At 39.8% G+C, this 109,976-nt stretch overlaps 1 protein-coding gene and 1 long non-coding RNA gene across 6 annotated transcripts; both read right to left on the bottom strand.

Moving 5' to 3' along the window:
* Positions 1 to 5,545: 5,545 nt before the first annotated feature.
* On the bottom strand, positions 5,546 to 9,580 carry LOC130921198 (uncharacterized). Of its 2 annotated transcripts, XR_009064306.1 has the most exons (5): positions 8,228 to 9,579; positions 8,097 to 8,158; positions 7,613 to 7,716; positions 6,252 to 6,436; positions 5,547 to 6,189 (listed from the first exon to the last, which is right to left on the bottom strand). It is a non-coding gene; the product is annotated as an uncharacterized LOC130921198 (long non-coding RNA). The 2 variants fall into 2 exon arrangements; XR_009064305.1 differs by having other exon boundaries at positions 5,546 to 6,436; positions 8,228 to 9,580.
* Positions 9,581 to 26,020: 16,440 nt separating this feature from the next.
* Positions 26,021 to 109,489, bottom strand: iffo2b (intermediate filament family orphan 2b). Of its 4 annotated transcripts, none has more exons than XM_057845092.1 (8): positions 108,694 to 109,489; positions 49,816 to 49,876; positions 44,298 to 44,393; positions 39,142 to 39,303; positions 38,855 to 38,997; positions 34,115 to 34,325; positions 33,939 to 34,037; positions 26,021 to 28,644 (listed from the first exon to the last, which is right to left on the bottom strand). In XM_057845092.1, the coding sequence occupies exons 1-8, from the start codon at positions 109,161 to 109,163 to the stop codon at positions 28,411 to 28,413; spliced, it is 1,476 nt and encodes a 491-aa protein (XP_057701075.1). In that variant the 5' UTR covers positions 109,164 to 109,489; the 3' UTR covers positions 26,021 to 28,410. The 4 variants fall into 4 exon arrangements, with proteins under 4 accessions (XP_057701075.1, XP_057701077.1, XP_057701076.1 ...); XM_057845094.1 differs by having other exon boundaries at positions 34,115 to 34,295; XM_057845093.1 differs by having other exon boundaries at positions 38,855 to 38,994.
* Positions 109,490 to 109,976: the final 487 nt, after the last annotated feature.

The raw sequence follows: 109,976 nt of genomic DNA, 5'->3' as shown, positions 1-109,976 counted from the left end.
TGGTGTTTCACAAGTGCAATCAGTTGATTGCAGTCAAGTGCTACTTGTTTTAGCTGAAAGCTTATTGGTTAAACTGTCTATGCTGGATCGGTTGTTACAAAATCAGGACCTGTAGTGGTTTGGAAGACCCCTGATTAGAGGTGGGAATCTTTGGGCACCTAACGATTCGATTACGATTACGATTCAGAGGCTACGATTCGATTATAAATAGATTACTGATGACAACCCCCCCCCCCCCCCCCCCCCGCTATTAGCTGCTTTTAATGTTTTGTACATTAGTTACAAAAACTATATTAAAAAAAAAAAAAAAAAAATACCTCGCAGGCTTAAACATTCAATTAATTTAATGTTGTGAATCAACCGTTAAAGTTGTAAAAATTGCTCCCGTTATTCCATAATTTCCCTTTTGTCTACTTTCGACATGTGAAAGTTTTAAAACTATTTTAAAGATAAATTCTATTATCTAAATATTTTACCGATTTAGGAATATTTTAGATAAAAAGTTAATTAGGTTCCCTTGGAAGGTTCGCTACAACAGCCTTGCAGGGAAGTCTACTGCTTTAAGATGGCGGCCGTTTACTAACGCCCGCCTCTAGCTTTTTGTACATATGCTGCTAACATCACCGAGTCTAATATGCATCTAGTCCTATATAAGTATGATATCTACCGTACCATACTACCATTATGTGGACGTACTTTGTAGCAGCTGTCTGCAGCAGTCAGGTATGTTGTTGTTTTTTTATCTCGCGGCATGAGTTGAGCTAGAGCCGTGAGTTGAGGATTGGCATTACCCGAGGGGCCAGGTAATGACAAGCATGATGTTTAGCTACTCTCACTCCGTTCCTCATTGCGTCTCAAAGACCGCGCAGCGCGCTGAGTGTGTTTTACTTCTGCTTTACTTGACATATTTCAATAATCGGAATTTGGATGTTTGTGAATCATTCTCGAATCTTCCACGGCCGAATCGTGAATAATCTAAGAATCGGAAATTTCGCACACCTCTACCCCTGATCTAAATGATACATCGAGTGACCCTTCCATTGCAGGCTTCCTCGCCCTTCTGTGGCCCAACATAGAACCTCGATGGGGTTTTGCGAATTGGAGCCTTTTAACTTACCCTTCTTGCGGTAGTTTTCCTGGACCTTCTCTACATATGTAGGGCACACTTTTTCACTGCAGGGTCTCTTGAGCTCCATCAAATACACCACAATATTAATTTTGTTATGTTTTGAGTTTAAAAATTTGGATTCGCTGATTCTTTTTTACACCCACTCAAATGCCAATTAGATCCACCAGCGATTTACTTGAGATCTGATCAAATGATTGGAAACTATGTAAAAAAAAAAATTTTTTTTTTTTTTTTTTTTTTTTTGTGTTAAAGTTCTGGTGATACTTCACACTGTCACAGTTCCCTCACAATACTCTGTTATGATCATTAGTTTCTAAAGAGCAATGGTCTCTCGGCAGCTGACTTATTTGCCTAGTGGTATGATTTACAGCAGAAGAAAAGCACGGTGGTACTGAAAACACACGACTACTAGATCAAACCCGATCTTGTCACCAAGTCTGATACTCCAAAAATAGCAATATCGAGGCAGATACAAATACAGAGTATCAGATTGGGACATCCCTAGTGATAATGATCGCTAATGCTGTGTGCAATATTTGGGTATAAAAGGAGCGTCCCTGAACTGCTCAGCCATTCACAAACAAAGATTGGGCACGGTTCACCTCTTTGTGAACAAGTGCGTGAGAGAAGTCGAACAGTTTAAGGACAATTGTTGGTTTGAATGGGGGTGTTTGTGCTCTCATATGTAGACTGTTGGGGCGGGTTGCACTGGGGTGACGTCACTGGGCTTGATTATTTAGGGATTGCACGTGTGTAAATAAAGTGTGGATTCTCTCAAAACGCATGTGTCGTGTCGTGTCGTGTCGTTCTTGTCCCACTTCAACTGCATCGGAAATGGCAACGACAACAGGTTATGGGCCCAGACGAGATGCTGGAAGCCGGTGGTTAAGACTGTGTTTTGATGGAGAAGAAACGAATTACGAACTGTGGGAGGAAAAATTTATGGGACACATGCAGCTGCAGGGGCTGAAAGACGCAATCCTGCATGAGCCAGACACATCCGCTGAGGACTTCGACGCAGAAATGTACGAAGAAAAGGTTCAGTGCGCATACGCCGAATTGGTCCAGTTCCTTGACGACAAGAGTCTCTCCCTAGTAATGAGGGACGCCGAAGGAGACGGGCGAAAAGCCTTGGCGATACTGCGGAGTCATTACGCAGGTAAAGGCAAGCCGCGAGTGATCAGCTTGTATACAGAACTAACTTCCCTCCATAAGGGGATCAATGAGACGGTCACAGACTATGTCCTCAGGGCGGAAAAGGCCATTACAGCACTGCGAAAGGCGGAAGAGACGCTCAGTGACGGACTTCTAATTGCGATGATTCTAAAAGGATTGCCGGAGTCATTCAAACCGTTTAGCGTCTACGTAACCCAGAGTGATGACGTCATGACGTTTGCCGATTTTAAAACCAAGTTGAGAGGTTTTGAAAGTACGGAGAAGTTGGGCTCTAATGCAACCGATGATGGCGTGATGAAAGTGACTGGCTCAAGTCCTGGATAGTGACGAGATTTGTCGTTCACTTGAGCAAACGAATCCATTCCGGTTCGTTCAGTAAAAAGATTCGTTCAAACAAATCGTTCAACGAATCGTTCGCCCCCCTCATCTCCCTCCCCGCCCAAACGAATCGTTCGGTTACTGAACGGGAAGTGACGTTGCCGAACGAATCACCAAAGACCGCTTCGCAGTATAACTGAACGGGAAGTGACATTGCTTGGTCCCTCCCTCTCTTCCACATTGACCACTCGTCGTAGTTTCAGAAATGAGTGACAGGCGGTATCATTCTGCTTTCACAGACAGCCTCGTCTCCCTCCTGCTGCTGCAAAAGCGAGGGAGAACTTCCGCGTCGTCTGTCCTAGTTCTATGGGCTCAAAGTCATGGCTCGTGCTTGCATTTCGATTTAGGACACGGTTAAACATTTTCCTTTTGTGAGGGGAGTAGGGGGCGGGGGTGCACGGACTTTCTTTAGCAGGTTCTTGATCACACATACAATCACATATACAGCATGTTTGCTGTCACGAAAATAAAAATACATCGAAAGTTTAATTTCTGAATATGGAACGACCAACACATCATATTTACATCTCGCTCTGTTGTATTTTTGTTTTTTTAGTATTAAGATGATCGTGTTGAATTTTTGCACTGGTATTAATAAATAAAATAATCCGGTCAGCTCCCCTGTCTCCCCGCATCTCAGATCGTCAAATGCTGACGAGAAATAATTGTTTGCTCTTTACGATGTCGCCTTTCTACTCTCATTAGTCTGTTAAGAAAAATGTAGACATATTGCGACATCTCCCGTGTCCGCGTGCTTTGTTTTTTGGGCGCTTGAGTAGCACATGATGGACGGATTGACATAATTTGTCAAACCAACCAACACCTGACACGAAGAAAAAAAAAAAAAAACACTCGGAAAAAAATTACATGTATATACAGTTTCATTGCAAATCAGTATTATGGTGATCATACTGTTTTTTTGCACTGGTATTAATAAATAAAATAATCCGGTCAGCTCCCCTGTCGTCCCCGCATCTCAGATCGTCAAATGCTGACGAGAAATAATTGTCAGCTCTTTACGATGTCGCCTTTCTACTCTCATTAGTCTGTTAAGAAAAATGTAGACATATTGCGACATCTCCCGTGTCTGCGTGCGTTGTTTTGGGCGCTTGAGTAGCACATGATGGACGGATTGACATAATTTGTCAAACCAACCAACACACGACACGCTGACACGAAAAAAAAAAAAAAAAAAACACTCGGGAAAAAATTGACATGTATATACAGTTTCATTGCAAATCAGTATTATGGTGATCATACTAAATATTTTTTCTGTGCACATATGAGGTAAATATCGCTGCCATGAAGCCTCCATATAGTGACAGTTCTCTGCCCGCTTCATATGGGGGGCCGTTAGGGACATAATTCAGGATTACCTTTCACACACACTTATCAAACGTTCTCACACACTCTATTGAAACATTTTCTGCGCACGTATAGATGTGAGATTCTCGCACGCATACATGTGATATTCACGCACACATACATACGAGACGCGTGCACGAATACATGTGAAATATTTTTTGCGCACGCATATATATGAAATCCTTGCACGCTTACATGTGAGACCCGCGCGCGCATATATATGAAATCCTTTCACGCTTACATGTGAGACCTGCGCGCGCATGTATATGAAATCCTTTCACGCTTACATGTGAGACCAGCGCGCGCGCATATATATGAAATCCTTTCACGCTTACATGTGAGACCAGCGCGCGCGCATATATATGAAATCCTTTCACGCTTACATGTGAGACCAGCGCGCGCATATATATGAAATCCTTTCACGCTTACATGTGAGACCAGCGCGCGCGCATATATATGAAATCCTTTCACGCTTACATGTGAGACCAGCGCGCGCGCATATATATGAAATCCTTTCACGCTTACATGTGAGACCAGCGCGCGCGCATATATATGAAATCCTTTCACGCTTACATGTGAGACCAGCGCGCGCGCATATATATGAAATCCTTTCACGCTTACATGTGAGACACTCACGCGCATGAATGTGAAATCTTTGCGCTTATACATGTGAGACACTTACGCGCATACATGTGGAATACTTTTTGCGCACGCACACATGTGAAACAATATTTTGGGTGCCATGTTTGTACTACATGTCGAATCCATTTTGACTGGGAGTGGATGGAAAGGAAGATCGGATGTCTAACACTGTCATTACCAGCCGTGAAGTTAAAGCTGGCAGTATTTTTATGCTCCTAAATGTTTCCCATTCAGGAACAGCTCTAACTGTCAACACGTTGCAAAAATGAAACCTGGGTGGCTCAGGGTGCGTCATTGAGATTCGGCGTCTGTTGTTGTACGGCTGGCGCTGCATTAACTTACCATCACTTCCAGCGAATGTCGACGGAACGCGGGTCCAGAGCATAGCTGCAATCAGCACGAAGTACCGCAAAATATTTGCATAAATATATAGAAATAATGTATATATATACACATACATATATACACACATACACTATACAGGGTGATGAAAAAAAGAATGGGCCAAAACCATTGCGGTAAATTGGGGGGGCAATAACTACATTGACACAAGTATTGTATATTTTTGTTTTTATTTCATGCTTTACAAGTGCTCAATGTGACCACCAGCAGCATCACGGACAATCAAGCTGATATGACTAAATTTGTTAACTTACTTGATAAAGAGACTTTCTTATCAAATTAACAATTTAATTAATCATTTCAGTCTATGTCAATGATTTTGAAAGGAATAAATGTGTGATTTTGGCACATTGTTTTTGAATCACCCTGCACATACACACATACATCATATGTACAAACATAAATTATATATACAAACATTCCTCATATATAATTATATTATGTACATATAATATGTGGTCAATAAACCTTACTGCGACATTTTATTCTTATACTTTAACACTGTCTTGCATCTGTGAATAAACACAATTTGCACTTCAGTCTACAAGGCATATATATTTGGCAATTGGAAACAAGGTGGGATGGTTTTTTTTATTTCAAAACAGTTCCAATGGACTTCTTCAAATCTGAAATTTTACCTTTTTCATCAGTCATATGCAAACTGATATTGACAATCAAACCACACTCGGTATAGTAGCTTAAGATCCATTTTTATATACATATTCAGTAACTTAAGTACTGTGGAGGGGGGGGACAAGTTAGTCCCTCACATGCCGTTTTACTGAATTCTCATCCCACATGCAAAACAAACATTATTTCTTTTACACATTTTAAACAACGAACCAACCACAACAATATTGCACTCAAACCAGTGTGGATAAAATAATGATTTGTTGTAGTGTGGGACATTTCCAACACCGTATATCCTGGTCTGCTCGCGTTGTCGTAGCGGAACTGTTGCCCCGATGCGAGGCTAGCTGCAAAGGCTACCCCAAGATGCATCGGCGTGCCCGGGCATCAGTCTCGGGGTTCCCGCGCAGCGTGCGAAAACTCTACCACCGAGCCACCAATACTTGCAATGGAAGACGGGCAGCACGCTGAAATGATTAATCACAGGGTACACAAAGAGACAGACGACCATTGGCACCCACATTCATACCGTCACTGAGTGGCAATTTATCCTGTGCTTCTCTTTGTCGATATCAGCAGGTAACCTGGACTCGTCCGGATACTGGCCTCCATTTAAATGTGCCAAAAGCCGGAGGAACAGTTGACGCCCACTTCAATTGTGTCATAAGCTACAATGTAGCTTATTGGTCAAACTAACGTCTTTTCCTCCACGACCTTAGAAAATAAAAGCAGGCAAATTAGGTTAAAGAGGAAAAAAGGTGATTATACAAAAATAAACAGGTCCATGACCCATATTTATATTATATATGTATTTATACTTTTAAGAATATTGCCAAACTTGACTGATCCTTCATACAAGTAAATACACTGCCAATGGGAAAACCCATTGGCAGTGTATCAAATACTTGTTCTCCCCACTGTATATATCCCTTCTGTCGCACTAACGTATTATTTGGAAAAGGCCCAATAATGAATCGTAATATGCAGCCCTTTTACACTGTCTACTAAAATACCGTGTACACTCATAACTGAGAACCTCACACAACTACACAAGTCTTTTTTTTTTTCCCGAAAGTAATGCTAAAAATAATAGAATTTTCCAAAAATTACATTTCGGTATAAAAAATGATAGAGAAATACACACTATTATTTCTAGATTCATTTAACAGTTTTATCCAGGAAAAAAATGATTGGAAAGATTTGGTGTTATACATTGCTGCACACTTTTTAAAAGATAATACATTTCCTATGAATATTCAGAAACATTTTCAAAAAGGTAAGGCCACTTAGAACCCCAGAGGTATTGATATGTTGGTGAAAAAAACAAAAACTTGTAAAGACATAACATGATTTTTTTTTTTTTTTTTTTTTTTTAAGGGTTGGAAAGGATATTTTTAACGTTTAATTTTTTAAAACCAAAGACAGAGACTTGTCACAGATAGCTTTGTTACAATGTAATAAAAAAAAAAAAAAGCAAGTCTGGTAGTTTTCAGATAAATTGCTATCGTTATTAATGCATGTGATAGAATATTTTATCCAAGCAATAATTTGCTCATCCCACTAGTAATTTCTTTTGCTTATGTGAACAAGAATTTTGTTTTGATGTTACTAAGTATGGAATAGTAATATACACAGGTTCAACTCAAGGAGCAAGGGCAGCTAGTAAGAAAATACAACAACAACATTTATTCAAAGTACTACAGAACTCACAAAATCATATAATCCCCAAAATATACACAAACTATCTAAATAAAAAATATTGAATTTGAACAGTCCCTTCAAAGTCTTTTGCTGCTGTGCCTCAATGTCTGTTGTACTATTCAGTGTATGTGTGTACTATCGGGATAGTGTGACTGTATATTGTGTGAAGAATTTTGTAGTGAAGGTGACCTTATCTGCTTTGGGTGATGCTCCAACAGTTGGCTGAAGTTGAAAAAAATTGGTCCTCAATCCCTCATTGAATCAGGCCGAATCCTCCTTGACATCAATTCTGTCTGTCAGATGTAGATCCAGCAATTAAAAACAAACAATCTGCATATCAAGAACTTAATTTTCAACCAACCATAGAATGTACAGCATGGCAAGTATAACCTACGATACTGGTCAAAATTGGTCGTTTCCCACATTTAACTATTTGTTCATGAATTGTACAGTGACTGATACTAGCCCACCTATCGATAATACTTTCCAAAAATGCATCAACATACAACATTAACTTATTTGTATTTGAAAAAATAACATCTTACTATATTTCCAATTTCCTCCAATTGTTTTTTAGACAAAGAAAAGACACAATATCTTGTAACTCAACTCTACAGGAAAACGTGTCTATGACATATCCTCTTGCATAGTAGCATAAAGCATAGCAACTCACCAGACACTTGTATCACACAGAACTCAGATGTAATTCGCTGATTAGAGCAGTCTGGAACTCGTCTGCAACAAAATCAACCTTTTATGGTTTCGCGTACATGAAATTGAAATATGTTTTTTCGAAACCATTACCAGTTTTTCTTTGGTTTGAAAGAGGTCGCGCTAGCGTTAGCGTTTTCTCCATTAGCGTTCATAGCATCTTCATTTCCCAAAATGCAACGCTCATATACCTGGTTTTAGTGCAATGCAAGATCATATAATGCCATCTAGTGGACGTTTTAACTAACAGCAGTCATCAAAAATACAGTTTTAAATAAAAACCATAAACTATACCTTTATCAGTGTTCCACTTCATTATAGAATGTAGGCTAGTACTGAATGTGTGTGAATATGTAGTTCGATTTCATCCCTGCTGACCCTTATATCGATTATAATTTGATGTTGATGAGGCCGCACAATACTTTGGACTTCCTTACAATCTCAGCCAAGTAACATCTTGAAACATATTTATTCAGACAGGCTTTCTTCCTCATAATTCCATTATTCTTTTTAATTTAACATTGTTGTGGGTTTTATCTGTATGTGTGTATTTTAACTTATTTTTTACCTTTTACCTTGTACGGCAATCTTGAGTGTCCTGAAAGACACCTAAAAATAAAATGTAATATTATTGTTGTTGTTTTTTAATGCCACGTTTAAAACACACAATATAATTTATTCAATAATGCTAAAAAAATCTTAAACTTTATTTAGATCTATCTTTATCAAGCTTAAAATATATGTGCTAATGAAAATATCTTGCTTTCTTGATTATTCAACCATTCAATTTATTATAATTCAATGGCATGCATCAATGTGGATACTTATAATTACCCCCATACTTATAATTACCGAGACTTATGTCTGATAGCTTTTTAAGTCATACGTATCTGTACAGATGTTTTCACATGCATTTATACGAACGTTTGACCAAGGAATGTGAGATATTTTTCAGTCTTATGTGTGAGAGGTTATTCACTTGTGTGTATAAGAGGCTCTCAGTAATGAGACTGCACAGAATCTCACTTGTGTGTAGAAGAGCATCTCACAAATGACAGTGCACGGCATTTCAGTAGATAGTATACGAGGCATTTTATAGTAGGAAGCTGTACTGGTCCTTTTCAAAATAAAAGTATTTACGGCGGAAGCGATATATTTTTACTTGTATAAAGCATCATTCAAGCTTGGCAACATTCTTAATAGAATAAATACATATATATCATCTAAATATGTGTCGTGGACCTTTTTTTGGTGTGTAAAATCACCCTTTTCCTATTTAACATAATGTGCCTGCTTTTATTTTGTAAAATCGTGAGGGGGTGACGTTAGTTTGACCAATAAGCTACATTGTAGCTTCTGACGCAATTGACGTGGGCGTCGACTGTTCCTCCGGTGTTTGGCCCATTGAAATGGAGGCCTCGGGACGCTATTGTGGACGAATCCAGGTTTCTTACCGATTTCGACCAAGGAAGCGCGGGATGAATTGTCACTCAATGACGGTATGAATACGATGTGGGTGCCAATGCTCGTCTGTTTCTTTGTGTTCCCTTTGATTATTCATTTCAGCGTGCCGCCCGTCTTCCATTGCAAGTATTGGTGGCTCGGTGGTATAGTTCTCGCACGCCGCGCGGGCACTCCGAGACAGATGCCCGGGCACGCCGATGTATCGTGGGGTAGCCTTTGCAGCTAGCCTAGCATCGTGGAACCAGTTCTTCAACGACAACGCGAGCAGACCTGGATATACGGTGTTGGAAATGTCCCACACAACAACAAATAATTTTTATTATATTTATTTATACCACACTGGTTTGAGCGCAGTATTGTTTTGGTTGGTTTGTTGTTTAAAATGTGTAAAAGAAATAATGTTTGTTTCGCTTCTGAGATGAGAATTCAGTAAACAACATGTGAGCTACTAACTTGCCCCATCCCCAGTACTTAAGTTAATGAGTATGTATATAAAAATGTATCTTTAACTTTAACTACTACACCGAGTATGGTTTGATAGTCAATATCAGTTTGCATATGATTGATGAAAAAGGTAAAATTTCAAATTTGAAGAAGTCCATTGGAACTGTATTTTGAAATATTAAAAAAAATAAAAGTGTTGCACCCCCCACCTCGTTTCCAATTGCCAAATAAATATGCCTTGGAGGCTGAAGTGCAAATTGTGTGTTTATTCACAGATGCAAGACAGTATTACAGTTTATGAATAAAATGTCGCAGTATAGTTTATTGACCGCATATTATGTGTACATAATTTTATATAGTGAATATGTATATAATATGTTTATATATATATATATGATGTATGTGCAGGGTGATTAAAAATCAATGTGCCAAAATCATCACGCATTTATTCATTTCAAAATTATTGAAATAGACTGAAATTATTACATTTTTAATTAAATAAAGTACTTACTTTTTTTTTTTTTTTTTTTTTTACTTTAACAAGTAAGTAATCTTAACGAATTAAGTCATATCGGCTTGATTGTGATGCTGCTGGTGGTCACATTGAGCACTTGTAAAGCATGAAATAAAAACAAAAATATACAATACTTGTGTCAATGTAGTTATTGCCCCCCCAATTTACCACAATGGTTTTGGCCCATTCTTTTTTTCATCACCCTGTATAGTGTATGTGTGTATATATGTATGTGTATATATATACATTATTTCTATATATTTATGCAAATATTTTGCGGTACTTCGTGCTGATTGCAGCTATGCTCTGGACCCACGTTCCGTCGACATTCGCTGGAAGTGATGGTAAGTTAATGCAGCGCCAGCCGTACAACAACAGACGCCGAATCTCAATGACGCACCCTGAGCCACCTAGGTTTCATTTTTGCAACGTGTTGACAGTTAGAGCTGTTTCTGAATGGGAAACATTTAGGAGCATAAAAATACTGCCAGCTTTAACTTCACGGCTGGTAATGACAGTGTTAGACATCCGATCTTCCTTTCCATCCACTCCCAGTCAAAATGGATTCGACATGTAGTACAAACATGGCACCCAAAATATTGTTTCACATGTGTGCGTGCGCAAAAAGTATTCCACATGTATGCGCGTAAGTGTCTCACATGTATAAGCGCAAAGATTTCACATTCATGCGCGTGAGTGTCTCACATGTAAGCGTGAAAGGATTTCATATATATGCGCGCGCGCTGGTCTCACATGTAAGCGTGAAAGGATTTCATATATATGCGCGCGCGCTGGTCTCACATGTAAGCGTGAAAGGATTTCATATATATGCGCGCGCGCTGGTCTCACATGTAAGCGTGCAAGGATTTCATATATATGCGCGCGCGCTGGTCTCACATGTAAGCGTGAAAGGATTTCATATACATGCGCGCGCGCTGGTCTCACATGTAAGCGTGAAAGGATTTCATATACATGCGCGCGCAGGTCTCACATGTAAGCGTGAAAGGATTTCATATATATGCGCGCGCGCTGGTCTCACATGTAAGCGTGCAAGGATTTCATATATATGCGCGCGCGCTGGTCTCACATGTAAGCGTGAAAGGATTTCATATACATGCGCGCGCGCTGGTCTCACATGTAAGCGTGAAAGGATTTCATATACATGCGCGCGCAGGTCTCACATGTAAGCGTGAAAGGATTTCATATATATGCGCGCGCGCTGGTCTCACATGTAAGCGTGAAAGGATTTCATATACATGCGCGCGCAGGTCTCACATGTAAGCGTGAAAGGATTTCATATATATGCGCGCGCGGGTCTCACATGTAAGCGTGCAAGGATTTCATACATATGCGTGCGCAAAAAATATTTCACATGTATTCGTGCACGCGTCTCGTATGTATGTGTGCGTGAATATCACATGTATGCGTGCGAGAATCTCACATCTATACGTGCGCAGAAAATGTTTCAATAGAGTGTGTGAGAACGTTTGATAAGTGTGTGTGAAAGGTAATCCTGAATTATGTCCCTAACGGCCCCCCATAGCTTCACTGCCGTCACGCGACCGCAGCTCAGCTTTTGCTTGCCTCATAGCTACCCGTGTTTTAAATTACTGTAAATTTGATAGTATGTCGTCATAGGCAGTCACGAGTTTGTTGAGAAAAGTACTACTCTAAACAATGCTCGCTAGATTTGTGTGGTGTTTTTGTCTGTTTGAGCAGCATTTGATAGGCTCCACGTTAACAAATATGTGACAAAGTCATTTCCTTTCATTTTCTGATTCATTCACCGCATAGTCATTACTGGAAAATCAAGTTAGCAGCAAGCTAGGTCAGGAACCGGAGGACCGAATCACTGAACGGGAAGTGACAAAACTCAGTCTTGCCCCCCTGCCTGCACGCTGGCTGCTTATTGGCCACACGTGGACGTGAGTGACAAACGCCCTGATTCTGTTTCCGGTCCCTCCCCTGCCCGCGATTAGGCTGGCGTCTGATTGGTCGTGTGCGATGTCAGAAGACGCTGCCGCTTGCTCAACGCCCTCCCACGCAGCGAACAAGCACCACCTTCATAGAACGAATCAGTGCAGATGATGATTAGTTCGGTCTCGTTCACCAAAACAATTCGTTCAAAAAGAACGAATCGTTCGCGACCGATACAACACTAGTCCTGGAGGGGGAAGAGAGAACAGGCAGAACATTGTTTGCTTCACCTGCAACCAAAAAGGGCATATTGCCCGTTTTTGCTCTAGTGACCAGAGACCGAGGCAGTGGTGCAATATTTGCAAAAATGCGAGTCACAGTGATACTACGTGCAGACGAAGGAGGCGTGATGGTGCCAAACGAGCAACTGAGGAGGAAGCGCACGCCTTTTGCTTTAATATTGTTGATGGAGAGCTCAACCAGTCAAGACAACAAGACCTGATGGTGGACACAGGGGCTACTTCTCACATAATCACGGACATCAAAAGATTTAAAAACTTTGATGACACCTTCCAGCCGGAGAAACACGTCCTGGAGCTGGCAGACGGGACCAGAACGAGCGGCGTTGCGTCCAAGAGAGGAGATGCGGAGGTGTACCTGACGAACAGCGAAGGCCAAAGGGTGAAGGCATTGCTGAAGGGAGCACTGTACATACCATCCTATCCGCAGAACATATTCTCCGTTAAGACTGCTACGGCCAACGGAGCATCCGTGACGTTCCAACAGGGATGCGACCAGCTGATCCACAAGGACGGGACCAGATTCAACATTAAAGAGTACAACAGGCTGTATTATCTGGACACCTACAGCACTGGTGAGAATGATCAATGTCACGCTTGTTTTGATGTACAAACATGGCACAAAATTCTAGGACATTGTAACTACGATGATGTGTGTAAACTGCAACATGTTGTGAAGGGTATGGAAATCAAAGGGCCGCAAAATTGGTCAAATCAAAACTGTGAGGTTTGCATAAAAGGGAAGTTTGCTCAGAGTCGGAACCGGTTGCCAGATAAGAGAGCAAAAGCAGCACTTGAGTTGGTACACACTGATCTTTCCGGCCCTATTGAACCTGAGGCAAAGGATGGGTTCAGATATGCTTTATCCTTTACTGATGACTATTCTAGTGTTGTATTTGTGTATTTTCTGAGAGCGAAAAGTGATACTGCTAAAGCTACAGAGAAGTTTATTGCCGACGCTGCCCCGTATGGGACAATCAAGTGTATTAGGTCAGATAATGGCACAGAATACACCGGGAAAGAGTTTCAAGCGCTACTGCAAAGAAATAAAATACGACACGAAACTACTGCCCCTTACTCACCCCATCAAAATGGGACAGCCGAAAGAAATTGGCGAACGCTATTTGAGATGGCTAGGTGTGTTTTAATTGAGAGCAACTTGCCAAAGGAACTATGGGCTTATGCCGTTATGGCTGCCGCAGTAATTCGTAACAGATGTTATAATAACCGCTTTAAACAGACACCTTACTACATGCTTACAGGAAAACAGCCAGACGTGTCAAAAATGAGGCCATTCGGAACAGTGTGTTATGCATACAAGCAAGAAAAAAAGAAGTTAGACCCCAGGTGCGAAAGGGGACTTTTTGTAGGGTTCGATAAGAACAGCCCAGCCCACCTTGTTTACTACCCGAGTACGGGAAAGGTCATAAAGCACAGACTCGTGAAGTTCATTATGAACGATGGTGTTGTGGAACATGAAACTCAGACTGATTTAGATGAGTATGGTAAGAGCGACGTACCACCCATGTCGGGTCAAACCCCAAAACAAAGCCCAGAGTCTGGTCCAAAGGCAGAGGTAGTGCTTATTCCAGACTCTGATAGAAGAGGCGAGGAAGATCATCAGAGTATGCGCTATCCTAGAAGAGAAAGGAAACCTCCAAAATACTTGGAGGACTATGTGTGTGATTTTGATGATGACCAGGTATTAACTAACATTGATTATTGCTACAGGATGGTGTGCGGTGTACCCAAAACTTTTGAGGATGCTATGAGTTCCCCAATGTCCCATAGATGGGCTAAAGCTATGGAGGAAGAGGTAAACTCTCTTCTGGAGAATGACACATTTACGTTAACAACCCTACCACAGGGCAAGACAGCAGTGGGGGGGAAATGGGTCTACACGATGAAAAGTAATGTTGACGGGTCAGATGTATATAAGGCCAGATATGTTGCAAAAGGGTACAATCAAGTGGCAGGAATAGATTATAGGGAGACTTTTTCTCCAACTGCAAACATGGTATCCATACGTACGTTGATACAATTGGCAGCTCAATATGACTACATTCTTCACCAAATGGATGTCAAGACTGCCTATCTGAACGCACCTATTGATTGTGATGTCTATATAGAGCAGCCAAAGGGTTTTCAAATCAAATCAGAAACTGGGGAGGAACTGGTGGGTAAGTTAAACAAATCACTGTATGGGTTAAAACAGTCAGGAAGAAACTGGAATCATGTACTACATGACTACCTTAGTGAAATTGGATTTGAACGAAACTCTGCTGACCGCTGTGTCTACAGGAGGGGAGCGGGAGGTCAAAAGGTCATATTGATTGTTTGGGTGGATGACTTACTCATCGCGGCTAAAGATTATGAACAAATTGAGAGTGTGAAGAGGATATTCATGGCAAGATTTAAAATGAAAGATCTGGGGCAACTCACGCATTTCCTGGGCATTGATTTTGAGCAGACAAAAGGGATTGTGAAAATGAGTCAACACCGATATATATTAAAGGTATTAGAAAAATTTGGTATGACTGAGTGTAAGCCCAGACCTAGCCCGTCTGAACAAAAGCTAACACTAGAGGGTGATGGTGAGCTTACAGACCCTAAGAGATATAGGGAAATCATAGGCAGCTTGCTCTATGTGATGACATGTACAAGACCAGACATATGTTTGGTAGTGAGTAGGTTATCTCAATACCTATCACAACCAAAACAACATCACATGGTAGCGGCCAAGCATGTACTTAGATATTTAAAGGGTACAGTCAACTACGAATTAACTTATAAGAAAACTGACGAAGCACTTAAACTTGTAGCCTATAGTGACGCTGACTGGGCAGCGGATCTAAAGGATAGGCGCAGTACCACGGGATATTGTGTGAGTCTAACGGAACAAGGCCCAGCAGTATCGTGGAAATCAAAGAAACAGCCCACTGTTGCGTTATCCACATGTGAGGCAGAATATATGGCTCTAGCGGCGACAACTCAAGAGTGTCTGTATTTCTTACATTTGTTACAGGACATGGACAAGGAATGTAAATATACACCAGCAACAGTCTTAGAAGACAACCAAGGAGCCATTGCTTTGGCTAAAAACCCTGTAAATCACCAGAGGTGTAAACATATTGATATACGTTTTCATTTTGTCCGTTCGTCTGTTAACGATGGTAATGTGACCATCAAATACTGTCCAACAGCAGATATGGTTGCTGATATTATGACCAAGCCTGCAACCAAGGTGAAATTACAGAAGTTTGGAAAGTTTATGTTTGGTTTGTAGTGTAGCAGCCAAATCCCAAATGGCTAATATGTTTAGTCTATTTGACCTGTACATTATGAGAGCAAGTGGGGGTGTTGGTTTGAATGGGGGTGTTTGTGCTCTCATATGTAGACTGTTGGGGCGGGTTGCACTGGGGTGACGTCACTGGGCTTGATTATTTAGGGATTGCACGTGTGTAAATAAAGTGTGGATTCTCTCAAAACGCATGTGTCGTGTCGTGTCGTTCTTGTCCCACTTCAACTGCATCGGAAATGGCAACGACAACAACAATGCTCCTCAACGAATGGAATTTAGGGATTTCATCATCTATGATCCCTAATATCTTCAAAAGGCTCAGAGAACCTGAAGAAACAACAATTTTCTGCCAACTCAACCTGGAAGTTGTGTCCACTTCAACGGCCGTGACTCTAAATCATTTACCATCTCCAGTGGTGTCCGCCGAGGCTGTGTAGCTGCTCCAGACCTGTTTAACCAATCTGTTTGTATTCGTGAATGACACTCCATACCTTCAAAGGGTAAGTAGTGGGGAGTCTATTTTAACTATACAACAGAGATTTCTCTGTACAGTGGTACCTCTACATACGAATTTAATTTATTCCAGGGCCTGAGTTGTAAGTCGAAATGGTCCTATGTTGAGTGGTATTTTCCATAAGAATACATTATAATTCGATTCTTTCTACAGCCCAATAACCTAGGCTAAATCCTTTATACCTGCAGGTACAATTACAAATAGCAATTAGACAAAGCAAAACAAATACTGTACATTATAAATACTAATCATAACTAGGCCTTCAAGCAGGACTGAACGGGCCCTCGCTGTTTGGCGCAACTCTGACGTCACGCAAACTCTGACGTCACGCAGGTCAGGGTGGTGGCAGATTGTCCCCCTCTAATCATCTCATGAGAACCTAACATGCTCGAAACTCACCTCTTTTTTTGGGATGAGAAATAAATACACCTAGGAGAAAAAAACTTGTTGTATAGTACTTCAAAAAAGGAGGCGCTAGTGAGCTGTGCATTCACGCCCTTAACAAAACCAAAATGAATATTCTAATTGGGCCAATTCAACCAAGTGTGCCAAATTCCGTGGCTCTGTAAGCTACCCAAGTCCCTGAAAAATATACTTCCTTTTAATGGCGAACAAAGGGTCGTCATGGCAACAGACAGACATGTGGACATGGGGCTTAAAATGTAGTGTTACAAAAGGTTTTGAAACTACAATGACCAACCTGAAAAAACTGGACATGTATAAGTAAAATGAGTGACTTCTGTTGCCACTAGTTGGCGCTGTAGGGTTGATCCAAATGACCCCTACAGTACCTTTCAGGGTACGACTCTCACCAAGCAAAGGAAGTTTGGTGCAGATATATTGTTTGTCTGCCAAGTTATGACTGTTCAGAATTTGTGGCGAGACGAAATGGCGACGGTCATTTTCACTTTCCTGTTGGACACCTCTGCTTCAACGAAACCTTAATATTTTTCATCAGGCACCTGTACATATGTCTTAAGGCTCCCTTGATGCAGGTTTGAGGTCAATAGATTTGTTTCCCTTGGAGAAGGAGCCCGTCTCGCAAACAGGGCATTTCCTATTCCCAGCAGGGGGCGCCAGGCCTAATGGGGAATATTTCAATGCAGTCATGTTCAGGATGAGATACGTCACATACATGCCAAATTTGAAAACTATTAACCTTGTGCCAAGGAGTTATTAGTCATTTACTAAATTTATCGTTTTGCCAAAAAAATGGCTGGATTTGGCACCCTGCCCAGGTCAGACCCATGAATGAAAATGCACCATTTTGAAAACCTATGGTCTCATATGTCTCCTAAACAGTCTCACCAATTTTGAAGACAATCCAACCAACTCCCTCGGTGACAAGGTCTCAAATGTGCACCCTGTAAGTCGATAAAAATTTCACATTCGATCCAAAATACCCGATTTACTGTGGGGGTTTGGAATATGGGAGCAGAGACTTTTTGGACCAGTTTTGCACAAGGTATCGACTCCCCAAATGTCATCGCTCTACGTTGAAAAAACCGAAATGGAGAGGTCTTTTTTAAAAATTCAAGGGGGCGCCACCAAGCCATTGTTAATTTTTCATCGTTGCGAAAATAATGTATTGAAATTTTCGCACAGCCACATGTATGTGCAAATTTTGGTGAGTTTTCGACCATGTTCAGACCTCCAAATTGGCTGTTTTCATTTGCCAAGAAAAAAAAATTCTTTGAATTACAATAGGGCTTTCGCACGCTTAGTGCTCGGGCCCTAATAATAAAAAGAATAAAGGATCGGGTTCTAATGTGGCGGTTGTTTTGCATGCAGTTCCTGAATGCGCCGTGACTAATGAGAAAGTGAGAGATGTGTGGAAGTTTTTTTCCGGGGAGAGTTGGGACGTGGCCATACAGTCCCGGCCCATCTCCCCCCTGTTTTTAATGCATCACACACCAAGGTTGTGCACTACCCTCTCCTCACAATCCCATCACGGTGCTGGGTAATGGCTGCCAGCCGAGAACCTGGCAGCCACAGTAATAAGGTGGTAGGTGGGTCCCACACTTTTTCTCTATGGCGTGGCTCCCGGGGCGTGGCCTCCCCTCTGCCTGGGCTGCCGGCCGCGGGAGTGGGGGGAGGTCGGGGCTCCGATCTCGCGTCGCTCCTCGGCGTTCTCCTGCCTCCGCATTCCCCTCTTCTCTGACTGGGTATCTGCCCTGCGCTCCGTTGCGGGTCGCTGGCTGGGCGCCGGTGTATCGGCTGGATGTTGCCTGCTCCGGCTGGGTACCGCGCCCTGCCCTGAGCTTGGTGGACCGCTGGGGGTCCCGTGGCGTGCCGTGCTGGTTGGGGGGGCTGCGCCTGTAGCTCGTGGGTCGGGTGGGAGGACGGGTGTGGGGTTGGTGGTGCGTCCTCCTAGCCAACCCTGAAGGCCGGTTGATGGGTACACGGGTAGCCTGGAGGACCACCCTGGATCCTGGGCTGCGGGAGGAGGGATGGGCTTCGCTGCCAGCCCCCCCCCCCCCCCCCCAAATCCCCCCACCTTCCCTCCCCGGGCTGGCTGGGTGGGGGCCGTAGCCCTGGGTTGGCGCCCGCATGGCGTCTCCGCTCGTCTGCGTGGCTGTCGCGCGCTTGGTGGGGCTCGCGTGCAGCTGGATGTGATTGGGCGCGCTCGGGTGGGGGGGGGTCCCGGTGCTGGGAGTGGCGATGGGGCGGTGTAGGGTCGGTCGCCAACGGGCTTACACTCACAAGTGATTCACACGATTACTGGGTTCTAGATCACAGAGCTAATTTGTGTACACTCTACCCCTTTCAATCACTTAGCTTATAGAATCCCCCACCCCCGTCCCCTTCTTTCCCTGGTCAACAGGCACCCGACATGGTGTCAACCGGAAATACATTTAGCTGACAATAGCACCAAGATATTAATAGTTAGTGTAGGTGTTGAATATATTTCTTGTTGTTGTGTTTCTTTTCTTCTGTTCCCCCATAACCCCTTCCTGTTCGCTGCTTTGTCATAATAAACAAGGTATGTTGTATGATCACAAGGACACTTCCGGACTTCCATTCTCAGTGTCAAACAGCTGTACAGGAAAGGGTTATTTAAAAAAAATAAAATAAAAAAAATAAAGTGCCTGCAAAATAATATAATAAATATATATTTTAAATTAGATTCAGAAGTGTTTTTTCTTTTTTTAACAATTATTTTTGTTCTCATGTTTAGCAACTTCAGCTGTGGTCGAGGCGAAGTTCTACAGTATTTCAATTTTATTTAAAATATTTCACTTATTTTTTTATTTTATTTATTTTAACATTATATTCATTTGATGTTCCAATTTGCAAATATTATGTGAAAAATAAATTCCTGTTCAGTGGATTTTTTTTAACCCATACATTTCAAAATAACACATTTTAGAGCTATTATTGCAATACTGTGAAATCGCGGTATTTTTGCTTAAGGTTATCATACCGTCAAAATCTTATGTCGCACATGCCTAGTCGAGACAAATGAGTCAAATTTTACGTCGGATGTCGAAAAGATATTTTGAGGTGGTCGTATGTCAAGGTACCACTTTACTTGTACATTGCTTCCTCCAAGTAAGCCATTATGATGCATCTTTCGGTATTTACACAAGACATGAGACAAAAATGTTTCCCTCACCGTTTATTTCAGCTTACCCCCGACATTGACTACATTCGTTGTTTATGCCCCAGACCCTCATGAATACATGAATACTTAGTTTAATAAAGAAGAAAGTAGAATATTAACAAATGGATGGAAACTAAATTAAAGGAACACTGACGTTCCCTTATAAGGCCATGAAAAATTTTACTGCCTCCTACATCAAAGAGGTAATTAAACTGATATACTCAGTCAAAACACGTTGATGACCACATAACCATTTTTAAAAAAGTCTAGTATAAAAAACATTTTTAGTATGAAATATTCACATCCTTGCACATTAAGTAAGTATACATCCCTGCTTTTGAATGTTTAAACAGCGACACATTTGCACAGCTTTAATGCAAAACTCAATCAACAGCCTTGTTACAAAGCTGGCTGGTTTTTAATTGAACATGAAAAAAAAAACAAAACACGATCCAGATGTATAATGTACTCATACATGCATTCATCGACATATACAATACGTATATGATGTACAATGTACTGCGAGTGATAATCACTCTTGTCTCAACATACTCCAAGGTAGTCATTTCCATAAGCGATTTACATTATTGCACCATTCAAATTATGGCAAAGTGAATGAATGCAGTTAATAAAAATAAAGTCACAAATCAACATGTAGCATCAGGCCATGTTAATTAAAACCAGAAGCTTTGAAAATATGCTACAAAAAATACTATTTCTTCGAATACAAACATGCTATGAAAAAAAAAAAAAAACTTTGACATTCTGCTTGATCGGTAGTTATTTCAACACATACAAACAGAATACAGACCATGGAGAAATCACTTCTGCCCCCATGTGTTGCATTGTCTTTGATGCTAAATTAGCATTAGCACTGACAAAAAACATTTTGTAATATACAGTGGACGCACCAAAATAGCATACTACACATAGAATTAAACTAAAAAGTTTTGAGTTAGTTTGTATTTATTAAACAGTAGTGAACTTCTCTATACTTGAATAAAGACTTGAGTTTTTAGATGAGAACAATTAGAAGTCAACCAGCATCAAGGAGCCCTTTGGAGGGTCCACTGTATTAGCTAAAAGGCCTCTGGGGGTGTGCAATGACCTAGTGATGTATTAAAGGCAAGCAAACAAAAGTAACTTTATATGAAGGAAGATGAAGGCAATTTTGGACGGGACCTCAAATTATGTCCTTTGGTTTTTGCTTTTGAGGTTCGAGGGCTTTGTTTGGTTTTGATCATGGTCTGGATATGTTATTGTTTCCATTCTTTTTAAATCATTTATCAGTGGCTTCGTTTACATGGACACTTTAATCCTCATTAAAATCCCCATTGAAATAAAAATGCTTCATGTACACCTCATTTGGAATATTCTAACCCGATTCAGCTCATTCTGAATGTAAGGGGTGGTTTATGTCGATTGATTATCAGATCAAATGCATGAAAACATTTAATTGAATAATTTCAAGCTCATGTCTGTGACGTCAGTATATGGCTTTCTGTTATTCCCAGAAGCTTGTAGAAGCAGCGTGAGCAGACTACACTGTTCTGTATACGAGACGAATGCTTTGCTGGAGATATTACAAAATCTTACAATTGCTGAAAGACTTGATAGTAGAAAAACAGCAAAAATAAACAAAATAACGCTAACGTTTAATGTAGAAATGGACGGAGCGATGTTTTGTTGACACGGAAGTCTGTATGGCTTTTTACGAGTACTGCCTCGGGAGCAGGCATTTCCCATGTGCCCGGAAGTGCGGAGTGCGCATGCACGGACAAAGTTGAAAATGTGCGCACAGGGGTTAATGTGAATGTGTGCTGACATTAAAGGCAGCTGGGTCATGTTTGTGTTTGCTGCAATAAAGCCACTCGTTCAGTGTGATCCAAGGCATTATATGATGACTACATCTCGCATTTTGTGAACGATCCCTTTAGTGTTGACACCATCGATCTTGCCAAAACACTAGCAAATACCATCACAGAAGGAAGACTGAAGTAGTGGCAGGAGCTAATTGAATAACCGATATGAACCATAGTAGTAGGAAAGCCTGGAAGACTATCCGTATCCTGGGAAACGACTAAACCAAGCCACAACCAAAGCCACAAGTCCACGCTGACCAGGTTGCCCACAAACTCCTGTTGAATAGTCGGCGTAATCCCAAGGGCTAAATTACCTCAAGTGTCTGATGAGCCTTCAGAAAACCACGTTTCACAAGGCCTTTCACCAGGGTGAACTAGAATCTGCAATGAAGTGCATGAAGAACAACAAAGCTGCGGGTCTTGATGATATCCTTGTGGAACAGATCAAGCACGTGGGCGCACGCAGATGGTTTCGGAGTCTGATAAATGAATGTGTCACCTCCAACAAGATCCCAATGATGTGGAGGAAATCACGAGTCATTGCCCTACTGAAACCTGGCAAAAATCCTGCCATCCCAAAGAGCTACAGACCAATATCGTTACTCTGCAACATGTACAAGTTGTCCGAACGCCTCCTCGTGAATCGCATAGCTCCCCTTGTAGATGACTTACTTATTTCAGAGCAAGCAGGCTTCAGACCTGGAAAGTCATGCACAGGCCAACATCTTACCCAAGCCCCACACACAGTGTCTTCTATCAGGCCATGCGAAACTATTCCATCCGGTGCTAATGAAGCATGGTCTTGCCGTAACTGATTCAGAACTGCTGTCGGCCGATGCAAAACAAACTTGACAAAGTGGGGGTTTAATGAGAATGGCGACATCTCGTCTGTATGGAGAGGATCAGAACATGCAACATCTCCTTGTTTGCCCACTCCTCCCGACATCTTGCACCCAAGAGGACCTAGCTGACCTAACCCAGAGTGCCAGACAATGCGTCCAACAATGGACTGGAATCATCTAATAATACGTAGGGACTCGAGAAAAAGTGATTTTTGTCCGCGTCTTCTGCTAATCACGCCGATATCTACTACATCCAATGTATTTGGTCAATCTGCACGTCTGAACTTTTTGTTCCGACCAGCAGTGGCGGTTCTGGGATTTTTCTCAAACGGGCCAAGAAGGGGCCCATTAGCCTGCATATGGCGGTAAAAACCTCTTTGCTTGACACTGTCAAGCAAAGATTAACCAGTCAATTTTGGAATAATCATATTTAAATGTGCACAATGTAAGGTTTGCACGTTATTCATGATACGGCCATAAAATTTCAATAGACATTAAAGAAAACCATTTATTTTGGAAATGTCTAAAACGGATCTCAATTGTTAAGCGGAGATTTTCTCATTTTAAAAGACTTTTGTTTGTGTTGTTTACGTGTTCATCATCAGCCAATCACGAGACCAGATTAAAGTCTTTGTCCAGATTGCCACGGCACTGTAAACGAAGCCAACTTTGACAGTGATTTATGTCTACCACTTAAGCAAAAAAAAAAAAACGTTACGCATCTCAAAGGATTCAAAACAAGAGAAGCAAAACAAGGATATGCATTCATTTGGCGTATTTGGGCTACATTATTTGGCAAGTGGATCCATTGACTGGGGCAAAGATAAAGACATGTTCATGTATTTAGTCAGAAATTGAAATTAAAATGGATCGAGCAATTACACTGTCTTTGTGGATGCCGTCAATGTATTACCAAATGACATATTTCTTTGCCGTTGCGCTTATACGTTGAAAAAAGTAGCCCTCCCTCACCTCGGTCATGGTGACATGAACTAACTTGGACATCGTAACACGGCTCTTATAATCGTCATTACTGAATGGTGGCATTATTACATTGATAACATCTTTCATGAAAAGTAAAAACAAGGTACACCTTCTAGAGAGCACTCGTCGCTTGCCACTTAATTTTCCTGCAGGTTCTCAAATGTGAAGCGGCATTCTGGCAACCCAAAGGGAGAGGACATTTTGTGCTAGTGATCTAGTTGCAGTACCATTTTGGCCGTAATCATACTGTGTGCAAGTAGGGATATTATACTCGGAACAAGAATTTTAATCACTTTTTTTAAAAGCCATTTTAAACACGAAAAGCTGTATTAATATTTAACATACTCTAGAAACAGCATCTCATTCTGTCTTACTTCAGATAAGAAGGATTGACCGATTACCATGCTTTGTGTTAAAATGGAAAAGGGCACTTACGGGGCCATTCAATTTAGAGGTGGAGCCAGTGCCCCTGTGGCTCCACCCCTGAAACCTCAACTGCCGACCAGTCCTAATCAGATCAATATTTTTACCGTCCAAAAAAATATGCATCCGATCATAATTTTTGGAGAAAAACTGATCGGATTCTGGAAATTTTGTCCATGTAAACGTAGCCTGTGTGAGGGTAACGAAGGGCTTTTTACATAAGAATGCAAACTATTTGCTTGCTGTTTGAATATGGATATAAGGCAGATACTCTTGGGGAAAAAAAGGAAAAAAATGCTACTGAAAGACACACAGAAAGACCTGAAGAAAAGCATATGCGCTGTAGAAAACACCTGCTTTGGTTAGAAGGCTAATCGTATTGGTTTTCGGAGAGAAAGAAGGAAGCTCGTCTAAATGCAAGGCCGGCTCTATTGCATAGAACAGTAGTGCACTGGTGCTTTTAAAAAACATAAAAAGGTTGTGCTCTTTTCCCTTTTTCAATCAGTAAAACCTCCTGACAACAACCTCTTTTAGCATAACACTAAACCTCCTTTGAAATCACCAACCAGGATCGGAAAATCCTAAACTTGTATGTCAGCAAGGGCTGTTGCTGAATCTGTTTAATCGCTATTAAATGGACTTCAACGTCGAAAAGTGATGAGCCGATTATAGTGACTGCGAGCAATAGCCTACGACCTCAAATTAATAATGATGTGCTTCATTCACATATGCATGTGTCTTAACACTCAAGTCTTTTGCGAGTCTGAGGTTAAGTACAGTTGTATGAAAAGGTTTGGCTACCCCTGACTATTTACATTATTTTCATTTATAAATCATTGGGTGTTTGGATCAACAACTTCATTTGTGTATGTGTATAAACATAAAAAATGATTGACAGTATTATTTTAGGAGGAAAATAGAGTTTATTGGACTAACGGAAGGTGTGCAAAATGCATCAAAAAAGCTGTAAAAGTGCAAAAATTTGGACAGGGAAAAAAAAAAATTGATATTCAGATGATCTTTTGTTTGGCTAAATAACAGCTTCCAAACATTTCTTATGATTAGAAGTCGACCGCTATATGGACTTCAGCCATTGGGCGATTAACAACTAGCCGATAAAACAGTATTTTGATCAGGCATCTGTGTGGGACACTTACTGACTTCAGGAACCCAGAAGGACCCCGCAGCAGGTTGAAGGCAGGCTGCTACAGATAAGCTTCAAGCTTGCTTGTTTTGTAAATATTATAAGATATGTTTTTAATCTTGCATGAGAGAATATGCAATGTTGCTTTAGCCTTTAAAGGTGTTTACTGAGTGATCCTTACATTCTAAATGTAGCTCATACCATTTGAATTAGCATTAGCTTTAGCATGGCGAGCATGCGCTTAAACCCTCACTTTAGTTATTTGAAAATAATGTATTGTGTTGAGTTTGTTGGTTTGGTAGCACTGGACCAAAGTAATCATTTAAGTCTCAGGTCATCATTGTAAATTTTAAGATGTTAAAGCGTTTTTTAGAAAATTGCCTTTCATAATCTATGTGCTTTGAAATGCGTATCGGCCTCAAATATTGGCGTCCATAATGTTTTGGATATCAGCAATCAGTTGATTTTTTTTTTTTTTTTTTTTTTTTTTTTTTTTTTAAGATATCGGCATTTAAAAATCCAATTTCGGTCGATCTCTACTTATGACTTCCAATGAATTTCTTGATTTTGTAAAAAAAAAACTATTTTGGCCCATTTCTTCTCACAAAACATCTCCAGATCTGTTAAGTTTCTTGGTTTTCGAGCATGGGAAGTCCACTCCGGATTTTCAATGACATCCTGGCATTGGTACTGGGATAGCCCTCCCAGAACATTGTACTTGCTCCTTTGCATGAATACCAGAATAGATTTTGAGCAATATTGTTTCGTATTGATGAAACACAGTATCTAGCCCTGCTTGAGCTTTTCTATACCTCAAGCGGGTCTGTTTTTGGCATGTGTGCAGAAAAGGCTTCTTATGCATCCCTCTCCCGTAACGCTTCACCTTTGTATAGTCTGCTGATTTGGTGAACACTGCACAGTGACACCATCTGCAACAAAATAATGTTGCAATTCTTTGGTTGTGATACGTGGGTGTCCTTGACCATTCATACCATGCTTTGCTCTGCATCTGATATTTTTCTTGACCAGCTACTTTTGGCCTTAATAGGATTTCTTATTGTTTCTCACAGTGGAAACTGACAGCTGAAATGTATGCAACTGTGTTTTGTAGCCTTCCCTAAACCATAATGTTAATCTTTACTCTGTTAATTTGAGAGTTGTTTTGAGCCCATTTTGCTATTCTTCGCTTGAGATTTTAAGAGAAACAAAATATGTAATCCGCTTTAAATACATTTTCTCATGATTGCACGCATCTTTGTGGAGGTCAAGGCTTGGTGAGCTCTCGTGCCAATATATTACAGGCATGACAATGGTTCATCTGATAAACGTAGTTTTAATTCTGAAAGGTCCATCTGCTATTTGATATTTCAAAAAATAGCTGCTTGTCCAAACACTCAATTGTTTATAAATAAAACTAATGCAAAATGTTAGCGGTACACAAGCATGTACTTAACACCATAAGTCTTATCTGCGTCTGGTACCTCCGAAAAACGAATCAAGCCTGAATCAATCATGACTTGAGAAAAATCAAGTCCAAGTCACAATTACTTAAGTCTCCACCTCTACATATTTATAACATACTTTTAAGAAATTTAAAGTCCGTGCCATATGTTTAATTGTTACCAACAGTGCCAAATTAGTTTAGCCGACTATTAAGTATAGTCAAAACAAACCTTACTTTGCCTGGCACGGCCAGACTGTTCTCCCTGTGTTTTTCAAACACTGAGAGTATAGTCTGGGAGGAAGCCCAGTAACGGCCTCTCGAGCAAGTACAAAATCAATCGACAAATCAGATTTATTTGCGTGACGTGTTCTTAACGAGCAACCTCACTCTTCCGCGTCGGAAGTCGTCTCCACAACAACACAGATGGCGAACAGGAGAGCCGAGAATATGTTCCAATCCACGGTAAAATCAGTTTTAAATTACCAAAAACACATCGACACAAGTCATTGACAACAGTCTGTCTTGCACTAGCCATGTTGAATAAACTCCACTCTCCTCGTATGTTTACTTCCACGCGCAAGTCCCTCATCCCGCCCGTCGCTGATTGGTCCACTCCGCTGTCTGTTTGCTGTGGCTTGCTCCGCCCTGGAAATTTTATCCACTTAATGGTGGCCAGACTCAATAGCTGGAACAGCGGTGAGTTCGGAGTACCTGGCTAAACCTTACTCGTCACGCTTAAGCCCTTAAGCCTTAAGTCACGCTGGTTTTGGTGCAAAACTCACATTACCATTACACTTTTCCTTTTTTTCATCCATCAGTCGGCCTTTTCCAAGTATCTTGAATTTAATAGATTGTCCATTTGCTATCATTTTGTCCATTTCCTCCTCGCACTTTTACTCACCAGGAATGCAAGTGAGCTCGAGCCTATCCTAGCTAACTTTGCGCAAAAGGCTGCTTATAGGAGGAGTCACACGCAAATACAACTATTGTACACGCCTTTCCAGGAGGATCTGAGCTGAGATTGGGACCAAGGATCTCTTGACTAATGAGAAGTGCTGCCCCATCTAAAGCAGTAACTCCATAGAAAAAAAAATCATATATGTTCCTGTTTCCACTCCCTTAGTTTTTTTGTTTTTTTTTTTCCCCCCAAAGGTTGAGTGGTTTTACTTCATTTATATCTGCTTTCGTTGCATGGTGCAAAATTATGCCAATATGGACGGTATGACATGGTACAACCTTGTTAGATTTTCAAAAAATTAGACATCAGTTTTTGTTCTGGCGTAATCTAAAACGGCATTTTAACAGCAACCTCTCAATGGATGTTACTCGAAAAGCGTTCCATAGACCACAGAACACAAAACCATCTCTTACGGGAAAAGAGCACCCCTTTGTCTTTGTTACAACCCTCACCACCGACCAGACAAAATTGTTACAAAAGCACCAAAATTCTGAGCCGACCACTGTGAGCACCTCTTCCCCCAATTTTTGGGATATTTGCACAAGCCAGCGCCAGGCGGTCATCAACTAACAGGGACTTCGGCATCCAAATCCTTGTCCGAAATCTCATCCTGGATCTCGTCGGTGTTCCCTGAGTCGCTGCTGGCCGCGGAGCTTAACGACGGCGAACTCCTGCCACCTTTGATCATGCGCCGGCACGTTTCCATCTGTACGTCCAAGCCACGCTTCATGCTGCACATCTCCATGTACTCGTGCAGGTGTCTGTTCATGTCACTCTTGGCTGTGGCCAACTCCATCTGAGCCCATGCAAAAAAGAATTACCTTGTCAATGAATAAGGCCGTGGGACATTTCTAGACATTTTTTTTTCTATTATCGTCTTCCCTCTTGGTTGAAATAATACCACTACATTGTAGCCTAGAAATAATAAAACATATGGAGATGTAGCATCAAGTACTTGCTGTGTTTTTGCTTATCACGGCAATGATTGGTACAATAACAGGGAAGTGTACTATTTTGCACAAAAAAGATAAAATGTTGCCGCATTTTTTTTCGGCATTAGCTTGGAAATCACCTACTCTGTAAATAGTAATCAAAATACATAGTCTGGCAAAACTTACAGTAAAGTAAAATTTTATTTGGCAAGGCAAAAATAATGACCATAATTTTCAGATTGTAAACTATTACTTTTTCTCTCAATTTAAACCCTTTATGACAAAGAAGCTGATTTATGTATTTTTAGTTTATTGGGAAAATGCCATGTACTTGAGTCAAACACTCCTAATTTCCTCTAACAACCTAGGCAAAGTTGGAGGATTCAAATATTAGGTCATCAGGAAGGATCGTTCTTCTGAGATCCCACCAATGGTGTTTTATCACACCGCAGGGGTGTCCAAACTGCTGCCCACTGCCTAGTTTTTATTGGGCTGCAGCAAATTATGAAAATATTATTGAATATGGCCCAGACCAGAAGCTTAAATTCAACCTACATTCTGTTGCAATTCTCAGCTTTAAGACTAGATAGAGCTAGTCACTTAAACAGTACCTCTCCAATATTTTGAACCAATGTGGGTAACGGTAGAATTTCAGTATTTTGTAAATCTAATACGATAAATTGAACTATATTGGTTGGGATTTTCTTGACTTTTTTTTGCAGTCGCTGGACATTTTCTCTCTTTCTCTCTCCAAAGATGGCTTAAGCGGGTGCCCATTCCAGGCTCCTTTTGTGAAATGTGTCAGGTGCTGCTTGGCAAGTTTTGTTTTCTTATCTTGGTTATTCCAAGTTGCTTTAGCCTTTAAAGATCTGTGCTGAGTGATCATCAGACACTAACCTAACTTGTAGCATTAGCGTAGCGTTCATGTTAGCATTAGCATTTAGCGCAATGACTCTGTCTTCTTAAATTCTTGGAAAACATTTTACATACAGTTCGTGGCGTCCAGGTGAGTTTAATTAATTGCAAATAGACATAATTATGAGATTGTAGGTCCAATAATAAGAATCATGATGTCATTATAATAAAGTAAATAAAGTAATAAATCCGCCAACATTATTAATAGGCCCGATAATATATATTTTTGGCACGGTGCTGGTGGATTGGGATGTGTGCGTTTGTGTCCATTCCTGTTTTGCCAGTAAGCAAAGTTTTGTTACTGAGTGACAAACCTTACTATGGCAATTAGCAAATGTTTGCATTTTACAGTGTTATGTTTACAAGTTCTTGAGAGGCCTTTTGGTTATTGATAGGCTTGCTGTCCTATAATTGCCAGGTTAAGAAAGTTGTTTCATTGACCAAAACCTCAAAACTGTCCTCTCCTGTTGCACCAAATGTTTTATCTGCTGACAAAGCACAATACCTGTTTGGTTTATGTTAGTTTTAGTTCAGTGCTCATTGTATAGAGGAACACACCGTCAATGACATTGACTGATTGTTTGTGATAGACTCAAATTATATTTGAAAAAATAAATATGGGCACTTTATTTGAAGTCAAAACTTTTCTTGTCTTTGTTTTGTTCATTATAATCAGGGGTGCACATAATTTTTTTGCCCAGGTTCTCAGAGGAGGACCTGGAGATGTGACTTGGTCCTCATTGAGCTTGAGAGCCAACCCGCCTGATGAGATAAATTTATGAGAAGCTTTACTTAGAGCCAATTAACTTTAATTAATTATATTAACAATTAATGCTTGATTAACATCAAATGGCACAACAAAATTGCCATTATTTTGAAGTGAAATGTAAAGAAATAAAAAGCACCAATTCAAAATAAAGGGCATTATGCGGCTCCCACATTAACTCCAAGCCTTTTTAAAAGTGGGATGTCCTCCTCATAACACCTCATTGAACGTGCATGTTTAGCTTTGTAAAATGCGAGCAAAAACACGTTTGTCAGTGCATGTCGTTGTTCATTACCCTTATTCCGCCACTTGTCCATAGGGCGAGTGGGGTCCTGTTTGACATCGATAGTTTGCTTAACTGCCACATGCTCTCTGTTTTTTCCGTGGGTTTTCAAAGTTTGGATGGCTGAAATTCTTTGACCCTACATAAAATGCGCTGCTCTTATCGGCGACATTGGGATTCTCACGGCACATTTTGTACCGCATTTCCGTGCGAGCATCATTTGCTTCTTGCCAGCAAAAGTCCTTTTTTTTTCGGTAGCTCCGGTGACGTCTCTGTCGTCTGTCTGTCTTTTGACGGGGGTGGGGGAACACGGAAGTAATTACTCAGTGTGGCCTGCCTCTTCGACATTTTGAGAAGTTATTTTCTCGTGTCCTCCACAAATACAGTGGTCAGCCATCAGTACGCAAAAGCGTATGGAAGCCTTTGAGGGCCAGCGCGTTTGTCTACGTCCAGTACGCATGCGCGCATGCGGACCACTTATGTGCACCCCTGGTTATAATGTTCATATAATGAAAATTCTGGTTAGGTCAATGGCAAATCTATGCTGAATCCACAACTAGTATTTTTGACCTACACGTGTTCAAAAACTCGGGTAAATATACATTTAAAAGTTAAGTATTATCGGTTATCGGTTTCAAAAAATGGATATCGTGCACCCCTAATTGCAAATAATGTCCTGTTTCCCGCTGAATGTGTTATATCGTCATGAAAATGGTGGTGTCCTTGTAGACTATAGTTATGTGCTCGTGTGTCATGTTCATTCGAAATTGTTGTAAACCTTTTATTTATTTATGGACTAAAATATTTTGAGAATTGTCGACTAAAACTAGACGAAGATGAACACATTTTGAAATTACTAAAATATGACCAAGACTAATAAGTATTTTCGACCAAAAGACTAACACGAAAATTAAAATGGCTGCCAAAAACAACACTGATTAGCACTGGCAGGTAACTAGGCACATTCTTGTATCAGGGTCCCCCCAGAATTGATAAATCTAAATTCAAAACTTTTAAGTCCTTTTTTAATGCCATTTCAACTGAAAATTAATACTTTTCTTGCACCCATTATTTAGATTATATTGAATCATATTAAATAAATAAAGCACTGAACATCAAATTTAACCTCAATTACTAAATGTGTTTGACAAAAGACTGCACATATATTGAAGATACAATTAAAACACATTTAAAGTAACATTATAAAGTCTGTCAGAATTTTTTTAAACACACACGCACACAATAATTATGGACAAAAAGAGGAGGAGGACAGGACTCAGACCAGCCATCTTCTGTAACAGGCTAGCCGCTATTGCACCTGCCAAGACCCCAGTGAACATGGCTAACTCTTGAGTTAAAACGGCGAAATTCACATTCATTCGAAAGGCAAACCGAAATGTTCAAGCAGGTCCACTGCCTCCGCATGACCCATAAACTGCAACCTAAAGTATCTAGATGTAATTTGAGCCCCTATCACATACTCCAAAACAACGGGAATATCGCGGGACTTAACCGTGTAACAGTTGTGTGTGAAAAAAAAATATATAATCGCGGCGGCCGATGTAGCTTCCTCCCTCTTCGCAGTAAGAGGAAAAGCTGTAAACAAACATCGCAATTATAAACATAGCAAGCTGGAAACAGCTAAATTAAACTGAAAACATGACCAAAATTAAAATGTCAATTATTACGTCGGGCCGGGCCAGGGTTCTTTCTCGCTAACTTTTTGAAATAACTATATATTAACGATGTATGAATGATAAACTAAGGAATACTTGTTATAAAATAAATAATTTGGATAAAAAAAAGAAGGCGCTGTATGGTCATTGCCAAGCCAGAGCGTGCCTATACACCCTTTTTAATCTTCCCCTCTGCAAGTCCGCAAAACCGCATGTTTATTTATATTTAACAAACTTTTCCAGCGTTATTTTATTGTGTAAATAAATTTATAATGATCATAAAATTATGTGCGTTTTTTTTTTCTGCCAACTGAGAATTCGTTACAAGAGACAGGCTTTTATGCAGACATCGTCACAAATGTTATTACACAAAACGCGGGTCGGGCTTTAATACCCGCGGACCAGTTCGGGTCGGGCTGGATTTTTTAGGCCCGATTTTACCTCTATCTTAAAGTCTTGATGAGCTTAAATTGGCTGCAGTTACGAAGTCGGGAATTCTCCCTCCGGAAGAAAACACGATTTGACCAACATTATTTTTAACAAACTTTTCCAGCGTTATTTCATTGTGTAAATGTGTATATAACGATCATAAAAATATGTAAACTATTTAAACATTAAGAAAATGTGCGGGTTTTTTTCTGCCAACTGAAAATTCGTTAAAAAGACAGTTACGACATCGGGAACGCTCCCTCTGGAACAAAACGCAATATGACCAACATTGTGACTGCCGATGCCGACAGTAGGACCATCAGCCATATTTGTACGGCTTTTAAATTCTAAACAAAATACCCAACCAGAAAAGAAAACGCACACAAATGTAATTCCCGTACATCACCAAACAGGCAAAAAATTTAGGAAGGTATCAAAACATGAATAAATTTAAAATACTTTAAAATAGGTAGCTACTTTTTATTCAGCTTGTACATTGCAGTATCCTCATTCCTCTGGATTATTTTGTTGCTTGTAGCCCATAACTCATTCACTGCCACAGACAGCAATAGAGTAATCAGTTTAACTGAAGTTATAGCGATCGTTCAATCGCTGCCAGCCCGAGACAAATCTGATTGAACATCTTTCGCTGTCAATGGCAGCTAATGAGTCAATACTTAAAAAATAAATACATTTTAAAAACCTGATCTTTTTTACACAATTCCAGTCCTCTGTTTAACAAATGAAAGTGGAAGGATTTCAAGTTGGCCCTTGCATCCTTAATTGTTTTGAAAGCGGCCCTCAGAGAAAAATGTATGGACACCCCTGTCACATCATTGTTTTTGTTGTCATGTTTTTGGCCTTTTCCTTCCTCTTTTGGGGTTCTGATAATAGGATGTTGTAAATATCTGTCAGATGTGGCCATTTGTTGTGAATAAGGGCCATTTCAATAAATATTATTTGATGTATCACTTCAAAGTACTCCCCAGACACCGAAAATCTTAGTGTTGTAGAAATTAGTCAAAACGCCATGAATACTGCAGGAGAATTTGTGAATAATTACACGGGAAAAGTTGTGTTTCAATCTACCTCAATCTGACCGATAGTCTTCTGGTATTCCTTCTCTCTGTTCTTAAACAGTGACTCCGTCTCATCAATAAGGCTTCCGAGACTTCTGTCTTGGGAGTCCTTAGAGAGAACAGCAGAGAAATTACAATGATCAATCATCCACGCCGTCTATATTCCCAGACAATGAGTGGACCCACTGGTTCTGTGCCATCGCTGCCCCCGTCGCCCGGGACTGTGTTGGCGCAGGGCGGCGCCGTCGTCGTCATAATGCCGCATGGCACGTTATAGTTGGCGAAGTCCTCCCACAGCAGCAGCGTCTCCTCGTTCTCCTCCCACGTTAGACTATCGCAGTCGTCGTCCAGGTCGAATGTCTCACGCCTGGCAACAGAGGGGTTATCTGAACAGTGTCTACATAGGGTGAAGAAAGAGAGGAAAAGGAGGGGAGAGAAAACTAGTGATGCAAGGTTAAGCAAAGATGACATGCAAAGAAACATACATTATGTTAGTGATAAAGTCAGTGTTAGAAAAGACAAGTCAGCACAGACAGCCATTTTTAGTATCGATTTAGCCCACAACAGTCTTCAATCAAACAAAGCGCATCACATGACTGGTCAATATTGCTCAAAATAATCTTCAACAGGGATACCGTTGCACTTTGTGCAGCTTTGATTCATGAAGTCCATCTAATTCTAGTGTCATGTTTAAATCCTTGGTGCCCTGTACCGCTCAAAAGTGTGGGCAACACCTGAGTACTTCTCCACTATTAATTCACGCATCATGTTGTATACCGACATATCCATCAATACATTTTATATAATGTCGAGATGGGTAGTTAAGCATTACATTTACTTTAGTAACTTTTTGAGAAAAATATACTTCTAAGTAGTTTTACAAAGACATACTTTTTACCTGAGTAGATTTGTGAAGAAGAAACAGTACTGCTACTTTGGGCTACACTAGTACATTTTTCCTCTTTATTCTACATATTAGATTAGCCTTCTTTTTTGTTGCCAGAGACGCAGACAGTGGTTCAACCAATTTCACCGATGAGACGTTGCGAAAATAATCACATGACTCCACCATAGACAAGGTTCCGAGGTACTTCCACTTTACTTCCTTATGTCTGCAAGCAACTTCCGTCTTAGAATTTTTCCACCAAAAACAACAGTGGAGCTGGAGTAACATTACTCATCAAAATCCCTTAAAAAAGACAATTTGCAAATGCTGCATCCATCTGTCATTATGACGACAGGAGGACAACATGCTCATGAAGGCAGTTGTGGAACCAAGCTCGTGCTACCACAAAGACCGGGTGTTTTCGTAGTCATGTTGCGGTATGTTCTTCCCATCCCTGCATTTTCGTGTGTCCGGTGCTCAAAAAATACTAAAGCTAAAATCTTGCGCATGAAACGACTTGTTGCCTTTGACATTGTTATTACGATGATGATTGTAATTATGATGATCTTTAAAGGGATCCAGGGATAGAAAGACTTGTAGTTCTTAAAAGATAAATGTTAGTACAAGTTATTATAATTTGATATTGAAACCCCTCTTGATGTTTTCGTTTTTATACAATTTGTAAAATTATTTTAACTAGTAGGTCGGCATTGTTGTTGACATCGCCGGGCGGTGACGTCACAGGGCCACGCTGCCAGAATTCCACTAGTCACTCTTAAAAAAAAAAAAAAAAAAAAAAACGTGTTACTCATTAATTATGTAAGGTAGTGATTTAAATACGCCACAAGGTGTCAATGGAGAGTTTTACATTAATTAGGGATCCAGCCAATGAGTGCGTTTTTCCCTTGACTGATGCTGTAGTTTCTTTAATCCACAGTGGGAGAAAGGAAAGTGGACACAGGCATTCAGATTCGTAGCTCGCACTGCGCCGTTTATCGGCATAAGCTTCAGCAACTCTTTCACAATACACATAAGTATCATATAGTGAAAATACTACAAAACTATTACCATATTGGCCCGATTACAAGACGGTGTTTTTTGTATTGAAATAAGACAGAAAAAGTGGGGGTCGTCTTATATTCGCAGTTTAGGCATTATACCCATTCACGACGCTAGATGGCGCCAGATATCATTGAAGCGATGTTCTGTCATGACAGATCTCAGCTACTCTCAAGTTTAACCAGTTTGCATTATTTTATTGTAGTGTTTTTCCTTATTCAGATTTGTTTCAAGACTACAGTTACAGTTAGACTTCACTTTGATGGTTAATGCAGTTATGGCAATTTTGTAGTTTTATCACAATATATTGGTTTATTTCCATTTCAAAAACCAGAAGCCATTCATTTAGGAATGTGATTGCACTTTAGTTTACATATTTAAATGTTCAGATATTAAGATTTGAATGAGGCAGAATAACATGCTTTTTCTCTCAAATATGTTGTTATAATCATTTGTTTCAGATGTACTGTAATTTCTGTATAAAAATTAATTTGGTGTTCAAAAAGTCTTTTTTCAAACTTGAGTCTTGAAAAAGAGGGGGTCGTCCTATAATCAGAGCCGTCTTATATTCGGGCCAATACGGTATTCATATCTCTCAAAAAAATGTCACCAAGAAGAAAAGTGCTTCTATCTGTATTACTGAGGCCCAATTCTCACACAATTAACAACAATGCAAAGAGAACTGGCATCCACAATCAAAATAGATGCGCAAAATACACATAAAACTTACTCAGAATTTGGTCAAACTATATTTAAACATTTTAGCAACTCCTTCAGCTCAAGAAATACACTGGATGGCGAATTTAGTCTCAATACACAAACTATGACGCTGGGAGCCATTTTCAGGAGTCTTGTGAAGACAACACTCAAATGAACGTGAATCACAATAGACTCAGCCTAAAAAAAAAAAAACAGGGAGCTACAGCGTCAGTCAAGGGACAAAACGCACTCATTGGCTTTATGTCTTATTAATGTAAAACTCGCCATTGACACCTTGTTTATTTAAATCACTACCTTACATAGTTAGAGTGACTGTAGTGTGAAAGTATGGCAGCGTGGCTCTGTGACGTCACCGCCCTGCGACATCAACAACAATGGCGAGCTTCTAGTTTATTTTTTTATTTTAAATTTTACAAAATGTATTAAAACAACATTAAGAGGAGTTTTAATATCAAATTATTATTACTCGTACTAACATTTATCTTTTACGAACTACATGTCTTTTTATCCGTGGTTCCCTTTAAAAAAGACAATTTGGAAATACCGCATCCATCTGCCATCATAACGACAGGAGAGGACAACATGTTCATGAAGGCATATATGGAACCAAGCTCGTTCCACCACAAAGACCGGGTGTTTTTGTAGCCATGTTGCCACTGTGCTATGGAAGGTATGTTCTTCCCATCCCTGCATTTTCATGTGTCCGGTGCTTAAAATTCTAAAGCTAAAATCTTGTGCATGAAACGATTTGTTGCCTTTGATATTGTTATTACGATGATGATTGTAATTATGATGATCTTTAATATTATTTACTACAAATACTGTATTTGCTGCTAGCCTGTTGCTAATCAGTACGTGTAGCATGGCACAATTTTTTTAACGCGTAAATGCAAGTGTTTGTGTTTTTGGCTAGCACTGTATATACACGTACACACAGTCCCTGACAAAAGTCTTGTTGCTTATTCATTTTGTAGAAACAATTGCTCATAACCTGACTTTTAATTATTCAATTGGTTTCAGAAATGGCTCATATGAAAGCTAAGACCTTCCCAAATAATGTTTAATGTACAAAAATATATTTGTTTCACTGAAAAAAGATTTATCATTTAATGAAGACATAAAGGTCAAATTTTGGCAAGACAAAAGTTTTGTCGCCTACAGAAAGTAGTGTAAAAATTGAACAAAAAATGTACTTCAAATACATAAAAATGTTACATAACATAAGTGAATTAAGTAGTGGTGCTGTGAGATCCAAATTTATTATTTTGTATGACTTCCATGGGCTTTGGCAAGGATTCATACAATTTATTGGTGAAGTCATCAGAAACATCAAAGAAAGCAGTCTTGCATGCCTCCCAGAGTTCATCAACATTCTTGGGTTTCGTCCTTTCATCCTAACCCAGCCATGCTCAATGATGTTCATGTCTGGTGACTGGGCTGGCCAGTCCTGGAGGATCTTGATCTTCTTTGCCTTGAGGAAGTTTGAGGTAGAGATTGAAGTATGCGATGGAGCACCATCCTGCTGCAGAGTTTGTCCCTTTTTATGGTTAGGAATGTAAGCGGCAACTAAGATTTGTTGATATTTTTTCCTTTTATCATTTAATGAAGACATAAAGGTCAAATTATTAATCTTTTTTTCAGTGAAACAAATATATTTTTGTACATTCAACATCATTTGGGAGGGTCTTAGCTTTCATATGAGCCATTTCTGAAACCATTTGAATAATTAAAAGTCAGGTTATTAGCAATTGTTTCTACAAAATGGATAAGCGACAAGACTTTTGTCAGGGACTGTACACTGTATGGCTCTCATGGCATCAAATTTTAAAATATGATAAGCGACAAGACTTTTGTCAGGGACTGTACACTGTATGGCTCTCATGGCATCAAATTTTAAAATATGTTGGTTGTTTTGGCTCTTGTGGTCAAAAAGGTTCCCGACCCCTATTGTAAAGTAATAGAAAATGTTGTAATCCTGTCCCTGTTTATCTTTCCTTATGTGCAGGGCAATATATGTGAGTAAAAAGTGGCTCATCTTACCCTACTGCCCCCTATAACAGTCATTTGGATTTAATTCAATTTAATTCAATTAAATCCTGCACAGGTTAGCAGTTTTACTAACTTAACAAATTTAGAAAGTGCAATACTCTATGGAAACACTAGAGAGAGTTAAGTGACTATAGTCCAGAGCTGCTGCGTGTATCACAAAATCTTCTGGTGCAGAGGGTAATCAGGGGTGTGGTGGTGTGAAAGTAACTTACAGCTGGTTTAGCATGCGCTTCATCTCGTCTGTAATGTTGAGCGTGTCTTCTTCCAGAGGGCTGGGGTTCGCATCCATCTCGGATACGTCCTCGTCGGACACTGCCTTACGCTCTTTCCGTTTGCAGGCCGCTGAGGCACCCTGCTAAATAGACATACGATAAGGGATAAACATCTCTATACACTGTGTTAACCTGAATAGAGAACATAAGTGATCAATATTTCACATCCTGCCTTTTTGCCTGGTTTTGTTTTCAACCATGCTTTTTGTTTTTTTCGGGATACCCACCTTCTCTGGCAACGACCTGGTGCTGAACATCTTGGACATGTCCTCTGAGTTGCGCTGCTGCGCCACGTCGCACAGTTTGGCTGTGATGTCAATTCGTCTGCAGATGTCCATGTCTACGCGCCGGGCTTTCTCTTGAATTTTCGAGTCCAGGTCAGACATTTGCTACATGAAGATGGAAACATTCTGTGAACTCCAGTCAATGCAGGATGATTCAAATGAGGGAAAAGACATAGGCAGCTAATTGTGCTAATTTTCTCAGGTGCGCCTGTTAATGAGAGGTGTGGTGAATTACTGTAAATTCCCTTTGGAAAACGATGCGTTTTCATTGCTTTGTAAGAGGGGAATTCTAGGAATTTTGCGAGTATGTTGTGAAGGAAATCCCATACTTTAACTTTGTCCTGTTTTCTTTCCTATGAATCTATCGAAAGGTCTTACCTAAATATTGTGTTTTTAAATTATTTTATTTAAATTGCATCCTTGAACACGGACATGTTATTTCAATTTGTGAGGCACCCTGTTAAAAATGTTAAAAACATCATTGCATAATTTGGGTCCATCCCAATAATGTACAATGTACAGTAGACGCAACATGAACTAAATTTTATAAATTAAATAAATCAGTAAAACATTGAGCTGGTCTGCCACCTTCTTACTGCTTCAGGTATGGTTAGACGGTTAGACGTGATTGTGATGTCTCTCATAAGCGAGCATCATTAAAGACACGATGGTTTTAACGAGATATTATAGCACACTTATCTTGTTTCGATCCAAAAACTCTGTGTAGCGTGTATCACCGAGTGTCAAGACACAGCTGTGAATGGCCACAGCTGGACTTTGTGGGGATTTTATGGGTGAAATACAGTAATAAATCAAAGGTCGCGACGCAGAAGTCACGACAAAAGTGGAGTGGTCGAGATTTTTTTTCGTATATTTACCCTTTTATATGTTTGTTTGTTTTTTCTCAATTTTTCTTTGTTTGGATCGATTATCATCTAAAATATCTGGGGAATGCAACAGTAACAAACAAACAAACAAAAAAATACAATTAAGCGTTTGTTATGAGGTAGATATCCATGATATATTTACAGACACTGTGACGTAATTTGTTTAAAAGTTTAAAATATGCAAGTGAATGATTTTTCAAGTCGTTTTTTTTTTAACTAAATACTAGACTTCAATTAATGATTTGAAGCTAAAAATTATAGACATTTCGAATAATAAATACAATTACCTTCTTTTTAAGGCTGGGTTAAAACAAAAGCGGTTGCGCAGTGTCTGTAAACGGGGGTCTCCAGGGTAAAACAGACAAATGAAAAATAGCCTGGGGGCATATACACATATTGTTCTATGAAACACAACAGTTCTTTTGGATTAAAATACAGCAAATTATTTTGAAGAGGGATGCAAGAGTAGAAACTGCTTGTTCAGCCTTGTTTGTGTTTTCCACCATATACAGTATAATTGCCCTGAGTTAAGATATTGCATTTGAATTATGAAAATCGGCTAAAAATGTTTTCTTTTGTCCATAGTAATCAAGGAGCATTCTATGCAAAACTAAAATTTGAAAAACTCTGAAGCGAATTGATCCATTTTTGCAAGGGTGGTATCATTTTGTTTGGAAATTTCAGCTAGAATGGATAGAACCACTTAAATTTTCCTTTGACCAAGTTGAAAAATCTTTCCAAGTCTGTATTCGAGGTATATTAATTTAATCAGTAGCTATGATAATTTGTCCATGCCATACAATATATTTGATTGTTCTTAAATGTACAGTATATTTACAAATGAAGATGTTGTGAGCTTTCGGTTGAAATACTAGTATGCAGTGTGTGACTCTGCCTATAGAATAAACTTGACGATTCGCCTAATTTGTGTTTTTCTCTTCGATGCAACTAGCAATCTTTTGTTCTTGTTGTTTTCCTAAGATGCCACAGGATGGTGCCAAAGCTTTTTTTTTTTTTTTTTTTTTTTAAACAACCATAGGTCACGTGGTAATGTATGTCAACTCACTGAGATGATCATGCATTTACACAGGGAAGTTTACGAGGTAGACAAAGTATGTGATGCTCAACCATCAAAATGATTTGCCTATGTTGCATGTTGTCAAACTTTGATGATAACACTGGTCTACAAAATTTTGGAAAATATCTGCCTTAAAAATAAAAATGGCTATATCATACTTGCTGTGGTGACATGGATTGGAAAATTCCAGATTTCAGTGCTGTTTGGCTAAAATATCCGAGATAGTAAAGTTTGATTAAAAAGACAAGTTGCTACATTTGACAGGAGAGGGATATATCAGTGAGTGCCACCGCCTATTTAATGTCAACATTAATGCAATTTGTCCACTTCCAAAGCACCAGGATTAATGCAATACATCAAAAACAACATATCTCAAGCTCTTGCCTACACAATTATATTCTGAAATGGTAGACAACTTTTCTGGGTAGATATGTTTGCCCAGAAATAACCATTTCCATTTCAATTAATATCCATTTTTGCCTAATTTTCTTGGATTTTAACATTTTGGCCTGATATTATAATCAAAATATATGTAAAATATATCTTTTAGGCTCGGGATGTGTATTGCCTCATATCTGGCGATACTATTTATCTCACAATTCACAGGTCACGATTTGATTCGATCCCGATTAATCCCGATACTACACTTGAAGACGATTATTCGGGATAGATGTATATTACTTTAGAAATAAACAAATCAAAATGGATATAAGTACATTTGTATCAATTTATTCCTGAAACCTCATCCAGCACTAAAAAAAAAAATTGCGATATATATCAGAATCGATTTTTTAAAACACTCCTCTAATATCTACTGTATAGTCTGTTAATAAAGATTTTAAAAAAGTTTACTTTTCTGCTTGCTCACATAACTTTAGAAAAATTCAAATTTTAAATGAAACACTGCAGATTACTTGTGTCAATTACAGATGTCAATTCAAAGACTTATCCATTTCAGGTACTTGCCTTACCACCTTAAACAAAAACTGATGCAGCAGTTTGATTGATAGATTTTATATAGTAGGTTTGAAAATTACAACGAAAGAATTTCAAAATGGCTCTTACATCCTTTGATTTATTCATTTATTCATTATTCATTATCTTCCTTACCAACTTAATCAAAAAGTTGTGAGGTACCTTTTTTTTTTTTTTTTTTTTAAATAACTTGAAAATCTTAATATAATTATTCGTAGATTGTAGGGGTGTAACGGTACACAAAAATCTCGTTTCGGTACGTACCTCGGTTTTGAGGTCACGGTTCGGTTCATTTTCGGTACAGTAAGAAAACAAAATGCAAAATATAATGTGCTAGTTGTTTATTACACATTTCTGTGCTTTCAACAATAGGAACATTAGCCTATACAAAGCTAGAGTTCTGTTCAAAAAGTAGCGGGTATTTAAAGATAACAATCCAACAACAATTTGCCTTTCCGACCCCGCGTATTGGTCAGCTTTCTTTCTGAAAGAACGAGGAAAAAATCCTGTGCTAAAGAGAAAAGCAATCCCAATGACAAAGATTTTAACATGTATTTTACAAATGAAATGCCTCAATGAATCTTTTTTTTTTTTCTTATGAACGGTTTTCAAAAGCTTTACTTGTGGATTTTCTCAAGTTAAAGCGCCACACAGAAATTAATAAATTTAATTGTGTAAGCAGGATCTGTGTATTCTTATTATTTAATTACAGGTGTTTTAGCTCATTTCAATTTATTTTATTTAAATGGGCTATTATTTATTTTATTATGTGTTTATATTTTACAAATGTGATGTAGTATTCATTTATATCGTATATTTTATGTTGTATAACTTTAGTTCCTATGTGAATGTTAGTTCCTACTTGTTTTGTTGTGGTAGGAGGGTTTTGTATTGAACAAGGGGCCGTATTATTATAGCAGAGAAGACAGCAGTAAATCAACAAAGACATGTCAACTGTGCCCCGATCTACCACTCAAGAGATCTGATGGACTCAAAAAGTGGGTTACGATTGCTATTAGTTTGAAAATCGACCGGATCCACCGTATTTTTACACGAGTGACTTCCGGTCTGCCAGATCCTAGCTAGTAGTATTGACGCAGGAGGGCCGCGTCTCGCGTCAAATTATAAACTCTGCCGTTCTTTTCGCGTGCGTCGTGTTGAGCCGCTTCTGGGATGCGTCTAACACGCGGCCCCACTGCGACTGGTGTGCACTGGTTGATTGACTTAAACGCCCGCGTTTCACTGCGTTCTCGCAGCGGCCACGTTGTCGCGCCGTTGATGTTTCTGGGTTATATACTGTCCTACCGTGTTGGTCTTCATTATACTACACAAGACGGAGTAAATATAATCTACACAAAGAAACTGTAACCCAATCGACTCACAGCCTCGAAAAGTAAGGGTTACATTACGTCAGAAACTCGCTCGGTACGCCTCTGTTCCAAACCGAGCACCACGTACCGAAACGGTTCGATACAAATACATGTACCGTTACACACTTAGTAGACTGATTTTAAAATGACAATAAAATCCCTTCAAAGTTGCCCTTACATCCTTTGATTTTACATTATGTTTTGCTTAATTTCACAAACAACAACAAACTTAATTGGTGTGGAAGAGATTTGGTTGGTCACGTCATATTTCAGACAGTGTTTTAATTGGGTTAGTTAGTCAAAGCATACTGGATTAGTTAGTCAAAAGCATATCAAAAAACCACCAATGATTGTGACCACGTCTAAGAATCAGTACACACATGACCTCTACAACAACACAACTGACTTCTTAATTACCACTTACCCGTCTCTGGTTTTGAATATGTGGGATGAGGTAAACAAAGAAAAAAGTAAATATTTTGTTTACAAATGCACACAGGATGAACAACAAAAGCTTTTAAGTGTATTTATCCCTGCACAAGCACAGGCTAGGAGTGACCAATACCGGTACTTGAACCAAGCAAATCACTGGGAGGCACAGCTCGCTTGAAACAATAAAGAATTCACAGAATAGGAAAAGTCCTTAGGAGATCTACATCACTTGTTTCAATGAAAAATTTCTTGGATTTCTGCCACCACATTCTTCTACCAACAGAAGGGTTTCCCTGTTTACAGCTGTCTCGGAAGGATAAAAAAATGTTATAGATCTATCAGATGGTGGGTACTTACATCGCTCATAAGGCTCTTGAAGACCACCAGTTCCGCCTTCAGTCTCTCTACCTTCTCGTTCAGGTCCACTTGAATCTCTGATGATTCTTTGGCACGCTGAGTTAACCGTGGAGAAATCAAAACAGGATGAAAAAATGTTATTCATGATACTAGCATTTAGAAGCTAACTAATAATTAGCATTTCATGAACAAGTGAAACTGCAACTGCAACACAATGCTATAAATTATGAGAATAGAACCATACATGAAATATTCTGTTTATTTCTAACTATACATTTTCTACACTGCTTGTTCTGGCTGTTGGTGAGCTGATGCCTATCCCAACTGACTTAGCAATCATTAACAGCCAAATGTACGGAACACATACAGTATTGTGTAAGTAAATAATCATTACGAGCCTACAATGACATCCTTTAGTGAACCTAACAAGTATGTTTTTTGTACATGTCAGCAAACCAGAGCAGAGAACATGTTAATTTAACACAGAGGATTGATTGATTGAATATATTTCCAGTGTCTATTAATTGGGTGGGTGGGTTGAGATTCCGCAGAACTTCATAATCTTGAAATCTTGAAGTCAGTGTTGTTTTCGTCAACGAACACTTTTTTAATGACAACGAGGAAACGATAACGAGCTAAAAACGTGTTTTGGGGGACGAAAACTAAACGAAATGAATGCCAGTTTTCGTCTGATAAAGATGAGAACGAGACGAAAATGCACAATTTCCATCACATGTTCACAATTTGTGACATTTTATGTGTAGGCAGTCTGCATCATAGCAGTGTCTGGATGTGTCACTCATGGGACGTGCTCTACTCTCCAGTCTCCAGGCTTCTACACATGCACACATTGAAAGATTACTGTAATTTTCACACTATAAGGCGCACCTGACTATAAGCCGCCACCCACCAGATTTGACACAAAAACGACATCTATTCATAGATAAGCCGCACTGGACTATAAACCGCAGCTGTCCTCACTGTATTATGGGATATTTACAGAAAAGATAACACTTTATTTGACAGCGGCATCATACGACTGTCATAATACCAAATGAACCACCATGAAGCTTTGAACCAAGTGGCTGGAAAGCTTCATTGTGTCAAGAAGCTTCTTTTGGCCATCACTGCTGTCAGGCCCCAGGCCAGGCAACTATGTGGGTGTGTCTGTCATCCCATTGCAGGGCCAGCACCTGACGGATGGCGCAGCTGCAGATGTCAGCAATCACCATCTGCCTACATACTACAGTGCTGGCCAAAAGTATTGGCACCCCTGCAATTCTGTCAGATAATGCTTAATTTCTCCCAGAAAATTATTGCAATTACAAATGCATTGGTAGTAATATATTCATTTATTTTGCTTGCAATGAAAAAACACAAAAGAGAATGGAAAAAAAATTAAATAATTATCATTTTACACAAAACTCCAAAAATGGGCCGGACAAAAGTATTGGCACCCTTTGAAAAATCATGTGATGCTTCTCTAATTTGTGTAATTAACAGCCCCTGTTACTTACCTGTGGCATATAACAGGTGGTGACAGTGACCAAATCACACTTGCAGCTAGTTAAAATGGATTAAACTTGACTAAACCTCCTTCCTGTGTCCTTGTGTGTACCACATTAAGCATGGAGAAAAGAAAGAAGACCAAAGAACTGTCTGAGGACTTGAGAAGGAAAATTGTGAGGAAGCACGGGCAATCTCAAGGCTACAAGTCTATCTCCAAAGACATAATGTTCCGGTGTCTACCATGCTCAGTGTCATCAAAAAGTGTAAATAAAACCCATGGCACTGTGGCTTACCTCCCGAGATGTGGACGGAAAAGAAACATTTACGAGGGATTTCAACGAAAGATTGTGCGGATGGCCGATAAAGAACCTCGACTAACATCCAAACAAGTTCAAGCTTTCCTGCAGTCCGAGGGTACAACAGTGTCAACCCGTACTATCTGTCAGCGTCTGAATGAAAAGGACTTTGGTAGGATAGCAAGCAACACCTCGCTTCTGACCCAGAGACATAAAAAAGCCAGGCTGGAGTTTGCCAAAATGTACCTGAGAAAGCCAAAAATGTTTGGGAAGAATGTTCTCTGGTCAGATGAGACAACAGTAGAGCTTTTTGGGAAAAGGCATCAACATAAGGGTTTACAGGAAAAAAACGAGGCCTATAAAGAAAAGAACACTGTCCCCACAGTCAAACATGGTGGAGGTTCCCTGATGTTTTGGTGCTGTTTTGCTACCTCTGGCACTGGACTGCTTGACTGTATGCATGACATTATGAAGTCTGAAGACTACCAACAAATTTTGCAGCATGATGTATGACCTGGACATAAATGGAGTTAGTGACATAATTTGCCGGATGACACTTAATGACAGCTGTCATAAGCATTCAGTAATGACCATGATAATGTCATATCATAACTATGATGGTCTTATGACTCCGCTGTCAAATAGAGCGTAGTACCTGTTACCTATGAACCCAAATAAATCAACAAATAAGCCACAGGATTCAAAATTAAGGAAAAAAAGTAGCAGTTTATAGTCCGTAAATTATGGCAGTTTTCTTAGCTTGGCCAGAGAGAATATGCAATGTTGCTTTCGCCTTTAAGGTCTGTACTGAGTTATCATTACATACTAAATATAACTCATAGCGTTAGCATAGCATTCGCATTACACTAATGCTAACGGCAAGTGCCCTCTTGAACTCTCGAAAGACTTTTTTCTTTTTTTTTTTTCTACATGCAGTTTGTGGCGTCCAGGTGGGTATAATTAATTGAAAATAATGGACGGTTTTCCTGCTGTGAGTGTGCATTATCATCACAAAGTTGGCATCATCCTTGTAGACGCTACAATATGTGCTCTTCCATCAATGTTCATTTGAAATAGTTGGAAACCTTTATTTATTTAATTATTTTTGGAGTAATTTGTTTTCATTGTACAGATGAAAATATTTTTAGTAAACTAAACTATAACTAGACAAAATTAGTCTTGACTTTCGTCAACAAAAACTAGATGAAGAGAAACACGTTTTGAGGTGACTCAAATCTGACTAAGACTAGTACGTATTATCGTCCAAACGACTAAAATGGAAATTAAAAGGGCTGCCAAAAATAAAATTGCTTGAAGTATTGAATACATCATGTGAAAGGCTAGATGAGAGGCATCAGGAAGAAATAGCTTACAGGTTTGTAGTGTTGGGTAGCAAAGTGAAGTGAATTCACTTTCACTGTCAACCTAAAATTTTAGCATTGACCTAATTGTAGCATCATTCTTAATAAACAATGAAGTGGTAGCGTAATTGTTTTTAAATGCTTTTATTTTACTCCAGTACACCACAATGTGAGTAACTGACCTAAATAGAGCTGAAATGAATACTCGAGTAACTCGAGTTTAAAAACTGATCCGAGTAATTTTATTCACTGTAATTTTGACAGCTCTAAGCATCACATTTTGCTCGGACTACTTTTAATGAGGGACAACGCGCTGATGTCACATGTGTAGAGGAAGAAGCAATACAAAAAAAAAAAAAAAAAAAACTTACTGCAACCAATAGCCGCTACAAACGACTACTACTATAAACTACCCCGCATGATGCTACGGTGGTAGCAGGTAGCGTCTGATGCGTCTAATAGAGATCACATGTATGTTGAACTAGATGCGAAATGACAGAGTCAGCGGCGTTAGTAAACAGCCGCCATCTTAAAGCAGTAGAGCGCTAAGTGCTAATAAAGAGCGCTAAGCGCTAATAAATAAGATTAACGTTACTGTCACTCGCTCACGTAACGTTAGCCCTGCGGAGGGCTAGGTTTCTATTAATTATGACCACTGTCGATGCGTGGCTAACGTGTCTTACATACAGGCTTTAACATACCATAGCGCTGTGGAGTGATGAGGGTGTAAAATAACAACTTAATAATGCTAACTATCAATTTTAGCTCAGTAGTCATTGCTGGATAAAACACCAAGTAGCACTGGTCCCTGATGTGCTCCAATACAGCCTGTGTCATACATTTATTTTGAACACTGCGAAAAATCAAAATCCTATCAGGACTTAACAGTTTAGACTAACTTAAAACTTAACTAGAACTTAAAAATAGCTTGACACAAATAGAAATTCAATTGAAACACGTGGGGAAAAATCCAAACTTTTAAGTCATGTGTGTTATCAAGCGCAATGGCATTTTTAGGTAAGAAATATATATATTAGGGTGACCAAACGTCCTCTTTTGCCCGGACAAGTCCTACTTTCACGTAGTAACCTCGTCGTCTGGGCGGGTTTTATAAATTCATAAAAATGTCCGTTTTTTATGAATTTTCACGGGACCAATTTAAAGAGAATCCCTCCGGCCGCTGGGTGGCAGCGCCTGCCTGCGATGACATGGCTCCAAGTAGTAGGTAGGGAAGGAGTAGTTCTTCTTGTTTTTGTTTGCAATTTACCCCTATCATGACATGAGGCATTACCGCCATCTACTGGGTTGACGATTTGGCCACAACGCCTGCCCAGTTGTTAAGTTTTTTACGATAAATACGTATATCATGGCAACTGTTGACTTCTGTCGGACCTTTGACTGTAAAATCCCGTTTGGTGTCGCATCGTTGCGCTGCCGATGATTGTAAACTTTTATAGCAAAATTTGATTTTTGCCTCAGCTAGCTATCAGTAACCTGAACCACACTAGGCATTATGGGAAGGGTAGTTTGGAAACATGCTGGTTGAATAGTTTGTCAGTTTATTTTGCTTATTGTTTGTGAGCAATCTAGAACATTGAATGAGAATATCAATTGAATGGGAATAACAATTCGTCAAAGACAATTGTCGTGATAGGAATTTATAAAAACTTTTAGTTGGCACATAGCCTACTGTGTGTATGTGTATTGACTGGACTACATTTCCATGGGTCTACTTTTTTTTTTTTTTTTTTTTTTTCAAACTGCATTTTTCCATCCAGAGTGAGGGGGCACACTTTAAATATATTAAAGTGATATAGGCATCTTTGAGTGAACTTTGAGTAAAATTCAAGTATCTTGAGGCCGGGCTGAGTGTCCTCTTTTTTGGAAATCAAAATATGGTCACCCTAATATATATAATTTTTTTTTTTTATAAGATCTAAAAGTTTTTTGAGTGAAAGCAGTGAATTAGTCTTTTTTTTATTGTAGTTACATCTGAGATGCAATTGTTGGCTGTTTTCAACAATGTACATCGAAAATAAAGACATTGATTGACTGAAAATGGTTCAATATTAGATGAAATGTCTTGTTTTCTCATGTATATTTATAATTGCTCTTCACCTAAAAATATATTTGTTATATCCGATTTCTCGATTAATCGATAGAATTTTCCGTCGATTACTCGATTACTAAAATATTCGATAGCTGCAGCCCTAGACCTAAAATCTTCATTACACTGTATGTGTTATGGTAAGCTCTGTTTAATGTACTAGTCCATGCTATTATGGTGACTTTTCACAAGAATCCTAATGTAATGCAATTGTATGCATGTATTATAAACATTTCTTTTCTAACCTGGTGCAGGGATTCTACCGCAGACTCCAGCTGCTGGCGTTTGGACAGCTCATCCTCCCATCTGTGAACACAAAGGTAAGTCAGTCACTACCAGGCCAGGTCCCCTGAGGGCAACGAGACAGAAATAATGTCTACTTAATACTCCTGTATCTGATTACACAATGCCTTTGACACACCCCGCTATCTCAGTGAAGGAGAAACGTAAAAGTGTTTTTGAACGTATGAGTGTCTGCACGAGGACATTTCAGTTGTCAGCCTACCCAACTCAACAACAAATTTGATTGATGGAATTGTTCACTGTCATCTACATATATATTTCCTGGGGGAAAAAATCTGCAACGAGCATTTCCGCACATGTTGCTAACGATGTAGAGTTTGTCTGAAGTGCACAACAACCATAGTCATCACAAAAAGTGTCATGGTGAGTTTGAGATCTTTTTTTCATTTATTTATTTTATTTGAACTGTGTCAGTAGTCAATTATGATAAAATGACTCGCCCGTTCACAAGAAAGGTCATAGCACCTCTGTTGATCCAAAAAAGAGCAGGCCATAGACTTCACCATCAGTTAACATGAGAGCTCCCACAAACATTGCGCCACGCCTTCCCATTGGGGGCCGACCCAGGCAGAGCGTTTGGCTTTCACGGTGGTAAACTCAAACACACGCTGCGTTCAAACGCCGGATTTAGGTGGAAAAAGGACGAAGGTTTTACTGTATACAAGCAGGCAGGGATGCCTCAAGAGTGAATTGGGTCAAGGATTCAAGGTAATTATTATATAAAATAGCCCCATGCATGCACTTTGAAACGTTGTGGGAAAAAAAACCCATGGAAAAAACTAGCGTAACTTTAGCTCGAAATAAGAACGTAAAATGAAAGATAACTGCCTGTTTTTTGCTTTCAACCAACAATCTAGACTGTTCTATGTTCATATCTATAGAGATTCCGGGATGTACGCATTTGTTTACAAAAACTTTTAACTTAAAAAGCTCTTTTGTTTTGTGATGGCCACCACGTTGGATTTACACTATATCGTAATTTTGGCTCCTATATTTATGTATGATCCGCAATGCAAAAAGCCCTTCAGCCCGACGCTATCCTCTTCGGTCTTCCTCACTGGCCCGCTGGACAGCGGCAAAGAAAAACTATTACGCCGTTGGTTATGCGTTCGTTCTTTAATCCAACAAAAAAGTAATCCACCGCTTGACATGAAAAACGTAAACAAAAGAGCAACTGAGAGATCGATAGAAAGAGAGGGAGAGAGAAACAGAAAGGTCAAAAAATGTTTGGGCTCTTATGCTTCCTCCTTCCTGCCTTCACGCCGACTGACTGGCCCAAACAGCTCTCGCTGCACATTTATATCGTACGACGTGACGTCACAAGCCCGTCCCACGAAACCAAATTAACAAATAACAACTTGTTTCAAAGGACCAAACAAATTATTCACAATTAACAAGAATAATTAACCAAATATTACTTCCTACAATTTACGTAAAATGAATGATAACAGCCCTTTTTTTTTGTTGCTTTTAACCAAGAATCTAGACTGTTCTATGTTCATATCTAGAAATTCCAGGATGTATGCATTTATTTACAAAAAATTTCAACTTAAAATGTAGTATCCATACACAATAGCGTAACTTTACAATCAAATGATCGGGTAATTTTTGGCCAACTGCCTGTTTTTTGGGCAAAAAAGTAGTAATTTAGACATTTCTGTGTCCATACAAAAAAAAAAAAAAAATGCACATTTTACGTGTTTTATGTCATGTAACATTTCAATCTAAAAAGCGACAAGGGCCAGATAGCCGGCAAGACATGCCTCCATGCTGAGGCAATAGTAACAGTGGAATTCAACCTAAACAAGTTGTGATTGTATATTGAAAAATGCAAATTTTGCTTTTGTTGAGTAAAACTAAGAAGAGTCTACATGCTTTCCGCGAGTATTAAGTTTCTGATGTGAAAATTGAGTGATTTATTCAGTTGAAAAAGTTGAACACTTGCACTAAATAAAAAAATTAAAAAAAGTTGTTATTGATCCTGAAAATATAGGTGATTATCTCTGCATTTGGTCATTTTTGTGAATCTAGCGTAAAATTTGAGAATTTTAAAGCCATTTTAAGTTTTGTTATACTTGTATATAAAAATGATTAATCAGGACTTTATTAGGGAATGAATTTGAATATTTTGATGTCACTGCAAATGGAGACTCATACAGTATATCCCTAAAGGAGGTGCCTGTTTTGGTTTTAGGACGCTAGCGGCTTTGGTTTTAAAAATATTTGAATTTTTGGTTTTTGAAATAGGCCCCCTATGGATCAGCTCCGAGCCCCGTCAACTGATAGTGAAGTCTATGAGCAGGCACACCCCTCTTAAATTTAATGTTGGACCTCATGTATTCTGTCATAAGCACAGTATACTGATTAAGAACCTTTTGTTTTAATTCAATTGAATAAAGAATAGTAATTTTTTTTTTTTTAAATCACATGCTCTCTAACACAGTGTTTTGGAACAGTGGGTGTAGGTCAAAAGCAGTGTAGCAATGATTAAGTTAAGTTCACATTTAAACACTTTTCGCAATGAATTTCTAATGGCATTCGTGCGTGTGTCTGTGCGTGGGAAGTACAGTATGGTTTATCTAGTCTGGTTCAACATTTTTTTTGTCAAACTGGAGGTAAGTTTCACACAAAAGAAAAGCCGCGGTGCTTTGGGGGCAGTGAGTTTCTTTCAAGCTGCAGTCCATTCTTTATGATACACTGAGACATTGGCCGACAATTATACTGTACCTAAAAATAACATTGTAGACCTCATGGTGGCTACATGCTAAAATTGGCATCTCTTTTCCCCTGCATTGACACCTCCTATCACTCATCAACTGCAACACAGCAGCCATACCCTGCAGCATACTTGTGGCTTTAGGCAGTGGACTGTGTCATATTACAACATTGTGTTATGTTAGTTCACAGGCTGAGTCACACATGGAGGTTGAGAATAGACAAAGGTTTGATTGTAACAATGAACTTATGGTGCACATCTGTGGGAACCCAGAAATTGTAGCATGAATCCAGTTTGGCCAGCATTCACTTAATATTAATTAGGGCTGTCAAAATTATCGCGTTAACGGGCGTTAATTTTTTAAATTAATCACGTTAAAATATTTAACGCAATTAACGCGCTCCCCCCCCCCTCAGACAGATTTAAATGATAGTACAGTGAACTGCTTGTTAATTGTGTTTTATGGAGTTTTGCCGCCCTCTGCTGGCGCTTGGGTGCGACTGATTTTATAGGCTTCAGCACCCATGAGCATTGTGTAAGTAATTATTGACATCAACAATGGCGGGCTACTAGTTTATTTTTTGATTGAAAATTTTACAAATGTTATTAAAACGAAAACATTAAGAGGGGTTTTAATATATAATTTCTATAACTTGTACTAACATATTTCTTTTAAGAACTACAAGTCTTTCCATCCATGGATCGGTTTAACAGAATGTTAATAATGTTAATGCCATCTTGTTGATTTATTATTATAATAAACAAATAGTCCTTATGTACTGTATTTTGAATGTATATATCCATCTTGTGTCTTATCTTTCCATTCCAACAATAATTTACAGAAAAATATGGCATATTTTATAGATGGTTTGAATTGCGATTAATTGTGATCAATTAATTTTTAAGCTGTAATTAACTCGATTAAAAATTTTAATCGTTTGACAGCCCTAATATTAATACAATATTTACAGTGGACATATATTGGGTGTTACAACAATACCTAACAATATCTGTACCTGTGAAAAAAAATATCTACGCAATAAAAATGTACAAGTGCTTATTGTCATCATTTTTCATTGTTCTGTCCCTGGTCCTCTTACTGTAGCAATCTTCAATGACTGACACTCAATCTTTTATGCTCTACTAAATATGATTACTATAATAATTACATTTACATTTGTGAATGACAGCATGATTATGATTTATAATTTCTTATGTTACTTCTATCATAACTACGGCATAAACAACACACAACTTTGAATTCTCCTGCCATGATAAGAGATATACAGTGATCCCTCGATAAGTGAAAAGCCACAAAGTAGCGCCTCCCCCCCCCAAAAAAATTTGTTTTTAAAATTTTGTGTGTGTTTTTATTTATTCAGACCCCCCCCCCCAATATATAAATATATGGCGGAAAACACAGACAAGACTGAAAAAGCAGTTTCTGCTCTTGCAACCCTCTTTAAAATAAACTGCTGTATTTAAGCCAAAAGAACTGTTGTGTTTGATAGAACAACATGTCTATATGCTGCCATAGCAGAGTCATGGTGCCTGAAGCCCCCGAACTATTTTTAATTTGTCCGTTTTACCCTGAAAACCCCCGTTTACAGACGTCGCGCAACCGCTTTTGTTTCAACCCAGCCATAAAACGAAGGTAATTGTATTTATCATTCAAAACGTCTGGGTTTTTTTTTTTTACCTTAGAATCATTAATTGATGTCTCATATTTCGTTTAAAAAAAAAAAAAAAAAAAGACTTTCAAAAATTTTTCATTGACATATTTTAAACTTTTAAACAAATTATGTCACAATGAAAAAAATGGCGTCTGTAAAAAGTCACGGATATCTACCTCATAAACGATCGCTTAATTGTATTTTTTTGTTGTTGTTACTGTCGCATTTTCTCCGATATGTTAGATGATAAATAATCGATCCAAACATAGAAAAATTGGAAGAAAAAAAAAAAAAAACGCTTAAAAGGGTAAATATGTGAAAAAGAAAATCTCGACCATGCCTTGATGTCTGCAATTACTGCCTCGCGACCCTTGTTATATTACTATTATGTTTCACGCATAAAATCCCCCCAAAATTCAGCTGTGGCCATTCACAGCTGTGTCGTGACACTCGGTGATACATGCTACATGGAGTTTTGGGATCGAAACAAGGTAGGTACGCGGTAATATCTCCTTAAAGTCATGGCTTCTGTAATTCTGTTCTCGCGTGCTCTCACCTCCAGGTAGGGTTTTGCTGTTTAAAAACCTTTTTTTTTTTAAATGTCCTGCTGTTCAAAATTTTTCTTCCGCGAGAAAAATGAGATTGTAAGCTTTTCAATGATGTATCACACATGCATATCGGACAATTTTGAAGTTGGCTAAATTGGGGGTCTCAGAGCGGAACGTCAAGTCACCTGAGTGTTTTCCGCCGTATACATATATAAATATATATATATATATATATATATATATATATATATATATTTCAATGTTTTTAAGCACTTCAAATGTAATAAATAAAAAAAGTTTTAAACATGTTACAAGTATAAAAATGCTTGTCTTTATTAAATGCTTCAGTGAGTGAGTCCACTCAAATCCGCTGAAGCTGCTCACTTACACACAATGAGTTGCTGCAGCAACTGTTTAACAAGTTAAACGATGATTGACGCAAGCGGCACATTGAAGCTGCGGGTTTCAGGACTGTGTGGCAAGATCGAAAAATAAAGAGGGAAGGGAGGGAGGCAGGGAGGTTGAGTGAGACTACGCGATCGGCTCGGGACAGCTTATCTGTATTTTTTTTTTTTTTTAATTGAAAAAAAATCTGTGATGGAGTCAGAGCGCGAAGTTTGAAGCGCGAAGTAGCGAGGGATCACTGTACTGGTAGTCCCCAGGTTATGAACATGTAACCTGCGTAAGTCCGCGTAAGTCGGAATTAACTCTTTAAGTACCCCTAATTACCCCCTAAATCTCAAAATAACTATCCTCAAACATGTATAACACGTCATATTAAAAAGATAAAGTAAAAAATATGATAGTGTGAGGTACGTCGTGTTAAATACCATTATATTCAATGACTTTTGGGCTTTACTCGCGAGTGAGTCGCCTTGCTGAGAGAAAAAGTTGCTGTAGAAAGAGTAGGGAGGCGAGGGAGGGGGGATATCATGGCTGCTCAGGTCGCCAGCGTCGCCTCTCTAATTGCAAACCCGCCTTTTTAACTCAAAAAAACAGAATGGGATTCGCAAGAGGAGTCTGCGCCGGGGAGAAGCAGCAGCGACTTGAAACATTGGCGAGACTCCGGCGTCGTAAAGTCGAAATCAAATCCTGTATATCAAGAGTGTAATTGTAATTGTATTTGTCCCGTAATACGTTTGAGTTAAAAAAAAAAAAACTTAGTTAGTCCTTCTCTACTCCAGGGGGCGTTTGAGGGTACACGCTTAAACCAATTACCAACATTACGGGAAAAGGAAGACAAACTCACTACTAGGAAAGTTATGGCAAATAAACAGTAGGAACCATCAAATGCAGTATTACAAACACTTTTTGAAGTGTATTTATTTTATTTATTTATTTATTTATTTATTTATTTATTTTTTAAATCACGGAATGTTTATTTTGCTGTAGCCCAAGGCTTAAGTCATTGAAACACTGAGTATTTATTTTTGCACCTTTTGAAGAGATGCTTTTTCAGTTTTGGAGCTATTTGCACTTCTTATTTTAGTTTAGCCAATATAAAAATATATCTTGTGAGAGTGTATGTTCACTGGTAATGGTTTACAATTAACTGTGTGTAATCCAGCATTGAAAATGGTAGTATCTTATTTAAAAAAAAAAAAAAAGTTGCCAAGGTTGCCTGCTGGCGAGTGCTACCTGACTTTAACTGTTACCTCTGTCAAAAAAAGGATGTGTTGTCTATTTTTGCACATGAAAGGAATTAAAGAATGTTAGAAAAAAATAACAAATTTCCGATTTTTTTTTTTTTTTTTTTAACAAAATTGTGATTTGTAGTGCTTAAATGGATTGATTACTCTCCGTCAACCCACTGATCAGCAGAAGTGTGTCTAGTACCGTACAGACGCGTACCGCTATGACTGTCAACAGTATATTCACATTGGGTAAGTATGGGGAAAAGTAAGCAGACTTAAAGGTTACAAATTCTGTGATTATGCAGTGTTCATTGATGATAAATCATGCAATGGTTGCACTACTTGTCTGCCACCAACAGAGGCACTATTGGTTTACTCGTTAATAGTGTGCTGTTAAAGAAGGCAACCTTCACATCAGGTACAGTAATGGAGCTAATTTAGTCATATGCAATCAAATGCACATGCCGACCTACTTGGATTTAAAAAAATATATTACCTGTGGTAATAGTAGTTTTAGCCATTTGTTTTCTATATAAAAATAGTCTTAATTCTTTTTAAGACTACCATTCAATTGTGGAACAAACGAAAGCCTTTTTTGCCATGGAGAGACACTGGGAAGTCACTTTTGGCTACCCAAAATGCGTCAGTGGGTATTCACTTTCTCAACAGACCTCTGCCTTGTTCCCAATTCAATGAGCTCTGTCTAATTAAGGAGAAATCTTCCTTGGCAGGGTGTGGAACCTTCTTTAAAAACAACAAAAAATGCTGGCATTGGTGCTTTTCAAAACCCGCATAAACCACCGCCCTCCTTCCCTCAAACAGTCTGTCTAGGGACTTTGGATAAGGTCTGTGGAGTTCATGAGAACATCACATGTCAACAAAGTCAACATTTTACTATTTAATCCTGTTTAAGATAACCAAGAAAGGTAATATTCAAAACAACTAACTGAAAGAAGGGAAGGCGACCTGTGCTAAACACCAGGCTATTTAATATGTCATTGATCAACTTTGGATTATGATTTTTGACATTGCCTTGACAGTAGGAGTAGTTTTTCCGTTTCGCTCCTGACTTTTTTTTTCTTGGACAAATTTTGTGCTCCATAAATCTTTCATGGGCCTTAGATTACTGTGTGAACATTACACAACAGAAGACACGAGAACATTTCATTTCCAGGAATTGATATACAAAGAAGTAAAATTTACTTGTGGTATTAGCACAAAGGGGCCTTAAATTCTGTTCCAGTAGGGGTGTAGTGCCCACTAGGGATGCACGAAATCAATTTTTAAAAACCGATCCCGATAACTTCCTGCTCCTCCAAGCCGATACAGATATTTATAACCGATAATAAATGTAGAATTTTTATTTTAAATGTATATTCACCTGAGTTTTTGAACACCTGGAGGTTAAAAAAAACTAGTGGTGGATTCAACATAGATTTGCCTTTGACCTAACCAGATTTTTCATGATGACATGAACATTATTATAATGAACAAAACAAAGATAAGAACAGTCTCGACTTCAAATAAAGTGCCAATATTTTTTTTTTTTTCAAATAAATAGAATTTGAGTCAATCACAATCAATTAGTCAATGTCATTGAAGAGGTGTTTTCTGAACAATGAGCACTGAACTAAAACATAAACCCAACACGTATTGTGCTTTGTCATCAGAAAACATTTGGTGCTACAGGAGAGGAGAATGTTGTGGTCTTGGTCCATGAAACAACTTTCTTAACCTGTTAATTATAGGACAGCAAGCCTATCAATAAACATAAGGCCTCTCAATAACTTACTAACTTATAACTAACACTGTAAAATGCAAACATTATATAGGAAGGTTGACCACCCATTCCTCATTATCAAAAATATGGTAGAAAAAGGATTAATGGCTTGCCTTATAATAATCCATATAAACGCCAGTGAGTGAACCCATTTTCAATAAAGCATGAGGTTTCTTCTCTGCACAGTACGAAGTCCAGCCACCGTCATACTAAGCATGCTGACAGGACTAACATTACACGTCCATATGTCCGTGGTGAAACTTACTTGCCGTGCATGGTTGCCGATCGAAGTATGGAAGCATTTGGCAATCTCATCATACTTTGCCGGTAAACATTTGGCTTGGAATGATGAACTTGGGCTCCAAATGACGAAGTAGCCACCTGAATCCAATGTCTTCGACGAAGGAAAAGGGTTGATTGTCTGGCACCATCATTTCTGTGATCGCTATAGCCCTCGGTCATCTTTGTGAAACTTTTCAAAGGCCTCATTAAATAGTACAACCCCAGCTTTCTGAGCTGGCTTTGGAATTGGATAGGGAGCTTGATTCGCGTTATAGTGTAATTCGCGAATTAGTGTTGTCAAACAAGAACTAGAAGTTCCTGGCTCTTTTGGTTGACTGAAAAATGACTTTTAGAATTCAGCTCAACATGATGAGCAGCATCTTAACAAAGTTGTTCTCAGCATTGCCTAGGACTGAGGACTCGTCTATTCGGAGTCTTGTTACAACGGCAAACATCAGCAGGATGCTGGGAGCCAGTCTTACCGACCGCAGCTCATGTTTTCTGCAATCTCCCTCCAGTAAATCAACATCCGCGTGTGGCCGCTGTGAATGCTGAAACTAAAAATACAACAACGCATGCATTTATAGATAATATACATGTATGTAAATAGGCTTCGCCTCTCCACAGATTTTTAATTTTCGCGACAATGAATAAGCCGCTCCCTAATTTAAAGTTAGACAATTTTGGATGTCTTATTGTTAAAATCATGATATTACAGTACAGTAGCCCCATTCCTCTGAGTCACAGTAGATAAAAACCATAAATCCTGCACCATTTTCAACATCGGGCAACAGAGCACGTCATAAGTTAACAGTATTTTAAAAAGTGGGTTTCAAAGAAAATAACTTTTTTTCTTTTCAAGGAACTATTTGCCCAGTGGCAACGTTCCAGTAAAAAACTTCCCCAGCCGTGTGTGCGTGTCTGGGAGTTAACATTTGCATTACATACTTTACACACGGGAGGAGACACACATCTTAGCAAAGCATGGATATCCAAACCCGATGTTCTTAGGCGTGATCCTTGTTTGTTATCATCATGATCTAAGCCATAAAATTACACCCATGTTATCTCACAACTCAAATTCTGAGTGTTTAAATACTTTACCTCATGTGTCCTTCACTTACATCATGTGGCTTTCACTGATTTTATCTTTAGGGTGCCATGTTTTAACTTTTACCAAACATTGTGTTGTTGAAAATACAATGGAAAACCTACCCTAATGTGGGTAACCTAATTGTTACTACGCACAAGTGCATAAACACACACAGAGGTGTGGTTGTGAGACAACTAATTTGAACCTGTGCCAAGACAGTACAAACGTTTGAAATTTGTGTATGCAAGGCTCCAGGCATTTTTTTTGCCCGTAAAATGTGTACATTTTTCATATGTCCGTGCCTGTGTTGCTCATTTTCACAAACAAAAATGAAATGTAAACAATTGAGAGTGAGAGTTGAAGAGGATGCTCGCCATGCTAAAGCTTAGGCTAACTCAAATGCTAAGCTAACGCTACGAGTTACATTTAGAGTGTAGGGATCACTCAGTAAACATCTTCAAAGGCTACAGCAACATTGCATATTCTCTCATGTAAGCTTCCTGTAGTACCCTGCCTTTAAGCTTTGGCAGGGTCCTTCCGGGATCCTACCGTCAGTCAGCGGCAGCCACAGTTGCCCACACAGGTACCTGATCAAATATGATCAGGCAACTGATCTTATTTTATTTGTTGATCGGCTGATGGCCAATGATAGAATACGGTCCATATTTCGGCCCGATATATCAGCCTGCCGATATATCAGTCAGCATCTAATTTTTAGTGTCAATGAAAACAGTCCATCTGATCGATTGAGGAAATGTTGTCCATGTAAACGAAGCCAGTGTTTTTTGCCACCTGTCCAGACTTTTTGGGAACTTGTTACAGGCATAAAATTCTAAGTTCATGATTATTTGCTAAAAACATATTGAACATTAAATATCTGGTCTTTGTATTCAAATAAATAGTTTCAAATCATTGTACTTGGTTGTTATTGATTTTTAACACAATGACCCAACTGCATTAGAATTGTGGTTCAATACAGATATTGAATTTTTGAATTGAATAAATTCAATAAAATAACAGAATCCACTAAGGTCCTAATACTAGCAAAAGATTTTACTGGGGCCATTCCAACATCATGGTCCTCATGAGGGTAGGAAAGTGGGTTGTTATGTGATGGAACAAATAGCTCACTACCAGGTCAGGGTGTTGTTAAGAACATCATGTTCCTGTAGAATTCAATTTCTTCCAGTTGTGATTCAATTTGATGAGATATTGATGTAGATGAGTTGTTATTGAATCAGTAATACATAGGAAATGGGCAAAGAGAGAAAATGGTTGACAGTTATTCAAGATTTTCAGGCCCAAGTGAACATACAGTATACTGTATGTAGTATGTTGTTTTTGGCAGCCCTTTTAATTTTTGTTTAAGCATTAGTCTTTTGGACAAAAATAATTATTAGTCTTAGTCATACTTTAGTCATTTCTAAATGTGTTCGTCTAGTTTTAGTCGACGAAATCTCATACAAATTTTGTCTGGTTTTAGTTGACAGTTACTCAAAATGTTTTTGTCTGTAAAATTAAAAAGTTTTAGCCTAAAAATAAATAAAGGTTTCCAACAATTTCGAATGAACATCGACAGACGAGCACATATTGTAGGTCTACAAGGATAATGCCAACTTGGTGATGATGATACATACGCAGGAGGGAAAGCAGTACATCATTTTCAATCAAACCCACCTGGAAGCTACGAACTGCATGTAAAAAAAATGTTGTCCGAGCGTTTAACACTGGGTAGTCTTTTTTTTGGTTTTTTTTTAAAGCTATTCTTAGAGTCTAGCCATATGTTGCAAGCAATCAGTATTTCCCCGTAATTGCTCATTTACCAAACAAAACAACTGAAGTGGGTTATTAGCTAAATGCAATTTCGCCAATTGGTTCTCCTCTAGATTTACTGACCAGAAAAGCCAAGTGGCTCTGCTTTAGACTGGCCAGTGTTCTAAGAGGACACTATCCCTTACCAATAGACTTATGCTAACGCAAACATGATTGCTACGCTAACGCTAGGAGTTACATTTAACCTCTGATGATCACTCAGCACAGACCTTTAAAGGCTAAAGCAGCATTGAAAACATAAGAAAACATCTTACCGTGTTTCCAAACAAACAAGATGGAGCGCAGCCTAGCTTTAGACACATCTGAAACTCCGGTGAGGAGAGTGAGGGAGAGGTGCATAAAAATGTTACGCATTGTGAACATAAAGAAAGTATATTGCATTATCGTGTCATTAGCCTTTCATCAGACGAAAACTGGATTTGTGTCTTCCAAGCTATGTTTTTGGCTAGTCATCGTCATGATAAAAATTCTTCGTCGACAAAACAAAATATTTTCGTTATCGTTATTGTTGACAAATACAATACTGGTAGTACATCACATCACATTTTTGATCAACAAAAGATCTGAAAATTAACAATACCGTTCTTTTTTCACTGGCAAGAGGTGAAAACCAATCCAGCACAGACAGTTTAACCAATGAGGTTTCTGCTGGAACAAGCAATCAACAGATTACACCTGTAAGAAGCCCGATTGGTATCCTCTCGATGGGTTGGAATAAAACCTGCAACCACCGCGGGTCTTTCTGAAATAGTTTCCTCACCCTTGATCTATAGCCTGTGCGCCAGAATTACACAGGAATACAAATTGTCCCTAAATGTCAGATTTTAAAGGCAAGAAAGTGAATCGATTCAGAGGATTTGCTGAATCGATACTAAATTGCAGTGGGGGGATTGCAATCTATGGAGATATTTTTACCCACCCCTAATCAATATCACAATTTACCTCAGAAACACGAGGTCGGCCATGATGTCTCGTGCATTAAACAAGGAGTCTAGTCTTTTCTTGCCCTCTTTGCAGAATGTCGGTCGTCCATGACGCATGCGGGGAGCAAATGCTAGGCTTTCCCTGACAAAAGTAGGTCATCGATTAAGTGTCACGGCCGTCTGTTATCTATAATACGCTTGGAAAGCCGTGCACTAATGGGTTAGATGAGGATGTCCAGGGACCCCACATGTGGCTACTCGGGCGGGTGGGGGGCTCATCCTCTGCTCTCACCATCTGGTGTCCATGGAGACCGCTGGCCTGCATCCAATGTGTATACGGGCTCAGTCAATCGTGTGCACAGGAAGTGCACATCTCGTTACTCAGCTTTATGTTCCTTCACTAAGTCTAGACGATACATGACCACACTGAGCAGAGGTGTGAAGGTTTATTACGTACAGCCCACTGGACAACAACGACAGTTCACAGTATGGGACTAAACTATTAGTAGAGTCCCAGAAATCATACCAGAAGATCACTTTTTGGCAATTGTATGATTTCCCGAAAATTTTTGCAAGCTCCATTTCTGTCACTTAGGTTCAATACCACTGTGATTGGTACCCCAGCAGAAAGGGAAACATTTCACTATTCAGAAATGCAAAAACAGAAGGGTGCCAGAATAAGGTGCAGTCACTGCAGTGCAGTTGTTTCATAACAATTGTTACATCTCAACCAGTACTGTTTTCATCAACAACGACGATAACATAAATACAGTGGGGGCAAATAAGTATTTAGTCAACCACTAATTGTGCAAGTTCTCCCAGTTGAAAATATTAGAGAGGCCTGTAATTGTCAACATGGGTAAACCTCAACCATGAGGGACAGAATGTGGAGAAAAAAAACAGAAAATCCCCATTGTTTGATTTTTAAAGAATTTATTTGCAAATCATGGCAGAAAAGTATTTGGTCAATACTAAAAGTTTATCTCAATACTTTGTTATGTACCCTTTGTTGGCAATAACGGAGACCAAACGTTTTCTGTAACTGTTCACAAGCTTTTCACACACTGTTGCTGGTATTTTGGCCCATTCCTCCATGCAGATATCCTCTAGAGCAGTGATGTTTTGGGGCTCTCATTTGGCAACACGGACTTTCAACTCCCTCCACAGTAGGGCTGGGCGATATGGCCTTAAGTACGTATCACGATAAATTGAGCAGATTTACCTCGATAACGATAAATGACGATAAATTCGCCCAAGCGGACTGTTATATAATTTGAAAATTTGAATCAATGCATGCAATACAAATTAACAGTTTCTCGTTACATTTATTTACCAGCTTTCGATTTAACAATTGCACATGCAGTCTAAACATTAAGTATTAAAAAAAAAAAAATCTTGTAAACAATAAGAATTCTAGTGTGAACATTTATAACAGCTTGTATGACTTGAAAAATGTACAACATTTTAAAAACAAAATGACGACTGCAAACATGTGATTCTAACACAAATGACTTGCAGCTTTAACAGTACACTTCAGACAACTTATTGGTAATGGCTGCTGTGACATAATTATTCAACACAAGCGTTTACGTCAAGGTTTTATTATTATTATTTTTTTTCCCGAAACATTTTTTAATACATGCACCCCCCACACAGACACAACCAGATTAAAGCTGTATTGTTCTGATGCCAATGAAACATTTAAGATTATATGATGGCAGAATAAAGCAAACACATACAGAAAAATAGCTGTGGCCATAAAACTGTCATATCATATATATATAGGCTTCACTGCTGGATTATACTTTATGCTGAGTGCTTTACCATCATGAAAGCTTTCAGAGCAATCACACAGAGATCCCAAATAACACGACATAATGATTGCTACATGAAGTCCGTGCACAGTCCACTCATTAATTTCAGCCGTTTCGACAAGGTTAGAGCCGCTATCAGACTCCATCACGTTCATTTGTAGCCGGTTAGCCGCTAGCGTTAGCCTGTGGCTTGGCTACCAGAAGAAAGCACTGAAAGCATCCTCTCCTGAAATCGTGAGAACCAGGGAGGACAGCGAGTGAAAGCCCGTCTGGAACCCGCCAAGAGTTTACTTAATGTCGGGTGAAAGTTTGGCGAAGCTAACTTAAGTCGACTCCATCTCGTTTACTTGTAGCGATAGCCGCTAGCGTTAGCCTAGCGGGCTTCTGTTTGTTTGGCTTCCTGAAAACCACGTGACTCCTTACGTAAGCACACTGTCTGCTTTCTTAAAGGGGAATGAACATAGCTGAACAACACAGAGTCAAAGCGGGATGAAAAGACTATATTTTCTTGTTTTATTAAATTACCGAATTTACCGACATGGTCAAAATTACGTCGGTCATCGTGAAGAATTTCGGTGACGGTAGATTTTCGGTTTACCGTCCTGCTCTAGTCCACAGATTTTCTATTGGGTTGAGATCTGGAGACTGGCTACGCCACTCAAGGATCTTGAAATGCTTCTTACGAAGCCACTCCTTTGTTGCCCTAGCTGTGTGTTTGGGATCATTGTCATGGTGAAAGACCCAGCCACGTCTCAACTTCAATGCCCATGCTGATGGAAGGAGATATTCACTCAAAATCTCTCGATACATGGCCCCATTCATTCTTTCCTTTACACAGATCAATCATCCTGGTCCCTTTGCAGAAAAAACAGCCCCAAAGCATGATGTTTCCACCCCAATGCTTCACAGTAGGTATGGTGTTCTTCGGATGCTATTCAGTATTCTTTCTCCTCCAAACACGAGAACCTGTGTTTCTACCAAAAAGTTCTAATTTGGTTTCATCTGACCATAACACATTCTCCCAGTCCTCTTCTGGATCATCCAAATGCTCTCTAGCGAACCGCAGACGGGCCTGGATGTGTACTGGCTTCAGCAGGGGGACACGTCTGACAGTGCAGGATTTGAGTCCCTGGCGGCGCATTGTGTTACTGATCGTAGCCTTTGTTACTGTGATCCCAGCTCTCTATAGGTCATTCACTAGGTCACCCCGTGTGGTTCTGGGATTGTTGCTCACGATTCTTGTTATCATTTTGACGCCAAGGGGTGAGATCTTGCATGGAGTCCCAGATGGAGGGAGATTATCAGTGGTCTTGTATGTCTTCCATTTTCTAATAATTGCTCCCACAGTTGATTTCTTTACACCAAGCGTTTTACCTATTGCAGATTCAGTCTTCCCAGCCTGGTGCAGGTCTACAATTTTGTCTCTGGTGTGCTTCGACAGCTCTTTGGTCTTGGCCATAGTGGAGTTTGGAGTGTGACTGACTGAGATTGTGGACAGGTGTCTTTTATACCGATAATGAGTTAAAACAGGTGCCATTAATACAGGTAACGAGTGGAGCGTCGTTAGACCTCGTTAGAAGAAGTTAGACCTCTTTGACAGCCAGATATCTTGCTTGTTTGTAGGTTACCAAGTACTTATTTTCCACTCTAATTTGGAAATAAATTCTTTAAAAATCATATGATGTGATTTTCAGTTTTTTTCCCCCACATTCTGTTTCTCATGGTTGAGGTTTACCCATGTTGAAAATTACAGGCCTCTCTAATCTTTTCAAGTAGGAGAATTTGCACAATTGGTGGTTGACTAAATACTTATTTGCCCCACTGTATTTTGTCGACAAACTATTTTTCCATGATGATGACGAGCTAAAAACGTGGCTCAGGAGACTAGAACATAACAAGACAAATGCCAGTTTTCATCTGCCAAGACCAAAACGAGACGAAAATGCGACATACTTTCTGTCATATATTCACAATGCATGTCATTTTGATATTGTACGTGGACTTGTGGAGTACATCAGGTTGCATCGTAGCAGCGTATGGGTCATTTCATTCATGTGAGATCTGCTGCGCCTTTCCCTTACTCTCCTCACCAGAGTTTAGGATGTGTTTCAAACTATGCTGCACTCCATCTTGCTTGTTTGGAAACCCGGTAAGATTTGCTTTCTTATCTTGGCAATGCTGCTTTAGCCTTTAAAAGGTCTGTGCTGAGTGATTATCAAACGCTAAATGCAACTCCTAGTATTAGCGTAGCATTCACAGTCGTGTTAGCGTAAGGCTATTGCTAAGGGCGAACATCGTCTTAAAACACTGGCCAGTCTAAATCAGAGCCAGTTGGCTTTTTTTCTTGCTGGTATGGAAATACATAGTAAGATTTTTTTCTTATCTTGGCAAGAGTGAATATGCAATGTTGCCTTGAAAAAAAACTTGTTGCGTTAGCATAGCATTCGCCTTAGCATTAGCATCAACTTTTTTTTTTTTTTTTTTAACACGCAGTTCGTGGCTTCTAGGTGGGTTTAAATAAAAATGTACTGCTTTTCCTTGTTGACGCCACAATATGTGCTCGTCTGTCTAAGTTCATTTCGAACTTTCGGAAACCTTTATTTTTTTACTAAAACTTTTGAATTTTACAGACAAACATTTTGAGTAACACCACTAAAATGACAAAATGTATGAGATTTCGACAACTAAAACTAGACGAAGAGGAACACATTATGAAATAACTAAAATATTACTAAGGCTAAGTAGTATGTTGATCCATGAAGATTACGACTAAGAAAAAAAATGGGGCTGAAACTGATCTCAAAACTGTTTGGGGAAGAACGTTGAGCTGCACAATATTACAATAATGGTGGAATATGCAATATGTGCGTTGGATGTCACAATTAGAGATCAACCGGTATGGGTTTTTCAAGACTGATACCGATTATTAGTAGTTAGAGGGGCCGATAACAGATTTTTGGAGCCGGTATTCATTTGCAGTAAAAGTGTAAAAATTGGCGTATAAGATAATGCAAACACTGTACTTCAGTGAAATGCCCAAAGCATGTTGAATCAGAACTAGAAAATAATAGCTCCAGAAGTGCCTGATTTCTTAGAAGAAAGCCCTGATGACCTTGGCTAAGTATCCTCGAGCAAGATACTAGACCCCAGGTTGCTACTAGTGCTCTGTCACCAGTAGGTAGATGAGTATGTAGTGTGAAGTGCTTTGAGGGCCTTTAAAAGATGGAACTCCATTGACCATTTAAACAATCAGAGGACGGGGTGAATACTAGTGCACGAGACGGGGGCGCAGATGCATCTGAGCAGATATAACCCAGTTTTAAAGTGATTTTGTTCATATCGGCCGGTCAGATTTAAATAAAAAAAAAAAAAAAAAAAAAAAAAGGCTGATGCTGATATACGTCAAATTTAAAAATACCGGCGCCGATAATCAGTGTATCTCGAGTCAAAATATCTATAGAAAAGCAGAGAGAAATGGCCTTTTAGGGTTTCATCCAGAATTGTTATTTTGAATCTTTCTTATTTTCTGGGGTCCCTCAAGGGTCCATTCTTGGACCACCTTTATTTAATATCTATATGCGTCCCCTAGCTCATATCATGAAACAGTATGACATCTCCTATCACAACCATGCAGATGACACACTACTCTACATTCCTGTGTCCCCACATGATTATATTCCCTTAGTCTTCCTGAGTAAACGCATTCATCAAATCAATGAATGGATGTGCCAGTGTTTTTTCCGGCTAAATGTGGAGAAGACAGAAGTGATCATTTTTGGGCCAAACAAGGAAAGGTCAAACATAGTAAGCACGCACCTTGGCACAATATCACTTACAGCTACAGTATATATAAAGTCAGAAATCTTGCCGTAATTGACTCAGACCTAAAATCTGATTGCCATCTAAAGTCCGTCAATAAATCTGCTTATTACCACCTAAAAAATATAGCCAGAATTAAGGGGCTTCTGACTCAACAAGACATGGAAAAACTAATGCATGCATTCAATTTCCAGTAGATTGGACTATTGCAACGGTATCTTAAAGAAAAAAATTTTTTTTAAATCAGTCAGGAAGCTGCAGCTAGTACAGAATGCTGTTGCCAGAGTCTTTGCAAATACAAGGAATCTGGACCACATTACAACAGTTTTGAAATCGTTACACTGGCTTCCAGTGAGTCAAAGGATAGACTATAAAATACTACTGCTCGTCTACAAAACACTTGGCCTTGGACCAAAATACAATTTCCAGGGCGGAGCAAGTCACAGCAAACAGACAGCGGAGTGGACCAATCAGCGACGGGCAGACGTGACGTTAGTAAAATGACGAGGGCAGGACGAGGGACTTGCGCGCGGAAGTAAACATACGAAGAGAGCGGAGTTTATTCAACAAGGCTAGCGCGAGACAGACTGTTGTCAATTACTCGTGTCGATGTGTTTTTGGTAATTTAAAACTGATTTTACCGTGGATTGGAACATATTCTCGGCTCTTCCGTTCACCATCTGTGTTGTTGTCGAGACGACTTTCGACGCGCAAGAGTGATGTTGCTCGTTAAGAACACGTCACGCAAATAAACGAATCTGATTTGTCGATTGATTTTGTACCTGCTAGAGAGGCCGTTAATGGGCTGGTTCCCAGACCTTTCTCTCAGTGTTTGAAAAATACAGGGAGAACAGTCTGGCAGAGCCAGGCAATTCTATTTAGGCCTCCCCGTGTCCCGTCAAAACATTATGAAGTCTATGGGTCTAATGAAGCTTCAATTTACCCAGAAACTGGGTGTTTAAATATTTTGTATGTGGTTAATTTAGAATTTTAAAGTTGGGGCATAAAATGTCCTCCAATCCTGGAATGACCCTCGGTCAAACTCGAATATACAAAAATGAAGCAAACAACACAAAGTGTAGATGTAGTATTAATTATCGCGTTTCCTACGCATATCGCTCATGCCATTATCGTGATAATGCTTTTTTTTTTCAATGTATTGTCCTGTCCAACCACGATGTTTGGTACTATGTCAGAGGAATACCAAACGTTCGAGTTACGTGGGACTGCGAGGGTGTGTTCAGACCTGCTTGCAGGCCTAGTTAAAGTTATTACAAAGGGGAAAAAAAATAAGAGTTGTAGTTCAAAATTAGCCAAACAGGTTTGATGTAGAAAGCTGCCAAAGTGTTGCTTTTTTGTTATTCGCTTAAGGCAAAATTCTTTGTATTTTCCCCTTCAAAAGCATTGTTATGGGAGAAGTGCTAATTGTTCTATTTATTTATTAATTTGTCTTATTATTGTCCAATTTTAATTTGTTTTGTTCCATTGTATACGTTTGGCTATGAAAATGCTTCCAAAGGAATTCCACATCTAATGGTACTAAATCCGAAGTGTGTCAAAATGACACTTCATTCATTCGTCTTCTGAACCGCTTATCCTCACAAGAGAGGTGGTGTCACATCATTATTTCTTGACAATTTTTACATTTTTGAAAAATCGCTTTCTGTCCCTTTGGCTACCATATCACTGGTATTGATCTCCCAACATTTGAGTGACTTAAATGGTATGAAGACTGAGGGGGATTGGTTTTATCCTACCTCTGAAGTATTTTAAGCATAAAAATGTACCAAATTGATGGTGCTTCCCTTTGATGCACAGACCATTGGTACTCTTCCAATTGTACACATAGTAATTCCTTCTACTGTGCTTTGGTTGATTAGGCGTGTCATTAATTTCACCACACCACCAGCCTGGAATGTTGTATGAGTAAAGGGAGTTGCTTGGAGGTGATGTCACACATTAATTTCACAAACTCAACCTGGGAAAGAAGCTGTTGCCAGATTTTAAAGAAGAAAAAGTAAAATGGCATACCGCACGCAACACTTCACTTTTGCTCATTAATAATCATGAGGTTAGCAATTGTTGCTAGGCGGGTCAAGCTCGCGTTTGTCCCAATGCTAAATGCATGTAAATAGTGTTCAAACGAGATGTTTACTGATCTAAACCTACCAATTCTGTCCAAAAATGATGTCCCTGGTGCGAAATTCACTGGTAAAGATGTGGAAGAACATACAAATGTTTTTCTTGTGTGCATTGCCTTACACTACTGACAATGACAACTTATGTTGGTTTTAAACGGGGTGCAGCTGGATTCAGCCATGTTAAATGAGTAATGTCATATTCACTGTTGCCACTAGAGGGCAGTGTATCTCTCCAAAACAATAAAACTAAATGCAAACACTTTCAAAACAAACCATTACAACTGTATTCTAATTAAATGAATCCTCGTTGCAGCAAAATTTAATTCTAAGCTTTTTTCCTAACCGAATTACTCGAGTTAATCAATTAATCGATGCAGCACTAGTCGAAACACTTAAAGGGGATGTAGCGCCCTGGGAAAATTTTGATATTCCATCATTTATCCATAAACGCATGCCTTTTGTATTCATATCATGCCACTTCGTGTAATTACACACAAGAAAATGAGAGAAATTTGGCTCGATTGTCAAGCTAAAACGACCGGCGCCCGAGATCTGGCAGATTGTGTGCGTGACGTCACGTCAAGTGAAGAGAGTGCCACCGGCCACTAGGGGGGCAGCGCCTGTCTGCATCAATATAATTCCTTCTAGTGTGGGGAGAATTAGGGGTGTTTTGAGCTGTTTATGCTGATGCATTGTGTTCGTCCTGCACATATTCCAGGTTCCCTCATGAAGAAACACCGCTCGTTGTCAATAAAAGAGAATTCAGAGTTGGCAGTGAGGGCTGTTTCTTCAACAAGAAAAAGGCTCAGTGCTTTAATACTGAATGGCGGCGATGATGGCAGTCAATTTCGTTTCTAGTTTCAGCGACGAATCCGACGTAGAAGGACGTAACGAATGTTCATCTAATGGTGACGAGGAGAGTTGCAAAGCTTTAATCGGTGTTATAGGTGACCAATTTGAGCCCAAACGAACGCCAATGCAGCGTAATGAAACGGTCATTGAGGGGAGCAATGACACTGATGAAACATCGGCAGCAGATCGTGTGGGAAACACCAATGATTTGTTTAGCATTTCTTTTTGTGAAGCTGATACACCGTGACTGCAAAATAAAGGAATGCATAGAATAATTATAATTTATTGCGCTATCATAGCTTTTCGCTCTGCCAACAGACACAAATATGAACGGGATCAGAGGATTTGTTCTATATATTTTACGAACGATCATTTATACATGTGTCGAGTCCTGTATCCAAAGGCGTGACATTTTTTTTTTATTAATTATAAAAGAGTACTCACTCTGGCCATTTCAAGCTTGGCTGCTCCCTTCTTTGCGTAGCTTTAGCCTCCTTTAGCAGTCATCGTCTCTCTCTTGATATCTCGGGACATTTAGGTGGCTGTGCATCTATGGTCGGCACCGCATCTCCTTTGAGCAGCAATCTTTTAGCAAAACCCGATTTCTCTTGTCCATAGTTCGAGAAGCTTTCAGTTGGAAAATGCGCACCACAGAAAAGCGTGCCGGAGGCTGTGTCTATAAAATTAGCCCTCTTTGCACGGACGAACTTTACCCATTTTCTGTGTAGTCCAGCTTTTTTTTTCGCGTTCAGGAACTCATGGATACTATATTCCGATAAACAACTATTTGTACACCACATAGCACAGCAGTTTTGAACCATTGTTGTGATGTTTTGGTCAAACAAACCCCAACGCTACTCTCTCGTCGTTAAAAAACAATGGCACCTAGCTCCGCCTCGACTTTCAATCACTTGTCGTGACGTCGCCGCCCCATTCGGCTGTTTCCGGAACACTTTCGGTAGTGTTCGTCATTTTCGATCTATTTTCGATCATTGCTCATTAATGTGATTGATTTTTTTGTTAACTTTATCAATATTTGTTATCTTGGCGCATAACGGTTCTATTGATGTCTCACACCCCCTTTGCCGAAACATCCCCTTTAAAAAAAAACATGAAATTTCCTGAAGCTTGTTGAAACCCGGTTTGCATTTAGTTTTATTTATTTGGGTGGATACACTGCCCTCTAGTGGTACTTTCAAAAGAGCAATAAATGCGAATACCAAATAAAATTCCAGCGTGTTTTTTCGAACTATGCAGAATTGCACTTTCATTTCACAAGAGCAATAAATGCATGAAACAACTAGAAACTGCAGTTTCTAGAGAAATTACTCTCAATGACTTATACTCATTAAACACATTCGTCTTTAAATTGTAACCAGTATTGCAACATGCATCCTTAATCATTCATGCACATTTAATGAACAATACAGTGCCATGCAAAAGTATTCGGCCCCCTTGAACCTTTCAACCTTTCGCCACATTTCAGGCTTCAAACAAAAAGATATAAAATTTAAATTTTTTGTCAAGAATCAACAACAAGTGGGACACAATCGTGAAGTGGAACAAAATTTATTGGATAATTCAAACTTTTTTAACAAATAAAAAACTGAAAAGTGGGGCGTGCAATATTATTCGGCCCCCTTGCGTTAATACTTTGTAGCGCCACCTTTTGCTCCAATTACAGCTGCAAGTCGCTTGGGGTATGTTTCTATCAGTTTTGCACATCGAGAGACTGACATTCTTGCCCATTCTTCCTTGCAAAACAGCTCGAGCTCAGTGAGGTTGGATGAAGAGTGTTTGTGAACAGCAGTCTTCAGCTCTTTCCACAGATTCTCGATTGGATTCAGGTCTGGACTTTGACTTGGCCTTTCTAACACCTGGATACGTTTATTTTTGAACCATTCCATTGTAGATTTGGCTTTATATTTTGGATCATTGTCCTGTTGAAAGATAAATCTCCGTCCCAGTCTCGGGTCTTGTGCAGATACCAACAGGTTTTCTTCCAGAATGTTCCTGTATTTGGCTGCATCCATCTTCCCGTCAATTTTAACCATCTTCCCTGTCCCTGCTGAAGAAAAGCAGGCCCAAACGATGATGCTGCCACCACCATGTTTGACAGTGGGGATGGTGTGTTCAGGGTGATGAGCTGTGTTGCTTTTACGCCAAACATATCGTTTTGCATTGTGGCCAAAAAGTTCAATTTTGGTTTCATCTGACCAGAGCACCTTCTTCCACATGTTTGGTGTGTCTCCCAGGTGGCTTGTGGCAAACTTTAAACGAGACTTTTTATGGATATCTTTGAGAAATGGCTTTCTTCTTGCCACTCTTCCATAAAGGCCAGATTTGTGCAGTGTACGACTGATTGTTGTCCTATGGACAGACTCTCCCACCTCAGCTGTAGATCTTTGCAGTTCATCCAGAGTGATCATGGGCCTCTTGGCTACATCTCTGATCAGTTTTCTCCTTGTTTGAGAAGAAAGTTTGGAAGGACGGCCGGGTCTTGCTAGATTTGCAGTGGTCTGATGCTCCTTCCATTTCAATATGATGGCTTGCACAGTGCTCTTTGAGATGTTTAAAGCTTGGGAAATCTTTTTGTATCCAAATCCGGCTTTAAACTTCTCCACAACAGTATCTCGGACCTGCCTGGTGTGTTCCTTGGTTTTCATAATGCTCTCTGCACTTTAAACAGAACCCTGAGACTATCACACAGCAGTTGCATTTATACGGAGACTTGATTACACACAGGTGGATTCTATTTATCATCATCGGTCATTTAGGACAACATTGGATCATTCAGAGATCCTCACTGAACTTCTGGAGTGAGTTTGCTAAACTGAAAGTAAAGGGGCCGAATAATATTGCACGCCCCATTTTTCAGTTTTTTTTTTGTTAAAAAAGTTTAAATTATCCAATAAATGTTGTTCCACTTCACGATTGTGTCCCACTTGTTGTTGATTCTTGACAAAAAAATTAAATTTCATATCTTTATGTTTGAAGCCTGAAATGTGGCGAAAGGTTGCAAGGTTCAAGGGGGCCGAATACTTTTGCAAGGCACTGTACATGAGATGAACTCCTGCAATAAAACCAAACCACCCCCACGCCCTCTTTATTCCTTGAAAAAAATGGCCCAGTGGGTAACAATGTTGGCTGCTAAAACATGTCACGTAAGGTGTGTGCATGTAATTACCTCCAACACACCCTTTTAAACTGTTGTTGAATCATCACTGCAGGCATATGAATGAATCACAAACTAATGGTTTATTTACAATCAACATTGAGCTGGTTTTGTCTTCAAGTTAAAATGTAAAATAATACATTTAAATCCCGGAAAGCACTTTTTTCCCTTTTTACATCATGTAATGCACTCCAAAGTGTACCCAAATCCTGCTTTTAAGTAGTTTTCACATGCTACAACATGAAATATCCTTTAGAGTAGAAGGAGCGGGAGGCTTTCGTTCACAGGGATTTACGATGTTCTTTTAAAATTAAAGCGCAAACAGGAAAAGGCCTGCGTGCCTGGGCCGCATTCAGATAGGAAAAGAGGGAGGAAAAAAGCAAAGATGTTCTCGTCTGGCACAAATCTCATGGGTGTGTACTGACAACTGACACAGCTACCACACAAACATCTTTTGTGTGACACACATAGACACACACACCTGTGGATGACTTCACATGGAAACAGCAACTCCATTCAGGACATGTTTGCTTCTCTTGACCACAGCTATGCCAATCAATCACAGAGTGCAGCATGGGGAAGATTGAGGGGGCACCAGTCTCACTCTTTTTTACACTGAACAGCCACATCATTGTAGGGGTGTGTAAAAATTTCGAAATGGTGATATATCATACTTTGTATCCCAAAAGGTTATTCAATGCTTCTGCCAAGAATTCATATACCGTAATTTTCGCACTATAAGGCCCACTTGACTTTAAGCTGCCACCCACCAAATTTGACACGAAAACAACATTTGTTCATAGATAAGTCGCACTGGCCTATAAACCATAGCTGTCCTCACTGTATTATGGGATATTAAACCAAAATATATTAACCAGTAACACTCAATTTGACAGCGGCATCATACGACTGTCAGAAGACCAAATGAACCACCATGAAGCTTTGAACCAATTAGCTGCAAAGCTTCATTGCTTCAAGAAGCTTCATTTGGCCATTACTGCTCCCTTGGGGGAAGACAGTCAACCTCTGCTGTCAACACTGCTGTTGTCCAACATGCCTCCTAGCATGCATAGCAGCGCTACAACAATCAAAATTAATGTTCTGTGCTAAGTATTTCTTCAGTTACTGTTCCAGTTGTTTCATTAATTGCCAGTTATGGTATTTGGTAACACATTATTTGACAGTGGCGCCATAAGAAAGTCAATAGACAATCCTAATTATGACATGACACTGTCACGAGCATTAATGATTGCTTATAACAGATGTCATCTAGCAAATTATCTCACTTCTGAATGGATGTAAAACATCCGACCTGGACATAAATTGAGTTATGTCCAGATAGGTCATTAAGTGTCTGGATGACACTTAACTACATTAGCATATTGTGATAAACTTCATTATTTTCTGTAATTTACTGATAAACATTAAATTTTCATATATTTTAGATTCATTACACAAAACTAAAGTAGTCCAAGCCTTTTATTGTTTTAATATTGATGATTTTGGCAAAAAAAAGTCAAGAAAAAAAAAAAAATCCTTATCCCAAAAAATTTGCATATTTCATCCGACCAATACAAAAAAAGTGTTTTTTAATACAAAAAAAAAGTCAACCTTCAATAAATTATATCAGCTATGCACTCAATACTTGGTCGGGAATCCTTTTGCAGAAATGACTGCTTCAATGCGGCCTGGCATGGAGGCAATCAGCCTGTGGCACTGCTGAGGTGTTATGGAGGCCCAGGATGCTTCGATAGCGGCCTTAAGCTCATCCACAGTTTTGGGTCTGGTGTCTCTCAACTTCCTCTTCACAATATGCCACAGATTCTCTATGGGGTTCAGGTCAGGAGAGTTGGCAGGCCAATTGAGCACAGCAATGCCATGATCAGTAAACCATTTACCAGTGGTTTTGGCATTGTGAGCAGGTGGCAGGTCATGCTGAAAAATAAAATCTTCTTCTCCATAAAGCTTTTCAGAAGATGGAAGCATGCAATGCTCCAAAATCTCCTGATAGCTAGCTACATTGACCCTGCCTTTGATAAAACACAGTAGACCGACACCAGTAGCTGACATGGCACCCCAGACCATCACTGACTGTGGGTACTTGACACTGGACTTCAGGCATTTTGGCATTTACTTTTCCCCAGTCTTCCTCCAAACTCTGGCACCTTGATTTCCGAATGACATGCAAAAATTGCTTTCATCTGAAAAACGTACTTTGGACACTGAGCATCAGTCCAGTGCTGCTTCTCTGTAGCCCAGGTCAGACGCTTCTGCCGCTGTTTCAGGTTCAAAAGTGGCTTGACCTGGGGAATGCGGCACCTGTAGCCCATTTCCAGGTTTCTACAGGTCCCCCAAGGTCTGGAATTGGCCCTTCTCCACAATCTTTCTCAGGGTGCGGTCACCTCTTCAGTGTTTCCTGCCACACTTTTTCCTTCCCAGAGACTTCCCACTGAGGTGCCTTGATACAACACTCTGGGAACACCCTATTCGCTCAGAAATGTCTTTCCGTTTCTTAGCCTGTTGCTTGAGGGTGTCAATGATGGCCTTCTGGACAGCAGTCAGGTCGGCAGTCTTGCCCATGATTGTTGTTTTGAGTAATGAACCAGCCTGGGAGTTTTTAAAAGCTTCAGGAATCTTTCACAGGGGTTTTCAGTTAATTCGTTGATTCAGATGATTAGGTTAGTAGCTTCTTTAGAGTACCTTTTCATGATATGCTAATTTTTTGCGATAGGGATTTTTGTTTTTTCTTTGTTTTTTCTTGACTTTTTTTGCCATAATCATCAATATTAAAACAATAAAAGGCTTGAACTGCTTTAGTTGAGTGTAATGAATCTAAAATTATGAAAGTCTAATGCTTATCAGTACATTACAAAAAATAATGAACTTTATCACAATATGTTAATATTTTGAGAAGGACTGGTGCAACCCCTAGCAAAAGCAAAAGTTCCAGCAACATCACCTTGTCAAGAGTCAAGAATCTGCATTGGACAATGTGTCAAGAGTCATGAATCTGCATTGGACAATGTGTCAAGAGTCATGAATCTGCATTGGACAAGGTGATGATCCTGGAACTTTTGTTTGGTGCTGTTCGAGTGAGATTTACAAAGATGACTGCCTGAAGAAAACATCAAAATTTCCTCAGTCCTTGATGATATGGGGCTGCATGTCAGGCAAAGGCACTGGGGAGATGGCTGTGGTTAGATCTTGGTTAAATCTAAAGTTTACATTGAAATTTCAGACAGCTATCTTATCCCTTCAGTTGAAAATATGTTTGTCATTTTCCAAGATGACAATGCATCATGCCATACAGCTAAAACTCTTAAAGCATTCCTTGGAGAAAGACTCATCCAGTCAATGTCATGGCCTGCAAATAGCCCAGATCTCAACCCTATTGAAAACCTGTGGCGGAAATTGAAAAAAATGGTCCACAGCAAGGCTCTGACCTGCAAGGATGATCTGGCAACTGCAATCAAAGAGAGTTGGCACCAAACTGATGAAAAATACTCATCAAGACCACGCCTCAGAGACTGCAAGCTGTCATAAAAGCCAGAGAAGGTGCTACTAAATACTAAAGATGTTTTGATTGTTATTTCTTTATTTCTCATGACACCATATTTTTTCCTCAGAATGGAGTGATTACATATATATTTCCCTGCACTTGCTCTATAAAAGTAACATTTACTGACCACCAAATGTTTTTATTAATTTCTTTTAGTGTTCCTGAATGCTAAAGAGTTGCACTTTTGAACTAAATCATTTTTTTTTCAAGCTTTTTATCTGAGTTTGTTCTACATGATAAAATGTCTGAGTGAGTGCTCGTCCGAGAGTGGTGATTCCATACTCTTTGCTAGGGGTTGTAGTCCGAAAAATACGGTTCTAGTGATAAGCTCAATTCAATTTACAGCAGAAGAATGAATAGAGGCGAATTAGGAACGCGAACGCGAAATATGCGATCAGGACATCCCTGGTTTCAAACTTGGCCAATGTTCACCCTCTACCCACTATGAAATCCCATAACATGACAAACTGTCAAGCCAATACCTTCTCATAATTTCATTTCAAAGGATTTTTACGGTTTAAAATCAGATTCTCTAAGTGAAGATCTGGAAACGCTCCCTGCCTTGGAGAAGAACATCTGCTGTAGTTTTAGGCAAAACGCAATCAAGATTGCATGTTGTCATGCCTGTGGAGACTTTCTTACTTTCTTTCTTTAACACACACACACCGGATTTTGATCTTACATTAAACACTTTCCAAACAGAATCACGACCACACATTGAGCTGCAGCATCTTTTGCAGAAAAAAAAAACTCCCTTTCATAATACAAAAGTTCTTACAGCACACAGTGTCAGCACATGTATGCACCCGTTTCCGCGGGGATTAACAGCTTTTACACGTGAACATTTCTGAACACGATGTAATAAATGAGAATTAAGCTTAATCATTAAGGAATTAGTAGTTGGATTCAGCTAAATTCAACAACAAACATTCACTGCTGTGCATTTGCACCCAACAAAGATCTTTTACAAATCAAAAAGTCTTTTTATACAGCATAGAACAAACCACATCTTCCTTTTTGTGCCAATAGTATTTATCTCCAACTGTCTATACATACCCAAAATTACAATTGGAAGTGTAAACATACTATCTCAATGGTCAAAACTAGCTAACTAGCTAACTATTAAGAATTGCACTTTCATTTCACAAGCGCACTAAATGCATTTAACAATAAATTCAAATACCTAAGCTTTAAAAAAAATAATAATAATAATAATAATAGTAATATATGGGGATCAAAGTACAACAAAATAACAATTAGTTAACTTGCTTTGCTAAACTTCACCAGCTTAATTGCTATAAATGGCTAACTTTTTTTTTTTTTACAATGCTCTTAACAAGTCATCCGAAAACATATCCCCTAAACCACCCACCCACCCGCACAAAGCTAAATACAACTCTAAACTAAATTGCGAATGTATAAACTGGTCTTAACAGGGATCAGCTGGATTCAGCCATTTTAGATGAGTTATGTAATATTCACAGTTGCGACTAGAGGGCAGTGTATCCACCCGAATCAATAAAACTAAATGCAAAACAGCTTCCAACAAACTTCAGAAAATTTGTTTTTCACTGGTGCTGCAACGATTAATCGATTAACTCGAGTAATTCGATTAGAAAAAGCTTCCAATCAAATTTTGCTGCTTCGAGTATCCGTTTGATTAGAGGGGGATTGTAATGGTTTGTTTTAAAAGGGTTTGCATTTAGTTTTATTGTTTTGGGTGGATATACTCCCCTCTAGTGGCAAAAGTGAATAAGACATAACTCATTTAACATGCCTGAATCCAGTTGCTCCCTGATAAAAACAACATAAGGTAAGTTTTTGTTTGAGCTAATTTTTTTATGAATTAGAAATTTAGTTTATAGGTATATTTAGCCGTTTACTGTGGGAATATGTGAACGATTTGTTAAGAACATTGTAAAAAAAAAAAAAAAAAAAAAAAAAAAAAAAAAAAAAAAAAGCATTTTAGAGCATTTAAGCTCGCAGACTTTTGCTATGCAATTGTTCTTTTGTTGTACTAAGACTTCAGATTCACTTCATTAATTCTTTTACATCCTTTGAGACTAAGCGCAGGTATTTTAATTTATTTTTAAATGAAAGTGGAATTCTGCGTAGTTTGAAGCAACATTCGGGAATTTTATTTTGTATTTGCATAAGCACTTGTTTCTTCGTTTCCATTTCCTATGAACATACCTGTCAAGCTGTACGGTTTCGGCGTAATTTGTACAAGTGAGCACTGATTTTTAAATGTGTACGCCGTACATTTAAAATCTGTACGTTTATCGTGCATTATGTTTTTTTTTTCCTCCCTTTGGATTTTGTCACCGTTTCGGCAATGAGACAATGTGCGTGACTATGCGTTACTACGTTGGTTGAATGACGCGAGAAAAGTCAGAGACACGGAGAAAGAAGAGCGGCCTGCTCAGGGTGCGGGGCGGGCGCTCGGGCGGCGGGGGCAGAGGTGGGGGGTTGCGGGTGCGCCGTGGGTGGTCTGGGGCGGGGGTTGATCGGGGCCCTGGCGCTTCTCCCACCCTGTGGCCGGTTGCTCCAGTGGACGGGGCCACGCCCGTGGGAGCCTGCCTCTTAACTCACGCACTCCTCACTTCAGCACTGTTAATATCTTTCACCCTGGCACTTACAGTGCTGCTCGAAAGTTTGTGAACCCCACAGCGATGGTCAGATTTTTTGTAAAAAAAACTAAAATAACCTTATTAAATGTTAAGTTATACCCAAATCCACAATACCGACATTCCAAATAATGGACTGAAACAAAAGAAATAGTTATATTGTCATTCTTTATTTAACAAAAGTGGTTGATTTAAGAAAAACTCAGATATCATGTGTGCAAAAGTATGTGAACCCCTTCAGTTAATAGGATATTGCGCCTCCTTTTGCAGAGATTACCTCAACCAAACGGTTTCTGTAGTGACTAATCAGCCTCTCACATCTACTTTGGGGGATTTTTGCCCATTCTTCCTTGCAGAACGCAGTCAGTTGAGAGAGGTTTGATGGGCGTCTGGCATGAACTGCTCGCTTCAGGTCCCGCCACAGCATTTCAATGGGATTTAGGTCAGGACTTTGACTGGGCCAGTCCAGAACACGAATCTTCTTCTTTTTCAGCCATTCCTTGGTTGTATTGCTGGAATGCTTTGGATCATTATCATGTTGCATGATCCACCTTCTGCCAAGCTTTAACTTCAAAACAGATGGCGTCAGGTTATGTTCTAGGATTTGACAATATTCCTCAGAATTCATGATTCCCTGGACTATGTGGAGTTGTCCTGGTCCTGAGGATGAAAAGCAAGCCCAGATCTTGACATTCCCACCTCCATGCTTCACTGTTGGGAGAAGGTTCAGGGATTCCCCTATATTCAACAGATTGTGGCGCACCGCCACACTAAAATGAAAGCCGCCACGCCTGGCAAATGAGATGTATTTTATTTATTTATTTAAATAAAAAAAAATTTTTAAGGCCGCTTCAAACTAGCGGCAGCTGAGTGGGAGGAGTTCAGCGGACACCTATTCATTGTGTATTGTAGCCTAATGTTCGTAACTATGCAGGCCCCCCCTTAAGAGACGCAAGGGGAACGAGTAGGAAGAATGGGAGAACGAGCGAGATAGCGAGAGATAGCGGTCGCATGTTGTAGCAGCCCGCTGTTATTTTGTTATTGTTTTTCTTTATTATTGTTACCAGGGGCGGACTGGGACTAAAAAGCAGCCCTGGACTTTGACTCAGCCCAGCCCATAAGAATCGCTATACGAAGGGAAACACAGACCCCATAGGGGGGTCCGGGAACATGCCCCTCCCGGGAGAATTTTTTTTTTTTTTTTTACATTTTATTGTAAAATGCACCAATTTCGTGCACTTTGAGAGAAAAATGAAGAAAATGTGTCTAGACTGTGACTGTCTGACTACGGGCGCTCAAAGTACTGCAAGGCTGAACTGGAGTTGGATTCATTTTCTGTACTAGCTCTATGATCAACCTGAATAAACAAATGAAAGAATTTATTTTTCAAAGCAAGTTTTACGTATCCAATTGGTTATAATATATCTTTAAAGATCTCTGTCTATAAAATGACTTCATTGTTTATGCCATAATTCAGTGGTCTCCAAACTATTCCACATAGGGCTGCGGCGGGCGCAGGATTTCATTCCAACAAAACAAGACAAAACCTCTGCACCAATCTGGTGTCTTACAAGTGTAATCAGTTGATTGCAGTCAGGTGCTGCTTGTTTTAGCAGAAACTTCATTGGTTAAACTGTCGGTACTCGATCGGTTAAAACAAAAACCAGGCCCCACAGCGGCCCTTGAGGACCGGTTTGGAGACCCCTGCCATAATTAATCTTGCCATACAAATAATAAATTTCAATGAAAATACAATACACATTTCAAGACAAATCCTGTATACATAAACTTCATTGGAAAGTATTAACCAGAAAACAAAACGATATATAAATGATTAATAATGTATATAACATCAATTTAACTACCTAAACTTTAAAGTAAAACCATTCATTTTATTAATATTTTGTTATATTTCTTCTGAATTAATATTGCTATGCTGCGTGTGCATACATTGTTTTACGGCTAAAATATTTTTTCTTAGGAGAGGGATAGTAGGACTAGCATACTGTAACTTGACACGATTGCAAACGGGTACATCGACTAGCTGGCACTAACCCTTTAATTGTCATTTATTTGATTTAAAATGTAGCTACCTGATGGATAACAATTGCCAGTTTACAGAGCAAGTAACCCTCTTCATCCCAATTTACTTGCCCTGCGCTTGTCTGGGGAACTTCCAACAGTTTATCGTTGCCCCCTCCCTCTTCTTTTCTCTCTCCCAGCACCGTCTGCACGTCAGAGCGGCTGCAGCTCCCTCTCACCATCGCCGGGAGCTGAGCTGTTGTTACCCGACGTGGCCGTTGCAGCCAGACTGCTGCTTGCGAAAATATTTGTCGATTTATGACATTTTAATGCTTCACTCTCCAGTTTCTTTAATTTTTTCTCTCTAACCTTCTCCGCGCCACCCTGCTCTTTTCAGTTTTTTTGCCACCACCATCCATATTGTGCATTGACACTCGTCGCTATTTTGCTTCCACAAGGAAGGAACCAATGAAGGCTACTCTATGCTTTCGTCGTTCCTAGTCTATCAGATTGGCGGTGAAAAGCCAGGCGCATTGCTGCCACCTGTCGGATTGGATGCGAACTGTAGATAATCAGAGGATAGGGGGGATAAAAACAGTGATGCATAATGAATGGCGGCCGCCGGCCGTCCAGGGCACCGGCCGTTCTGTGATCCTCCAGAACCCACAGATTACCAGTCCGCCCCTGATTGTTACCACAATAAAGTGGGTAAGCAAATACAGACTTCTCTCCTTCTTGCCCATATCCGGGGCATTACAATAATTTGGATCGGACTTTTCGGCGAAAGTGAGCGGTGGACGGCCGTCTTGGACGGAAAGCAAACTTTGACTAACTTGCGCTGAGAGACTGCGGAGAGGCGGGGCCCAAAATAAAGCCTTGCTCTATTTTCAGAGCGTTGGTCACAGTAAACGATTTATCAGTTCAAGCAGAGTAAAATGATACATATTCACGGTACAAGAACGTCGTTTCTGTGTCCATCGATTGGTAAGAAAAGGCTGTTTGTACGAGTGACGTGTGGGCGCTCCCGTCAGGGGGGACATTTCACGTGGAGTGGCTATTTTTCGGCACAACACCGGCGCGCCAACTTCAGACAATTACGGCTGACGAAACTTTGATAAATGCGCCCCCCCACCCAAATTTCGCGAGCTCTGGGACACTCGAAAAATGACTCTCATACCTCTCCTTGCTAAGTTAATGGTACCTCGACGTGCCTTTGTGTGGAAATTTAGTTTACGAACAACGGGGAAAAAACTATTCACCTTCTCACCGAATCAAGTAAAACTCTTTACACGGCTATTAGAATTCCCCCAGTGCTCTAAATGGGTCAGTTGACAGAAGGACTGTTATTATTGTGGTAATGTAGTACTTATAAGGGTCAAATAAAAGGAAAAAGGAGGACTACGACGGTGGTCTGCAACCCGCGGCTCTCGGGCCGCATGCGGCTCTTTAGCGATGCTTCGGAGCTTTTTTTTTTTTTTTAAATGGAAAAAGATGGGGGAGGGAAATATTTTTTTTTGTTTTAATAGGATTTCTAGGAGGACAAACATGACACAAACATTCTTTCAATTCATTAATATTGTAATGAAGTTAAACTTGTGGTGGCATAGTACAACAGAGTAGTCACGTGGTGCGTCATTCTCTATAGGATCCACCGCAGGGAAAACAAACATTTAATCATGAAGGCTAATTACGTATTTCTATAGTAGGCTAATATAGCTAGTATCGATAATTATAAGGCTTGTAAAAGGCTTTTAATTTTTTGTGGCTCCAGACATACTGTATCAGTTTTTTTTGTGTTTTTTTGGGGGTCAAATATGGCTCTTTCAACAGTTTGGGTTGCCAACCCTGAGTCACTACGAGATGTAAGTCGTACTATTGCCACGAGAAAAAAAGTCGCATTAGTACATCGGGTAACGTAGCTGTAATCAGCTACGCATTTTACATACATGTACTGTAGCTGAGAGGTACAACATTAGCCTGGCTAATGAAATATTTCAAATATATCTTTGTTATGGTTCTTCTTGGGGGAAAAAATGAAGAGAAAAAAAATTCGCTGTGGCACGACATGGTGAGGCTGTCCGACTCCGATGCAGCCCACCACCACAGCTTCAAAAAATCCTAGGGGAAACACTGAGGTTCTTTTGGTGGTATGCAGTGTTGACTTTTCGCCAGACATGGCGGTTTTGGTTGTGACCAAACAGTTCAATTTTGCACCTACATCAGTTGATGAAAACTCTTTTTAATTTAGTCTCGACAACACAACTGTTAAAAAAACAAAAAAAAACTACTGAATTGATTGATTAGGAAATCAGGTTGAAATAATAGAAAATTCCAAAATGTTGAGGGGGTTCACAAACTTTTGAGCAGCACTGTACATACTCAGAGAGTATGGGACGGGGCCATACAGTCCTGACATGGCTCCCCCGTTTTTAATGCATCACACACCAAGGTTGTGGGATGGTTGGGACCTGGTGAGGGGGGGGGGCCCTCACGGTTACCTCCTCACGGCAGGCCCTACCATCCCTGCACCTTTTTTTAACGCACCACACACATCATACTCCACAGGAGAGCTCTGGCAAAGGGCGGTGGGACTGGCAGCTGGGCTGAATTTCCATGCTGCGGTCCCACTGCCCCAAGCCAAGATCTCCTATTTTAATGCATACATTGCACTACCCTCCCCTCACAATCCCATCACGGTGCCGTGTTATGGCTGCCAGCCGGGAACCTGGCAGCCACAGTAACAGGGTGGTAGGTGGGTCCCACACTTTTTTTCTATGGCATGGCTCCCGAGGCGTGGCCTCCTCTCTGCCTGGGCTGCCGGCTGCGGGAGTGGGGGGAGGTCGGGGCTCCAGTCTCGCGTCGCCCCACGGCGACTCCTCGGCGTTCTCCTGCCTCCGCCTTCCCCTCTCTTCTCTAACTGGGTATCCGCCCTGTGCTCAGCCGCGGATCGCTGGCTGGGCGGCGGTTTATCGGCTGGATGTTGCCTGCTACGGCGGGGGACCCTGCCCTGGGCTTGGTGGGCCGCGTGGCGTGCAGTGTCAGCTGGGGGTCTGTACCGGTGGTTCGTGGCCCGGGTGGGCGGACAGGTTTGGGGACGGGCGTGGGGTTGGTGGTGCGTCCCCTCTTGCCATCCCCGAGGGCCGGTAGATGGGCCCGGGTGACCACCCTGGATTCCAGGGGGGGACGAGGACTCCTTTGCTGGACTGCGGGAGGAGGGCTGGGCTGCGCTGCCCCAGCCCCCCCCAGGGTTAGGGTTAGGAGAAGTAATTTGTAACTGTAATTAATTACTTTTTTAAAGTAAGATTAACAACACTGGTCATAAAGATGCAGTCTGCAGAATGAAAGGTGACGAAAACGGAGATTTTATTCTGCCAATTTGTTGCCGAACACAATTTGCCTGCAACTATTGCTGATCACTTCTCAGAATTAGCAAAAGAAATGTTTCCTGACTCAAAGATTGTATCGGTAAGTTAATTTTATCAATTGACCTTTTTAATTTATAATTGGACACACTAACGAACTACCTTCAAGTCAAATTGAATTGCGAGCTGAAGTGCCATGACGTGTAGCCACCAAAAGACATGATAGAAATTTCCAAAAGTGCTACATACAATTATAGCAAAGGTCACTGTCAAATTTTAGTAATCGTGATGTAGCTGAAGTTACTGATTGTTCTTTGATTGCACCAGGTTATACGTGACAATATTACAAATAAATTCATATTATTTTAAAAATTGATTTTTATATTTGTTTCATGTTGCACGCAATATAAAACGTAAGATTAGTCATCAATTTGTTAGGGCATACGTCACAATTTGTAAGATTGCCAACGGCCTCAGGTTGACAGGTATGTATGAAGGAGATAGTACCTTTCCTCGTAGGCACCGTCTAACTGTTTGTATTACACTAACACACCCAATATAAAATAAATAGCACTTATACCATCGTTTAAGGAAAACAAGCAGAATATAGGGCATAAAAGATGCACAACGCCATCTTATCACGGAAGCTCAACGTGTGCGTCATGAGCAAGATTGACGCACCAACTCTCGCGATCAGTTCTCCCAGACAGTCCAGGACAAATGGCGGGGCGTTCTGTCCTAACACAAGGAGCACCAGAGAACGCCTGATATCCAACTGATAACACGACTAACAAGACTCCAAGAGCCCCTTTGACGCTGATGTGACAAAACCCACGACCCTCGTTGCCCTGTCAACAGTAACTCCCGAATCCTCCTGCCCAATCCACAAACAGACATAATCCCTAACACACCCTTCTTCCTGCCCACGGCGCGCCCGGCAAGAGCCTTCAAAAGACAATGTTTAACTAAGCGTTGTCATTTTTCTCGGGAACCTTTTTGTTGACTACTGATATGGTGACCTTGGAACGAGCTTGCTTCCCCGTCTGAGTGTTTCTCTTTCGCCTTGCCGTTTTGATCTCTGTCGACCTGAATAAATTGTCAACTTGTTTTCGGTGAGCCTTATTTAAACCTTTCAAGATGGAGTCAGTGCAAAGGGTTAAGACTAAGGTGAATGCGAGGAGTTTGCCCTTCTGGCTGGACTGCTGGGATCCCGCCAGCCCGGCTTGTTGGATCTGCGCCACCGCGGGTTCGGCTGGCGCGATTCCGGCGGTCAGGCTGGAAGGGTAGATTCTTCACCTAAAATTTATTCTGCAAATCATTAAATGTTCCTAACCCGATTACTCAATTATTTAAACTAACTAATTGATACATTAACTGATTACTAAAATAATCACTAGCTGCAGCCCTAATCGTAACCTAACGCCATGAAGTCCATGTCCCTGAGTGAATAATCAGGTATCGGAACTGAGTGGTGATAGATTGGTAGAACCGTGCCGGGAACCTGTTTGGACTTCAAACTACTGTTTTGGGTCGCTTAGGTATATTTGTACTTGGCTTACCATGAAGGAACACTTCTGTAAATAGCTCTTTTGTTACAAACCTTTTTTTTTTTTTTTTGGTCACACAACATGAAAGGTCTCGACTGGGAATTAACAATGTCCCACAATGGCATCTATAAACTCAAGTGATTATAATGTTTTAATATTGTGCAGAGAACCTGTGTAGACTTGTCAATTAAATGTTGACAGACTGTTTGTATGATGCCATTTTGGTTAGTAACAGAGTTTGAATTGGCTCAGCAATTACTTTTTTAATATGCCTGTGTGAACCTTAGTATCCAGGAACTGAGGTGATTCAAGGTTTTTAATACTATGTGAGGAACTTGTTTTTTCTTCATACTTCTGAAACTGCTGGTGCGACTAAGTAAATGCTGCTGTTTTGGTTCGCAACACACTTGAAATATACATTTTTTTTAATACTTTTTTAAGTCTGGGGGGGAAAAAAAGGGAAATCTCAATGGTAGAGCCGGCCGGCCTGATAATTTTATGTAAAAAGTTATTTTTAAATATATACTAGTATACATAAATAATTATAATTTAAGAGACCGATTATCAGCTGATATTTGGAAATTTGACCTACAGTCATTTGAAAAATTTGGACACTCCAATGAGTATTCAGTTCTTTATTAATAAATTTTCACATATCTATGTCTGATCTTGTTTTTATTTATCTTTGGAAAAGAAAGTGATTTAAGTCCAGGTAAACACCAAAAAAAAAAAAACATTATTTTACACATTAAACCAAATATATCAACAAAAATGTATATTCTGAGGAAAACGTTAGGACACCCTACCACCTCATAGACAGTGTTACCCCCTTTGGCTGAAATAACTTCAGTGAGATGCTTTTTGTAGCCATCTACCAGTGACATCAGTTTGAAGAAAGTTAGCCCCACTCCTCAATGCAGAATACTTTCAGTTGTGAGATGTTTGAGGGGTTTCTTGAATGTAGAGTCCGTTTCAAGTCACCCCACGTCATCTCAATGGGATTATGATCTGGGCTTTGATTTGGGCATTCCAGGACTCATCATTTCTTCCTTTTCAGCCAGTGTTTGGTGGATTTACTGGTACTGTATCTTTTATGTCATTTTGCAGGGTCCAGTTTCCCTTCAGCTTTAATTGTTTCACAGATTATCTCACATGTTCCTCATACAGCCTCTGATGCACGATAGATTTCATCGTGGATTCTTGGATGGTGAGCTGGCCAGGTCCTGCAGCAGTAAAGCACCCCTAAACCAAGACACTTCCACCTCCATCCTTCAGAGTTGTTATGAGGTTCTTTTCCTGGAATGCTGTATTGGCGTGGCTCAGTGGTAGTGTAGTTGTTTCCCAACCCGGAGGTTGTGGGTTCGATTCTTCCCCCTGATGACCTTGTCGAAGTACCCTTGAGCAAGATACTGAACCGCACGCTGCTCCTGGTCCTGCTTCACCAGTAGGTAGATGAGGAGACATTGTAAAGCGCTTTGAGGGCCCAAAAAGCGGAAAGGCGCTATACAAGTTTAACACCATTTTCCATAGTGACGTTACGCCAAACATTTCCTCTGCCCAAAGAACATTATTCCAGAAGTCCTGGTCTTTGTCTACATTCACTCTGGCAAACTTCAGTCTGGCCTTCATGTTCTTCTTGGAGAGCAAAGGTTTCCTCTTTGCACACCTCTCATGAAGGATAAACTTGTGAAGTCTCTTTCTGATTGTAGAGGCATGCACTTTCACATCAACAGTAGCAAGAGCCTCCTGTAGGTCACGTGATAACATTTTAGGGTTTTTGGAGACTTCTTTTAGCATCTTGCGGTCTGCTCTTGGGGTGAACTTGCATTGACGGCCAGACCTGGGCATTTTGGCAGTTGTTTTGAACCACTTGTAGACTATTCTCCGGACAGGGAAATGGCTGATTTTATTTTCTTTTGAGATCTTTTGAAATCCCTTACCAGATTCATAAGTGTCTACAATCTTCTTTCTGAAGGGCTCAGACAGCTCTTTTGATCTCACCATGGTGTTTTCTCTCACGTCAACAGTCAGGGGCACATCAAACTAAATGTCAAGTTTAAATAAGGCAAGCCTCCTTCAAAACACTGGGTGATGATGTTGTAATCATGTGCACCTGATGTGTGAAAATCACACACAGGGGGTGTGTGATTTTAGCCATTTTAATGTGGGGGTGTCCTAATCTATTCGTCAACAGAAATTGCAATCATTTAAAATTACATTTTACAGAAAGTTATAATTGTTATAATTCAGTTTTAATTGTTTAGTTCTATTACTTGAATCACTTAAGTTTGTTCAAATTGATCTTAAACATTCATATGACCAAATATGTTAGAAAACACACAGTCCATAGGATGTCCAAATTTTTTCACATGACTGTATCTCGGTATCGGCTTTTTTTTAAATCTGACCGGTCGATATGAAAAAACTCAATTCAAAACTCTTGATATTTCAGCTCGGATGCAGCCGCGCCTCTCTCTCCTGCATTAGAATTCACCCCGTCCTCTGATTGGTTTAATAGTAATGGTAAATGGAGTTACACTTAAATTTGCGCCTTTCCACCATTTTATGGCCCTCAAAGCGCTTCACACAATATCCTCATCAACCAACTGGTGAGGCAGCATCAGGGCAGAGAATCAAACCCACAACTTCTGGGTTGGGGAACGACTACTCAACCACTGAACCAGCCCCCATGTTTTTCTTATGTGAGAAGCCCCGGACAGAAAACTCAAATTTAGGCACCTATGGAGCTATTTTTTTCTATTTGTGTAATTCAATAAACATACTTAAGGCATTTCAATGAAGTTCATTGTTTGCAACATTCATTTTTTTTAACGCCGATTTTTACACTTTTAATCGTCACCATAAATCGGTTATCGGCCCCTCTAACTACTAATAATTGGTATTGGTCCTGAAAAACCCATATCGATACCGGATGATTCCATTTTTCAAGGGACGGTTGGCAACTCTAGTCTGAACTACTGTATCTAATGTGTGAACTATAAATTGAGATTATTACAGGTGTTTTAACTGATGGGAAAGATGGGACATATTTAAGTGGAGACACACTATTTGTCCTTGAGGAATAAGCACAAATGAGCCATGACGGCTGACATAAGCACATTAAAGGCTCAACATGTGGTCCACTGCTGGTCAGTACCACAGACAGATAAGCTTGTTTGGGAGGTTTAAGCCTGACACCTATTCACAGGGCCGAATGCTCCTGAACCAGACAATCGGTAAGAAGTTACAGTCTTACAGTCTGTGCCTTGCACGCCAGGCAGTCAACTCCAACACACAGCTACTAAATACACTACACTTAGCTACTCACTGCAGTTAGTGAGAAATAGAAAAGAGGGTTTAGATATTCAGGGACTGTGGGCGACGATCGAGATTTTCACACTTTGCTTTTTAGCCGAAGCATATCTGAAAGTATTAAGTCAGTTATTCTCGTAAAAAGAATATTGTCCAAGATTCTGCGAGCAGTTGTTTTCTTATTAACAAACAGAAGGTACAGTAGAAACAATAAGAAGTCTTTCTGAGCTCAGCTTTGTACCCGGCAGGATGTGAGCCAGACATTTCTGGGATGAATGTCGCAGCCTCCAATGTGAGGTGACGCCTTATAGAGAAAATCCCTTTCCTGAGTAGAACTATCAAGAATATTGGCAGAGTATCATCAGGAACAAATTTAGACCACTTTGCTGTGTACACTAGGTTGTGTTTTGAATAAGTAGATGAGTTTTAACCTCCTGGAAAAAAAAGGGAAATTAGTTTCCTAGCTTTTTCTCACCAATTGATCTATAAATCTTTACGTACAGCTAAAGAGAGACATGTTCAATTATTCATGCAGAAAGAAAGAAACCAGGACTCAAGCCACATGCAAACTAAAATGTGAGAATGTGTGACATCTGTAAAAACGATGATTAGTTAAAAATTCAAATAGATAGCCCAGTATTAATATCTACATTTGACAGTTTGCCTATCTGAAATAGTATTGTCCTGTGGAAAAAATATGATTCTTACATTAACGTATATCACTGTATTTTTCGGACTATAAGTCGCACAAGCCCAAAAATGTGCAATGAAGAGGAAAAAAAAAAAAAAAAAACATGAGTATAAGTCACATTTTTGGGGGAAATTTACTTGATTAAATTCAACACATAGAACAGATATGTCATCTTGAAAGGCAATTTAAAATTAAAATAGAGAACAACATGCTGAATGAGTGTACAGTAGGATAATTTTTCATGATGCACGAACAACGAAATGCAAACATGGCCGGTATGTTAACATAACATAGCTATTAAGAGTTATTCAGATAACTATAGCATAAAGAACGTGCTAACAAGTTTACCAAACCATCAGTGTCACTCCAAAACACCCAAATAACATGTGAAATTATATAATAATGTGTAAATAATTTCACACATAAGTCGCTCCAGAGTATAAGTCGCACACCCAGCCAAACTATGAAAAAAAAAAAACAGCGACTTATAGTCCGAAAACTACGGTAATTCATTTTCAAATCACACCAAATAGAGCATTAAAGCGGGGGAAGGTTCAGGATTTTTGACATCAGGCTTAATCTTCGAGTTAACGAGGGTTAAATTAGACGGTGGAGTTGATTTCAACAAAGTCCTTGTAGTTTGTTAGATATTTGTTAGTTACAGAGCTCCGGAATGGCTAAGCTAGCGCAAGTCAATTGGGCCATCTTAGCATGCCAATAAAAAAACAACATAGTCACACATGAAAATAATCGATGACCCATGCAATTAATGGTGTTGGCTATGTTTTTAGGAAAAAAAGTTATTCAAAATTACCATTGCATGTCTATAATTGCAGTATGAACGGCAACATTTGTAATCCAGACCTACATTTGCAACCTCTGCAGTGGAGCAGGGCGGAGTGATATATCACATCGTATTTTTTCATCGCTGATTTTTTATGTCGTAGCCAGCAGCAAGTAAACAGTTTACATTGTTCCTCGTTCTTCATAGGGAATTTGTGGAAACTTTCTTTGCCCATTTCTTCTGTCTGTTTCCACAGCCTCTAAATCCACATTTCCCATGTTGCCGGCTGTCAGTTAACTCAGCAGACTGATGGTGCATTCGAGGAAGGTGGGAAGTCAGAGTTTCCAACCTCCGATCAGGAAAAATAACATTGGAACGCCTCCACTATTTGATCGCTTACGAGAAGGCAGGTTTGCTCGAGGTCAAAATGTCTCTTGATGGCCAAAATAAGAAAAACAACTTGTCGCGATCAGCCATCTTTGCGGTTTACATTCAATTGGAACACTTTGTGGTCGTAACTGGTACCCTCGGAGTGGGACAAGTCTGACTTCCCACCGTCCTCGAATGCAGCGTGAGCACAAGTGACCGAAGCACTCCACTCTATTGTGGTCATATCATGCATGTGAAAAAAATAGTCCTACACAATGAAATGAATTACGGCAGTTTGGTGTGACATAGTTTCGGCAGCATGGCTGTTTTGGAACAAAGATCTGTGTTTTGAATTTATTTGATTATGTTGGATCTGTTTGTCGATCTGTATCGTTTTTTACTGGCATGCTAAGTTGGTCCTATTGACTCGTGCTAGCTTAGCCAGTCCGGAGCCCTGAAACTAACAAATAACTTGCAAATTGCACGGAATTTGTTAAAATATACTCCACCAACTAATTAAACCCCCACTAACTCGAAGATTAAGCCTAATGTCAAAATTTCTGAACTACCGCTTTAACTGGGGATGAACGGTTATGGCCAAAATAATAATATTTTTAAATTCAATATTGTGATCATATCATAAGAAAAATATGTCTTTTACTAGCACTTTTAAACAAACAATATGAAAACAGTTTTAAGTTTAAAATGAAACTTTTACATTATTTGATGGATGGATCAATTTACAGTAGGGATGTCCCCGATCCAAACACACGATCGGAAATCGGGCCCGATCACGTCATTTTAGGGGATTGGAATCGGGTGAAAATGATCGGGGTTTTTTTGTTTTTTTTAAAAGGGCTACGAAGCAACAAAATAATCAAGATGTACAATAATATCGTCAAAGGAAACACAAAATATTTTGCACAATGCAACATTACAACACCACCAGAAACACAAGAGGCAATAAACACCGCCGATAGCAAAACGTTATGCTATCTGTCACAGTAAGATAGTGTTAAAATAGCATCATGCAAGTGTGATAATGTCAGAACTATGAAAATATTTTATTCTTAACAAATTGCCAAAGTATAGGATCGGTACTCGGTATAAATTAGGTGACCCGGACTAGGTTGCAAAAATTTGCAATCGGAAATTACAGTAAATCATAATCAAGAAATGAATTTCCAAAGAATTAAACATTTTCCGTGAGCTAAATGAATAGAAAGAATGTTATCTTGTTTGATGTCATTTTCCCTGAATCTAAAGTCCAGACAATGTATGTTGATCCTTGCTGAGATTGTAACTTCTTACGATACTCCTCATTTCCGATTGTCGCTATATTTTTTTCTCTCGCCATTCCTCAAATTAAGTGATATTGCCTCTTTTCCTCAGTGCATTTTCAATGACCTCTTACAGTAAACACACTATGTGTCATTGAACCTTGTTTGGGAATCTACAGCTGCCCTTATAGTGAGCAAACCATTCACAGGAGTGAAAGAAAGGAATTACTCGATTTTAAAGTTAGTATGAGAGTTTTTTGTTTGAATAATTTAATATTTGTCACTTTACAGAGTGTAATTTTTACAAATATCCAGTGTTAGTGTAAGTTTGTGATATAAAGTGCCTCAATGTATTTTATGACTTGGGTACAAAGTCTAGACTCCATTGGTGTCCTAAACTGAAGACCTCCAATTCACATTTCCCCCTTTCAAACATGAGTAAACATAATACGCCAGCTCAATTGACATGGATATTAGTCGGAACGTTACTGGCCCACAACCTAGTCAAAATCCAGTACATTACCAGCTCTCGTTACGTCTGAATGCAGTTATGTCTGAAAGCCACGAACCAGGTAGATTCTGAGTCACGTTACCCAGTAATCCATCCATCCATCACCTACTGCTTAATCCGGGGTCAGGTCGCGAGGGCAGCAGGTTTAGCAGGGAACCCCAGACTTCCCTCTCCCCAGCCACTTCAACCACCTCTTCCAGCGGGATCCCAATGCGTTCCCAGGCCCGCTGAGAGACATATCTCTCCAGCGTGTCCTAGGTCGTTCCCGGGGCCTCCCGCCGGTGGGACATGCCCTGAATACCTCTCCTGGTTGGCATCCAGGAGCCATCCAAACTAAATGACCGAGCCACCTCAACTGGCTCCTCTCAACATGGAGGAGTAGAGGCTCGACAGTACCTTGCAGATGACTGAGCTTCTCAACCCATCTCTAAAGCCTGGACACCCTGTGGAAGAAACTCATTTCGACCACTTGTTTCTGGGATCTTGTTCTTTCGGTCATGACCCACAGCTCGTGAACGTAGGTGAGGGTAAGAACGTAGATCGACCGTTAAATCGAGAGCTTCGCCTTTCGGCTCAGCTCCTTCTTCACCGCTACCTAACGGTGCAGAGTCCGCATCACTGCAGACGCTGCACCGATCGGCCTGTTGATCTCCCGCTCTCTCCTACCCTCACTCGTGAACAACTCCTCCACTTGTGGCAGGATCTCATCCAGATCCGGCGACGGCACGCCACCAGTTTCCAACTGAGGACCATGGTCTCGGATTTTGAGGTGCTGACTTCATCCTGACCGCTTCACACTTGGCAGCAAACTGTTTCAGTGAGAGTTGGAGGTCACGGCTTGATGAAGCCAACAGCACCACATCATATGCAAAAAACAGAGATGCAACGCTTCGGCTGAGCCTAGAAACTCTGTCCAAAAAATTATGAACAGAATTGGTGACAAAGAGAAACCCTCACTGGGAACGAATTCGACTTAGTGGAATGTGGACCACACTCTAACACCGGTTGTATAGGGACCGAACAGCCCTTACATAGGGGCTCAGTACCCTGTATTCCTGGAGCACCCCCCCACATGACTCCCCTAGGCACACGGTCGAACACCTTCCCCAAATCCACAAAACAGATGTAGACTGGTTGGGCGAACTCCCATTTACCCTCGAGGACCCTGCCGAGGGTATAGAGCTAGTCCACTGTTCCACAGCCGGGATGCTATCCAGTAATGTTCTGATATATTATGTCTGAAAGCAGCTGGTGTTTTTGAATGTCACGCAGACATTCAACTTCTGTCGGTGTTTGCTGGTGGCCACTTTAAAGTCACTGACCGAAACGTGTGACATTTCACAGTAATGTCAACAAATTGAAATGGAGCATGGACGTTTTCATACGTTCACTTCACATATCGTCCTTTCTGTCATCCAGCTCCCCTGTTAAGTACAGTACAAGTCAAACCAGAAGATTTACTTAGCCCATCCACAGACACTTTAATTAGTGTCATTTGTTTTTGGTAGTATGTGGTGTGCATTAGCGCATGTGCCGCTGCATATGAAGGTTGTAAATCACCATCTTTGTTGTCAGCCCTCGAAAAAAGTCATATGGGTCACAACTCTCCAGCTAATGCGAGAACACGTGCAAATGTGTACTGTAATATAAAGCAAAAACTAAATTGATTTGCTCTTTTTGTTCTGGTTTCTGAGAGTTTGTATAAAGTTGTTGTTTTTTTGTCTACCAAGAAACTTTAATTATTCCAAGTATTTAGCACTTCAATGAATAACAGCATAATCTTAACTGGAATTTTTCCCTGGGTTTTGGCAATATTTTTCGAACTTTTTTTCACATTTCCTTTGACGTTAAATTTTGGGGGGGAAACAATCCATGGGAAAATCTTATTGCTACTTTTACTCTACTTATTCAAGAATTGTATGTTTGTTTGCAGGGCTCCCGCTATCAATTATTTAAGTAATTGATTAATTTATCGGTTAGTTCGAATAATAGAGTAATCGGATTGAGGTTAGGGTTAACATATAGTGCGTTGCAGAATAGATTTTAGGAGATCTAAAACAAAGGCTTGCTAGGATTGCACTTTCAAAAGGGCATTAAATGCTTATACAAAAGAGAATTCCACAGTGTTTTTTTCAAACTATGCAGAATGGCAATTTTATTATACAAGAGAAATAAATGCATTTAACAAAATATTAAAATGCCCGAGTAGAAAAAATAATCATAAATGAGGATGAATGTACAACAAAAGAGCAACTGACTTCCTAACAAGTCCGCTACCTTAAATGCTATAAAGTGCGCTTTTGTTTTTTTGTTGTTTTTTTTTTTAACAATGGTCTTAACTGGGTTGACCATAATAGTATATTGATTTCCAAAAAGAAAACACTCAGTCCGGCCTCGAAAAACTTTTTAAATTTTTAAATTATACTCATAGTTCACTCTAAGATGCCGTATCACTACAATATATTTCACCGTATGCCGCCTCTGTATGGACAGAAAATACAGTTTTATAACAAAATAATAGCTATATAACCAAAGACACAAATTCAAATTCTCAGAGGTTACTCAACAGGCTGTATTATTTTTATTATAAAAAAATGGAATAAAATAATGATTTAAAAAAGAATGTCTCTTCTGTAGTACAGAATAATCCTTGAACAAAGTAATAGCTCTTTTCAATTCTTATTGTAAAAATAAATAATCTGAACAATGGATTAAATAATACCTCTTCTGTAGAAAATCCAGCTTTTATAAAAAGCTCTTTTCTATTTTCAGTGAAATCATGTAAATTAAACAGCAGCCTCCCAACAATACTAATTTAACAAACAAAAAAATGTTACTTCAGTCCTTAGTTTTCTCATCCTGTTTTGTTCTTCTCCCTGCTTTCCTTATCTTCCTTGTCTGCCCATGCATATTTTGCTGTAGAGCTGATGTTTCCCAGCAGTTTTCGGTTGCTCAACAAATAACTATGAAAGGCTTTGCAAGAAGTGCCTTTGAAATTGTATTGCACCGACGGGACGGTATGTGGGGAATTTTTTATTTATTTTTTTTTTTTTTTACGCTCGTCTGTGAAGATGCACTTGCGCTTAGGTATTTTTGGGGACAATGGAACACTGCTCTGACGTTTGTCTTCTTATGCGAATTGCAGCCTTCTCCGTTACTGAGCACAGCTGAACCAACCACTGACTAGTCTCTGGGAACACATCAAAGGCAACACAGTACCATAGTATTCTGTGCAAAGCGCCAGTCAAATACAACGCGCGCTAATTGTTCCCGTGAAAAATAATGAAAACCGGACATTATCATAATTTATAAAACCCCACCGAACGCCCCCGACAGGATGTAAAAAGTTGACATGTCCGAACAAAAGAGGACATGGTAGGTCACCCCACTCTTAACAAATTATTTACACACATATTCCACAAAAAAACTGCTAAATATACCTATAAACTGAATTCCGAATGCATTAATGGGTCCCAGGGTTTTTTGGCTATAAAGAAAGATCAGAAAGGCGTCAAATGACCCTGATACCAAACTGACCACTTGTCTTTGTCAAACAATAGACCACCTAAACAAGCAATGAAGCAGCCAACCCCCAACACACTCCTGTGGAGTCGCTGCCTAGATGTGAAGGAGGGGTTTCATTCTAGATAGCTGCAATTAGCATCTTGAATGTTTGCAAATCCAGGGCTCTCTGAGGGGCAGTTTACATGGCGACTCTGCGACACAAAGATGCAATGACTGAGTTGCGGACTCGCCTCGCGTGCATATGGTGTCGGCGAAGACAAAATTCTGAATCCTGCTTCTAAAGTGGAAGAATCCGATTGCAAGGGGTTGAGGGGGGTTTCCTCGGCATGCATATCAAAGGCTCCTGCAGCGCGAGTCCGCGCTGTTAACGTCAGCACTCGTACACGTCACATTGGGCGTGCGTAGCGGTGCTACTAAACATTAAAAACAGCAAATATGGCGGAATGTCGGCTTTAATTTACTGTTTTGATAATATTTTTAAATTAAATATGTTGAACGTTTAAATTTTTGTGCCTTTTTGAACAAAAGAAAAATGACATTGCTTCGAGTGGGCGGGCATATTTTTTTTCCGGGCAGAGGGAGCTTGGTGGGGGCAAAGGGCATCATTCTCCGTCGCCCAGTAAATCTGCACTGCCCCCTAGGGCCTGGCATGAATACTACATCGTTTTCATGCGGAATTGCGACATTGTTCAAATGGAGACGCAAATGCAAATGCAAATTTGAAATTGTTCGTATTCTCGGAGAGTCATCATGTAAACGGCCCCTTGGCTTTGTCAAACACGGAGGAACACGGAGATGGCCAGTCGCGTGTTCTACAATATGACTGACATGGCAGCACTGAATGCATATGTGTTGTATCAGGCATGCACCGGAAGGCAAGAGAGACAGGTGGACTTCTTGGTGGGTCTTGCAAAGGAATTGGCTCACTCTGATGTGGGCGCAAAGAAGGCGCAGAAGGAAAAATTGTTTCGGCAACAACCTCCAACATCTAGCCCCAGGAAAAGGGTGAAGTGTCATAGGTTACCACATAAAAAATGTTTTGTTTTTTATTACACTGTCCCTTTCTTTTGTTGTCTTTCTCACATACGTTTCTTTATTGAATAAAAAGTTTTTTTTGCGCAAAAAATGACTTGTGTTGTGTGTCAGCCATCCATCATCGGCAATATGACAATTATAGCTCCATACATACAAGAAACAGTGCAACTAAATATTCAGAGAGATTGCGACAGCTGTTCTTTGTCAATGCTGTAATGTCAGACAGTCCTCCGTAAACAGGCAGCCCTGCCCTGCAAACACTCAAGATGCTAACTGGAGCAATCCAACCCTGTAGTTTTGCAACTGTGAATGGGAATGAATAATGAGGACCTGAATGCTCACAAAATGCTGATTAAAGTCAGATGACTCTTCTCTGGATACAAAACTGATTTGTATCAACTGATCCACCCTTGGTGGTTCTAGTTAACAATCTTATTAGCTCAAACGAAAACCTACAACCCAGTGTTGGCCTCAAGCATCTGGACCTAGCCATGTAAGATAGGTCGTGTCATATTCACTGTTGTCACTAGAGGGCAGCACTCAAATCCATGAAACTCAATGCAAACACTTTAAAAACAAACCATTACGACGTCACTAATTAAACGAATCCTCGAAGCAGCAAAATTGGATTATGAGCTTTTTTTTCTCATTGAATTACTCGAGTTAATCGATTAATCGTTACAGCAATATTTGTTTTCTTTTGCAAATTGCAAGGGGATTTCATTCAGGAATTTGAGCTATTTGTGTGTCTGGTTGCCCACAAACAGTGAGGTTTTATAGTATTTCTGAATTAATAATCCATAACTCTGTATGCTCCAAAGCCCACTCTGGCAACTAAATTCATCCAAACGAGCCAATCACAATCCCATACAGCAATTGAAAGGTAAAGCGCTACATTTTTCCTCCTATCCCACCCATCGTGGATGATGAAAAGCCTGCTTTCAAATGAAGACTCTTGATCAAGTAGGCGTAAAGTGTCCTTTAAGCAACGTTTGCATTTTCAAGTCGAGCAAAAGTAAAAGAAAACCTTGTGTGTCAACGCACGAATCTTAAATGGTCCAGTCGCACCATCCATCCGTGGCTTGTTTTGCGTAAGGATGCTTTACAAAGCAGTCCACATGACATGGGATTTAGGGGAGGGGATTGAGGTGTAGTGAAGGAGGAAGGAATGGCTAAACTCAAAGAAATGAGAACAAAGGGGGTGAAGTGGAATGGGAAGAGGTAGTGGGTCTCTGAGGAGTTAAGGCTGAAACGTGACGACAATAAAGAAGATTTAGGCGACGGGATGAAGCGAGAAGTGAAATAATGATGTTGAGAAGACATGTTATTGGCCGCAGAAGGTGGCAGGCTCTTGTGACAGTTCTATGGATTGGGAAACAATTTGGAAAAACACTACAGACAGAATATTACAATTAAAATATATGTTAAATCAAATTGGATTCAAATGGTATGTAATTTTGGCATTTTGAAGTTTCATTTTTCTGAAGTCGCAGCTCAAACTGAAAGAGTAACCTACACCACATCTTAATACGTTTTTTTTTTTTTAACGTGTTCTGTTCAGCCGCTTACACACTGAGAATAGGAATCAGAGTCCTTATGGTCTGAACAGTTTTTATGTATCTCATCGGAGTTTGATATACTGTATTGCGATTGTGGGTGTTCATTAGCGCTGCAACGATTAATCGATTAACTCGAGTAATTCGATTAGAAAAAAGATTCAAACTAAATTGTGCTGTTTTGAGTATTTTCGTTCAATTAAAGTGGCGTTGTAATGGTTTGTTTTGAAAGTGTTTGCATTTAGTTTTATTGATTTGGTTGGATACACTGCCCTCTAGTGGCAACAGTGAATATGACACAACTCATTTCACATGGTTGAATCCAGTTGCTCCCTGTTAAGACCAACATAAGCCAAGTTGTTGTTTTTTTTAATGAATTCGTAATTTAGTTTATAGGTACTGTATATTTAGCATTTTTGTGGGAATATGTGCTTGAACCATTTGTTAAGAGGATTGTTAAAAAAAAAAAAAAAAAAAACGAAAAACATTAGCATTTTATAGCATTTAAGCTAGCAGACTTTTGTTATCTAAGTTGGCCAAATGTTCTTTTGTTGTACTTAGATCCTCATTTATTTTTTTATACCGTTTGAGGATCAGCTCAGGTATTTTAGTTTTTTCTGTTCCTTATCGGATTACTCGATTATTCGAACTAACTAGTTCATCGATTAATCGACTACTAAAATAATCGATAGCTGCAGCCCTAGTGTAGAAGTAGTAGAAAAAGGGTTTATGGGGGGGACATAGAGGTTTTTAAATCTGCGATACTTAAACCTTATGAAGCAGTTTGTTTTTGTTTTTTTTTTAACCAGTCTCGTATTTGAGTGACTTGAGTGACAAACCTATTAGCCAATCAAACCTTAATAGGGAAATGGAGGTGTCTGTTTGAGGGATGTATTCATAAAAAGTAGATGAAATGTATAAGAAGTAGGGCCACTTCAACATTTCCATTAAGGACTAACTGCTTCAAGACTGCCTTGAATCATTGCTAGGCTTTTTTTTTTTTTTTTTTTTAAACATGATGTTTCAGTAAAAATCCAAATTACGAGTGCACTTCCAACTAGGCATGTGCCGGTATGGGATTCTGACGGTATGATAACCTTCAGCCAAAATATCACGGTTTCACCGTATGGCAAAAATTCAATTGAACAGGATTTTTATTGTTCATAACATATTAGCAAATTGGAACATAAGAATAATGTTAAGTTAAAATATTTTTTTGTTTTAATCTAAAATATTCTAAATAGAATTAAAATAAATGCAGTCCTTTAAGGGAGCCTAAACCCACAGCTTAAACATTCTTACCATCAGAACAAAAATAATTAAATTATTTTCCATATAAAGCACGTGTGTATGACCCGTATCATGCTACAATTTAGACACACTCTCTTTCTCAACACAGACACTTGCCAGAGAGAAAAAAAATACCACGTTTTACCACCACTAGACCCACTAAACATGCTGGAGTTACCTCTCGTAGCTAGTGGGAAACATTCATGACAGTCTTTACTAACCTTTAATTTTGTATAAATGCGAAATCATATTGGAAGTATATAGTATATGTTTTACATGTTTGTTGGCCCTCCTCCTCTAAGCTGTATGTAACTTTTCTGTAGCCGAAGTATTCCCATACCAGCAATTTCCTTTTCTTCGATGGGGTAAAAAGTTCAGGAGTTTCACCTCCTCTAGCCAGCGTGCAGCACAGCTGACTTACTGACACTGAGCAACAACCGGTGGGCGAGGGTTGAGCCTTGCAGCTGCAAGCGAGGGATTTCTCCCTGCATTTATCACGGAAAATTTTTGCGGTTTTGAAACGGTTACATTTTTATAACACGGTATACATTGACACCCGTAATGGGCACGTGTTCTTCGGACCCTTCATAACTGGATAGCAGCAACATATTTTACATCTGGCCAAAAAAAAAAAACATTGGCTAAAACATGTTTTGGGCAAGTGGTGTAACAGACTTATTGTAGTCCCATTCCTCTGAATAGGAAACACAGTATGATTTCAGGTTAAACATTTTTACAATATTGACCATTGTTAAGACTCTACAGTATATACAGTGTTCTGTTTGTCTTTTAGATATCTGGGGGCATTAGTCTTACATGCTTCAGTAGCGTCTACTGTTTTAAGTTGGCAACCGATTGGCTTACGGTAATTGGCAATAGCATCACCATAGTGGTATCTTATGGCAGGGGCGTCGCCAGACATACTAGTATGTCACTGAGGCATGTGCCCCAGTAATGATCTGCAGTGCCCCAGTATAAATTTCACTGGTAAAAAAATAAAATACTTTGGAGTTTAAGTCTACATAGCATAATCTACAGAATGCGCCAATTTAAAATGGTCATATTACTATATTCATTCCAAATACACGATCTGCACATGGCTCCTCAATATGGTAATTTATGTACATAACTTTGGCTGTGATGGGTATATGAGTTGAAACTTCCGCAAAGCACCTTCGGAAGATATGCTGCATTCATTTACGTCGGGAGATCTGAGTGAGTTCCCAAGTTGAAAAATTGTTCTGATGTGTTGTTTAGTCGTGATGCAGGATAAAACCAAGGTTGCTACAAAGAGAAGTAGCCTCTTTTAATGCTCTAACGAGACATCACAGGTTGAGTGACTATTTAGCGCTTTTTATAGCCACCAAGTAATAGAGATTCATTTTTCTATTTTTCCAACAACAAGTGAATGCATCATCAATATTACATTCATTCATTCATTTTCCATGCCGCTTTTCCTCACGAGGGTCGCGGAGGTGCTGGAGCACTATCCCAGCTAACTACGGGCAGTAAGCAGGGTACACCCTGAACTGGTTGCCAGCCAATCGCAGGTACGTGTGATAATTATACAGTCGACAGTGCAAATTACAACTTCCCACCTGCTTTACAGGTTCACCTGACCCCAGAAATAATAAACAGAAAATTATTTAATAAGCGGCATGGAAAATGAATGAATGAATGAATATTATTATTTGGAACATTTGTAAATTAATTTGTAAACTGTGTTTTGTAATTTGTATCATAAATGATACATTAAAGAATTACATGCACTTCTCCTGGTAAAACAAATATAACTAAATTGAGATTTAAAACCTGATTGTGTTTAAGATTTTTTTTTACTGCAATGAGGTCCAGAAATGCTCGTCTCAAATGTGATACATTTGGCAACGTAGTTAATGTGCACTTTGGACTTATTTTTGTTCATTTACCTATGTTAGGCTACTTATATTCCTTATAGTATAAAAAATAGTCAGTATTTGTGTTACCTTCAAAATATATTCCATTTTACTGTGCATAATGTAAGTCATTTGTACTTATTCATGTATGTTACTTTAATCAGTTTCTCATGTACTGTATGCCTTGTTACAGCAAGTGTAAAGCAGTAGCCTAATGCATGTGTTAAACCCATTTTATTTTATTTACATTTCTGTGGTTTTAGGAGTTTTGCCCCCCCCAAAATAAGATCTTATTTTTTTATATTTGACTCAAACAGCACTAAACTTGCAAATGGATCTTAGAAAGTTATTTGCTCACAGCAAGGATAAATCAGCAAGAAGGAATGAGAGACGTAAGCTAGGTAGCCCACCTTGGAAAGATAAACCAATTTTAGGTCACAATCTACCAGTTGAGAAACACTGATTAATTGCATAAGAGTCACAGCGATATATCCCCATTTCTATCCAGACAAAGTAGAGCAGCAGAGTGCAGGAAGAGGTGAAGGAGAGATGGAAGTTGATGAGCATGAGCAGAGGTGAATTGACTATCAACAAGGGATGTCCCAATTTTGATTTTAAATACTGATGGCTGGGAAAAACTTCACTGTTTTTTCTTTCAGAATCGTCCATTTTGGTCAAGTGACTTTCGTCAAAATGAAAGGTGAGAATAAAATTAATTAAATAACATATACAGTGGGGCAAATAAGTATGTAGTCAACCACTAATTGTGCAAGTTCTCCGACGTGAAAATATTACAGAGGCCTGTAATTGTCAACATGGGTAAACCTCAACAAATCAGAAAATCACAATGTTTGATTTTTAAAGAATTTACTTGCAAATCATGGTGGAAAATAAGTATTTGGTCAATACCAAAAGTTCATCTCAATACTTTGTTATGTACCCTTTGTTGGCAATAACGGAGGCCAAACGTTTTCTGTAACTCTTCACAAGCAAGCTTTTCACAGACTCTGGCTGGTATTTTGGCCCATTCCGCCATGCAGATCTCCTCTAGAGCAGTGATGTTTTGGGGCTGTCGTTGGGCAACACGGACTTTCAACTCCCTCCACAGATTTTCTATGGGGTTGAGATCTGGAGACTGGCTAGGCCACTCCAGGACCTTGAAATGCTTCTTACAAAGCCACTCCTTTGTTGCCCTGGCTGTGTGTTTGGGATCATTGTCATGCTGGAAGACCGAGCGACGTCTCATCTTCAATGCCCTTGCTGATGGAAGGAGATTTTCACTTAAAATCTCTGGATACATGGCCCCATTCATTCTTTCCTTTACACAGATCAGTCGTCCTGGTCCCTTTGCAGAAAAACAGCCCCAAAGCATGATGTTTCCACCCCCATGCTTCACAGTTCAAGGTGTTCTTCGGATGCTATTCAGTATCCTTTCTCCTCCAAACACGAGAACCTGTGTTTCTACCAAAAAGTTCTATTTTGGTTTCATCTGACCATAACACATTCTCCCAGTCCTTTTCTGGATCATCCAAATACTCTCTAGCGAACCGCAGACGGGCCTGCACGTGTACTTTCTTCAGCAGGGGGACACGTCTGACAGTGCAGGATTTGAGTCCCTGGCGGCGCATTGTGTTACCGAGTAGCCTTTGTTACTGTGGTCCCAGCTCTCTGTAGGTCATTCACTCGGTCCCCCCGTGTGGTTCTGGGATTTTTGCTCACCGTTCTTGTTATCAATTTGACGCCACAGGGTGAGGAGGGAGTTGGAAGTCTATGTTGCCTAACGACAACCCCAAAACATCACTGTTCTAGAGGAGATCTGCATGGAGGAATGGGCCAAAATACCAGCAACATTGTGTGAAAAGCTTGTCAAAAGTTACAGAAAACGTTTGGCCTCCGTTATTGCCAACAAAGGGTACATAAAGTATTTAGATTAACTTTTGGTATTGATCAAATACTTATTTTCCACCATGATTTGCAAATATTCATTCATTCATTCATTCATTCATTTTCCATGCCGCTTATTCCTCACGAGGGTCGAAATTCTTTAAAAATCAAACAATGTGGTTTTCTGTTTTTTTTCTACATTCTGTCTCTCATGGTTGGTTTACACATGTTGACAATTACAGGCCTCTCTAATATTTTCAAGTGGGAGAACTTGCACAATTAGTGGTTGACTAAATACTTATTTGCCCCACTGTAGTTTAAAGCGCTATTTCTGGCCAGTACAGTATTAGGCCAAGTGATGCCCCTGCCTAATGGTACAAATATCCATTAAAGAGCCGGATGTTGATGCATTCCTTCTTTAGACAACTGACAAAACCGAGAATGTTATGTGTTTACATGTTTAGCAACACCCTGCCTCCTGCCCGTTGTTACCTGGCTTAGGCTCCAGCACCCCTGCGACCCTCATGAGGATAGGCGGTTCAGAACATGAATGAATGAAAGACTGAATGAATGAATGAATGAATGAATGAATGAATGAATGAATGAAGTTTAGCAGCAGTAAGCAAGGTCCATGCTTGAACTAATGTATCTACGTCTTTAGAAAATACTCTTACTTATTTGCAGAAGGGAAAGGTGAAGGTGTCTAATAATGATTTTATTTTATGTAAATGCAGCATATATCAGAGGACCGAAAACTATATGGGGTTACCATGTAAGAATTGGTTAGTTTTCTTTTCTTCGGTTGGTGAAAATGTAGGCATTTACTTGAGAAATGAGCAGCTGGTTATATTTTGGACATGAGGCAGTATTCTCAGCATTAAGGAAACTGCATGGAACTCAGGGAGTGGTCTGGACAGGATATTCAGTTTCCCATAAGGGGAGAAAGGAATGGGGGGGGGGGTTCATGCTCACATTCTGTGTCAGTGAATCAATAGCTCACCACGAAGTCATCGCTGGTCATCACTGACCTCACAGACTGTTGAAATGCCTCATAGTTTGAATCACGGCAGCAAACATGCACACCACAGACAGAAGGCCACTTTGGCTCGCTTCCTGGCTGCGCCGTGCCAAAGGGGCCGCAGGTGACCTCGTCTGGAATTGGCCTGGGAAGCTCATACGCAAAGGAAATTCTTAAAAGTAGTCGTGTCTTCTTTTTTACACAATGTACACAGGAAGATGTGTCCCACCTACATTTGACTATCAAAACTTTTCATACTATTGTTGTGCTCCTTCCATCCATCCATCTCAATTGAGCTGGGAAGTTTAAATAAGTGTGACAATGCGTTGGCAAGCATGTGTACACCCTTTTACAACCGGGATGTGAATGTGGTCAGAATTCACCAAACACATTCAAAGTCACAGTAAATGGAAGACTGTGCACACCTGCCACAGTTTCATTGCCTCACATTCATCATGTATAAAGTTCAGCTCTTCTAGTAGACTTTGCTGACATTTTATTTACTTTGGCAATGGATAGCCAGATACAGTAAATAGTATTCTGTACATAGTGCAGATTAGCATATAACACACGATGCACTAAACTTTGGAGGATGAGCTTTTTCTGGAGAAATTGAAGGCATTTATTGATGGGCACACACTAACTTCGTATAAAGGTTCCACCCATAGACTTCATAATGTATTGGACGGCTCAGATCGGTCATGCACTGCGCCTCGCATTCAAGTAGGGGGCCGCCCACATCAAGAGGAGCTATTCACAAACACATGCACCCAGCGATCTAACGCCGGATTTCTATTGAAAAATTACAAAGCTGTACCGTATACAAACAGGAAGGATTGTCTCAGTAGTGATTGGTTAGAAGATTCAAGGTAATTACTATATTTTTCGTACCATGCATGAATTTTGAAACGTGAAAAAAATCAATGGGAGAAATTAGCCGCTAGTACATTGGCATCTTAGTTCGCAATATTTAGGTAAAAAAAAAAAAAAAAAAAGAGAAGTGCACGTTTTTTTTTTTGTGCTTTAAATCAAGAATCGAGACTGTTATACCTCCACATCTATAAAGAATTCGGGGATTTAAGCGTTTATTCACAATTATTTTTACCGGAAAAGCTCTATTTACATCAGGCCCCACGGCCAGTGTCCCGTCAATACATTATGAAGTCTATGATTGGGAATATGCGGTGTCATTAGCTACATTCACTAACAGACTAGCATTGTACTTCGACATATTTACGTAAAATAAACACTAACTATACGTTTTTTTTTCTTTTAATCAAGAATAGAGACTGTTTTACGTCCTGATCGGGGATTTAAGCATTTATTCACAAGAGGCGGTTTTATGTCCATATCTACAAGGAATTCGGGGATTTAAGCATTTATTCACAAGAGGCGGTTTTATGTCCATATCTATAAGGAATTCGAGGATTTAAGCATTTATTCACAAGAATTTTCACCGGAAAAGCTCTGTTTACATCCGGCGGCCGCTAGCTACATTCACTAACAGACTAGCATTGTACTTCGACATATTTACGTAAAATAAACGTTAACTGCAGATTTTTTTTGCTTTTAACCAAAAATCTAGACTGTTTTACGTCCACATCTATAAAGAATTCCGGTATTTAAGCATTTATTCACAAGAATTTTCAACGAAAAAAAGCTCTTTGTCTGTGATTCCACTCGGTCAGCTTTGACAGCCTCGCCAACAATGCAGGCCCCCTATTTATCGGCCCCACGGCCAGTGTCCCGTCAATACATTATGAAGTCTATGATTGGGAATATGCGGTGTCATTATGCTCATGAGCAATTAGTTCCTATTTTCCTGATGGGGGGACATTTATGCATTACTTTAGAGAGATGTTATTCGGAAAAGTGGATGACATCAATTTGAGAGCGGTTTCAACCAGCCAACGGGATCTAAAGGGCACCTCTCATTTCGTGTATAGATATTCCCTATATTAGGTGTAAACTCTACTAGAATGAAGGTTTTACGAATTTTTCAACAGATTGCTGCAGACAAATAACATGATATTGAATTATTTTGCTCATCAACTGTTCTAATTCAGTCTCGTTTATTGATTTCTAAATGTATAATGCTTGGTGTGGTACATATTTAGATAATGAAAATATCTTGATGGGTGGGCTGAAGAAATGACCCACCCTGTGACAAATCTTTTTTCTACAAACTACATAGACAGATAAACATGCTTTATGATGTGGAATGCTTTGAGTTTGGCCAATGTCAGTGTCGTCAATTGGGTCTCACTCACCTCCTCTTATACTCGTCCCTCTCCCGCTTCACTTTAGCCAGCACGTTGTAGAGCGCCCTCAGTTCTGGCGTGATTGTGTCTATCTGCACGCCGACCCCGTCAGGGTGCGTCCACGACACCCCGGGCCCGTGCAGCGTCTCCAGGCGCTCACCTTGCCTGCGCACATGGGTAAAGGACCAGATGGTTCCGGGCAGCCTCGACTCTGCCCCACCGTCCGTCTGGACGGCCACATCACGGCCGTACGCCCCGCGGTAATGCGGCCTCTGCAGGGCTTGCTGTAGCTGGCTCTCCAGCAGCCGGTTCCGCCGCTCCAGTTCGTGGACCTTGGCCAGGAAGCAGCGAAAGCGCAGGTTGAGCGTCTTGAGGACGTGGATGTTGGAGCCCAAGTCGTTCCGCAGGGCGCTGGTCCCCACCGGGGACGCATGGCCGACCGGAGGATTTGCAGCATCAGGGAAGAATAGCGAACTCATGTCAGTAGAAAAAAAAATCAAATAAGAGGCACCGATGGCAACAGCAGCAGCATCAACACCATCCACAGGAGGGTCGAGACATTTGACGCAGAAAAGATCGGTACTCCCCCTCCTGCTCCTCCTTTGTATGAAGAGTCGTCACACAACTAGCGGGCACATTCTCCTCCTCGAAGCCCGTGTGCCGAGCGCTTAGAACCGGTCGCCACGGCACCGCAGAGGCCGGTTTATCCTTTCCACTGAGCAGCGTGCAAGTATCATGTTGCACGCCGCTAGAAAAAAAATATATAGCACGCAGTCATACACTCATCCAGGCCACACCCCCTTCCTCCCCTGTCACTTCCTGTCTGTTGCCATAAAAGGTTCATACGGACTACGTTTGCATAGATATCCCATATTTACATAGATGAGTAGTACGTACTGTGAGCCAACCGGGACGACTGTTATCACTTCAATCATTTCCATTTTTCATATAGGTGAGAAATGCGGTAAATTCATCAGACATTTAATATAATTTTTTTTCCACCAAGCTGTTTAAAAATCTGTCAGGGTATCACCAAGTTATGAGCATCTTAGTGGAGAAAATTGCTCACCTGCAGAAGTGTACACCATCACTGCTCTAAGATGGCCGTCAGCTACAAACGCCGACCTTCCTCATCTAGATCTCTTATAATTGTTTTAGTTCATTTGAAATATAAATCTTATCACAATATTAGCTTTTTGGTGGTGGTGGTGGTGGTGGCGGTAGGGGGGGTCCAAACTTTCCTAAAACAACCGAAATGCAAAAACTGCTTTTAGCACAGTTATACATTTAAC

The sequence above is a fragment of the Corythoichthys intestinalis genome, chromosome 9 (assembly GCF_030265065.1).
Source record: "Corythoichthys intestinalis isolate RoL2023-P3 chromosome 9, ASM3026506v1, whole genome shotgun sequence".
In the NCBI taxonomy this organism is placed as follows: domain Eukaryota; kingdom Metazoa; phylum Chordata; class Actinopteri; order Syngnathiformes; family Syngnathidae; genus Corythoichthys; species Corythoichthys intestinalis.
The sequence above is the reverse complement of the archived record's forward strand: the minus strand, read 5'-3'. Positions and strand labels throughout refer to the sequence as shown.

Excerpts from the sequence above, each read along its gene's own strand:
- iffo2b (XM_057845092.1), bottom strand. The coding sequence starts at position 109,163 with ATGAGTTCGCTATTCTTCCCTGATGCTGCAAATCCTCCGGTCGGCCAT. Across the intron at positions 44,394-49,815 it reads CGGTAGAATCCCTGCACCAG|CGTGCCAAAGAATCATCAGA; the intron begins GTTAGAAAAGAA and ends CGGTTAACTCAG. Across the intron at positions 34,038-34,114 it reads GCAGCGATGGCACAGAACCA|GACTCCCAAGACAGAAGTCT; the intron begins GTGGGTCCACTC and ends GTTCTCTCTAAG.